The 128910-nt window shown below is 32.9% G+C and overlaps 1 protein-coding gene across 4 annotated transcripts; it reads left to right on the top strand.

Moving 5' to 3' along the window:
• Nucleotides 1-20737: 20737 nt before the first annotated feature.
• On the top strand, nt 20738-121762 carry CALCRL (calcitonin receptor like receptor). 4 transcript variants are annotated; one of them, XM_081260678.1, is made up of 16 exons: nt 20739-21128; nt 37705-37772; nt 78791-78881; nt 79059-79146; nt 80221-80313; nt 82492-82627; nt 84955-85065; nt 85166-85278; nt 86686-86777; nt 101622-101748; nt 104531-104684; nt 105712-105772; nt 105852-105918; nt 111914-112132; nt 112289-112330; nt 120572-121762. In XM_081260678.1, the coding sequence occupies exons 5-16, from the start codon at nt 80263-80265 to the stop codon at nt 120782-120784; spliced, it is 1386 nt and encodes a 461-aa protein (XP_081116804.1). In that variant the 5' UTR covers nt 20739-21128; nt 37705-37772; nt 78791-78881; nt 79059-79146; nt 80221-80262; the 3' UTR covers nt 120785-121762. The 4 variants fall into 4 exon arrangements, with proteins under 4 accessions (XP_081116806.1, XP_081116807.1, XP_081116804.1 ...); XM_081260680.1 differs by lacking the exon at nt 79059-79146 and having other exon boundaries at nt 20738-21128; XM_081260679.1 differs by lacking the exon at nt 37705-37772.
• The last annotated feature ends 7148 nt before the right edge of the window (nt 121763-128910 follow it).

Below are 128910 nucleotides of genomic sequence, written 5' to 3'. Positions count from 1 at the left end.
ATTCCATAAAATAGAAATGAAGAGAACATTCCCAAATACATCCTATGAAATTAGTATAACTCTGATACCAAAACCAGACAAAGATACATCAAGAAAACTACAAACCAATAAGCCCAATGAGCAGAGATGTAAAAATCCTTTAAAAAATATTAGCAAACCATATTAAAAATACATCAGGAATATAATGTAGCATCATCGAGTGGGCTTCACCACAGAATGCAAGCCTTGTTCGACATATGCAAATCAATAAAGGTAATTCAAAATATACATAGAATTAAGAACAAGAATCATATGATCATTCCAACAGATACAGAAAAGCCTTTTATGAAATCCAGAACCCCTTCATGTTAAAAAACTCTGGAGAAAGTAGTTATAGAAGGAACTTATCTCAACATTATAAAGGCTAGATATGACAAACCTAGAGTTAATATCAAACTGAATGAAGAAAAACTGAAAGCTTTTTCTCTAAAATCATGAGCAAGACAAAGATATCCACTCTCTCCACTCCTATTCAATACAGTGTTTGAAACTCTAGCCATAACAATCAGGCAAGACAAGGAAACTAAACAGTCATGAAGAGAAAAGAAGTAAAATTATATCTGTCTGTTAATGGTGTGATCCTATATCTAGAAGACCCCAAAACTGGTTAGAGATAAGTGAATTCATTAAAATAGTAGAATACAAGATCAACACTTGTAAATCAATAGTTTTTCTATCCTCCAACAGTGATTCTGCTGAGGAAGAAATCACAAAATCTATTTCACTCACAGTAATCTCAAGGCAAAAAAGCAAAACATAACAGAACAAGAACCTCAGAAATTAATCTAATCAAGGAGGTGCAAGATCTCTACAATGAAAATTAGATAACACTGAAGAAAAAAAATTGAAGGAGACCAGAGAAGATTCAAACACCTCTCATATTCTTGGATAGGAAGAATTTATATTGTCATAATGGACATATTACAAAAAAAAAGCTATATAGATTACAAAAAAAAAAAATCTCCATCAAAATACCAATGGCATTCTTGGTAGAACTAGAAAAAAACAGTCCTAAAATTCATTTGGAAGAATACAAGGCCCAGAATAGCCAAGGCAATACTGAGCAAGAAGAGCAATGCTAGAGGCTTCACAATACCTGATCTCAAATTACACTACAGAGTTATAGCAACAAAACCAGCTATGGTATTGGCATCAAAACAGACATGAAAATCAGTGGAATAGAATACAAGACACAGAGACAAACCCACATACAGTTATCTGACACTGGAAAAAGGTACCAACCATATATATTGGGAAAAATAGGATGCCTCTTTAACAAATGGTTCTGAAAAAACTGAATATCTATATGTAGAAGAATAAAACTAGTAACCTATTAATACCTGCACAAAAGTTAAATCAACATTTATTGAAGACCAAAGAATTAAATTGTAAATTTTGCAACTGCTAGAAAAACAATGAAGGGTCAACACTCAAAAATATTGGTGAAGGCACTGACTTCCTTGACAAAACCCCTAAAGCTCAAGAAATAAAACCAAGTATCAATAAGTAGGATACTATCAAATTAAAAACTTCTGTGCAGCAATGGAAAAAATTAAGACCATGAAAAGGGAGCCTACAGAATTAGAGAAAATCTTCGCCAGCTATTCCAGTGACCGGATTAATATCTAGAACATATAAAGAGCTCAAAAAAACTTAACACCTCAGATTCCAAATCAACCAATAAATAAATGGACAAAAGAATTTAACAGACATCTCTCAAAAAAAGAAATGCAAATGTCCAACAAACATATGAAAGAAAGGTTCGATAACTCCAGCAATCGGACAAGTGTAAATCAAAACTACACAAAAAATTTATCTTACTCTAGTTAGAATAGCAATTATCAACAATACAAATAATAATAAATGCTGGCAAGGACATGGGGAAAGGGTACACTAATATGTTGCTCATGGAACTAGAAATTGATACAACTACTCAGGAAAGTAGTATGGAGATTACTTAAAAAATTAGGAATGGAATAACCATACTACCTAGCTACCCCACTCCTGGCTATTTATTCAAAGACAGTAAAATGAGCATACTATAGTGATACAGTCATATCAATGATTATTGCAGTGCAATATATAGCTAAACTCAGATGCCTATCAATAGATAAATGGATTAAAAATGTAATATATATTATATATTATATATATTATATATATAATTTATATATAATATATATATGAATGTAACAAGTGTGTGTGTGTGTGTGTGTTTGTGTGCGTATGTGTGTATAAACACATGCAATGGCTTCTTAGCCATAAAGAAGAATAAAACAATGACATTTGCCTGCAAAAGAATGGAACTGGAAACATGTTAAGCAAAATAAGCCAGACTCATAAAATTAATGGTTAAATGTTTTCTCTCATATTCAGGAACTAGCACAAAATAAGGAAAGTGGGAGCAGATATCATAAAGATATTGAATAGATCAGCAGAGTAGATGAAGGGGATGGCAAGAGAGGGAGGAGGGACAGGAAAGGGGACAAAATCACAAGGAATTCTACCTTTGGTATATATAAATACATATGTCATGAAACACCAATCTAAAATAAATAAGTGAGAGAAAGACCCATAAAGTAAAGGAAGGAGATCAGGGAGAGGGAGCAAGAGAGAGAAAGGGTTGGCACCAGGGACTGAAATGGAGTAAATTAAATTTCATGCATGTGTGATTTTGTCAAAATGAACTCAACTAATATTTATAACTATAATGCACTAATAAAAGAAAAATAAAAATAATTCTGGTGTTCAGCAAGATTGATGTATATAAGTTCAACCTATGAAATCAAAAGCATTATATATATATATATATATATATAATTTAAAAATAGAAAATATTTTGCAGTCACAATATAAAGAACTCAAAGTTACCTAACAATAAATCCCATAAAACATGATTTCTAAAATATTCAGAAAAAAATCCATAGATGAAATTCACATGTTATTGAAAGACATAAAAATGAATATTTTCCTATTAACTATAATCTTTAGAATTAGTATTCAAAGCCAAATAAGACATCAATAAAACTACATTATGAAGAAACTTGGTATTTCAAATACAATAAGCCATTTTTTTAAAATACAGTAGTGAAACAAAATTTTAAAAACATCTAAGAATGAAAAAAGCCATAGAGATGGAAAAAAATGGGTATTCAGTAGCACACCCTGAAGTTACAAAAGTTCATGGAAAATAGAAGAAATAAAATAGAAGAAAAGTGGTAGAGAAGGAAAGGACACTGATTTGTTCAATTTATTAAAATGGTCATCATAGCCAGCAAAGGAACTCCCCCACAGCACACCCCATCATAAACACACACACACACACACACACACACACACACACACACATACACACACACACAAATTTCAAATACTAACAACAAAGAGAAAATTCCTAAAGGAATGGAAAAGAACACAGAGGAATAATTCATATACAGAAGTAGAAATAAAAGTAAATTCTAATAGCAAGAATAGAAGGAAGCCACAGATGATCCCATGAGGAACCCTAAAGTATAAGGAATAGCTGTTAGAATCTATTGTTAGAATTCCATTAGCTAATAGCCCTAAGCCATTGTGAGAAATCCTTTAATACCAGTTGGTGTTTCAATTATATTTATGGAGTGCTTTGCTGAAAGACAAAATTAATCAAATATAGAGGTGTTGAATGCCTTTACTTCACCTAAGGCTTTGGAGAAAAGTTTTATAGTGTGAACTAAGAGATAGTTGTTTCTTATACAAATACTGAGATTAACTTGGTGGATGAAATTGTTCTAATTTCCCTGTCCCCACATTTCCTCATATTAGAATGCATGTATTGGATTAGATTGCCTACAAACAAAACCTCTTGCAGTTTGAATATTGTACAATTCTATGAGAATGTTATTTTAAAGCATCTAATATCAATATTTGGTGATTCCCAAAATGTTCTGTAATGGCCATTGTTGATTTTCCACATCCTAGAGTAAGGGAATCATTAAGCAGTATATATTCAAAAGTAGCCTAGGGTGATACAGCTTGCCATCTCTAAAATGTTTATACTTGCAATTTTTTCTTTTTAGACCCTAATTAATTTCCAAACATCAAAAGATTATGTGAGAAGCTCCCATGATACTATTTAATTCACTTTGACAGATTCCAAATGCCTTAATATTGGGGCTTTGTTTACTACCAAAAAGCATTTTCTGAAGCAGTGAATATGTGCACCTCCACATTATATATTCTGGAGAAAATAATTCCTGTGCAGCTGATTTACACCAATTGATCAAAGCATTTCAGGCTCATGAAAACTTTTTAAACAATTTTAAAAGAGTTGAGTCTCTTTTTAAACCATTCTTTTAACAACTAAACAAGTTTAATTAAAAATAAATTAATGAAAATCAGGCTTTTCTAGTAGAAAATCTTTTATTTTGATCCATAATTTGTCCTAATAACTTTATGTGTGTGTGTGTGTGTGTGTGTGTGTGTGTGTGTGTATGTATGTATTTGTAGTTGTCAATTGACCTTTATCTTATTTATTTATATGTGGTGCTGAGAATTGAACCCAGTGCCTCATGCTAGGCAAGCACTCTACCGCTGAGCTACAACCCCAGCTCCTGTCCTAATAAGTTTTAAACAAACTGAACTTGAAGCCAAATTTAGCCAATTTCTTCCAACATTAGTGATGGATTATTGTACTTCTTTAATTGTTAATAATCACCAAGTCAGCTATGAGCCTCAATGTCTTGGAGGTTGTAATCCAATTTTAATCTGTATTTTTGCAAAGTCTATAATACAGTTATACTGAAATCTCCTTCTAAGTGACAGGAGCTCTCAAGTTAGAAGCCAGAGGAAACTCCTACTTCCCTCTTCTTAGTCCTTCAATCAGAAAGCTAAGAACTTTGACCTTCCAATAGTCTTTCATTTTTAACATTATCCCCACTCTCAACAGAATGTTCCACAAAATTTGTAAATCACTCTAGGGAAATGTCCAAAGAGTTTCAAAATATGAACAGCTGTGAGCTACCTAAATCACCCATTTTGCCAAGAAATTGCTACTCCAGAGATAAAGAAATAAACAATTACAATTTTTTTTACTGAAAATATCTGCCACTGTTCAATGAGAAAGCCTTTAATACTGTAAAGCTAAATATGTTACAAAACTTTTAACTGATTATTTTGTTCACTTTTTCACAAGCTATACACATACAGACATTTAATTAGGGAGAAAATCTTCAAAATCCAGTCATCACAGCTTCTCTCATTTCTACTATCTGCCAATAAACTGTCAGACACAAATGAAGAATGGGAGAAAAAAGTCAAACACCAGATTAGATATACAAATTATACTGGATCTGGATTCAAATCAACTTGAATTTGAGCATACAGGCTGTTTTAGTTAGCTTTTATTTTTGTCTCTGTGACGCAAGAAACTGACAAGAACCATTATGGAGGACAAGTTTGTTTGGCTCACAGTTTCAGAGGTTTCAGTCCACAGAGGGCTGACTGCATAGCTCTGGGCCCAAGGTAAGGCAGAACACCATGGCAGAAGGGTGTGGAGCAACTCAGGACATGACAAGAAGCAGAAAGAGAGCTCTGCACCTCAGAGACAAAATATCAATACCAAAGGTATGTGCCCAGCAACCTACCTCCTCCAACCTCCTCTTATCTGACTGAATTCAGTTACCATGCAGTTAATCTACATGAATGGATTAATCCATTGATTGTGTTACCTGCTCTTATCATGCAATTATTTCACCTCTAAATGTTCTCACATTGTCTCACATAGGAGCTTTTGGGGGATGCTAAATATCCAAACCATAACATAGGCTTTTATATTTTTTTTTTGAGCAGTAACAGTATACCTTTTTATTATGTTGTAAATTGTTTTAATTAGTTATACAGGAGAATGCACTTTGATATCTTTTAAATATTCACTGTTTTGTCTGCAAAATGACTGAGAAAATAAAAACAGCAGCACAAGTGCAAAGTGCTTAGCATACTGTCCACTACATCTCAGGCATTCCATGAAATGGTAACCGTTGCTATTACAAGTTACTAAATACTTAATGGTTAAAAATTTTAGAATAGTCTCTTTGAGCTATAAGAACTATTACTCAAATAATCTAGGCAATTAAAAGTTAAAGGAGGAAATTTGGCAATTTTTTTTCAAGAGAGAGAGGAGAGAGAGAGAATTTTTTTAATATTTATTTTTCAGTTTCCGGTGGACACAACATCTTTATTTTATTTTTATGTGGTGCTGAGGCCCACCGCATTACGGCTTGAGCCACATCCCCAGCCCAAAGAGGAAAATGTTAAAAAAAAAATTATACACTTAGAGAATTAAAACTTATATATGTATTTTTGAGATAATTGCATAACAGGTAGTAGTAACATTTTTAATATAAAAAAAATTAACAAGGGTAAAAATCAGTGAATGGGGGCTGGGGATGTGACTCAAGCGGTAGCATGCTCGCCTGGCATGCATGTGGCCCTGGTTCCATCCTCAGCACCACATACAAACAAAGATGTTGTGTCCGCCAATAACTAAAAAGTAAATATTAAAATTCTCTCTCTCTCTCTCTCTCTCTCTCTTAAAAAAATCAGTGAATGGTTCTTTTTATTTTTCTAATGAACGTATGCAAAATTCATTTAAAAATATTTAAATGTGTTCCATGTAGATAAAATATTTTTTTAACTGGGAATTGAAATTAGGGGTGTCTTACCACTGAGCTACATCCCAAGTCCTTTTTATTTTATTTTATTTTATTTTATTTTATTGGAACAGGGTCTCACTAAATTACAGGAGCTAGCCTCAAGCTTGTGATCCTCCTGCCTCAGACTCCCAAGTTGCCCAGCTCTAAAAGAATTTTATTTTGAAAAATGACCTCTATTTCTTGTGCTATTTCCCTAAATATTTTGAACTTTATCTTTGAGTTCATGTGTGAATAGTATAAGAAATCACAATACGGATATAGGAAACCAACATGGCCGCCGGCGAGGAAGCAGCGATTCCAATGTCTCCACATTAACGGGATCAGAAAGACCCTTTGGAACAGCGGCAGTCTACCTACTGAGGAACTTCTAGCAAAATTCCGTGAAGAGGGGATCTGCCGGGAAATGGTAGGTTTATTAGAAGTGTCAGTTTGTGGCCGCCGGGACTCGGGGCCTGGGAACTGCGGTACTTGCCGGGGAGGGGCTGTCGCCTCCCCGGCCCCGGGCGCCGCTGGAGCGGGCTGCGGCGCGGCGCGGCCAGAAGCCAGGAACGCCGGGGGCAGAGAGAGCGGCTGGGGCGGCGCTGGCTGTGGAGGCCGTGGCGGAGCGAGGCGCGGGAGCCCGAGGCGGAGACACACCGGAGGGAGCGGAGCGAGCGCCCCGCCATCATCCCGAAATAGTGAGAAGAGGAAGATGGCTGCGGGAAGTGAGTAAGCCGCTCCGTGCTCCGCGCCCCGCGCCCCTCGCCGCCGCGTCTGAAAAGGTGAGACAAACAGCTGTGACTCAGCATTAATCCATCCGGCTGAAACAACTGATCAGCCCTTCTCATCATACGGAGGTAAATGCCTACCGAGCCTTCATAAGTAGTGGCCACAGGTTCCAAACAGGGCTTGAGATAGACAGTAAGGACCCACCCATTGCATTGGTCGCCCGGCAAAGGGAAACGAACTGTCGCCATTTGCAAGAGACACCACTATGGCAGAGAACTGACGTCACCAGACTGCGGCGGAGGAGATAACTTCATTGAAACCTGCTGCTACAGGTGTGTAACCCCCTAGCTTTCCCTCTCCACACATCGGGGAAACCTTAAGGGCCCCTCCCAGTTCTCCCGTGAGTGCTACAGCCAGCCCGAGGGAATCAGAGGTAGTGCGGGACCCGTGGCGCGGGACTACCGCTCCCACCAGGGCTGACTGCTGAGGTCTCTTGCACCAGCTACGGGGGAGTGGCTACCAGAGTGCAAGTAAAATTCGCTGAGGATTCTCAGCCCCAAGCTCTACAAACTTAGGGTCTGAGGGAATGGCAAACTGGAAGAGTGAGCCCAGTTGTTCATGAAAACAGGGCTCCCGGGAGCAGCAGACCTGGCGTGTAGCCAGTATTGTGGTGAGAGGGGCCTGGCTAGAGGAAAAGTGGGAAGTGACTAGACACAAGAGGAGGCCCTAGACACTCAGGATTGGAGACTCGCCCAGTCTGGGAGGAGCTGCTGCACAGTGATTGGTTCCCGCGTACTGACAGGAGAAACTTGACCTGGTGGGCACAGCGCCACCTACTGGAAGAGAAGTTAATCAAACTCTAAGACGGCATTTATTAGTTTTTTTTTTTTTTGATTTGGGTTTTTCTTTTTTTTTTCTTTCTTTTTCTTTTTTCTCTTCTAATTTTAATTTTATTTTTTTTAATTATTATTGTTATTTTTTTAAATATTTTTCTTTTTTTAGTTCCTATTTCTTTCTTCTTTTGTCTTTTCATTTTTCTTATCCCCCCTTCTCTGAATTCTACCTGCCTACTCTCATTCGCTTTAGTGACTTCTTCCCTTACCTTCTAATACCTTTCCTCCTAAGCATCAAATAAATTTATAGGAGTAAACAGTAACTCAGCAGTCAAACAGAACAAGAAGCAACATGAGCAGCTTCAAGAAGCAAGGAAGAAAAGGAGTACAAACAATGCAGGACAGCCTAAATATTCAGGAGGACCTAGAGTCATCAGAAAAATGGTCATATAAAGACCTCAAGGAACACCTTAGACAGATGGAATGGAACCTTAAAGAGGATACAAGACTGCAAATTCAAGCAGCGAAAGAACACATTGAGAATGAATTACATAAACAGATAAAAGAAGAAGTTAAGCATCTTTATCAGGAGATAGAGATTATAAAAAAGAATCAAACAATAATTCTAGAAATGAAGGAAACGATAAACCAAATTGAAAACTAAATTGAGAGTATCACTAACAGAGTGGAGCAAGTAGAAGCCAGAACATCAGATAATGAAGACAAAATATACCATCTTGAAAAGAGTCTAGCCAACTCAGAAAGGCTGGTAAAAAATCACAAGAAAAACATCCAAGAGTTATGGGATAACATAAAAAAACCAAACTTACGAGTCATCGGGATAGAAGAAGGTACAGAGATTCAAACCAAGGGAATGAGAAACCTGCTGAATGAAATAATTACAGAAAACTTTCCAGAGATAAAAAAGGAAACAGATATACAAATTGAAGATGCATACAGGACACCGAGCACACAAAATCACAGTAGACCAATGCCAAGACACATTGTTATGAAGATATCCAATATACAGAGCAAAGAGAAAATATTAAAAGCTACAAGAGAAAGGAGACAGATTACATTCAGAGGTAAACCAATAAGGTTAACAACAGATTTTTAATCACAGACGCTGAAAGCAAGAAGGTCATGGAACAATGTATTTCAAACACTGAAAGACAATGGATGCCAACCAAGAATTCTGTATCCAGCAAAATTAAGCTTCAGGTATGACAACGAAATAAAGATCTTTCATGATAAACAAAAGTTAAAAGAATTTGCAGCCAGAAAACCAGCATTGCATAGCATTTTGAGCAAAACCCTACACGAGGAAGAAATGAAAAACAATAACCAAAACCATCAGTGGGAAGTGCCTCAGTAAAGACAGAGGGCGAGGGGAAAGATAATCACGGAGAAACAAACTAAATTTTTTTAAAAAAATGATAAATAATCAAACATGGATGGAAGTTCAAACCATATATCAATAGTAACTCTGAATGTTAATGGCTTAAACTCTCCAATAAAGCGACATAGGCTGGTATTATGGATTAAAAAATCAAATCCAACAATATGCTGCCTCCAGGAGACACATCTGATTGGAAAAGACATACACAGGCTGAAGGTGATAGGATGGGAAAAAATATACCACACACACAGTTCTCGTAAGCAAGCAGGGGTGGCCATCCTCATATCGAATAAAATCAACTTCAAGAATAAGTTAATCAAAAAGGATAAAGAAGGTCATTATATACTGTTAAAAAAACCCATTCACCAACAAGACATAACAATTATCAATATTTATGCACCAAAGAATGGTGCTGCGACATTCATAAAACAAATTCTCCTCAAGTTCAAGAATCAAATAGACCACAACACAATAATTATGGGTTACTTCAACACACCTCTCTCACCATTGGACAGATCCTCCAAACAAAAGTTGAATAAAGAAACTATAGAACTCAATATCACAATCAATAACCTAGACTTAACTGACATATATAGAATATATCAACCATTATCAAATGGATATACTTTTTTCTCAGCAGCACATGGATCCTTCTCAAAAATAGACCATATATTATGCCATAGGGCAACCCTCAGTAAATATAAAGGGGTGGAGATAATACCATGCATTTTATCTGATCATAATGGAATGAAACTGGAAATCAATGATAAAAGAAGGAAGGAAAATTCCTACATCACATGGAAAATGAACAATATGTTACTGAATGATCAATGGGTTACAGAAGACATAAAGGAGGAAATCAAAAAATTCTTAGAGAAAAATGAAAATACAGACACAACATATCGGAATCTATGGGACACAATGAAAGCAGTTTTAAGAGGAAAATTCATCGCCTGGTGGTCATTCCTCAAAAAAACAAAAAACCAACAAATAAATGAGCTCACACTTCATCTCAAAGCCCTAGAAAAGGAAGAGCAAAACAACAGCAAATGTAGCAGAAGGCTAGAAATAATTAAAATCAGAGCGGAAATCAATGAAATTGAAACAAAAGAAACTATTGAAAAAATTAACAAAACTAAAAGTTGGTTCTTCGAAAAAATAAATAAGATCGACAGACCTTTAGCCATGCTAACGAAGAGAAGAAGAGAGAGAACTCAAATTATTAACATACGGGATGAAAAAGGCAATATCACAACAGATGCTACAGAAATACAGAAGACAATTAGAAATTATTTTGAAAACCTATATTCCAACAAAATAGAAGATAGTGAAGACATCGATAAATTTCTTAAGGCATATGATTTGCCCAGACTGAGTCAGGAGGATACACACAACTTGAACAGACCAATATCAATGGATGAAATTGAAGAAGCCATCAAAAGACTACCAACCAAAAAAAGCCCAGGACCGGATGGGTATACAGCGGAGTTTTACAAAACCTTTAAAGAAGAATTAATGCCAATACTTTTCAAGTTATTTCAGGAAATAGAAAAAGAGGGAGCTCTTCCAAATTCATTCTATGAGGCCAACATCACCCTGATTCCGAAACCAGACAAAGACACCTCAAAGAAAGAAAACTACAGACCAATATCTCTAAGGAACCTAGATGCAAAAATCCTCAATAAAATTCTGGCGAATCGAATACAAAAACACCTCAAAAACATTGTGCACCATGATCAAGTAGGATTCATCCCTGGGATGCAAGGATGGTTCAACATACGGAAATCAATAAATGTTATTCACCACATCAATAGACTTAAAGATAAGAACCATATGATCATCTCGATAGATGCAGAGAAAGCATTTGACAAAGTACAGCATCCCTTTATGTTCAAAACATTAGAAAAACTAGGGATAACAGGAACTTACCTTGATATTGTAAAAGCTATCTATGCTAAGCCTCAGGCTAGCATCATTCTGAATGGACAAAAGTTGAAGGTATTCCCTCTAAAATCCGGAACAAGACAGGGATGCCCTCTATCTCCACTTCTATTCAATATAGTTCTCGAAACACTGGCCAGAGCAATTAGACAGATGAAAGAAATTAAAGGCATAAAAATAGGGAAAGAAGAACTTAAATTATCACTATTTGCAGATGACATGATTCTATACCTAGAAGACCCAAAAGGGTCTACAAAGAAACTACTAGAACTAATAAATGTATTCAGCAAAGTGGCAGGATATAAAATCAACACACATAAATCAAAGGCATTTCTGTATATCAGCGACAAAACTTCTGAAACTGAAATGAGGAAAAACACTCCATTCACAATATCCTCAAAAAAAATAAAATACTTGGGAATCAACCTAACAAAAGAGGTGAAAGACCTATACAATGAAAACTACAGAACCCTAAAGAGAGAAGTAGATGAAGATCTTAGAAGATGGAAAAATATACCCTGTTCATGGATAGGCAGAACTAACATCATCAAAATGGCGATATTACCAAAAGTTCTCTATAGGTTTAATGCAATGCCAATCAAAATCCCAATGGCATTTCTTGTAGAAATTGATAAAGCAATCATGAAATTCATATGGAAAAATAAAAGACCCAGAATAGCAAAAGCAATTCTAAACAGGAAGTGTGAATCAGGTGGTATAACGATACCAGATTTCAAACTATATTACAGAGCAATAGTGACAAAAACAGCATGGTACTGGCACCAAAACAGGCGGGTGGACCAATGGTTTAGAATAGAGGATACAGAGACTAATCCACAAAGTTACAACTATCTTATATTTGATAAAGGGGCTAAAAGCATGCAATGGAGGAAGGATAGCATCTTCAACAAATGGTGTTGGGAAAACTGGAAATCCATATGCAACAAAATGAAACTGAATCCCTTTCTCTCGCCATGCACAAAAGTTAACTCAAAATGGATCAAGGAGCTTGATATCAAACCAGAGACTCTGCGTCTGATAGAAGAAAAAGTTGGCCCCGATCTACATATTGTGGGGTCGGGCTCCAAATTCCTTAATAGGACACCCATAGCACAAGAGTTAACAACAAGAATCAACAAATGGGACTTAATTAAACTTAAAAGTTTTTTCTCAGCAAGAGAAACAATAAGAGTGGTAAATAGGGAGCCTACATCCTGGGAACAAATTTTTACTCCTCACACTTCAGATAGAGCCCTAATATCCAGAGTATACAAAGAACTCAAATAATTAGATAATAAGATAACAAATAACCCAATCAACAAATGGGCTAAGGACCTGAACAGACACTTCTCAGAGGAGGATATGCAATCAATCAACAAGTACATGAAAAAATGCTCACCATCTCTAGCAGTCAGAGAAATGCAAATCAAAACCACCCTAAGATACCATTTCACTCCAGTAAGATTGGCAACCACTATGAGGTCAAACAACAACAAGTGCTGGCAAGGATGTGGAGAAAAGGGTACACTTGTACATTGCTGGTGGGACTGCAAATTGGTGCGGCCAATTTGGAAAGCAGTTTGGAGATTCCTGGGAAAGCTGGGAATGGAACCACCATTTGACCCTGCTATTGCCCTTCTCGGACTATTCCCTGAAGACCTTAAAAGAGCATGCTACAGGGATACTGCCACATCCATGTTCATAGCAGCACAATTCACAATTGCTAGACTGTGGAACCAACCCAGATGCCCCTCAATAGATGAATGGATAAAAAAAATGTGGCATCTATACACAATGGAGTACTATGCAGCAATAAAAAATGACAAAATCATAGAATTTGCAGGGAAATGGACGGCACTAGAGCAGATTATGCTTAGTGAAGCTAGCCAATCCCTAAAAAACAAATACCAAATGTCTTCTTTGATATAATGAGAGCAAATACGAACAGAGCAGGGAGGCAGAGTAGGAAGAAAAGAGTAACATTAATCAGTGTCATGAGATGGGAGGGAAAGGGAGAGAAGAGGAAAATTGCATTGAAATAAAGGGAGACCCTCATTGCTATACAAAATTACATATAAGAGGTTGTGAGGGGAATGGGAAAATAAACAAGGAGAGAAATGAATTAGAGTAGATTGGGTAGAGAGAGAAGAAGGGAGGGGAGGGGGGATAGTAGGGGATAGGAAAGGTAGCAGAATACAACAATTACTAATAGGGCAATATGTAAAATCGTGGATGTGTAACTGACGTGATTCTACAATCTGCATTTGTTGTAAAATTGGGGGTTCATAACCCACTTCAATCTAATGTATGAAGTATGATATGTCAAGAGCTTTGTAATGTTGTGAACAACCAATAAAAAAAATTAAAGGAAAAAAAATAAAATTTCATATATAAACGGGAAAAAAAAGAAATCACAATACGAAATAGAAAACTAGTCAAGTGAGTGTTGATGTTTTAATATCATCGTGCTATTTTCTGATTTCCTTTTGTCAATGTGGAATTATGTACAGGAAGCCCAAACAACCTTATTATCTGGTTTATCATCTATATAATTTTCTTCTAAAGTATCTGAAATAGTTTGCCATATTAAATATTTTTTTAAGTAATGGGATATGAGCATGTTGTAAAGGAGAGGTTTAGTAACTCAATGCTTTACAAACAAGCGTCAGTTCTACCAGTTCCCAATTGTGTCAAAAGCTCAAAGATTCTGTTCCCTCACCTGAAAAGTGAAAATACAACTTTCATAGGATTAAATAAATAAAATACCTAAATCATGTAACATATTTCTGAAAAAAATGCCAGTCATAAACATTATTAGTATTCGGCCTCAACTTCCCTTAAAATATAACAAACCCAATATTGCTATTAGATATTATTAGATACTTAAAATATACGAATTAATCTAATATACAATTGAATTCTTGTTTTGTGCATCCATATAATTAATCCAAATAGAAGAAAGTCTTCTGACTGTAGTATTTTTATTTTCTGGAAAATCACAGGTGCCTTTAGAAATTAATTTTAAGAATATCACATGTAAGGGACTATGATTAAAATGTGGACATTAATGTCAACTAATACATTATAATAAGACATTAAAATATTTCTCCAGAAAATTTCTTTGTACTTGCTTCCTTACCTTAATCCTACCTAGCTCAAAAGCATACTTTTAAAACATGCTTTAGATTATATGACCCAGACAATAAGTAAAACAAAGCCTTTACAATAGTTCACTTTTGCCCAACATTATTTGTCCTCTCGTTCATGTGGCAACTCTTGTCTTGCTTAATGGACTCAAAACTCCAGAATAAAACATTCAGATGCAGCACTTTTACAGGTTTTGTTTACCTGTATCAGTCTTTCTTTGAGACTGGGTACCCCTCCCACATACCCTTTAATTGATCAGATGCCCTTAACTCCTAATTGCCTGGGAGAATTATCTGCTAGAAACTACCAGCTGTCATATACATTGAAAAATATGATGCCATTTTAATTTGTGTCTTTGTTTACACCATGTTTTAATAGTTAATATTGTTTGCCTTTGCAATATTTTATGAAGCACCTATTTTCACTGTAAATGAACTGTTGTTTTAATTATATAGTCTACCATAAATACCTATCTAGTGTCACTCCAGCTATAAAATGCTTTGAAATGTTTTCTTGGTCATCTTCCCTACTTGTTGGAATCTTTTCATTACAGAAAAAGAGAATTCCATTTTTATTCCTGTTAGACAGCAACATTTTGTAATTTGAGAATATTTGACACTAGAGGGCAGGATGAGACTGTAGATATCTAATTTCTCAAAGCTAAGTATAACAAGAAGGATCTGACACCTTCTCAAAGGTCTGAAGACTTTTGAGAGGCAAACACATATCATTATCCTTTCATATAAGCATTATATATAGTTATGCATTCTTTTTTTCCTTTCTGATGTGCTCATGCTCTGAGTTTTTTTAAATTTTATTTTTTAATTTGTTCTAATAACTTATGCATGCTCTTATATTTAAAACTCACATTGCCACAATAAAATTAATATAATGTAAGATATAATAGAGTGGTGTTAAATGACATGAGTAAGTTTTTGAATAGAGAAAAACATAAATGGCTAATACTTTCACAAATTATACAATTACTATGATAATAGTTGAATAAAATTATTAGTTTGGAACAAGATTAATACCATTTGAGATCTTTTGAATCTAATGTTTAAATTATTAAAGAAAACTGTGACTTGTTCAATTAAATGCTACTTCAGTGAAGGTGTTAAATACTCATTTAAATCAATCTTTTGTTTTCAAAAGCAAGATCAATATACAGCAAATAAGAGGCATTTCAGAGAAAATTTACAGAAAATTCAAACCCAGAGATGAAAAAGCATTTTTTTAAATGTGAACTAACAAATATCTTAGAAATAGCAAGAATTATTTTAAACTCCTCTGGCAAAGGAGATCAAAGTCTTCCCAGAGAGTTACTCACTCTAAGCACTTATTTACCACTTGTCAGTATGGATATATATGGGCTAAGATGACCATATACATAATTTTGTCTAAACCAGAACACTTTTGAGTGTGGAAGTATAAATTGGGACTTGTCCTAAGAACCAAGACTGACAATCACCCTACCAAAGAGTGTTTAACCTCAGAAAGTTCATTTAAAGTAAGCATTTATAATTTTGTTCTATTTAAAACTCATTTTAATTGATTTATTACATATTTCATTTGCCAGTAGTAGTTCTTTATTCTACCAATAGTCAACTTTCAAACATTAAAAAAAAAATCTGTATGCTGATTTCCCCAAAATACACAAACCCATCAGAAATTAAGAAGAGAAATTTTTTTAATAGGAAACATTTAATCAATTTTTTGATGTTACTTGACCCTGCTGGGAAACAAAATACTACATATCGCCAAGTAAAATTGTTCTATTTACTATATATGGATTAAATATATTGACTTTCTGTCTCCCTTCCTCCCTCCCTCCCTCCCTCCCTCCCTCCCTCCCTCCCTTCCTTCCTTCCTTCCTTCCTTTCTTCCTTCCTTCAATTCTTCCTTCCTTTTTTCTTTTCTTCCTTCCTGCTTTGTACTAGGATTGAATCTAGAGGTACTTTACTACTGAGCTATATTCCTAGCCCTTTAATTTTGTTGTTGTTGTTGTTTTTAAGACAGGGTCTCACTAAGTTGCAGAGGCTGACCTTGAACTTGAGGTCCTCCTGCCTTAGCCTCCCAAATCACAGGATTATAGATATGCACCACTGTATCTGGTTGGACTGCTTATTTTATATTTAGTTTTCTGCAATTTTCAAATTCTTACTTCATAGTGAATATTTTTAAAACAACAGTATTATTTCCCTTAAAATGATAAGTTGCATACATAATTAAAGTGAAAAGCTGACCTTTGATTTTGGTAATAGAAAAGAGCACAATCTTTCAATGACCCAGCCATTAGATACAGATTCTTTACCAAAAGCGATTAATTTAGCTTTGAGAAGTAATGTGGAAAACTGCTAACATCAATTGCTAGGTAAAATGTTAAAAGATCAGGCCAACTTGTTTCCTAGCTAGAGTAATTTTTTGATGTAAAGTATTATGTGTTTCTCTTCAAGTCATTGGTGTGTGTGTGTGTGTGTGTGTGTGTGTGTGTGTGTGTGTTTTGCTTGGGATTGAACTCAGGGCCTTGTACAAGCTTGGCAAACTCTCTCCCACTGAGCTACACTTTCAGCCCTACTGCTGAATTTTCAATAATTCAGAGTGTACAAACTTTTATTAGGTGAATTAAGTATCCCGATATTAGTAATGACTTCCATACTATTTAGAACACAAACAAATTATTAACTCACAATATCATAACCCAAGATCCTAATAACAATTCTGTTTTAAATGCTTTCTTTGACTTCTTATTTTTGCAATTTCACAGGGATGGCCTGTCCATAATATATTTCATGTAAAAGTTTTTCATTTTTTTTGTTTGCTTTTCTTATTTTCACAGAATTGTGCCATAGGGATTCAAAATGAGTGGTCAGCTTAGTCAATAAAAAACTAAGTAATTACACCATATTTTTTGCCTACTTTGATTAATTTTGTCAATACAATCAGTAATCCAGAGATTTTGAGTTAGCATCCTTCTGACTGTAAGGCCAGTGCATTTCACATGGTAGCCTGCATTCCCTATTGAGGAATGATGGCACTTATAGGTCTATATAGGACAATGAGGGTAGGCATAAATCCTGTGCATGGGATTCTGCAATGGAAATGTGTGATTGCTGTGCGCACCATTCTTCACTCCTACAGAAAACCCTATTGAAAGTGCTCTGCATAGTCACATGAAGCCTCTGTTGGCAGCATCAGTTGCTAATTGCAGAGAATCTGGCACTTGAGTCCTCATGTGCTTGTCAAGTATTCTGTAAATGACTAAATAGCAGGACACATTCTGTTTTTCCTTAACTCCCTAAAACACAACTAGAACAGGGTCTGACTCAAAATACAGGCTTAGTCACTCAACCCACCTCATTGATCATTGAAATATATTTTCTTAGTTCTGCCAGTTTTTTCAAAACACTAATCATGTTTAAGTGTATATTTGAAAGATTTTCCGTGTCTTTTCACATAATTTGGTATACTCAGATGAGCTCTCTGAAAGTCCTCCTACCATTATTTCTTCTGAAGTTTGTAAAAGGCCAACTCCTTTTAATTAATTATTTTATGTCTTATCTAATATCCTTTCCATTCCTTTTTTATTCTAATTTGTAATATATGACAGCAGAATGCATTACAATTTATATTACACATATAGATTACAATTTTTCATATATCTGGTTGTATACAAAATATATTCACACCATTCATGGTAAAATGCCAACTCTTAATGATCTAATTATTGAGATGCCATTTTCCTGTTTTTTCTCATATGAATGATATTGACAGAAATTTATCCAAGATCTTCATGGATTACAACCATTGTGAATAGCATTTGACAAATAGTAGAGGAGAAAGAGCATTGGATTACTAATCTTACCAACATAAACTCTAAGCACAGATTTTACTTTGCTACTATTGGGCAAATGTAATGAATGCAAAAAAGAAATACTGATTTCACATATTTACTTGAAATCATTTTTTAGTTTTTTAAAATAATTTCAAAAACTACACTTTGATCCTTTTGCAAGGTTTCAGATACTATTCTTACCATGGAAGATGCAAAGACAAGGCCTAGGATTGCATAAATTTTAAAACCTAGTATTTGATTTTGCTGTGAATCTTAGTGTGGGAACACCAAGCCTATAAAACTTTGTCAAGACCACACCAGAAAGGATCTGATCCAGTTCTGGAACTTCTTGTCTCTTGGTCCAACCCCAGTGTTTTCTACTTCTTTCTTAGTAGCACCCTGAGCAGCGTACTAGCTCCACATCAGAGCTCACTACAGCTTTCACTTAAGCAATATACACACTGGTTTTCTGATTGAGGAGTCCTGGTGGTGTCAGTAATGATTTGCAGCACTGAATTTTCTCCTCATTGGCTGAGGAAAACAGCTTAAAAAGAAGTATAGCTCAATGACTCTCCAAAGAAGAGCAAAAGTAAGCTCTTATTTCAAAACATAATACTATAAAACTAGATAATTTAAATTATATGGTTATTTTTTATATCCCAGTAACCACAATAGCAGCATAAACTCAGTTGCCTGAAAGTCTTCTCTCTTAGCTATAATTGATAGCAATTATCAACTATATATCGATTTTTATGTTTTTATCATATTTTTATATGTATTTTTAAATCAAATTTGATCACACATACCAAAAAAAAATTAACAGATTCTGTAATAAATTTTCTTTCATAGATCCAGGTAATAAAAATGTCAGCAGGAATATTTCATTTCAGAAACATGATGTTCTTTAATTTCAGTTGCCTTTGCTTCTATTCTTAGTCTACAAGAAGTCTGGGCATCTCATTTTGGTCCTTAATTGCAATAACTTTCCTATATCTCTGTTCCTCTGATCTCAATTCAATATAATTTGAATGACCATCATAGCATCTGATATATTTCTAAATGTTATGAAATTTGTTGATTCAAAGTCTTAAAGACAGAAAGGATGTCTATTGTTAGATACATTTTTTTTCTAGTTCATAGATGAAAGAGATGCCAAGATTAATGAACTTTTAGTATTGTTTGGGTTTAGGAGTTAAAATTATCATTGCATCTTATACAGGGCTATATTATAAAAAATGACAAGTACATTTAAGTTTAAAACTTTTTCCCCAGATTTTATTTAACAAATTATTAAACATATTCTGGGCATAATTATATTTGGGATTTTTTTCTTAAAAATTAAATTCATTATATATTTTGCATTACTTTATAATATTATATGATAAAATATCCATGTTTTCTTTAAAGTTACTTTAAAGTTTAAAATATTATAATTTCTACATCATAGACAGTGAGATTTATACTAAATATTTTAAAGTATGTGCAATCATCTTAAAATTATGAATTCTAAAAAAATATTTTCTCTAGTATTTTGATAAATATATAGTTTGAAAAAATAATGCATTCTATATGCTCATTGGTTTTATGACACATAAATTTACATTATGGAAAAAGTTTTTAAAAGTTTAAAAAGCTGCAAGATTAAATTTCTTGACATAATTAGGGAATGTTGAGGATTAAGATTTACCTATCAGTGCTCCAAATTAGTGAGTCGGATTACAGAATTAATTCTGATGAATGTTGGTTTTCTTTTTTTCCATGCTCACTTTATAAAGATGTCTTAGAAGTTTTTCTTGTGATGCTTTGTAAACGCTGCTAATTCAACCTAGAAACTCTCTCTCTCTCTCTCTCTCTCTCTCTCTCTCTCTCTCTCTCTCTCTCTCTCTCTCTTTCTCTCTCTCTCTCTCTCTCTCTCTCTCTCTCTCTCTCTCTCTCACACTCATACACTCACACACACACACACACACACACACACACACACACACCCTCCTAACTCCTTTGATTCTTTTATATTCAGATTTCTTTCAAATCACAGCCAGCTTTGTTTGGCAAGTTCTAACAGAACTCACACAAGGTGAAAGCCAGCCAGCTTTTGCTGGTTAACAATGTATTCATACAGCATATGATCTCTGTCTGTTCAGGCTGCTTCTTGCTCTGGTCTCAGAAAAGAAAGGAGTGCTGCTCCTTTCCTGGGGTATGCTATTTGAGAAAGAGAGTAACCTAACACTAACTGCAGGCGGGGTCAGAGTGATGTAACAGGAAGCTCTGATGTTTCCCTTCTGCTGCTGATCACTTACAATCTGACAACACTTCTAATCTACTCAGAACAACTCCTGTCTCTCCAGCAGAGTGTCACCTCCTGCCTTGGACCATCAGGCTCTGCTAACCAGAGCTCACCCTGCCTGCAGGATCACATTGCATGGCTTTCACTCTTTCTCACCTTGCCTGGGAGTAAATCTCTTTTGCGGAATCTCAGAAAATCAAATTCCATCCTGAGGCTATTTCACCAAGAATTTCCTTAGGAGCTGTGCTGGGTAAGTGCATTATTCAACATAAACATGTTTATTCTGAGTAGTGTTCTCATGTAGTTTCACAGTGTTTCTACCAAGAATTTAGTAAGTGGCATTGAAATAATGTTGAAACTGTCTCATTTATTTCACATGTTAGAGAAACCACAGCATATTAAACAAAAGTGCACACAAAATTTATTTACTACTGCATATTGTTATTTACAGTGATAGTCTAGAAAATAAATTCACCAAATAATAAAAATCTAAATGGATTAAAAGGCATATTTCTGAACAAATACCTTTTTCAGGGAACAATGCCTTTTAAAATTAGTTCTACTATGAGCTGAACTTGAATCATGACAGCTGGAAAACATTTCTCCCCCAGGAAGGGTCTTCAAACTTTCCATATAATCAAAGTTCTAAGAAAGGAGTGAAAGGGGTGAGTCCCACTCTGTGCTTAAACTTCAGGTGGAGTTAAAAGTAATTAATTTAGATTTATTACATTTACCTTCTATCCGCCTTTCACTTCTATTTAAATGTGTACCTCTAAGTATTGAACTAATGGAATTTTCATTGTTCATTGCTGCCAAATGTGTTTAAATCTCTTTTGTTCACCCTAAACTGTTTCCATTGTATTTGGATTAAGGGAGGATTGCAAAGGGGGAAAAGAAAGCCCCTAGAGTTAATTAAATGTAGATATTAATTCTTAATTTTAAAACTGTTTAAAAGAACTTGACCAGTATTCCTCTAGGAGATTTTGGGGAGAGGGTGGGATATCAAGATATCTGTGGATAAAGAAGCATAACAGAACTTTCTCAAATGAATTTATTGGGTCATTAAACAGAGAATTAAATTATGTATTAAAAAAGAACTTCCAGAATAAAACTTACTGAAATGTTGAGATGAGACATCTGTGAATGCTCTTTCCAACAGTACAGACTGTCCGGCACAATAGAAGGAACTAATGTCTATGTAGTAAGTTGTTGGTATAGAGATTTCACAAATTTGTTGAGAAAGAAAGTGAGATATCAGATTTGGGACTAAATTATGTTGATTAGCATATTTTAAAGTAATATGTGTTCTTACCTTAATGAAATTATGTTCCACAAGTTGTCCTTCACTGGAAGCATCCTGGGCTCAATCACTCATAGTCTGGCACAGTAACAGTAGACAATGGATTCATCCTGACTAACTTCTTGGTGACTTTTTACTTGATTTTCCCACAGATTTTTTAACATAATGGAATCTTTAATTAATTTTATATTTGTGATTTCTAAAAGTATTGTGGCTGATTTCTCTCCTCTATTCAATCTTTAATTCTACTTTAATGTTCCCTGACACGTGTGTAGAAATGGGAGAAGTGTTTTTAGAATATGATTTTTCAGTCTTGAGATAATTAAAAAAAGAACTGGAAACAGCACATGAAATAACCCAATGTTAGTGATTAGTAACAAAAATTAAAACAGCATTATTTTAAGTCTGATTATGTTCTTAAAAGGTGGTATTACATTAATACCATATTTTACAATAAAGTAACTCCTCAAACTTTTCTAATAATTATTTAACTGTTAACCCAAAAGACATAATGTTCTTGCATAATTTAATCAAATATACATATCTCTACTAATAGTATAATTCATAATCTTTGCTATCCAAAATATTGTTGAAAAACATATGTAATGAACATTGAGGGTCATTAGGAAAAGACTTATTATTTGAGTAAATAACTGGAAGTTTGAAATAAGCATTCATATTTTCATATAATAAAGTTTGTTTTTTTTTAAATTGAATGTCAGAGTATTAGTGCATGTTTTTATCCATAAAGTCAATTTACTTTTCTAGATGGTATTTTCCTATGGCGTCATAAAATCAATACATAAAGTCTTCTACTAGTTTTAAATATGTAAAATGAAACACAGAATTGAGAAATTCTATAACAATGAGAGCTAAAATAGATTTAACCTAAAAATCCTATTTTTAAGAGATATGCTTTTGCTTATTGTTTCAAGGTCTTTTTTTCTAATGTATTTTATCACATGCCAAAGCATTATTTTACAATTTATCAAGATACTTTTACTTTGAAAGAAAGCAGAAAACAGAAAAATCTGAAAAAATTATAACTGGATCTGAACTTCTAAAAATTATTTTAAATGAATGGCAAAGATATGTGCGCTTTACTCACTGGTGATTCCTAAAGAATATATTCGGGTTTAAATAGAGTCTACATCTTAGAACATATAAGAATATTTACATGCACCTGTGTATACTGTACTATGATTTTAATGCAAATTGGAAATAAATGTCAGTAAAAACTTAAAAATATTATTAAGACAACATATTACTTTATATGCTTCATATTGGTGTTTAAAATTTATTAGATAATACAAAACAAAATGAACTTTAGTTAACAACATTATTCCATACTTCTAACTTAGATCATATTTGGAACCCACATAGCAATAATTTGTTATCAATTTCACATCTATGTTTAAATTTTGATAGAAATAATTTTTGTTCATTGTTTCAGACCTTTACAGATAATTAACATAATTTTAAAGGATCAACATAGTTACTCACTAAACAAAACTTACGTCATACTTTTTGACTTTGAATGGTTCTTGGAAAAAATAATTCTGCTTTTAAAAATGTAATGACTGTGATGTCAACTTTTAAGAATATAAATATATTCAAATCACATTTTTGTAGTCTTTAGCTTTTCTTATCTTTGTTTAGAATTAAAGATGCTTTAGACCGACAAACATAACCATATTATTACAACAGTTTTAATGAAAAATACTCAGAAAATCAAGTTCGTGGTAAGTCTTATTTCTTGACTTAATCAGAATGTGAGCGATACACTTAATAAGATGAGCAAATGATACACAGTTATTTAAAACCATTCTCTGTGTCTGGTTTTGAAGTCTGTGAGTGAAATGCAAACTGTAATTTTTTAGAAACATATTTTTTACCAAAGTATTTGTACTATGCAATATTATTGAATTATGTCAAGAAATCTTGTCATTTAATATATGAAAACTTTCTGATGCAGTTGTATAGAAATAAAAATTTACAAGAAATAGAAGTTAAGTTTGGCATATGAACCAGATACCTTAGTTCTTTCCCATTTACTCACATGGACGCCATTCCACCAAAATTATTTCATCAAGAAGAGTTATGCAACTCACAGATATCTAAGTAGTTTTCACACCATAATTTTAGTTTATCTACTTTTAAATTGGTATATAATTTTGGAGATATATAATTTTAGCATAAAATTGAAAAGATAACAGGTAGAATACAACTAATAGTAAAAATTTGGGATATAAATGTGATGCAAGCATGATATAGGTAAAAAGAACATATAGACAAGATATGTGATAATTGAATCAATAAAACTCATTTAACGAATAAGAAATATATTTTTATGTCCCTAGTAATTCCAATTTAAACAAAAAAGTTCTTAGTAAATTTATAATTTTTTCACATCTAATTAGGATTATAATTTTTTGTTAAACCAGTTTAGATCAAATAATCTCTGAATTTTTCATATTTGAATAATCTTAAAATTATTAATTTATTTTAATTTACTAATCTGTCTTATTGAAAAAGAAGAAATGTATTTAATTTTAAAGACTGCCAAATCTTACTCCTTTCTATTAAAAATAAAATATTATTTCTGACTGTGAACTGAGTAAGGATATATTTCCTAGGTTGCTAGATAGAATTACTATCAGGTTATAAGTCATAAATATTTCCTAGTACATATATCTTCTGTACTTTTCTTCAATTAGTTTCTTAACAAAAGGTTTTGTACAAAACTAACATGCTAATATATTATTGTTGGCAAAAAGGGTCAAAATAATGAATTTATTTTAAAAATGTAAACAAGCTTTATCCTTTTAGATTTTCATGATTTTTTTTATTGGTTGTTCAAAACATTACATAGTTCTTGATATATCATATTTCACACTTTGATTCAAGTGGGTTATGAACTCCCATTTTTACCCCGTATACAGATTGCAGAGTCACATCAGTTACACTTCCACTGATTTACATATTGACATACTCATGTCTGTTGTATTCTGCTGCCTTTCCTATCGTCTACTATCCCCCCTCCCCTCCCCTCCCCTCCCCTCTTCTCTCTCTACCCCCCTACTGTAATTCATTTCTCCCCCTTGTATTATTTTTCCCTTTCCCCTCACTTCCTCTTGTATGTAATTTTGTATAACCCTAAGGGTCTCCTTCCATTTCCAAGCAATTTCCCTTCTCTCTCCCTGTCCCTCCCACCTCTCACCCCTGTTTAATGTTAGTCATCTTCTCATGCTCTTCTTCCCTACTCTGTTCTTAGTTACTCTCCTTATATCAAAGAAGACATTCGGCATTTGTTTTTTAGGGATTGGCTAGCTTAGATTTTCATGATTTTAATTAAATATATTCCTCTTATATCTTTTTATCAATTAAAAGGACAAAAATCTCAACCCAACATAAGCAAAAATAAATAATAAATAACTTCTATGATATAGTAAGTTTGTAAGTTCTTATTTTATTAAGATTGTTGGATAGAGTCCAGTTTTCAGAGCAACCTTATTCCCATTTAAAAAAAGTCTTTATATGGTATAAACTTTTAAACAAACTTGTAGTCATGTATCTATTCATGTTGAAGTTAATCTGAGCTCAGTTGTATTTCTCAAATAAATTACAGTGACTTCTGTGTGTATCATTTTAAAGATTAGTGATGTGGTAATATGGCAACTGAATGAGTTTTTACAAGAGTGTTCTCCTTCTTAATCAAATGGAGGATCAATAGTCCATTCTTGAACACTTAACTTTGGTCTTATCAATTCAAGCTTACATAAATGTCTTATCCAAGTATTGATTTCAAAACGTTCACAAATGAGTCCTAATTTGAATCCATGTTCATTAATCTACCTAAAACCAATTGTTATGGAGATATGTTGCATATAAATCTCAATTTTACTTCCATTTTGAGGGTACTTTCGTAAGTTCCATAAAAGAATATATTGTCTTTAATAGGAAATGAGGATTAAAAAGTATCATCAATTCAAAACTATATATTTTTTTCATAATTTTTTAGATTTTTTTTCATTATGAGAGGCAAAATAGTTTAACTTAATTAGTGGAAACCTAATATTAGAGTAACATGATTAATATTTTATAAATAAATATGCATGTCTCTTAAAAATTTATCTCAATGATTTTTTTTGGGGGGGGGCAAATCTTTTCTAAAAATATGCCAATATACTTAGTTAGCTAAGGAAAGAAAAGCTTACATGTATGTTTTAGAAACTCAGGTACATGTTGTTTACAAAAGTATAGCCTACTGGTCTTTGGTTTAGCTCACTCAAATTTGAACCCTGAATTCACCACCTAATAGCTCCATTTCACATCTATAAATGTAATAATCATACTGCTTTATAATATTTCATATGTAATATGTGAAACCATACATGAAACATGTTTAGCAGAGCATTTAGCAATTAGTAGATATCAATAAATTTTAGCAGTCATCCTAAAACTTTTGTGAATAATACTGGGCATGTAAATGTTTTTCTATGCAAAAGTTTATTCACCAAAACCAACATACAGACAATTAGAATACAATCTACTCATAAGAAAAAGAGTAAAAACAAGTGTGGTGTATAACTATAGATTCAGAATGGTCATCCTTTTGTTATAATATAAAATATGCCAATGCATGATAAAACTGATGCTGCTGATTTCTATTTGTACAGAAATTAAACATTTAGAAAATACCTTCATGTTAACAATGGTAGATGATATATTATGCAGAAATTGTTTTTTCTATTTGTATGCATGAAACCCAATGAATTGCATGCCCAAAGTCAAGCCTCGCAGGCAAAACTCTGGTTTTAACATAGCCTACTAACTCTAAATTCTAAACATTTTGGCCAACTGTTGTCTATTTTCTATTATTTGGCCTCTTATTACTGATGTTATATGAAGTCAAATACCAATACTGATTCACCAAATGTAATCTTTGGTAAAACAAAATGGAAGAATAAATTTTATTTGTTACTTATTTGAATTTTGTACTAAATAGTATGTAACATGTGAATTTAGAAGACTGACAGGACATTTATGTTGTGACTACTATAACAGCTGTGGAAGCTCAAAATAAAAACTTTGGAATGATCCAATAAACTCAATTTTTAGAGTTCCAAGTTTTTCTTGGATTTTTCTTTTTCTCTTCTTTCTTTCCTCCCCTTTTCCTCCTCCTCCTCCTCTCCCCCTCCTTCTCCTCCTCCTCCTCCTCTTCCCCCTCCTTCTCCTTCTCCTCCTTCCCCTTCTTCTCCTCCCCCTTCTCCTCCTCCTCCTCCTCCTCCTCCTCCTCTCCCCCCTCCCCCTCCCCCTTTTCCTCCTCCTTTTCCTCCCTCCTCCTCCCTCTCCTCTTCCTCCTCCCCCCTTTCCTCCTCTTTCTCCCCCTCCTCTTTTGTAAAAGTGTCTATATTAAAGAGACTTTTTACTTCTTACTACTACTGCCTAGTGGTAAACACATATTTTCTTACTTATTACTCTTCAAAAATGTAAAGAAAAACTACCTGTGCAATAGAATAACACAGGTTTGGAAGACAATCTACTCTTAAGTATTTGTTTTTGAATATCTATGAATTTGATTCACTTTGGGATTGTAATTAAGCTACAAATTCTTTCTCAAGAAATATCACACTAATTACATTCAGAGAGACTCACATTTTGTGAATAGTTGCATGAGTTTTATGGGATCTCCCTTTTTGATGGATCCATATGTTTTCCTTTATGTCACCCATATAGGGCTTTTTCAGAATTACTCTTCCTTTAACCAAAGTAATATCTGTCATCATTGTCATTTCTATTCCTGTTACAATTTAATACTGCCAGAGAATACCTACATGCATTTATTTCTATTCAAAGATGTTAGGATTAAACAGCATAACATACCATGGGTTCAAATTCAAGGAAATCATCTTTGTTAAAGTATGGAAGATCAGAGTTATGTTAGAAGCAATAGAGAAGAAGATATTTCAGAATATCATAACCAAGGCACATGTAACTGTGAGCCAAGTAGGCATCATTGTATTGCTTTTTATTTCAGAAGGTTCTTAGATGATTGTTCAAAATATTAAGGAGAGAAAATAACTGATTTACCAAGTGTTGACACTTCAGAAAACACTCTATTTAATACAATGGCTACTGACTTTATGACAAGATGAAAAAGTAGAGTGGCAACCGCAGCATGGACTGAGTTCCTACTTGGATCTGTGTTCTTTGTGTGCATGGTGGAGGGAGGTGATGTCCTCCAGAGCAGAGGGTGGTCCTGATTACCTCACCACCAGCTCACGGCCTGGAACATCACAAATGCTTGTGAAACTGAGACCCATGCTCATAAACTCTGTTAATCTTGGTATATTTATTTTGAAGGATGTAGGGTGGATGGAATCAGTCCATTAAATATAAACATATATTAACTTGATGATCAAAAAGACAGTCTCTTCTAATAACTTTTAAACCAAAAACATGGAACATAGTCTGGCAAATGCTTTGGGCAGTTATAAACTTAAGAAACATAGCTGTTGTTAGGAATTGAATTAATTAAAAATGAAATATATTGAGAAATCTATTTTGAAGATTTCAAAGCAGTTTGGATATATAGACCTTAATATTTGATCATATCTCCTTTGAAGGCCTTCCTTTTCAAATTGATGAAGCTAGACCACCTAGTCACAGTTTTATTCCTAAGAAAATCACTTTGTAAACACACCTATTTTGTTTTCATAATTAATAATTCCTTATCATTAAATTGATATAGTCATATTTAACAAACCAGATTCTATCCAGCCTATTTGGTTCAAAATTAATGTATCAAAATTAACAAGGAATTTATATTTGAGTTTTGATATAACACAAGTATCCTTTAAAAACATCCAAAAAGTGGATATTTTTTCAGACAAACCTTGAAAGCTAAGTTTATTCACTGAGTTCTCAATGGTCTCAACTCCAATACTATGAAGGAACCCATGTTCAATACCTTTGATGCTACATGCAGCTGCTGAAGCTAGAGATCTAGGTGTGTTTTAAAAAACATATTTAATAGACTCTTAATTAAAAATAGTAGATTCCAGGTCAATGTGTCCTCAAAATGTTTTATTGAGTCTGACTTTGACATAAGTCTTGAAATGGCATGTGCTTTAAAATGGAATAAAAGATGTGAGCTCTTTACATTTGGACAACACTCAGTTCTAATTACCCCAAATAATAAAGACTTTAAGTATTGTCCTCCATCCTCATCTATATTTTCTTTTTAGAAATAATTACATAATGATATAACTATGGAAGATAAACAGTCCTTAAATATAATATACAAACTTTCCTAGCTGGACCTCTATCACAATGTATCAATTCCAATTGTGAAAATTATTTGGAATAAAATAAATTTTCAATAAGCAACAAAGATCATTGTGTATTGCCTCACATAAAGAGTATAACAAAAGTTTTTTTTTTTTAAGTGTACAACAGATGTCAATGAGAGAGTACTAATGTGAATGAAGTAGCTAATTATATTTCCAAGTTTATACTGCTGCCCGTTCTGTAATATTTCTAGGTATTTCTTTATAGCAGTCTCTACTTCATAGACAGCTGAATATTTGCATTATATTATTTTGTATGCAGCACACAATATATGCTGCAGGTGCAATCCTGTAGGTGCTAGAATCATTGCATATTTCCAAATATAAAATAATAAAATATTCATCTCACATGCACCATCATAGCATTTGAATAAGAAAAAAATCCTAATCTTCCTTATTCATGGGGCCTGTACTTCCTAGATTACAAATATTAGGGTTTCTTCTTCCTCTTGTTAAGTTCCTCAGTTCTAGACAAATTTCCTTCTTGCTAGAACTTCTGATATGAATTGGCACAAATTTAAAGGAAGGTAAGTTTATTATCTAAAAGTGGTTTCTTTGGGTGGAGCACAAAATATTCTCCTCGTAGATATCAACATGCTTAACTCCTCCACCCCCTCACAGTGTTGCTAAGACATAACCATTTCTATGGGGCTTACACTACCCAGTATTTAAAATCAGCCTACACTGGCCCTGCCAGAATCCTCTTGTCCTCTTCATGGATTTTAGTTTGCTCTAAATTCTTTTTATAAAGATAAGCACTTTGCTGCAAACCACTTACTACAATGTACATATTTGTTATATAATTGCTTATTTTTCTGTCCATTCCACTAACATGTAAGCTCTACAGGTATAAAGATTTCCACCTGTTTTTTCTTACTGTATTTCAAGCATTGGTATAAGTGCCTGTACATAATAGGTGCTTAAACTTTGCTTAATAAATAATGAAATGGATGAGTTGGTATTTCTTATAGCAGTCTCTACTTCATAGATACCTGGATATTTGCTTTGTATAATTTTTTATGCAGCACACAATAGATGCTGCAGGTGCAATCCTATAGGTAGGTACTAGAATCATTGCATATTTCCAAATTTAAAATAATCACAAACAAATGACCATTTTATAATTTTTAGGTCAACCTAATATTTAGCCCTTCACTGTCTTTGTAAGAGTGACTTTTCTAAATAGTACAAATGGGAATGTTGCTCAGTATTTTAACACAAAACGTTGAAGCCTTTCCACAAACGGCCAACAGTGGCTGGAACTGGCAGAATTTCTTATTGAAACTGGAAATCTTGCCAACTGTTGCCTCCCAACAAAAGCCATGCTCCATAACTAACTGCCTAGTGGACAGTAGCACAGAGAATCTATAAAAGGAAAAAAAAAGACTAAAGTTGAAAGAAAGTAAATTGTTTAAAATGCATATATGGTAGAATACACACTCTATTTAATTAAAAAATGCATATTTGATCACTAAATATTTGAAAATAATTCTTAAAAAGTAGCTGTTAGTGGCCTTTCACCATCGTGTAATTTTGTAAGTTTTGAAACTTCAAGCCTAAGGACTAATTTATAAATTAATCATATATATTTGTGACTTAATATAATCATGACTTGTTCGAGATTCTTACAATGAACTTCCAAAAGATATATTTTGTGAATTGACACAACTCACAACTTATCACAATAGCCATCTTTAGCAATTTAGATTCCCCATTTTTGTTTTTGAGAATCAAAGAGCTAACTTTATTGTTTTCTATTAAAACAATTTCAATCATTCATTTATCAATATCAAATAATATATTTGTGATAAAGTTATGATTGCAAAACAAAGAAAATAGTATCCTAAAAAAAGATGTATTTGTTTTAAAAATTAGTCTACACAATTTGTTTCTGGTGTGCAAGAATTTCTGTTTGTTTTTGTTATTTTTTTCACTAATATATCCTAAAATCCTGTAGAGGTGCCTACACGTATGCATGTAACAAAACAATCTAGTATCATACGGCACATAATCTTTGTCCCAAGTAGCTTAAAATAGAAAATAATAATAAAAAATAAACTTGGGTCTAATTATAATTTTAAAAGAAGAACAACAATTTCTAATTGTAGTGGATTTGGTGAAATGGTAGAAAATACTGTAAAAATAAATTTCATGTAAATAAATCCTTGACAGAATTTTCAGGTCAATTACTTTACCATTATAATTTGAGGGCAAAGATTTCTAATTTCTCAGTTTTCAAAGCCTCTCCACACTCCCCCAAGCTAGTACTGGTACCTACAGTGACAAATGGGTGCTCCCAATATTCTTGTTCAGAAAAAGGCATTGCCAAATATTTGTTCCCTCTCATCAAGATTCAGCACAGGAAGCAAATATTCTTAAGAGTCTTCTCCAAAAAATACTATTTGTAGGTTGCATAGTCTATTATAATGGTCTAATACTAAATTAAGTATACAAACTTTGCTATAAATTTTAAATACTTTCACTACTTAAATTCCCTCCTCTTTGCATGGTTTTGTTTTAGTGGTCTTTCAGCTTTTCCATATGTTGGCTCACCATGACTATGTCAAGTATCTATTCCAGGAAATCGGTACTAGGAATAGAAACATGGCTAGCTAGACTTTACCATGAAATAGGACCTTAATTTAATTTGTAATTCATGATCTTGCCAACAAAAATTTTTAGCAATTCTCTGATAAGTCTCATTTTAATTAGTTCCTTCTTATAACTTGTTCTTAACTTCAGATGTTTCTAAAGAATTGTTTACATGTATCACATTTTTACTCACTCTTTTAAGCAAATATGTGAAAGTTTTACACACCCTACATCTTTCTCCCTTCAAATACATCTAGAACACAACATTTTGTTGCAGCTGTGGTGATGGAGTCTTTGGCAGATGGCAAGGGTTAGAGGGCTTGGAGATTCACACGAAAATTGAAATTAAAGTTAAATATTAAGAGTGGAGCACCAACCAGGAAAACTGATAAGGTTTCAAAAAATTCTCACCTCGAAGATAGAAAGTTTTCATTGTAAGAATACAGTTTACTTAGTAATTATTGCTGTGTCGAAAGACTGATATAAAACCAAGTTGAGGCTGAAATGTGGAAGTAAAAGAAATGAAAAGGGGATTGAGCAGAAAAAAAGAGAGAGAGGAAAAGATACAAAAGTCTACTCAAGAAGAAAAACTGGTTTAAATAAGATATTTTCTTTGTTAGAATAGTTAGGAAATAACCAGGCATGGTGGTGTACATGCCTATAATCCAAACAACTAGGGAGGCTGAAATAGGACTGCAAATTTGAGGCCAGCCTCAGCAACTTAATGGACCCTGTCTCAAAGTAAAAAATAAAAAGGAGTGGGGATATTGCTCAGTGGTAAACCATGCCTGGGCTCAATTCCTACTATTAAAAAAAGAAGGAAGGGAGAGAGGGAGGGGAGAAATAAGGGAAAGGAGGGGAAGGGAAGAAAAGGAAGGGAAAAGGAGAAGAGAAGAGAAGAAAGAAGCAGAAAGGAGAAGAGAGGAAAGGAAAACAGGGTAGTTAGGAAATAAAAAAAAAATTCCAGTGCTGAACCAGATCATTTAAGATGGCACAATTCTTCAATACATGACCATGGCCAAGGAGTACTCTAAGGGATACCATTTCTAGTTGATGTGTTAAAAGTCATTCAGCTGCTTACTCTAAAATTTGGGATGAAAAACTTCATCTGCTCTTTTGTTTGGGAAATGGGGTTGAGTGTTAATCCCAAGAGTCACTCCTTGGGTCAAGAGCTGAGAAGTGTTTATTAAGAAGTCATGAGAAGCAAGCATCACCTCTTGGGTGGTAATCATTGCCTTCATGTTCGAAAGATTGAACCCAGTTGCTCAAGATAATGACTCTACTTTTAAGTGGAGGGGTCATAGATTCTAACCTACTGACAAGCCTTAGTTTTTCAGAACAGTTTCCAATGGTCAGCCCAGAAATTGAGCTACATTAATTCTATCATATATAAAGGATTAGAGCTGTTTGGTAAAATGAAAATCCCTCATTCTAAATCAAGCAGATCACTCTGGAGCACACAGATGAAGGTAGCACTCAAATAATTAATGGGAGCCCCACAACAGTTTTCTCTTTACTGAACTCTGTATATTGTGAGAATAAGACATTAAGTTCAATCACACAATGACAAAACAAACAAGTGAACAAGGCATGTGTTTAAATCCAGTGATGTTGTGGTAAAACAACTAAATACTAAGTCTTCATTCTTATTGAACTACCTATAAATAACAAGACATTTATAACACTTGCTCTTTGTTTTGTGACTTGGGAGCATACTTTTCCTGTCTGAATTATTCCAATTTAAAAGTCTCAGGAACTTGTTAAGGGTACAAAATACAACTTTAAGTCAAACCTTTGCCATTCTGACTGGACTTGGGAGTAAACACACACACACACACACACACACACACACACACACACACAGACATTCACACTCGTATGCTTTGATTCAAGGGTCTGTCACAATTGGTGTCCTAAAATTCCATCCATGTTAACTAGGAAAGTAACCTGAAATAAAATAGAATTTGCCAACCTAAATCATATTTGTCATATATTAAGTATACAAATTCTTCATGTGGCAATATCTCTGAAATCATATAAGGGGTCTAATTTTAATATTCTTATAAAAGGAAGTAAACTTTCGAATTGGATCAGTATTGTGTGAGGCAGCTCCTTCTCCCACCCAAATTCCCCAACCTGCCCAAATATGTTATATTTTCATATGTTTTGACTCATGGATTCAAAGCAATATTTGATTATAGAGTAAGAAATCATACTATGTATACTTTTCTATAAATTGGTTCTATTTTTTACAGTTCTTATATATGAAATATGTATGCAGCATATATGCACTCTTTAAACCTCTGTTTGAGTAGAACCCAGCTTGTACATCATATTCTTCTCTGATAGACTCACACATCCATACAGAGAAGTAAACCATTAACCTGAAGTTATTACCTTGCTTTATTTTATGGCTTTACCACATATATATGTGTCTCTAAACAATATATTAGCTTTACTATTTTTTATTGTTACTTTTATGAAAGTGAAACCATCAGGAATATATTCTTTGGGGCTTTTCTTCTTTCATTCAGCTTTATGTTTTTGAGACATATCATTGTCAAAATGTGCAGCTATAGTTCTTCTCTTCACACTGTTGCTGTGTTTCCTTGTATGAATGTATTGGACTGTAATTGTCCTTTGTCCTGCTGAGGGACATTTGGATTGCTTATGCCATTTGGCTATCAGAAACAAGGAAGCCACAAACATATTTTCTACATATCTCCAATTATTCAGGTTTCTTGAATTTCTTTAGGGAATATATTTATGAGAGGGATTTCAGGATCCCAGCTTTCCATTGTGCTTGGACCAATTTATCTTCCCACGAACAGTTCGTGAGGTTTCCATTGCAGCATATCCTTTCCAATGTTGTGTAATATTGTCAAATTTTCTAATTTTTGTCAGTCTGGTGGACATAATATAGTATCTCATTGTGGTTTTAATTTGCATTTCCCTGATTATGAATTGCAGTGATTTTGTATGTAAAATGAATTAAAATTTTCCTCCAAAATAAAACATTTGTTTCTAATTGAGTAGTAATGACTTGGACTGTAATTGTGGTCAAACCACTTTTTGCTTATAATTATTCAAGAAAAGGATGATCTATTTTTTGTTGTACAGGGAAGGGAAAGAATATGTTTTATTGTTTTGAAAACTGGGAATAAATGAATGGGTTTCTCATCATGAACAAGAACACAGATGGATAAAGATGGATAACGCCTAAAATTATAGCTCTAACTTTCCATTTCCCGTTTTTCAATAAACTCATCAAACATCTATCAAAATCTCCTTTAAAAAGTAAACAGAAGAAGAAAGTGAATAATTCCGTGTGTGTGTGTGTGTGTGTGTGTGTGTGTGTGTATCACTTTAAAAAGTACTTAAAAGAATTTATGGAGCTTACAGATCTCCTGTACTTGACTGTATCTCTCTTCTTCCTGTTATAAAATTATTTCTTATATATCAAAACATTATAGAAGACATTGGAGCTTATCTTTCACATAATTCTTCATTTTGGAAACTACTTAACCACATTTCTAGCTATTAGCTGAATTTAGCCAATGTATTTCTTCAAGGTTTTGATTTCCTCAATAAATATACTTGGGTATGTATTTTTTCTTTTGGCTTAATTATTGTGCTTCACTATGGAAACATTACATGAAGAAGCTTTATTATTATAATTATTATTTTTTGCTGTATTCTTTTCTGTATTCCCAGGATTTCGTTGATTGTACTTATATTATCCAATCACTTTAGTCAAGCATACTACTTGAAAAAAATTAACTCTTTCATGTTTTCCATAGTTATATTTATCATTTTCATTGCAGTTTTAATGATGTTTCTTTATAAGCTCTCTTATAGGGTATCAATCTCTTTTTTTTTATATAGTTTGTTACTGTAGATACTGATATTTTTGGAAAAAAAGCATTAATACATGCTAACACATAGGCTATAGTTTGTTCATACATGCAACACAGTTATTGACCAAAATTAATTCTTCAATAAATTTGCTGATAATCAGAAGTGACCATTTATACGTCCAAAAAAAAAAAGGGTAGGAAAAATTCTTTCACAGCATTTTTGTCTGGGATGAAAAATAAAATCTTTGAGCTGCACAGAAAACAAATTGTCCTTTGGTCAATTTCTATTTCTAGAGGCATTTCAAAGTTGGGAAAATACTTAAAATAAACTTCAACTTTGAACCCACCAAATTCCATATGTATGCCAATAAAGTCTGAGACTGACAAGGGTTTTTATTTTATCCCAAAAAAGCTTTTAGATAACACAGCTTCTAAATATATTATGTTTATGTTAATTTGCAAATACATCTCTTCAATAAGACCAGATTGTGATCCTAATTACAGCATATATTTGTTTATAATCATACATAATAAATTATTAAAATGTGTAAAGTATAGAACTTACAAAGTAAATAAAATGATTTTGGTTCTTAAACTATTTTATTGCAGAAGCTGTTTTTAATAATGTTTCTTAATATTTTGGAGTGTTCACATAAATGTTCCTTTTGACTTTATAGAAATCCCTGACAATAGCACAGATTAATCTTAGGTGTAGCAACACAAGGGTCAAGTCAATGAAAGATCAAATCACAATATAAGTTAATTGAGATAAATAATTTATAAGTCACAGCTTGTCATTTTTTAAGTTGTATAAGTCCAAATACCTTTTTAACTGTAAAGCAAGGTAAACTAATTTATAGCAATACTTTGTTTTTAATAATAGTTTGAGTCTCAAAAGATGTAAACAAAAGACACTTATATAAAGTCAGTCTTTGTTTACCAATGGATGAATTTAACTTGTTGCTCACACCCTATGTGTAAGGAAAGTTAAAGCTTATTTCTGACACTATCTACCCTCTAATTCCTTCTTGGACCAGGTCTCTAACCATGCTTTGCTTTCATTAGTCCACTCAAACCATGTGAACCCTTCCTCCAAGTACCTCCTGCCTCACAACTACTGGCCAAGTCATCCCTTCTAGGAACAGCCCTTCTCTGAACATTTCCTGGCCGGCTCCCTTATTTTCAGTCATTACACAAATGCAGCCTCTTCAGAAAAGCTTTCCATGACCATTCTGTCTAGTATACCACCATCACACTGGTCTCCCTATACTCCCTTAGCCTACTTTATGTTTCTTCATAGCACTTAGTACCACTGGACCTTTATATATTCGTTTCTTATTTATTTTCTCCTTATATCACAAGTTCTATGAGGGCAGGAACTGCTCTATCCCTAGCCTATAGACTAGAACCATTTGTACATAGATTCTACTTCTTCCAAGATCTTGAAGGGGAAACATATGCCCTCATATTTGTGCCCCTTAGAGTTGTCATTCTTAAGAGATAAGATGCCAAGAATAAAGTTTATAATTTCTTATAACTTAATGGTCACTTAAATATTCCTTATATATCTCATCCTAAGTTTCCATTCAAATGCAGCATTTAAAATATATGTTTATGGTTTTAACAAAGAAACATACTGGGTATACCCTTAAGTTGTATTCTGTAAAAATTCCCTGTCTACTAGTGATATCACCAAATTCACAGGCATGTTCTCTTGTCATCCAGGGCCCTACGATGATACACCAACTACTTGTGCTGCTACCTCTCAAAAGTTTGGATGGCCCTACTTTCAGGTATTGCATACATTCCAAAGAATACTCATGACTAATGAAAATAATTTGCAGATTTCCAATAAAGTTAAGGATATTAAGAACATCTTAGGAACAGTAAGAAATATTTCAAAGAATGGCATATAGTTAGCCTCTGAATAAAAGGATAATTTGAAAAGCAATCCAACAAAACACTGATAAAGATGAAATTATGAAGATCTGTCAACTTTCAAAATAGTTTTCTTGGGACATTGGAGAGTAGAATTAACTCCATGTTCTTGTTCCTTTGGTCAGATGACTTAGAGTCTTAAATTAATTTGAATGTATCCTACCAGATTTAGTATTACTAGTAATGAGTAGTATTAGCCACATACATCATGAATATGCATTATATATATAATTTATAAATAAAACTATATGCATACATATATGTATATATAAAGAGGGAGAAAATTATATTCAGTATTATAAGATAATAGAGCTAGTTATTCATTTAAGCTACATTTTACTACATTTTACTATTTTACTACATTTTACTATTTACTATTTTAATTTTCCCTGGCGAAGCAGTCTCAATTTCAGTCCTTGGCATGAACTACAGGCTTGAGGGCATTAGACTGCTGTTGCAGACAGATATGTCATCCTTCGGCATTTTATTAATTGTGCAGTTTTTATTACACCTCATTGCCCTATTCCTTACAAAATTAAAGTAGATTTCCTGTCCAAATTTATTTTTAGACTGGGAAGTGTTTAACAAGTCAATAGCTTATTGTCCTGATAAATTATAATAACATTAATGAAAATAAGGACTACTAAATTATCTTAAATTCAAAGCCATATGACATAATTCTTCTTTTCTGGATTTAAGCTGTGATTTTTCAATTCCTAAGTTATACTGTTTAGACCCAAAAATAGACTGTGTGTAATTGTTCTTTGTCCCACAGCGTGTCTTTGGGAACTCATCACTGTTGTTCTATCCTTTTATGTGTCAGCTTCCTTTGTACATTACATTTCACATGACTCACTGTTCCTTAGTGCAAGGTTTGAGTACTCAAAATGCCTACTTATATCTGACAGATAGATTTTGCTTCCTGAACTTTTTTATGTGATGTGGTGCCAAATCAAATTTTATAAGGTCCCCATTTTGCTTAATGAAGATATGTAGGAAAGAGCTTATAATGGAAGAAAATTCATTTACTAGGAAGAGCTGATTTTGACCTCCCACTGTATGAACCACTCATTTCTTCATGTGCAAATTAAGATGATTATACAATAATTTTAGAATATCTTTCCAATGTATAATTGTAACCTATATTTGGTCATTTTAAAAGAAATGCATTGGAAGTGGCTTAAAAATAAAAGGTGCATATTTTAACTGCTTTCCCTTTATTATCTTCTCTCATAAGATTTTCAGAGCTTTGATAAGATTTTTTTTTGTGAGAAGTGAATTGGTGACATCATAATTCTCTTTTATTTCTAATGACTGCAATTTAAAATGTAAGTGAATCTAAATTCCAACTAGGAGGAGGTTGGGAAAATCATCCTGACAAAGATTAAAAATATAACTGAGAAGCAGGATTAGTTTGCCATTGCAAAGAGGCATAGAACTGAGACTAGAGTCAGGACTCCTGTTCTTAAGCTCATCTACCATGGTTATGGAATATATGGCAATTCACTGAGTCTTCCTGAACTCCTAATCTCTAAGTTTATAAAATGAGGAAATTCTACTATACATTTCTGGTTGGAGCATTTGGAATATCTGACCTAAAGATTTGAGCTGGAAACAAAATATCATTTGAAGTTCTGATAAATAATGTGATTTTTAATATTTCCATCCCTCTAGCTTCAAGTATTTTTATAATGCTTTATTTACATAATCACTTAACACACTCTAAAATTTGATAGATGGATAAGAAATGGGAAAGAGGAAAAAAATGACATGTCTTTGACATTCTCAGGATTTTCACTGAGCTTACTAGTCATACTGAAAACTCTTTCTAATTTCAAGAGAGTAAGGATATTATCTTTCTAATAAATATCTAATATTTGAGAGTTCATTTTCAGATTTAAATCTTAATTCAATTTAAGTTGAATTTCAGATATAAATTTCCCCAGAACTGAAAAGTTATATCAATCCTCTTGTTTTTAAATAGTTTATCCTTTCCAGTATTAATGTCTTGAAATTGAATTAAATAATTATATTTGCTAATTTACATTAACAAAATTATTTGGATTCTGCACTTAATTTGTTATTTGTTCAGTTGACTTGAAAATTATTTATTACTTTGAATTTATTTGTAGACTATTTTGAGCATAATTAGCATCTTTATAATAAATTTTAGTTTGGCATGCATAGCTACAAATATCTCTTTATTTATAAAATTTTATTTTATGACTAAAAGAATTATATATTTTCTTTGAAAGGGCTCTGTATTGTGGTACGAGAAGTGCCTGGTTCTTAAAGGTTGGGCAAGACTTTCACAACAGGGCAAAATGAAAGTTATCCCAGAAAACAATATGGATATTTCAGAGAATCAGGTGTGGGTCAGTCCGATTAGAACAGTGGGAAGTAAACTAAGGTAAATATATGAAAAAAAAAAGAAGAAAAAAAGGCAGAGGCCTTTGACTTAAATAATACCTTCCTGAAACCCTGCACTTAAGGTTCTTTGTGTGATTTTGTACTCTTTTTCTTAAAGGGGACTCCTATGAGTAGGTTGGTTTGAGTCCAGTCAAAAGCCATAGCATACAACACCTCAGGCTGTCAATGAGCTGGCAGCTATATATATACTCTGGTGAAAGGGTCAGGGAAAGAAGGGACCTGGAGCACCCTGGTAAGCAATGTAAAGAACAGCCTCTGAGAATTGGCCTGGTTTATATCACATCTTTCTTCTAACTAAGCCTTTGACCTTAGCCTGTCACATAAATAGAGTGGAGTTTGGTTGCTACTTCTGCACATTAAGATCCATCTAAATCTAGAAACATAAATCCAAGGTTGTCTTAAATAATTTCTAAGGCCCTCCGTAATTCTAGTTCTTTCTGTTCACTTTGGCTTTATCTCTATAATGTAATGGCACATTTCACATTTTATCCTGTCCTTTGATTTCTACATCCATATTTTTGTGAGAAAATAGCTAAGTTAAAGAAGCCTCTATGGATATGAACTCCTCTAAACTCTTCTGGATCTTCTAGTAGACTTTTAAGGAATGTACTGTTAATAAAATTTACTTCTATTTAAGCAAATTATGTATTAAAATCTATAACAAATTTATTATGTTTTCTTCTGGAGCGTAGTCTCTTAAAAAACCTGCCTCACTTACTTCTGAATTGACAACTTTTTAGTCACTTTATTAACTTTTTGGTTAAGTTAACAAATTGACTGCCTCAGTTTCCTCAAAGGTAAAACTTGTATAATCACAGTAACTACCTCATATGTTTAGAAAGTTTAATATTACTTTTTAATGTATTATTACATAATATCATTTGCCTTTTCATTTCTAGATTTTGGTGGCTACTCTGTATGTTGATAGAAAGATAAAGTCGAGGTATAAGTAGTTAATGCTTAGATTAGTGCTTTAAATTTAGTAAGTCTTCCAAAAGTGATCCCTACAGTTATTATCAATATCATCATAATTATTAATTCTAATAAAATTATAATGATAATGCAGTCTGGAAGAATGTTATAAAATATTAATTTATAGCCACTGAGCATGAAATTTTAAACTAAAATTTTTATCTATGTTCATGTTTTTTTACATATAAGTTTTTAAGCAGGGGGAAGATTTTCATGAGAGATTAGAAGAGGTTTACATAGTAGCAATGCAAACAACTGCAAAGAAATCATAGACATCACAGCACAGATTTTAAAATGTCACCTGCTCCCTGTACCCTGTGGCAATCCCAGTGGCTCTGGAGGCTGAGGCAGGAAGATCATGAATTCAAAGCCAGTCTCAGCAATTTAGCCAGGAAACAATTCAGCAAGACTCTAAATAATATGTAAAAAAGGGCTAGAGATGTTGCTCAGTGGTCAAGCCCCACTGGATTCAATCCCTGATACTAAAAAAAAAAAAAAAAAAAAAAGTCACCTGCTCACCTAATGACCTCTCTCTACCTTTTTCTTTCTGGTTACACCTGTTCTTTAATCCCTTCTTTTTGTGCATCATTAGTTTTCCTCACTTTTTTCAAGGGATAATCTAAAATAACTCTTAATATAAAAATATATTTCAGTAGAATAAAATTCTGTATGAAAAGGGTGAATAGTAAAGAAGAATATGATTCCATAAAGAGAAAGAAAGTATAATTTCCAAATGTTAAGAAGAGCAAGCACATTCACTTATTTTTCATAAATGTGGTAGGATATGAAACTCTTCATGTATTTATATTTCATTGGGAAAATTTAAAAGAATGATACATCAGGTATAGTTTCAAATGTCAACATTTAAAATGTGCCAAAAATTACATGCTTTGCAACTGAGCTGTCAATTGAAATGGGTAGAGTTCTTCCAAAGTTATTTTACAAAAGGTATCATTTAAAAAAAAAACCTAAAGAATACTGCTTTAGACTAGAGTGTTTTTTTCATCTTTGTTCTTTCCCCCCATGAGAAACACAATTAAAATAATTTGATCAATAACATGTATATAAATTTTCTTATCATGGAAATCAATGAGTAATAATGTCATGCCTTTCTAGATACTATGCATTTGACCAGAACTACTGACTTCATTTTTCAAACTTGACTTAATTATAGGATAATGAAATTTCAATACAACATATAGAAAAAGGAAAAGTGCTTGTTGGTAATACTAGAAAAGGAATAAAGATGACCTTGAAAGTGATGGGTTGAAGATATTGAAAAGGCTTCACTTTTGATATTAAGGATAATAAATTATAAGGAAGTTAAGAAAGACCAATTGCAACTGGGGGGTGTATAATACCATGTGTCATAATTTCATGTGTGATATGACTATCAGCATAGATCTTGTTTTTATTTTTGATAATAAATTATACATGTTCACAAGCACAAGCTGTTAACACTTATGTTGTTATAAAAGGTGAGAAACCTCCACAATCTTTTTTCAAGATGGATTGACACATATAATAAACATCAGTTCAACCCAAAGTATTTAGTAAAAAGATTTAATCAGATCCCAGATTTTGCTCTATGGGATTCATTCAGTCTTCCACTAAGGAACAGACATCCCAGGACAAATTTTAGTCAAAATTCATTAGACCCCAAGTGAATTCTAATAGTCAATAAATAAATAAATGTAATAGTTTAGATTTTCCATATGTAGAAAAATCCACATTAAAACAAACAAATAACAACTCTTTGTTTGTTGTGCTTAAATGTTTTATTTTTGTCTTGTTTTCCATTGTGTCTCCAGGCCTTACTTCAGCTTCCTTTCAAAGCAAGTTAGTTATCTATTAGGAATATATAAATTTTGACAAACTATTTCCTGTTTCTAAAATATGTAGACCCCATTGTGAATACAATAAAGTGAAATTTTCTCTCTTTTTTTCTCTCTCTTTCTCTTAATGCTGGGGATTGACATCAAGATCTCATACATGCTAGGCAGGCACTTTGCCAAAGCTATACCACTTCCTGTGCCACTTATTCATTGATACAACAGAGTTACCAATCTGACCATTATTAATTTCCAACCAGCTCTTCTGCACTGATGATCTTTATATCTTTCCAATAGTATCCAGTTTCTGTCCATATTTCTCCATTAGTCTTTGGATTCTTATGAATGACCAGATACCTATTGTCTTATTGCTCTGATATATAGAGTCCTACTAATATATTTTACAAAAAATTATTTATGCTTCTACTGCTTATTAAAAAACAAGCCGGACACAGTGGCACATGCCTGTAATCTCAGCAATTTGGGAGGCTGAGGCAGGAGGATGACAAGTTCAAAGCCAGTCTCAGCAGATTTGCAAGGCACTTAGCAATTCAGTGAGACCCTGTCTCTATATAAAATTTAATAAAGGGCTGGGGATGTGTTCAGTGGTTAAGCATCCCTGGGTTTACTCCTCAGTACAAAAAATAATAATGAAGACAAAGTTGCATTTTTGCATTCATGTTAAAATGAACAAACTTCTACCTAAATCATTCAAGAAATGCCTAGGACATATGAAGAAGCAAAGGGTGTGGCTTAGAAGAAGGCTCGTCATTTACTGTATTTTTACAGGAAGTTCCTGCTGTGGCTAAATGTTCTTTGCTCTCTCAGACTGCTGTAGATATCTCACAAAGGAAAACCCAACACAAATATTTGCAGCTTTTAATACACTCCCTCCAAAACACTCCTGCCAAAAAGAAACAGTCCTTGGATTTAAAGGAAATTTATGATTCCATAAGCCTGGTAAATGGACCTGCCAAATTATATATTCACATTTTGTAGTGGCTGTTTGGAAAAATCAATTTCTTTACAGTCAATACAATTTTATGACATTTTGTTATTATTTTCCAGTCTTATGTCTTTGAGGGTCAAATTCATCTTTAGAAAAATTTTAGTATTGAAACAAGGAAGCCACTTATTTCTTTCACAGTTCTATTTAAACAGTATAATCTGAATTGTAACCTCTATATTCTCTATTGGAAATCTCTTCCCCTGGTGTCATCTCTTGGCATGGACTTCCAAAAACCCTATATTCACTTCTTTTAATAGATTAGCTTTATAGGTTCTTAGAACTAGAAGGAAACTTATAGTACTTTGATACAACTTACATCATTTATAAGATGAAAAACTGAGAAGCAGAAAAATTAAGACATTAAATGAAACACAATAGTACCTTGGGGTCAGAATTAGCATTAGTGTCCATTTTTTTTCATTTCATTCATTTATATTGACTATTCAATAAATTGCCCACAAACTGATCATGTCTCCTGAAAGTTATTTATAAAAACCACTCTATTTTTCAAATTTAATTTTTCACCATGTTCCTCCGCACATTTTTTTATATATTAAACTTGGAACTCAATGAAACAATCTCTGATATTTACTGAAATATCCTCTGAAAGAGATTTCAGAAATCTTGCAAATACCCCAAAGCAAATTGCCATTTATTATTAAGCCTGGACTTTGGGAAATCATCCCATTTTGTATTCATGTCCATTTCAATGTCCATTGAATTTATCAAGTTGTTTCCTAAGTTAGAGTACATAATATGCTGATTTATCTTAAATTTCAGAATACTTATTGCTGCAAGATCTCTTATGGAGTATTGTTCAATTCTTATTTCAATAAGAAGTATGATTGACATTTATATGGAAAAATTTTTACCCTATTAGAAAACATTCTGAAATTGCTCTCCATATCCTGATACAATAATGGGGCCACTCAATTAGCATAGCCCATACATGTACTTACACAATTTGTGGACACTCTGAATATACCAAGTCTTTCAATTCCTATTTTGTTGTGTTTTTCCCTTTATGCAGCGAGCTGTACTAATTTTTTTTTTTAGCATGAGAGCCTTAAAAAATAGTCAAATAAGTGCATTAGAAAGAGAATGAAGAAAGGGAAAGGGAATAGGAATAGGAAAGACAGTATAATGAACTGGATATAACATTCCTATGTTCTTTTATGAATACACAACCAATGTAACTCCACATCATGTACAACCACAAGAATGGGAAGTTACACACCATATTATGTATAATATGTCAGAATACACTCTACTGACATATATATCTAAAAAGAACAAATTAAAAAAAAGAAACTAACCACATAATCAATGTTTATCTTAAAAATGATTGAGGAAACATCTTTTCTATCACACAAAATGAGGCTGGAATTGTTAGCAGGAGTATCATCTAGTTTTGTGTTGGTGATAAATAAAGTACAGGCTGCTTACTACATGTAATTCTTTTAATTTATTGTTTTTTTAAAATGTGCCTGAACCCTTATATAAATATATGTAAATTTATATAAAAAAATAAATGTGTGTGTGTGTGTGTGTGTGTGTGTGTGTGTATTCCCTAAAATACTTCAAATTGAATTATGGTAATAAAGAGCACTTTAACTGTGGATAGAGTTGGCTATCCACTTTTTATATTTACTATATGCTTTCTCTATATTGGTAATAGATTTTTGAATTCGACTTCAGTCCACCTGACTTTCCTCTTATTAGTAAGATGGAACCAGGATGAGATGCTTCGTCCAACCACCCTTCCTTTTGCCCACTTCCTGCCACTCTTCCACCAGCATCCATGCAAAATGCTTTTCATTTTGCTGCAAGAAAGAGGAAATTGTTTTGTTATGTGGGACCTCACCTGTGGTGATGTGGACATGAAGGGTGGCATGGCATCTGTCCTTCATGGGACACTTGAACTGATTTGGAGCTTCTAGGGAGATGAAGATGAAGGAGCTATTTTAAAAAGAGAATTAGTAAAACTCTGCAGAAGAATTATGTTGATATAGGGGCAACTTAGTAAGGGTAAAGTCAAAGGGAATTTTCAACCAATTCCATGCAAAGCTCTGGCATCCCGAGAGTTGATGACTTTGAGAGCCATGGGAGATAATATCAGGATAAAGTAGAAAACCATATCAAGAGTGAAGTCACTTAAATAGACACCCATGCATAAAAGATGACAAATGAGGTCAGACACTACAGAGAATAATGCTTAGTGGTCCTATAAAAGAAAATGGCTTGTGAACCAACCCATCCAATAAATATTCAGTATGCTGAAGTCCCGTGCTCTCATGCACATGTGAAAGCAGGAATTTGTGAATTATTGATAATATGACTTGATATTCAGAGGCTGATGGGACCTAAAGAGGTTTAGTCACAACATGAATTAGGAAGAATTTTTTAGATGGTAAAATGTAAATATTTACAAAGTATAGAATTGAGAATAGAATTTAAAGTGTTTGAATTTATGAAAACATTATGTAGAGTATGGGAGTGCAAGGCTGATTTAAGCATTCTTTTGTTTTACATATGAGTCACCTGGCAACAAGAATGTGTGTGATATTTCCTGATGAAGTTATTTTTAGATGGGAAAAAGTGAATATAGCTACATCCATGTGGGTGGTCTTGCTGCAGATCTTCCTAATGCTAAGGATTAATCTATTTCTGGCTTAGTTATAACTATGAAAGGCAACAAACATGTGAATTCTTGCAAGTCAATCATGATATAATAAACCAGCATTCAGGTAACCTGTAGTGTGTTTAGGGGAATCTGTCAAATAGCTTGAAACCCTTAACACAATCCAGTCTCCATATCCTTGCAGAACTTTCAATATTCAGATGTGTAAAGTCTGCCTGAAAACAAGTCTCTAGACATGTCCTGTGCTGTATTTATACTTAGGTAATACAAGACAAGATATGAGAAACTAACTCTCTCACCTTCTGCTCTGAACACTAGTCTTCCTTTATACCTCAACTTTATTCTATCCCTTTTTTATACATTTAAAAATTTTTTATCCTTCTTACTTGAGATGCCTTTCAAAGACACTCTGAAATGTAAACTCATGGTACTTCTCAGTGATTTTAGACTTACAACTAAGTTGTGTGAGGCCATAATGATTTGTTTTCCTCCTGGCAATAGTTGACAAGAACTTATATATAGTTTATCTGGTTTCAATTTGTTCTTTTAATAGATTTTTTCCTGCCCTGAGGTTTACTATATCTGTAGTCAAATACATGAAGATTGCCACAGTCGCCATTTTCTACAGTAATCTTCACTTCAGGGTCAGATTCTCTAATTTTTTTTTTATTTCTAATAAGAAATATGATTATGATTATCAGGCTATTTGAACTATACCCTTCACAAATTTCATTATACTTCCACTTGAAATATGAAACCATGGTTTAAAAATAACAGATTTTTCTATGGTATGGATTACAAATATTAGGTCAGAATCTTAAGAAAGAACTATGATCTTTTTCAGAACTAGGTGATTAAATGATAAGTGATTCTTTTAATCAAACTGATTTTTGATATGAAAGACAGAAGTTTCTCTTACATTCATTATCTGGGAAAGCTATTATCTTTTAAACACATGAATACTAGCAGATTTGTTTACTTTAATCTTCTACATAAAATTTTTTAATGTTCTTATTCTGAAGACTCAGAAATGTTAGTATCTGTTTTATGTATTTTGGAGTACTTTCTATTAGGAATTTGTAGTTTAGTTTGACAGTAGCAAACTGGAGGCTGAATGATTCCTAGAGCAAACAGGGGTTAAGACAGTATGAGAGCCAGCTTCTGCTTCCAAAAGGATGAGCATGTGCACTCCAGAACTAACAGTTATTAATCATAGCTTTTTAAACTGCTGTGAATAATGACAATCTCATGCATTATGTGTTATGTGTTTAGGCAGACATGATGGAATCTTTAGAGATAGTTTTATACCCCTAACACATATGAGCTCAGGAAAGTCTTTTTAAACACACATTAATTTAGCCTCACATAACAGAAAATATTTTCTTTTCTTAGCATAAATTGTGCTTTTAAAAACTAAAATGCATATCTTTGTTCTCATCTTTGAATAAATAAAATGACATACTAATGGATAAAAAGGAATTTAAAGTGAGATAATGTTTGAAATACCATTAATAAAAAACATTTATAAAATTCTTGAAATTTTTTAACCAGCTTTCACTTAAAGTCAACTTCTCAGAGCTGGCCCAATCCAGTAGTTTTCGTTTAATAAGGGCTGCCATAATAAGATGTCTCTGAAGAAAGGGCTTAGATAACAGGAATTTATTTTCTCCCCCAGTTCTTGAGATTGCAAGTCTAAGATAAATGTGTTGGCTTGTTGGGTTTCTCCTCATTCTTCCCTTGCTTTGCTGTGGCCGTCTGAATGCTACATACTCACATGAGTTCACCTATCCCTGATGTCTGTTCCTCTTATACAGACACCTCAAATTGCATTGAGCCTCACCCTATGACTTCCTTTAATTACTTCTTTAAAAGTGCTTTCTCCAACTATAGCCACACTGGGGGTTATAATTTAAATATACAAAGTTTGAAGGAACAGAATTTAGTTCATAACACCAATAATTTCTAAGAGATTATTTTAAAGAACTTGGAATGTTCTAGAATATGAGCAAAACTCAAGAATGATAAAAAAAGAAAACACATTTCTAAATCTGAATTTTACTTGATGAGATTAAATAACAATACACAACAATAGGTTGGCAGATTACCTGATCATTATGATTTCAGATCAACTGAATACCAATTTTCCAAATATCTTCTGTGAGCTGTCTTAAATGCAAGAGGAGAAGAAAAGGATGAATAAACTTTGGTTTCTTTGGGAAGGTTTAAATAGCAATGGAAGTAGATATTTAAGTCATGATTAGTTTTATTACTCCCATGAAAAACTTACAGGCTAATGAATAAAAAGGAGAGTCAAAATCAACATAATATAATGTTATTAGTAGACAAAATATGACTATACAAGGAAAATTAAAAGTTCATATTATCTTCTAGATTTAAAAAAAAAAGGTCATGATAAATATTGGCGAGGATGTGGAGGAAAAGGTTTGACTCACACTTTGTTGGTGGGATTGCAAATTGGTGCAACAACTCTAGAAAGCAGTATGAAGATTCCTCAAAAACTTGGGATGGAACCACAATTTGACCCAGTTATCTCAATCTTTGGCATTTACCCAAAGGACTGAAAATCAGCATACTATAGTGACATGGCCACATCAATGTTTATAGCAGCTCAATTCACAATATCTAAGCTCCCAAACCAAACTAGGTGTCCTTCAGCAGATAAATGGATAAAGAAAATGTGGAATATATACACAATGGAATATTATTCAGCCAGAAATAAGAACGAAGTTATGGCATTTGCTGGTAAATGGATGGAACTGGAGACTATCCTGCTAAGTGAAATAAACCAATCACAAAAAAACCAAAGGCCGAATGTTCTCTCTGATATCAAGATGCTAACAAACAATAAGAGCAGGGGAGGAAGAATAGAAGTTCATTGAATTAAACAAAGGGAAATGAAGGGAAGAAGGAGGGATAGGAATACTAAAAACAGTAGAATGAATTGGACATAACTTTCTTGTGTTCAGAGATGAGTACAAGACCAGTGTCATGTACAACCACAAGAATGGGATGTTCTACTCTATATGTGTTAATATGTTACAATACATTCTACTATTATGTATATATAAAGAAGAATAAATTTTTAAAATTAAAAAAAGAAGAAAAAAGAGTTGGGTTTTATGCAATTCTCATCTCTTCTTTTTTTGGAATTGTCCATGAAATTACATCCACAATTTTACTTGATTTTTGGTTGTTTGGTTGTTTTCCGGTTGCCTGTCTTAATATCAGTGTGGAGAGTAACTTTGGGGACCGATGCAGACAATAAAAATCAAGACATTTTTAAGTGATCAGAAATAACATGGATGCTTCTAAAATTTTACTGAATGAAAGTGCTGGGGCAAAATAAGGTCAGAACAAAGGATTCTGCAAGGAGACTCTGAGAACCTGATGACTCAAACCCAGTCCTGCAATATTTGACCTCGGATGAACTAAGTTGAGTCATCATTCAACTGCACAGAAGCATGCTTGATCACACTGCAGATTGGCAAAGATATTATTGGGGGTTTGTTTGTTAGTTTGTTTGTTCAAGGTATAGGGTTTTGCTGTATTGCCTAGGTTTGCCCCAAACTCCTGCACTCAAGTTATCGTCCAGTCTCAGCATCCCAATATCTGGGACTACAGGTATACACCACCATGCCTGGCTAGCCAAGATACTAAACAATAGAAATGTAGGTGATTTTGGTAAGGAAGTAAACACTAGACACTTTGAAATATGAAAGAAGTGTATCATATGGGTAACTTTATATTTTACAAACCATTACAGTAACAAATAATTCTAGGAACATCCTCTTTTCTATAGTGATTTTATACTTAATAATTTAAAATTGTTTACCACATAACTGCCAGGCACAGTGACACATGCCAGTAATCCCAGCGACTTTGGAGGCTGAAGCAGGAGGATCACAAGTTCAGTTCCATCCTGGGCAACTTAGTGAAACCCTTTCTCAAAATAAAATAAATAAACAAATAAAAGGGCTGGGGATGTACTTAGTGGTACAGTGTCCCTGGGTTCAATCCTATGCAATAGACAGACAGATAGACAGATAGATAGATAGATAGATAGATAGATAGATAGATAGATAGATAGATAAAATGAAGTCACATAACATAGATTGAAATAAAAAAATGAAAAGTATATATTTAAACTTCCTTGTGTCCACCCTGCTCCAGTGTCCTATTGAAGCAGATTTCATTATAGTTGATATTATTTTAGAATCAGTATATTAGCATAAGCATTGTTATATTACTACTTACTCATCAACAGTCTCTTGGGTTCTGTAGTTCTTCATGACAGGTAAAAGAAATGAAAGATTATTAAGACATCTGTTTAGTAGGAGATAAAAGAAGCTTCTATTATTTGTAGCATTGGCATATGTCTCATAAAACATTTCAAGTCTTGATTTCTTTTGGATTTAAATGCAGTACAACAATAGAATTTCTCTGGCATAAATTTTACATGTTGTTTATTTTGGAAGATGTTCCAGAAAGTGGTATTGCTGGGTTCCATTTATGCTTTCTTTTCTTTTTTTTTTTTTAAAGTATTGCAGCTATGTTACTTTAAATAGACCTTGGGACATCAACTATGCCTTAAACTATATATTAAATAGTTTCCAAAAATGTTGCTTTGGGAGCATTTTTTAAAAATCCACTTGAGTTTAGAAAATAATTCTTTATTTCAGGGACAAAAAATTCAACTTCGAACTAATAAGAGAGCTTTTATTCAATATTTTTTCAATGTTTATCAAATATATACTGGCTAAAAATCTCTTTTAAGAGTAAGAATATATAGTCCGGATTACTTAAAATATATTTAGTGCATTGCATCCTTCAGATAACTCAAAATCTATCCCTAGCTGAACTCAAATAATCAGATTAAAGGGCCATATCATATTAAATTTATGTAGAATAATTTTTACTGATGAAAGTGATAAGAAACAGCCCTTTGAAAATTGTTAAATTTTACACTGTGGATTTAGATGAGAAGCATATATATTACATTATAGAATACCCTCCTTTTGAGGATCCTAGAAGTCCTGTTAGCAATTAGTTTGGAGCATAATAGCACTTTTCCCGAGTTGTTGGATAATTGCCATTCTATCAATGGTATACTTGGTAACTTGATCTGCTAAAATGGTTGGAATCAAAATTTTAGACAATCCCTAACAAGTAAAGAGTTTTGTTTATGAAATCCATGACATTGTTAGTCTTATTCCTAGCTCCATTCCATGTCAACCTTTCTATTTGTTTTCTTTTGCTTTTTCAAGTATGTGAAACTACTTGTGTTAATGAGTTTTGTTTAGTTCAATGAAACAGATGAGTATACTTAACTGGGCCTATTAAAAAAATAGGGAAGTTGGGAATAAGGGAGATATTTTATGTCATTTAACACACCATGACAGCTGTATGTCATTCAAGATGAAAGAATTTTGAATAATTATACACAGAAACAATAAGGGCTGAATGTTTTGTTTAACCATTACTTAATTAACTATCCATGACTGTTGCATTATTTTTCAAAGCAACCAAATTGTAAACTTTAGCTAGCTAACATAAGCATCACCTCACATAAATTTCGTTTTTGGTGATGAGAACATTTAACAGCTACTCTTCCAGAATCCCTCAAGATTACAATATTACCATTAATTATGTTCACAATCTTATAAAATAGGTCTTTTGAACTTACTGCTGTTATGTGACTAATTTTTATTTTTTAACCCAAATCTCCCCAATTTTTACCCTATCAACTGCTAAGGTTCCTTGTTACCACCATCTACTGTCTGCTTCTATGAGATCAACTTTTTAAGATTTCACATATCAGCAAGATCAGGTGGTATTTGTCTTTCTGTGCCTGGAATATTTCACTCAACATAATGTCTTCCAGGCTCATCCAGGTTGGCACAATATTATAGCTGAATCATGTTCCATTGTGCACATATGCCACATTTCCTTTATCCATTCATCAGTTGGTAGACACTTGAGTGGATTAAGTATCTTGGTTATGGTGAATAATGCTGTAGTGAACATGGGTAGTATCTCTTCAACATGCTGATTTTATTTCCTTTGGATATATACCCAGTAGTGGGATAGCTAGGATCATATGGTAGTGTATTTTTAACTTTTGAGAAAGTACTTTTTTCTATATTCGCTATTATTCCCACCAAGAGTGTGCAAGGATTTTCTTCACTATGTTAGCTTTCATAGTCATTCTGACAGGTGTGAGGTAACATCTCATTGTTAGCTTTCATAGTCCTTCTGACAGGTGTGAGGTGACATCTGATTGTTGGACAGGATTAGGGAGATGTTGAGCAAAGGACACAGAATTACAGTTAGATAAGTATAATAATCTCAAAGATCTATTGTGCAGCATGGTGACTGGAGTTAGTGATGCTATATTTTATTGATATATCAGACATTCAAAAAGAATTTTTAGCCAAATACTTAATAATATGTTCATAATTTTAAAATGTTTTATAACCTAATGTCAGATTGATGTCACATAACTACTACTTTCCTGTCAGAAACACTATTAGAAGCTGCAAACATTTACAAAAACTTTGTATAATCCAGCATTGGGGTACATGCGATAATTCTAGATAATTCTAGTGATTTGGAAGGCTGAGGCTGAAGGATTGACAGTTCAAGGCTAACCTCAACAACTTAGTGAGAACCTCAGCAACTCAGTAAGAATTTATGCCAAAATTAAAAATAAAATGGACTGGGGATATAGCACAGAGGTAGAGCATGCTTAAATTCAATCCCTAGTTTTCTTCCCCACAAAATGTTTGTATATTATGGCATACATTTCAGATCTATGTTCTTCTTCTGATTCTTCAAAATGATTTGTTTCTCAATAATTTCCAAGCAGGCCAATTTTTAAATTTGTTTTATTGTGTATGGTAATCATTTTTTGTTGACAGATGTGCTTGCCTGTACACACTTTGGATAGGCTCACTTTTCTTTAGGGATCCATTAAAACACCTTTTCAAAGATAAGCATGTAAAATTAACTAAATGTCCCAACGCTTGAGAAGCATTTGTTTAGATTTGCCTAGGGTGGAATTGTTTATATCTCATATCCTACCATCTGATGTGCTCACACTTTAACCAACAGAATTCACAAAATCCTCTTTCTCAATATATTGCTACCAAGACTTTGCTATTACATTCTGTGCTCATAGGGCTTTATTTATGGAATTAACATTTAAGCCCAGAGATATTATGAAACCAGCAGGGTCTACTCCTGACTAAACCAATCAGTCAAAAAAATAACTTGCAGGGCTGGGGATGTGACTCAAGCAGTAGCACGCTCGCCTGGCATGAACAAGGCACTGGGTTCGATCCTCAGCACCACGTACAAATAAGATAAAGATGTTGTGTCCACCAAAAACTAAAAAATAAATATTAAAAAAAATTTATCTCTCTCTCTCTCTTAAAAAAAAATAACTTGCAATTCATATTATCTTGAATTAATATTTTAAAAGTATATATATATATATATATACACACACACACCCACTATGTATACATACATATATATTTTTATATATATTATTTAAGTTATATTATATAATAACTATATACAAAATAAATGTACAATTTATATATATATATATATATATATATATATATATATATATATAAACTGGTAAAAATATATATTAAATTAAATGGCAAATTTACACATACATATATGCTTTTTGTATATATATAAATAGTATACAATTTATATAAACTAAGTTATATATAAAAATATGTATGTATATACGTAAATTTTACATGTATATATCAATTGTAAGTAGAACAGCAATCAGATAAATAAAGCAATTCACTTACAAGCTTTTAAGCATAATACATGACAATAATCATACATAATAACATGACAGGCTTTCTCCCTGCCTTTTGTCTTTGCCTATAATGGTTCTCTTATTTGGAATTTCCCGTTTTTTCTACTTATTCCTCAAAGCCAAGCTTAGATTTCCCCCTTCTCTGAAGCTTTGACCTTATAAACCTCCAGATCCAGCTATCTTGGATAACTTTTTCCCTGAAATATTACAATGATTCATCTTTTTTAGCACATACCAAGATGTAGTAGTCCCCCCTTATCCATAGTTTCAGTTTCCACAGTTTCAGTTGCACATAAGCCAAGCTAAATGGAAAATTCCAGAATTAAACTATTCATGCTTTTAAATTGTGTGACATTCTAAGTAGCATGATGAAATCTCACACTGCCGTGCTCCGTCTGGCCCAGGATGAGGATCCACGTGGGCTGTTCCTTTGTTCGGCTCATCTAGGATGTACATCCTACTTGCCCATCCATGACCCATGATTCACTTATGAACTGTGTTGGTTATCAGACTGACTGTTGTACTGCAGTGCATATGTTCCAGTAATTCTTATTTTACTTTATAATAGTCCCAAAGTGTAGGGATGCTGCCAGTTTTATTGCAGTATAATGCTATAATTGTTTTATGTTGTTGTTACTGCTGTTAATCTCTTATTGTGCCTTACTTACAAATTAAAATTAATCATAGGTATGTGTGTATAGGAAAAAGTATAATATACTTAGATTTCAGTGCTATGAATGGTTTCAGGCATCCACTTAGGTGATGAAACACATTCTAGGCAGAGAACTACTGTAATTTGAATATTTACTGTGTATAATTTGCCCTCTGCCCTAGATTGCAAATTGTCACAGTTTCTCACAGTAACTATAATATAATACTACTGAGAGAAAACAATCAATGAAAACTAGTTAGTTATTGATTAATGTAGAATTATTTACTAAGAGTTATTTACCAAGTGACAAATATTTGAAGATGACCTAGATTTTAAAAATCTGAAGGCTCTTTACATTATATAAATATCACATTGCGTTTTATATTAGGATCTTAAAGCTTCAATCATGTCTTACTTTTTATAATAGACACCTTCCTCCTCACTTTTATCACAAAACAAAGTGCTTTACAAGAACATACAACTCTAATAATTCAGATACTATTGCATGATTTAATTTACATATATAGTCATGTCTTTTATGATGATTTACTCAATACACTGAAAAGCAAAATTTTTATCTGAAGCTAGTAAACATTTGAAAGTGTTAAACAGAGATTGTCTTAAATATTTAATCTTAGTGATGAAGAAAGTACAGGGTCGGGGAATTCAAGAGAATCTGCAAAGTTTGCCCAACTCGGACACCAAGTGAGAATAGTGCCATGGGCCAGAGTCACTCATTGAGGACTCCTCCAAGTCTACCCTGTGGCTTCTCTCTTATCTTTTGGATGCCTTAAGAGGAAAGTCATTCACATCCCACAACACTTTGGATTTCAAGAAATTACACCTGCTCAAGCTATTCTGACTAAAAGGAAATGCAGAAATGTGTGGAAACTAGGAAAGGGCTATATCTCACACAGATGAAATGCAGTTCTAATACTGGAAGATTCCAGATTAATTCTCACAAGTTTCAGTTTGTGAATCTTTTTAATTCACTGGCATTGAATCTGCCAATACTGTCTCAGCTATCTACTTCCTGTCACATCCCTGTCTCTCAATGCCTCTTGTTAGAAAGGTGCTGAGTCTTTCTCTGTGCCCAAGATATTGTTATCTACTGTAGTCCCATGGCTCACCCTCACTCACATCTGCTTCTTTCTGCCTGTGTCTGGCACAATACTCATGATATCTAATTGCCTCATCCCATATCCTTTCTCCTAAGGTTGGGCACTGATTCCACATCTTGACTTTTCTCTAGGTATCATTTTCATTTCATTATCTATCATTAATCAATTCTCTCTTAATTAAAAATTTGAGAGAAATAAATTGAATCAACTCATCCATTTAACACTAGATGATATCATAGCTGATTTTCTACCTTGCAGATTGTTGCTTTTGGATAAGGTGTCTTGTCTGGCTAAGCAAATGTTGTAGAGGGAGAGGTGGTTTCACCTGGAAACGCTTTAATCTCACAGACACTGTTATCAATGGGGCTGGTACACACTCATGAATGAGAATCAGTTCAATAGTATTTATGGCAATGATTGTGTGTGTGTGTGTGTGTGTGTGTGTGTATGTGTGTGTGTGTGGGGGGGGTGCTGGGGATCAAACGCAAGACTTAGTGCATGGAAAGCATGTGTTCTACCACTGAGCTACATCCCCAGACTTTATAGTAAATGTTTTATTTACAGTTATTTGTAGAAATTACATAATGCTAAGATATTGCAGTTTTTATAGGGTTTACCTCAACTATTTTAAAATTACCTAAACTGCTTTTTGGGGGCTTTTTACTATATTACTTTCAGTATTTCCAGATATATCTACATCTAAAAAGTGAAAAGGGAACTATTTAAAAAGGAAAAATCAGCAGATTCCAATTATAAAAAAGATCATGATCTTTAGATTTTCATCAGTAACTGAAGTTTATCCTTTCATGCCATCCATTCTCTTATTGCACTCCAGAAAAAAAAATGACATTTATTTATTTATTTATTTATTTATTTATTTATTTATTTATTTATTATTACTTGTACTAAGTATTGAACATGAAAGGTTCTACCACTGAGCTACATTCTCAATGTGTTTAATATTGTATTCTGAGGCAGTTTCTTTTAATTTGCCCAGGCTGACCTCAGGTTTATGAACCTCCTGCCTTAGCTTCTTGAGTTTACAGGCAGGTGTCACCATGCCCAACCCACAGATATTTTTTGTCAATCTTTTACCTATAAGTTTGTAAAAGGATGCATCAGAAAAAAAATATTTTGGTGCCATTAAACTCTGTGGCCTCACCTGTCATACACACAAAACAAAATAAAAGACCTTTGAGACATCTACTATGTTCTCATCCCCAGGTGTAATGACCCAAACTACCAGAGCCCACTTGGACCTCTCAACTGTGGTAATTTCATTCCATGATCCAATTCTCAATTCTTCTTCTCTCCGAAAATCATTGCCACATAAGCTATGAAACTGATGTCCCTCCTAAAATCAGCAAAATTTTACCTTAGCTCAAACCAGATTGTTCCTTGTGCAGAAATCCGATTTGGTTTATTTAGTCAATGCTTTCCTCCTGTGTCTAAAAGAGTTTTTCAAATTTTTTGCACTTTCAATTCTTTTCCATCGCCCTTTTGACTCCTTCCTTTTCTCTCAACAATCAGTGTTGTAAAAGGACCAGAAGTACACAGTATACAGCTCTCCTACTTTAATATCGCCACATGTTTGCATATCAAAATCAGGGTTCTATATTTTCTTCTTTCACAATTTTCAAGTAGGGCAGGTATCATCCCTTCCCTTTTCCAAGGTGGATTGCCAATGCTGCTTTGCATTCTGTTTCCTGTCATTTGGGGGTAATTTTAATATTCCTGATGTCTTTTGTGCATTCAAACTCTTCCACAAAATCGGTCCCCTTAATATATTAAAATGTTCATGTCAATCTCATCTAAAAATAGCACTCTAATTCCACAGGTTCTCCCCCACACACCAACCACTAAACCTCTTCTCCTTTTAAAAAGCTGAACTTCTCAGAATAATTCTTTGTTCTTATCATTTCCTCCCTCACTCCTAACCCAGCTCCCTTGGTCTTTTGCTCCTCAGCACTAATCCAATCCACTTCTTGTCAGTCCATTACAGAAACACATGTTTGTAGGTGTTAGAAGACAAAGAGCAGAGTCTTTAACAAGTTATCTAAACTCTCAGTTTGATGGGTCCATGGTTCTGCCCTCTTCTGCAGCCTCATCTCATACTGCGCTTCATACTGAGAGCATTCCCACGTGTTACCCACACTGCCCCCCCCCCACGTCACAGTCCTCTACCTGCTGCCTAGTCAGTGACAATGTCAACTTCAGATTCAAGTAAAACACCACTTCCTCTGAGAAATCATCCCCGTCCTCTCTATATTAAATAATTTTCTCTATATTTGTATGCTAATTGATTCCTGCTTCCCTACTATAACTTTATAAGGACGTTCAATTTAATCTCATTTATTTATTTATTTATTTATTTATTTCTGAGACAGGGTCTCATTAAGTTGCCCAGGCTAGCCTGGAACTTTCCATCCTTTTGTATGCCTCCCCCCAACCCCCACCCGCCCAGTGGCTAGTATTGCAGATATGCTTCACTGCACCTGGCCTACTCTCCTTTTAAGTGCCATTATTTTACCCGAAACTAATTCAGGGTCACATACTAGTGTCACATACTATCCCAAGCACATATTAGAGGCCCCAAATACATTTATTGAATGGGTGAATATGAACAGAGTACAAAATGTCATCCAGTAATCTGTAGATCATGCTTTGGACAGCTGCTGTCCTCAACATGTATGCAATCACTGTGCTCAATTTATATTACTTCAAAGTCAAGTATTTTCTACCGAGTCATTTTTTGTTTAAGATTATTTGCATTATTTTAGAAAGAAAATATTAGAACTTGCTTATTTTCTGGCAGATACTAATCTCACACTAACATCTTCTTCACTGGTCTAGAGAGCAACACATTATACTCTTCTAGGGTTACTCCTGAATCAAAACAAATTTGAAAAGCTGACTCAATGAGGGAGGAAAAAAGGACTTGATGTTATAAACACTTTCCCAGGAAGATCAGGGCTATTATCCATCATTATTTGGTAAACAGAGTCAATTAAAGGCATTCACATGTAAAACATTCCTTTACAAAATATAAAAGTCTTTGGGAGAGGGGAAGGGAAGAGGGGAGGAGGAAAGAAGTCAGGCCTCTAAGAGAACTGTGAACATTGTATGTGATCTGAATTAACTTATGTGTGCTCCCTTTAAAATGCAATTGCTACTTGTTTTTAGGAAGAAGTAAATCCTATACTTCTCTGAAGCACTGTTTTAATTACTAACTACCTAGAGCTTGGAGAAAGAGAGAATGGGATAAAAATGGCAAAGAAAAACTGCACTTAAAATTTTTACTTTCCCTCACCTGGCTATTCCTTAGATGTCCCAGGAATATAATTATCTCATTCCACAAAATACAGTTAGTAAATTATTTCATTTCTTGGACTTAAATTTTGCTAGTACCTTCTCTGAGGTGTGGAATTTTGTACAAACATTACAGTAAAAGCCAAAGTCATTCTGGATCATCCCAAGAGCAAAAGCCAAATAGCTGCAGAACACAGTTTTTAATTTTTGCTGTGTTTTGTTTTGTTTCCCATCTGTATACCACAGAGGACTGCAGCACAAGGCTATATTGGACTCATTTATTTATTTCTAAGATAGGTTCTCGAGCTTCTGTATCCTCACTTTTTAAAAGAAAGATACATACAAAATATAATTTGGGACTGGCATATATAGCTCCGTGGTAGGTAGAGCATGGGCATAAAGCCCTGGGTTTGATACCCAGCACTGTAACAAAATAATAATAGTAATTATTTTATGGAAATCATGTTCAACATCTTTGGGTTTTATTTTTAGGTTCTCTATTTCTTTAGTAATGTTTTAAGTGATTTTTAAAGTATATTATCCTGCTTATTAGGAGTGTCACATTACTCATTAATTAAGGCATTGGGAGGAGAAAGGCAAAACTCAGCCAAAATCAGTTTTTTAAACATTTAAATAAACATGAAAATAGCAATCTGTTGCAAAATGTAATATGTTGCATGCATAATCTGAAATAAATTTATGGGAAAAATTCCTTTTAGTTTGTACTTCAATGCTTAATAAATTTGCGTTAATATATATGTCTTGGATGTAACACATTTTTTTCTCAGAAAATAGAATTAAAGAAGAAAAAGGAAATCTAATGTAATGTCCTTGTTATTACAATCTAAAAAAAAACGAAGTATGTGGTTTTGTTCAAATGATATAGAGCTTGCTTGGTAACAAACAAAGATAATATGTGGAGGTCTGGAGATTAGAAAACTTAATGTAGCTGGGCAAGAAGCCTTAGAATCACACCTGTTGTTGCTAGAATAGACTTCCTTCTGTCTCCTCTGTAATCCCCAGGTTTGGTTAAAATTAGAACCTGCATTTATGCATATTCAATGTAATGCTGTTTGAATTTTTAAAATACAACATATTACTTAAATACAAGTCTGTTGCTAAAGTGTTAATGTCAAAGCTTTGTATATTTATATTTACTTGCAACTTATTCTTTAGCTTACATCCAAAAACCTTTTGTTTTATTTTTTAAATTGAATTTTTTCTCTCATAATATAAAGGTCATTGTCTGCATGATTTGTTTTAGGATTAATGGGTAAAAGTATTCTACTAAAGTTTTGAAATGTGTGCTATGGTAATTAAAAGAAATATCTCATCTGAAAATGATTAAAATCTTCCCGTATGGTTCCTATGATGTTATCTTCTAATATTTTCTATGTTCTTCACAAGTACAAGAAAGCCTTTCCTTAAGTGTTTTTACACATGTACAAAAAGAATCATCTTAACTAATCTTTAGTCACTATGAATACATTTGAATTGATATGGCCAGTCCTTGTAAAGTATTAAAACAATGTTAATTATTGTGACTGTGGATACATATTTTGTAAATATATAATCATTACATTTATTCATTCATTTAAAATGTAGTGATAATTAATGCATACTATGTGATTCCCTGGGGACAATTATTGGTAAGGCAATACAGCAAATGCCCTCAAAAGATAAAAATTTTTAAAACAGTTGTATCTTTATCTTGTATAATAATGTACATAGAAGGTGCATAAAGAAGATGCGTTCAACCTATACGTAGTGCAGACAAAATGTGAAATGAAACTAAACAAATGAGTAGCTCCAATAATGTTTCCTTGTGCAGATAAAGCCAAAGCTGAGTTTTAAAAAGATAGTCAATAGTTTGATTCTTCACAGAGCACTATCAGTATGATTGTACAAAATAATTCTATTTGCCAAAATGTTATTTTCATACGTCCATCTAAAGATTTGTCAGGTAAGCTGGGTGCAGCAGTACACACCAGTGATCCCAGCTTCTTGGGAGGCTGAGGCATGAGAATGGCAAGTTCAAGTCAAGCCTGCACAACTTAGCTAGATCCTGTTTCAAAAAGAAGAAGAAAAGGCTGGGGATGTAGCTCAGTGTTAAAGAACCCTTGGGTTCACTCCCATTATTGCCCTCCCCACCCCCCAAAAGATTTGATGTTAAATGGCTAATTTATGCATTTTAGATGTTGATTCTAGCACTCTTCTTTTATAGGAAATAAACTGGGGAAAAGTGTCCTATATTCATAGTTTTAGCTTGCGCTCTCTCATCTACAAATACAAACATACATAAGAACACACACCCCAAATGTCAATAAACCACATCTTTACCCAAACATTTATTGGTCTTAAATACCAACCATGTCACTACAAGCAAGTTTAAAGACCATAGATTTTAAAAACTGAATAAATAAATCAAGGTTAGTTTATCAATACTTCCTCCTTTATTTATTTATTTATTTATTTGCTTCTCTTTATTTTCCTAACTCATACCTTAGCATCCTACAGAATCAGAATTCTCTCAATTTTTTAAAACTATTTATTTTTTTAATTTTTAGTTTTCGGTAGACTCAACATCTTTGTTTGTATGTGGTGCTGAGGCTCGAACCCGGGCCGCACGCATACCGCTTGAGCCACATCCCCAGCCCTCTCAATTTTTTAATGAATATTTTTCACGGGAAATTTAAATTTCGAGTGGAATTTATTATTCTGTACACCTCTACTGGTTAAATAATTTATTTCCAATTTTTAAAGGTGCATGATTTCTTACCAATAATTTTCATGAAATAGTGGCAGCTACATCAAAATATACACACTATTACTGAACAAAAATTCAGTCTTTCTTGATCTTCACAAGTCACTTGAGATGGTAAACTGGTAGTTTTTACACACACTGGTTTTGTTGCTATTGTTGCTTTCCCTGTTGGGCAGGGTGGTGGGGTGGTCTACTTCAAGTTTTGACAGGACATTCCATGAGTAGGTGACAAAGCCAGTTACTTCACAGCCACATATAGAAACTATTTTATATTAACATTTAAGATTAGTTTTTCCAAAATGATTCAAGCGTATGTGCACAAACATTGAATATGTTCTATCTCAGCCCCTTTGCTGTAAAATCTTCCTTTAAAGAAAGCTTGGAAAAGTTGGCACTGTTAAACATTCATGTAAAATTTTACTCAAAGTTACAAATCTTGTAACTGGGGCCAATTAAAGCAATCCAAGACACTCCCTTTCTGCTGTGGGGAGAGACACCAATTAAGATTGAACAGTTATCATGTCTCAGACATTGAGAGATTTGAGTGTGGAGATTATTACATTTACTCTCATATCATAACTATGATATAGGGTACCATCCCCATCCCCATCATAGGGCTTAAGAAATCCAGGTAAGGTTGCAGTTTAGGTTACTGCCTGCATTCATTCCCAGTTAGCAAGCAACTCAGCAGGCGTCCAACTCCAGAGCCATTCTGTGCAAAATCTGTGCTCTCTGCCCTGCATTTCACTTTCCACTGGTTCCCCTTTTCCCCAAATACAAGTCCATCCCCTACTGTTGTTTCTTTAAGGTATCATTATCTGCTGCCACAAGTGGCATAATATTCAGATAATTGTACTGACTCCTACTGCAGAAAGCTTCATGTGAGTTTTCCAGTCAGACTACCCCCCGCACCCCCCAACTCCCGCCCCAATTGTTTTTGCAAGCCTGAAAGATTTTTGTCAAGAAAACTCCTTACTGGAAACAGACACACACTGTGTTATAAGCTACACATTTCTGCAGTTTTAGAAATGTAGCCCAGAAATGCACAGGGTACATTTTGACATGATCAACACAAACCTCGGGACATTGTGGTTATGTTTATTTGCTCTTACATACATATATACAGAGAGAGAGAGAGAGAGAGAGAGAGAGAGAGAGAGAGAGAGAGAAGTTTTAGATCAATTAATTCATTTTTTAATGAAATGGGGTCTAGCTGTATTGTCCAGGCTGGTCTCAGACTTCTAGGCCCAAATGATCCTTCCCTATCAGTTTCCTGAGTAGCTAGGACTATAGGCATGGCACAATTTAATTTATTTTAGGTTTGTTTTGTTTTGTTTTATTGTTACAAAAAGAAGATTTATTTTCTGTTGTAATTTTTTTTTCTCATACTTGGGGAAAAATATCTACTTTGCTGTACAGATTTTTACTAGATGTCTTCATTTAGCATGGTGACTGGGGAAAGATGTTGCTTTGTTAGTTTCTTCAGGATAATTTGCATTTTGAGGAAAATGCACTGTCCTAAAATTTCAGTAAGGGAGAGGGCAGTCAGATTAGGAAAATGTTTCCCTGTTGTTGTTAAGGCCTATTAGACCCTGTCAAGCGTGACAGGGCATTTTTTTTTCTTTTTTTTTTTTAACTTTTTTTTTTTTTTTTAATTTAACACATCCTGCTCCAGTTAAGGCTGAGAATCAGAAAAAGTGCTTGGCACAACAGTTTAGCAGGAAAGAAAGCTATTTTAAATGTCTTTTGGGAACATGTTTGTGCAACAGGAAAAAACATACAATTGAGTTGATAATAGCACTCCCTAAAGGTTGGACTCTCCAAAATGGATTTGCCATCCTTTTCACAGGGAACGTGTTGTCCTTAAGCGGCAGTTCTCACTTAAGCACAGCTTAATTCAGCAAGGAACACTTTCCTGTGCAACTCCTTTTGCACTGGAAAATCTATTTTTACATTACAACCCAGACTTAGTCACAGGAGTAAATAATTAAAAATATGTTGTGTTTGGTCTGTGCTTCATTACAGGAGTTCATAGAGTGCGTCACGGGACAGTGTCTAGCAAATGTCTCAATTCACACACCCAGGTTCCTATTCCTTAATTCCCCAAAGAATCTCAGGTTCCTCAAGGGCTGATACCATTGCCTTCCACACAGCCTCGCTTGTTCTTGAATCCATCCTTGCCTTTGTATTCCTAGTTCTTCATCCCTAGAAAGCTCTACTCTCTGTTCTCTGCCAACATACACTTACTCTTTGAATTTTTAAACACAAATGTTTTGAAATGTGCTATAATTTAATTCACATATACATTTTTCTCCCTGTTCAACATTAGCAGATCTTTGTGGGCAAAATGTCAACTTTCTTTAATATTCTACCATAAGGTTATGAGCATGAACTTCCCATGTCAGGGTACCCCTTTGCTGATCTCTAGAACTTTGAAGACAAACATTCCTGTATAGTTTTTCTTCAGGCTGTCTGAATTGCACTCAGGTATTACCCACCACCTCTTTCTTCTGCCATATTAGTGATTAGACTCCACCCAGATATACATCATGATAGAGTTAAGAACCTCTTTAAGTTTCTTACAGTTATCAAGTTCTCAAGTTCTTGTAAGTAAAAACATTTTAATAGTTCTGCCTTTGAAATCTGCTTTTTTGTCTTAGTTTGTGCTGCTAAAATAAATTATCATAGACTAACAATGAAGTTCTAGAGGCTACCAATCTGAGATTTAGGGTGACAGCATGGCTGGGTTCTTGGTAAGGACATTCTTCCAGGGTAAGTCCTCCATGTCCTTTATTAAAATGAAAATCTTATTAAGTTGCTCTATTGTAGATATATAATATCCTATACGTATATATAATATCTTGTTCATCATTTTCGATAGTTTAGCGAAGCTATAAGATACATGTCATCCCTTCTCCAGTTGGTGCACCTGGCAGACATCATTGAATCAGAGACTCTTTCTTACTGTATCCACACCAACTTTAACCCGCACAGCACCACAGTTCTAGATGCCGCTACCAGTAAGTCAGAGCAGGCATTCAAATAAAAATTTCTATACTAGAGCATTAAACCAGAACTCTTCTCTATGAAATAAAATTTCATCATTAAATAGCTCCCATCTTCCTGGGAAGTCTCATCCCGAAACTCTCAAACACCTGGTACTTCCAAAGTCCACATAATGAATGTCATGTTCTCTATAAAGACCTTTCTCACACACTCATCTCTCTCTCTCCCTCTTTCTCATTGCCGTCCCACATTCACTCCTGTACTTAACCCACATAAAATATATAATTTCATATGATCAATTTGACACTAAAAATATTTATTGACAATATGTAGCACTTTATTACTCATAGGGGTACCTATTTGTCCTCCTGCTATGTTTTAACTGAGAGCAGAAATCATAGGGTTTCTGGAACCACATTATTAACTAACCTTTGGAACATATTGGGATATATTTACACATGTGTATATGTGTGTATGTTTACACATATATACACACATATATATGTGTGTATATGTTTTGATAAATGAATGAATACATGAGTATATTTTAAAATACTAATAAAGTATTCTGTTTAATAGATGTAAAAAATGAGTCACTATTGTGAGAAACACGTTCACCTATTCAAAACCAAAGAATGGACTAAGAGACACAAGGTACAGCAAAAAGCCAGGCTTTGCTTTTCTAATGGTCTTGCAATGCTTAGTGTCCTGTAAGACCCAGTGTCAAGGGGAGCAGGCACACACATATTGGGTATAACCAGCTTTTTATCCCCTAGAGTATAATGTTCCTCCCCCACGGTTCCTCATTAGTAGAATACTATAGGATTTACACTCTTCTGGAATGTCACCTAGCTTTTACCATCTCATAATGGGTTAAATATATATATATATATATATATATATATATATATATATATATACACACACACACACACACACACACACACACACACACACACACACACCTACCTTCAGTTGTTCCCATCTCCCTTTGTTTCTCTTGTGGTCGGAAAATTTTCTTGGGGTGAATACACTCTGACATGTATACACAGAAGCTCTACTTCTTTACCTTAGATACTCTTTCTTTCTTTCTTCTTTTTTTTTTTTTTTTTGGTACTGGGGATTGAATTCAAGGGCACTCAAACACTGAGCCACATCCCCAGCCCTATTTTGTATTTTATTTAGAGACAGGGTCTCACTGAGTTGCTTAGCACCTTGCTTTATGTTGAGGCTGGCTTTGAATTCACAATCCTCCTGCCTGGGATTGCAGGCATGTGCCAAATTACTCTTAATAGAGAGATTTCTCTCTCTGTTGGTCAGGTGGACCCCTTCTTCCACCTCCTGATTGTCAAGGCGTAATTCAGGTGCCTGCACTTTGGATCTGCACATCCTCAAGCTATGGTGCTATTGTCACTTTCCCTTCTTCTCTATTTGCCCTCTGGCTGCCTTTCTTACATCCCAATTTTACATTTAAGGTTAAATACTATATTCTGAAAATTGACCACTGGACTTGCTATTCCTCACACTATTGAAGAACAAATTTCAATACAATCATTTTGTAGGCTTTTTAATAAAAATAGGAGGCATTACTTTTAAATAAAATGTGCATTTACCATAGAAACACATTTTTTTCTTTCTTCCTCCATATGTGGCTCTCTTCCTTTTCTCTCCCTCTCCCCCGCCTCCTACCACCCACTCCCCTTCTCTTCCTCCCTACTACCTTTCTTGTCTCTCCATTTTGTAACTTCTCTCTCTCTTTTTTTCTTCCTTGACTTTTTTTTTTATCTTGCAATAACTCCACAGAAAAGAAATTATTGGGATGAAAAATTTCTAACCTGTGTTAATTTCCAACAAAGAAGCAAAGTTTGATATTTCTCTTCCTTCTTGTAATATTTCTCATATGTTTGATATTGTTGTTTATAATAACAATTAAAATGTCACAAATGTAATGAAAAATCTACATTTTGCACATAAATTGTCAGTTTTTCACTGTATTATGAAAATGAAATAAACGCTAAAAATGTGAAAAATAAAAGCACTGGTAGAAGAAAAAAAAAAGAGCAATGAAAGATCCTGTGTAAGCCTAGGGGAAATTTTTAAAGTATATAATTAACAAGTTTGCCTTAAGGACATGTATTTTTTTTAAAAAAATGTAAATTTATTTATAAAAGAAAATATATTTTGTACATGAATGAAAAATGGGTTCTGAAAAAAACAAATTTTGTGGAAAATTTTTCTTCACAAATCCATACAATTTTATACATATAAAATCCATTTATTTTTTGTTGTTAAGCATGAAATAATGCATCTATTGTAGGGACAATTCAGCTTTTATATCCACGATACACTGTACTTAAGCTTAGCAAATATTTTTGTCAGTAGATATTATTTTATAACATGAATATTAACTGTCTCTAACAAAGGAGAGTGGAGAGTGCAGTAGATGTTCTAATCACCTTAATTCTTCCTTAGCTATACATGCCGCTTTTGCACTTATTGATTTTTAAACAGCTTTATTAATATATAAATCACATAACACATAGTTTACTCACAGTGTAAAGTCCAATGGTTTTAGTCTATTCATGGGTTGTGCAATTAACACACAATCTATTTTTAAAATAGTGCCCCATCCAAGGAAGAATTCCTGTGCCCATTAGTAATTACTCATGGCCATCCTTCCTCAATTCCAGGCAACTACTAGTATAGTCTTCATTTATATAGATTTGCATACTTTGGACATTTCATATAATATATCAATAAAGTATTTGGGTTTTCTTAACTGGCTTTTAGAATGTTCATTCTGCAGCAGGCATTAATACTTTTTTCTTTTATTGCTGAATAATATTTCCAGTGTGTGGATTTATCACATATTCTTTATTTGTTCATCAACTGAGACATTTGAGTTATTCCCACTTTTCAACTATTAAGATCAGTTAATGCTAGGAACATTCATGTACAAATGTTTGGAGGTATGTTTTAATTTTTTCTTGAGTATATTTTTTAGAGGTACTATTTCTGGGTCATATAATAATTTTAAATTTAACATTTAGCAAAACATCTGAAGTGTTTTCCAAAGTTGCTGCAATGTTTTACATTTCTGCCAGCAATGTATGAAGATTACAGTTTCCCCACATCCTTTCTTACACTTATTGTTATATTTTTTAATCATAGCTGTCTAGTGGAGATGAAGTAGCATCTTATTGTGGTTTTGAATTGTATTTTCCTGATGACTAATGTTGTTGAGCCTTTTTTTCAAGTGCTTATTGGTCATTTGTCAAATCCTTTGCCCACTTTTAAATTGTGTTGTTTAACTTCTTATTATTGAGTAGTAAGAGTACTTTGTATGTTCTAGATAAAAATCTGTATCAAATATATGATTAGCAAATATTTTCTCCCATTGTGCAAATTATTCTTTGTCAGTCCTCTGGATCAAAACCAAACCCTACTGAATGTTAGGCAAGCTCCATACCACTTTGCTACATTCCTATCCCCAAGGGTGGAGATATTTTTAAAAATGGGACTATCTCTTTCACTTTCATTGAAGTCATTTGTATTTTGGTGGTGGCTTTCTAATTTTTTTTGTGTGTGAATGTATTCGTGTGTGTGTGTATGTGTGCCTGTCTGTTTTGGGGGGTTGAACCCAGAGCCTCACACATGCTAGATAAGAGCTGTACCACTGAGCATACCCTAGTCCCTCATTTTCTTGTTGGTACTATTTGTATGAAGAATTTATGATCTTGATGTAGTCCAGTTTGTTTATTTTTTGTCACATGTGATTTTAATGTTATATCTAAAAATGCAGTAGTGCCTTAAACAAGGTGATAAACATGTTTTTGTCTAAGGGTGGAATTTACTCTTTGAGCTGGGAATAATATCTTGTCAGAGGCATGCATTAGCTGTGGATTAATAGAGAGCATATATTGCAAAGTCTATTTCATATTTAGAAAAAAATTACATTATAGATATATATTGATCTAAAAGTTGGTTCTGAATTCCTATTGGCTGGGCATAGATATCCTTTAGTTCTGAATAATGATGTTCTGCTTTGGTGAAAAAGAAAACAATCTGTAGGTATTTTGATGGTATGGTGGGAGGAATTTGAAGTCATCTTACTTTACAGGTCAGGAAATGGAGACCAACCAAAGTGATTAACTCAAGAATATTCATGTTTTTCAATCATAGTTGGAATGCAAGATGAAACCTTCTGATTCCATACTCCATAATAATTCCACTACACCAGCACTTCTCAAAATGTTAGTCCTGAATGTTTTGGCTGCAAAATCCATTTTAACAGTTATATTGATGAGGAATTCCAGAATTGTAGCTGACTTCAAATATGGCCACATTCCAGAGCTCTAATAATGTTATAAGATTGTCTACTAATCCTCAAATCTCAGCTAATTTTTTCCTGTTTTCCTGTTTGTCTCCATTTTTTGAATAGGTTTTTTTTCCATATAATAAGAAGGATGAATAACCCAATACTCATGAGCCCTATTTGCTTTGAACTCTAGGGGAAAGAGAAAATCATCCTTGATAACACTGATGGAAATGTCCCAGGGACAATCCAGATGGTGTAACTTGCACTACCTGTCCATGGCCAAACCAGCCTAAATCAGAGGACTGTGTTAGTCCTGACATTCCTCACTTCTCACCTCAATGACCAGGAAGGCAGTCTCACTTGAACCTGAGGGAATGGATTCTCTATAGGAAAATAATTCATTTTATCAAGGAATAAAATAAATGTGCCATAAGAATTCCTGTCATTAATTTCTTAATGTCAAAATGTGCTAATAGGTGCTATATAAATTTTGTTTTAAAAATGATTGAAAAGCTCCATATAACAAGAACTTTGATCAGAGACTAAAATTAAACTTAGATCATAGGTTTAAATTAAAATTCTAACAAAGTTATATATTTTCTCTGGAGTTCCTTATGTTACATGAAAGAAGACCAGCATAGAAAGACGTGTACTACATGATCTCATTTACACATAGAAACTAAAATGTTGATCTCATACAATGGTGGTTACCAGAGGCTGGAAGAACAGATGTGATGGGGACAGGGTATAAGGTTGATTGTCTGGAATGAACAGTTATCACTGTTAAGTTATATATTTAGATAGAAGCAAAAAGCTCTGGAGTTTTGTTGCACATTATGGTAAATCTAGATAATGATAGTGTATTTTGTACATATTTTAAAAAGCTAGAAGAAAAGATTTTGAATGTTTTCACCAAAAAGAAATGATCAATATTTCAGGAGATAGATATGTTACCCTGATATGAACATTACACAATGTATACAGATAGGAAAAAATCATATAATATCCTATAAACATGTATGATTTTTATTTCAGTTAAAATTAAAAATTAAGTTAACATTAAATTAACATTAATTTTTTAAAAATTATTGTTGGTGGAAGAAAATAGGTTTCCTCCTAGAGTTTTACTCTTGACTTTGTGGAAGGGAAATATGTGTAAACTTGTAGTTCAAAGATTTGGAAAGATGTATTTTGTTTCTGTTTTTTGAGCAATTAATTCTTTCCATATTAGATCTCCTGGAGGGAGAGTGTTCCATCAAGTACAAAGCATTTTTTTTTCAAGTTCCCTCCCACCGTTAGGTAATTGGGCTGATATTTGGACACTTGCCTCTTTCAAATAAAAAGAGAGTGGCCAAAATCACCGGAAAATGGCTAATTATGCCCACAATGGGAAAATTATTCCCATGAGTAAGTACTTCAGAGTGTAAAATGAAATCCCAAACTTAATCACAAAATTATCTCTCTTTAATAGTTATTCAACTATCCAACCTGGAATGTTCATTAGATAACAAGTCAGCATGGACTCAATGTGAGCTTTTTGTTGTTGCATTACAGTGTTAGTAAATGCTATTGTAGTTCATTTTAAATTACAGTCAAATCTTGGAGGATTTAGAACTTATTTTTAATAGGATTTAATAGCATGCTTTATTCTTTAAACTGTCACTATTTATTATAATATGCTCAAAATTTTGCTAAAGCTTCATTTTATGAAGGCTCAATGTTAGGAAATGTGTAGTATTGTTAAGTACTACACATTAAATATTAAGTAGATTTTGTAGTACTGTTAAGTACTACACATTAAGTATTAAGTACTACACATTAATATTAAGTAGATTGACATCATATTTGGGACTATACTTAATTTCTGCTTTATTTGATTGTTTTATAACTATGTAAATGAGAAGAACCATATTATTTCTGCAAAAGATTAAAAAAAACTACAGATGTAAACTGATTACCTTCTTGTAATAAAGCATTAATTTTTCACTATAATGCTATTGAAATTATGGCAGGAAATCAAAATATGTTTAAGCTTCTTTATATTTTGTTATGGTTTAGGTCTTAAACGCCCCCAAAGGTTGTATGCTTAAAGCTTAGTTGCCAGTTTTAGGGGCTTTTGGGAGGTGGTGCAAGTGGGGCCTTTGAAAGGAAATGAGGTCATTAGGAATAAGTCCTTGGAGGGCATAGTGGGAAGTTGGCCACTTTGTTCTACCATATGCTTCTATTGTAATATTTAACTTTGCCATTTATCCAAGTCATGTTGCTAAGTGAAATGATTTGAAATCTTTGAAAATGAAAGCCAAAATAATTTTTTAACATTATTTATCTCAGGTATTTTGTCACAGTCAAAGAAGCTGACTAACACACATTTCTACAAATTTTAATATGATACAACAATATACCTAGCATTTTCTGAGTTTTAAGAAGGTCATATACATTATCTCATTTTCTCAGTAATTTTCAAGTTTAGGAATTATTTTACAGATGAAAAAATATTCATAAAGAAGTTGTCTGACTTGCTAATATATGGATGAGTTGGATATTAAGATCAGAAAGTCTAATTAGTATTTGCAATACAAATATTGCCTCTACTTGTAACTGATATCATGTATCACCCCTCTATTATGCCAATTTCAATATCTATCTGAAAAAAGCTACCAATATTAATATTTTTACCATGGGAACCTTAATACTTGGAATTAAATTCAAGTTTCTTCTTTAAAACAAAATGCTTGTGGGGGGAGTGGGGGCGGGCTATTGTTTAAAGTTCATCAAATGACTGAGTTCCAACACTAATTTTGTGTTGGTGAAACCATTCCTTATTAAAACTTATGAATATATTCTAAGGACAGAGTTTAAAAGTAGTGAACTAAGCCAATAAAATCAGCATAAGACCATCTCTCCAACTTGATATTTTTATTGAGAAAAGAAAACTTGATTAACATTTTACCCTGATAAACATGACTTCACTTCCATCTCACTGAAAAATTAGAAAATGCATGCTCAATAAATAGTGTAGGATGACTAATTGGATTTTTAAAAGTATTTAAATGTATTTTTATGCACTCAGAGTTGAAGCAGTATATGTAGTTTTTGTTTGGGTACCTTACCAGAATGGCAAGTCTGAGTTGTCAAGCCATTTACCAATGTAAGTTTAAAACAAAACAACAAAAAGACCATTACACATGACCACATCAGTCAGGAAAGGAATTAAAAGAAGAAATTTTGCAGGGAGAAGTATAAATCTATCTACAGCAAAATTAAATGAGAAAATGAATAGGTAAGACTTATTGAATAAGTACAGCAAAATGTATCTAGTATTTTTAAAAACCTTAATTATCTAAACCTTAACTGTGTCCATTCTCCAAAGTAGTAAAATATAAGGCAAAGGGTGAGAGAATCTGAGTTCTGAGCTTGGAGTCAGCCACAGACATCTTTGTTACCATGACCAAATCACTTATATTTGTATGTTGGACTTGTCTGTTTCATTCAGTAGAAATTGTCATTGTTGTGATTATACATTATAAAGTGATACAAATAATGTTAGTGCTTGTTTTGAGACAAGTTAGGAGACAAGTTCTTTATATCTGGTAATTTAATATGTAAAATAATTAGGAGACAAGTTCTTATATAGGAGACAAGTTATTAGGAGAGAAATTCTTTATATATCTATCAGGTAATTAAATATGTAAAATAATTCAAGAAGATGAGTTATGACAAAAATCATAGGCAACTTTGACTGAGCCAGATATTAATTGACTTTATCTCTTTTATAAGTCATATCAAATTTCTAAAATAGCCAGTACATATACACCTATTTTCAGGTTATGAAGTCAGCTTAGATAGTCTAAGTATTAAAAGACCTGGAATTTGAAGCTGTTTCTTTGATTTTAGTGTACATCATCTAACAAGTATCAATAGAAAGAAGGAGCCCTATTAAAGGTCAAGTTCAATTGTCATTTTCTCATGAAGTAAATGAAGCAGAATAAAGTCAAGTTGATTTTATCAAAATACTCAACCTGGAAAAATCACTGCTAGTTTGTGTGATTGTTTTACACTGTGCTGAATATAATATAAAGGTCAGAGTAATTACTGATTAGTTGGGAAGCATAAAGATACCTCTTAAATTTGATGAGAAGATATAACTTTGATTAAGTCATGATTTGTATTCATTTTTCTTCCAGGTACAACAAATTAACATGAATTTCATAGTTGGAAATAACAAACACTAATTATCTCACAGTTCTGTAGATTAGAAGTTTTAGGTGTTTCAAGTGTAGCAAGCAAGGACCACATCAAAATATTGGCAGAGCTGTCTTCTCTTTGGAAGTTCTGGGGGAAATTCTATCTGAAGATTCATTCAGGTTGTTGGCAGAATTCAGTTCTTGTGATTGCAGTACTGAGGTCCCCATTTCCTTGCTGGCTGTCAGGTTACAGGCCCTGTAGGACTCTATGGGTCTTTGCAAGTGCACTCCTATATCACAGAACCATGAACAATGGATCCATGCTTTCTCACGTTACCAAAGTTTTTAAAATTTTCAAAGATTTTCTGCTTATTCTCATTCTGCTGCATCTGCTGCATGTTTTTTTTAATGACTCAGAAAATTATAATATGATTGGGAGAATTAAGAATACCTATAAACATCAGGTTTCTACAATTTGATTAAATTCACTTGATAAGTAATCCACTCAAAAAATACTTTCTCCATGCCCTCTTACTGCAGTCACTCTGCTAGGATTTGGAGCCACAGAGATGACTATGATGTCTGCCCTATTCTTACTATGTACACAATCTAATGACAAAACAGGCACACAAATAAATAATTATGTGATTATGTTTTCAAATATATATTTAAATAACTTGCTCTGGGAGTTCTAGGATAGTAGTCATGCCTGGGAGCATTGCAGAATATTTTGCTGGATTCTTACTAGACATTCCTTTTAAATATGGTCTGGCCAGTCCCTACTGATAAATAATTATAAGTACATTCAGGTTTCAGCATGACCCAGTAAGGATGATGCATTCATGTTATGGGTTTCAAATCTGACAGGCCAAGAATTTCCTTGGAAACATAGTAAAAATGTGGACTCCTAAGTTTTTCTCCTAAATATTCTAATTCAGAGAGGTTTTGGTCTGGCCATTCTAACATTTTTCAGCAAGTTTTGGTGGTGATTATGATTCAAGTGACCCATGAATTCACATTTTGAGGAACAATCATTTAGCCTAAAATAATATGTCTCAAATAACATAAAACAAAAGAAAAACAGTTTTAGTTTTTTGGTTTTGTTTTGTTTTTATCAGTAACAGATCTTTAAAAAGAGAAGCCTCTTTTTATTTTGCTTTTGTTGAAAGTGTGAGCGGCGCTGAAGGCGGTGTTTGAAGCATTAAAACCTTAGACTGGCATTTATTTTTCAGACTTTATTAAAAGTAAAGTCAGTTAGTAACTTGCAATAATAATTCTATTACAAAGAATGAGGTTTTGCCAAAAATAAACATTGAGAAGAAAATCAAAGGTAACCAGGTTTCTGCACCCTGACTTTTTTTTTCTTCAGAGATACAATCTATGATAGATTGTGTAGAAAGAAGAAATTTCCATTTGCAATGCAGGTGTGGATTACTGAGATCAGAAAAAACTGTTTATCCTTTATTTTGATTCAGGAGAATTGCAGCTTGTATAATAAGCCATAAGTAAGGGAAGGCATGCTCATCTTTGCTTACACAAAAATTCAGGATACTATGGTAAACTAGATATGTGTGGGAAATGCTTCTGTTGGCTAAGTTTATGGTAAATGGATAAATATGTGAAAAAAAGAATATGGCTTCGGGCCTTTAAAAATCTAAGACGCTTCAGAAATGGAAGAATGGAAGATGAACCTTTTCTTTCTCTTAATCTTAGAGTGAACATACTTTTAAATATGAGGATTAGGTAGCAACTAAAGATAAGAATTATTATCAAGAAAAATAATTAAACGTATATTTTGGTATGCATGTACAAAATTTATGTTTTTGTCTTCTGATAAATTAGTATCACATCAACTAATTGTTTTTGTGTAGAATAAAACATTTGTATAGAATAAAACATAAAACATACACTATAGTAAGCTAAGAATGATTACCCTCTTAAAACTTCTGAATTTAAAAAGTAAATCCATGAAAAAAAATAGCCTAGTAGAGTGAATCATGGTAGTTTGAAGAAATGGTAAATTTAAAAAAGTTCCTAGGCAGCTCTATATCAACTCATTCTCTCTTTTTCCCCTCCTTCCCTCTGCTAGGGATGGGCCTTGTGCATGTTAATGAGCATGCTACTACTGAGCTACATCCCCAGTCCTAGGCAGTTTAGTTCAAAAGTTATTTCATTTTTGAGATATTTTTCATTTCTCAAAGTTGTTTTTGTGATGAAATAAATATTTTTTTTAAATGTTAATGTTGAAGATTTTGGGGAAATATAGAGCATGTTTACAAATAATAATATATATGTATTATTCTGTTTATACAATAAACAAACCGATCTCATGTTTTGCAGTAGAACCAACTCTTTCACTTATTAAATTTGGGAAGGGAAAATTAAAAAATAAAACTTACAGGATCCATGAGACTAGTGCTAGCATGATAAAAAGTAATTACTTCTAGTACCACTATGATTACAATTTCATGTAGGAGTATAAATTAGAATTTCCTCAGGTCTGAAAAGTTCTTTTCATACTAAGTAAATGTTAGTCCCCTTGGAAAAGTCTACCAGCAGACTAAATCACTTAATGACTTCTTTTCATTATTCACTTGGCTTCTTCCAAAAATTAAATGAAAACTACTAGATATCATGTGGTAACATGCAGTTAAATTGCAGTAAATAATTTAACATCTGAAAGTGAAAAGTGATTGAGAACCATTTGTTTATCAGCTTTAGTTAGTTAATATCAAATGTATTCTAGCAAAGATAAATTTGCAATAAGCTAAAGTAGAAGAGAGAACCATTTACAGAATGAACCAGTTAGCGGAATTATGAAAAGAACCAATGACTTAAACCTAGGAAAACAGTTAAACATACTTCTGAGAATATTCTTGGCATTATTTCTACTAACATGAGATTCAGTCTGAGTTGAATTTTAGCTAATTTGCAGTGGCATCATCCACATGCCCAGTCATGATCCATACAAAATTGGCCTAGAGAGCCCTTGGTGAAAGGGGAGATTCCTTCTTAATGACCACTCACTCACTACGGGTTTCTGCTAGAAGGGAAACTTTGATAGATCCTTTTTAGAATAGATGTGTTGAGAGAATAGGATAGCATCACCTAGGGAATTGGATGTTGATGAATCTCCTGGAGAATACAGGTGTTCACTCTCTGTGTGAATGAATATCACCCAAATTTGCTGTTCTACCATTGATAAACCCCAGGCTATAGATATGCCCTGTTGATAAGAAATGCAGCACACAGTACAAAATACAACCTTGCTCCTAGAAGCACATATTCCAGATTATTAGGGAACAGGGTGAAGAAAGAAAGCCATATATATATATATATATATATATATATATATATATATATATATATATATATTAAACCATTTGTATAATATATACATTGTGAGTTGATAACTTCCTTTTCAAGTATTAGAGCCAGGATGACAAGTGACCAAGATATATTTCACTAAGATATTTTGGAACAGTGATTTTAAAATTTAATAGGTAGGCAACAAAAATTCTCTCAAATATGGATAAAATTTTCTGAAATATGTTGGGTTTGGGAGACTTCCAAATTAATTTTAAAATATTTTCTCCTTTAATTTTTTTTGAGCCCATGTACAAATTAAAGGTAATTTAGTTCTGATTTGTAAAACATGATTTCCAAATAGTAATATTTGTTTGTCTTATTTAATATTTAAATAATATTTATATTTTAATATAATATTTAAGTACACATACTTTTATATGGAATAACTTATAGTTTAAAATGAATAATTATAAAGAATGTCACACTTTTTAAAATAATCAGTTTAAAATAAAATATATCTGTGAATAGATATATAAGAGAAATAAATTTTGAATACAGAACATATGAAGTATATTTTTATGTTAATCTAGCAAATAATGATGGATAACTTCTCAGATTATTTGGTTATATTGCAAGAGAAATAGAACATAGCTGAAAATAGACCATAAGTCAGAAGCTGCCGAGATGTCATGACAGAATTCAAGTTTTAATAATCATAAAATTGAGGTGCTCAATGTGATTCCTTAGTTCCAGCTGAAAACCCACATTTAAGAGTGGAATGTAATCAAGGATTTAAAATAGCTTTAATTTATAATTCTTTTACAAAAAGTCCTAATATGTTATCACTGACATGCTGAAAATGTTAGGAGTAATACTATTTCTAACTACCTTCAACTCTCTTTAATAAAAAGTATGCAAAAACCAAAACCAAAAAAAATCCTCCTTTCTTTAGCATTTTTGTTAATATGGAGTGATAATTAAAACTCTACTAAGAAAATTATATAACAAAACTTATTTTTAAAGACAATATTATGTAGGATCATTGAAAAATGTATATAAATACAATTAATATAGATACATTTTCCTAAGTTATAAATTCCTGAGGAAAATATTTTAGTAATTCTATGAAAAAGGAAAAAAATGTAAATGCTAAAATTTGATAATTTTTTTGTGTGAAAAGAGCATAACCAGGCTTAAAATCATTTACCTATAGAAATATGTACATTTATAGACCCATGGATTTTTATTATATATCTATAATTCATACTGAAATATTAATTACTTGAAGTGAACATGTTATTTTATAGTAATGCAAATATATTATAAAAACATTTTTAGAAATGGAACAGGTTAATACAATATCATTTTAGTAGTATTCACTTTGAAGTATTTGATTTATCAAGAAATAAATTTGGCTCATTAACATACTAGTAAATTATTATAAAATTAATCAATATTTTAGGTCATGACCCTTGGATTTAAGAAAGTCTTCAAGAAAATGTCGAATACGATTCAAGAGAAAATGTGATTTGAATCTGGAGACAACTGTGTATGTAAGTATTGGGAAATTAGATTTTTCTCATGGTAAAATGTAATAAAAACTAAAACAACAACTCATCAATTATTGCATTGCATAAACTTTGGTTTATAGATTTTCATATATTATTTCATTCTTTTTAAATATTTGAGATTAATAAAATGTTGCCTGATTTTTTGGTTATTTTTTTAAGATAACCTAATAATAAAAACTAAGGATAGCTGATAGAAGAGTACAAAATATTTGGAAATTGCTACAATTAACAAGAAAAGCTGCTTCAGGTGAGTCTTGGTGGGTGATTAATGGCATAGGTTATATGTTGTAATTAACATTGTACATACACAGCATGTGATACAAATAATAAAACATGACCACATGGAAAAGGTTTTTAAATTTCTTATTTTGATTTTAGCTTTGTAATAAAATTCATGACAAGTTTCTTAACAGAATTAAATCTAAGCTGATAGTTGAATGTCAAATTTCTACTAAGGAAATTTTGTCAATTTTGAAAATAGTTTTACATATTTGGTTAAACGAATAGTGTAGTCCATGGCTATACCATGACAATTCATGTTTCATAAAAAAAAAAAAAAAAAAAAAAAAAAAAAAACTAGTATGTTGCTCCTGGATCTTGTGAAGAGTAAACATTGGGAACCATACCCCAGCAATGTCTGTCTCATGAGAAGTAAGCTAGTGGGTGGTATTTGAAAGGTCATTTTTCATTAGCTCATAATTGTCCCTACCATTACAAATACTTTCATTTGATATTGTCCATATACTGTAATCTTATTTCAATAATGTAGATGACTTAGGAAAACTTCTATTTTCTGATTTAAAAAGAATCAGTTTTCTATAATGAAGAATAATTGCTGCTAACTATAAGGATATTTTAATGACATATGGATGTTGATTCTCAAAAACAAATTTCATCCTTAGATGAATAAAGTCAGTAAATTATAAATTAGACCAATGTTTATAGAAAATAAAGGTAAACTTTAAAATAAAATGTGCTATCAAAATTTATGTTATGGTGTTCACTTGAAATTCTGTATTTTGATACTTCACTAATTTTATTCCAATTTGGTCAAAACAAAGAAAGCAAGATCTTTTAATCAAAAATACATATGTAAGAAGCTTTCCTGATTGTAAGTTTTTTAAATTAAGATAAAATGTATTTAATTAAGCTTCTTAATACTTTAAATCATGATATTTTTAAACATTTGTAATACACAAAACTATTAATCAAATCAAAGTAAAATTACTGCACAGCTATAAAGTAAATCTTCTTTTGAGAACCCTCTATGTTTATTTAATAAATATTGATGACTTTTGTTTCTTTAATTGTCTATTTGTAGTTTGATTTATATTACATAGCATATTCCTTCTGGACTCTGATAATGGAGAAAAAGTGTGTCCTGTATTTTCTGTTTTTCTTGCCTTGTTTTATGGTAAGTACAAGTTCCTCTGATTGATCTATTTTACTTCTAACATATTCATAATTAACAAAGTTCAATAGTGAAATTAAAGTTATTATTTGATGCATAAATTATTTTCATTTTCCACCCAATCAGTAGAGCAATTATTTATTCCCTTTCCATGTGTTCTTCTAGTCTTAATGACAGATAAAGAATGATTCAGCCCTGGGGCAAAGAGGAAGAGTTTAGAAGACCAATGTTACAAATGTGTAAAATACCAGGGGGAAAAAAATGGAATGTTGTATACAGTAAGGTTGTGCATAGCAGATGAATTATTTTTAGTCAGATTTGTGGATTCTGAGTTAGAACTTTTAAAAAGCATATTCCAGTTCATTGATTTCTCTTCATTCTACCAATTGATTGAAATAATGATTGAAATAATTCAGAACCATGCATTGTATTTTAGTTTCCTCTTCCATTCACTCAAATTAGCATCAGTGCTATTTGAGGCAGGTTGTGTTTGTGTGCATGTGTGTGTGTGCATACTCTTGTGTACCTTTCAATACATGTGCTGAGGATGTGGGGTCAGAGGTGGCGGTATACAAAAGATGACAAAAAATCAATTGCTCTCCTAAAAGACCCGTAGACTTCATATATTTTTTTTTATTTATAGAAATGTTTTATTTATATTTTTCTCTGCCTCAAATTAAAACAATGACTCAGCTCTTTTCTCTTTGTATGTATGAAAAATCAAGATACATAATCTCATCTAACCATGTGCCAACAAAGAATTTTCTGTAGTGTTTCCAAGCAAACCTTACAAAGACTTAAAGTAACTCAAGAAAAATATGGAAAATCTCAATGAGGAAAAAAGCATTTACATTTCAAAACACTCTCAAGTCTAGGAGCTTTCAAAAATTCTGCACTTCTCAGATGTTATCTTACTAGAATTCAAGAGAAAGGACGCCTGTTTCCTCAGCTCACACCTTCCATTGAGCTTTCCAGTGAGCTACACAGGCCAACACTGGTGATCTGCAGGCAATTCTGTAACAGAGTACTGATCTGATTATTGTAATTTAGGGAATTGTGACCTTTTCTTTATAATTTGACCACAGACAGTGTATAAGCCTGATTTTTATTTCAAGAAGGAACAAAAATGATATTGATCTATGCAATTTCTACAGACTTCTTGAGAAGAATGAGTTCTGTGGCTTTTAAAAATATTGTCTCCAGCTGGGAATATAGCTCAGTGGTAGAGCTGTAGTCTTCCAATATATTAGACCAGTCTAGTATAATGTCTATTATTTGTGAGACTCTGGATTTGATCCACAGCATTGCAAAAATAAAATTATGTGGAACTTCTAAGTGTATTGGCTTGCTGTTCTGAATTTCCGTTTGTTGCTTCTATAGCAAAACTGTGCATATTATAGCAGTTTTATTAACAACAATTAAAGTAAGACAACTCAACAAATTTTAAAAAGAGTGAAAGAGTGAATGAGAAACAGTGGCCAGGTGATGGTGAAACTTGAATGATGCCACCCAGTGATAGAATATTATTATTTCCACTTTGCTAGATTTTACTATTTTTAGTGTCTCTTTAAAAAAAGTTCTACTAAATTGGAAAAATATCTATATGTCTATATATATATTATATATATATAATATATATATAGTTCAAGTCTTTTACTGATGTATATTCAGTTAAAAACTCTATTTACCAATATTATAAATTAACTTTCCAATAGTTTGTGAAAAATATAACAACTAGCAACAAATATTGAATATTTTCCATGTGCTAGGTACGTCCTTCTATTAAATTGATGCTCTTTATCCTCTCTTACAATAAGAAGCTGAGGTTTGGGAGATAGGGGGAATATATCTTGCCGGCATTCACAGAACAGGTAAAATTGGAGGGATTTTGAATATAGCTCTGTGTATATTTCAGAACACATGTTTAGGCTGTCCTGCAGTCAACTACCACAGGCTCTGCAAAGCCAACTCTGCCTCCCAGCTCTGCCATTAGTGCCATCTTGATTGTTTGAAACTGGACATGGTAGAAATATAAATTCCAAAGAAAGTGACTAACACTAAAAATTGGGGGTTTCCTCCCAGAGAGGCTGTTTATCATTCAGAACATCACTGTACTTGCTCTTTTATGTACTACAAAAATATTTTCACAATTTTGACATTGTTGTTGTTTTAATTCCTTAGATTCTTGTCACAGCAGAAGTTGAAGAAGAACTCTCTGATGACTTAATTCAGTTGGGGGTTACTAGAAATAAAATCATGACAGCTCAGTATGAATGTTACCAAAAAATTATGCAGGACCCCATTCAACAAGCAGAAGGTAACCATGACTATTTAATTCTAAATGCATTTGATGAATTTAAAAGAAAATTTCCCTGTTATGTCATTCTGGGCTCTTTGCATCTATCATTGAAATGAGTTTATTGCTTGTTTTCCGGTATATATGCACTTTTAACTATTTATTTATGAAAATATTTTTGCAATAAATTCTTTTAAAATATTTTTTTAGTTGCAGATGGACACAATACCTTTATTTTATTTATTTATGTGGCACTGAGGATTGAACACATTGCCTCATGCATGCGAGGCAAGTGCTCTTCCACTGAACTACAACCCCAGCCCTGCAATACATTTTTTAAGAAAAATCTAATAAAAATATATGAATGATCTTTTTAGAACCACTTTTTATGGTTTAAATATATTTTAAAAATATGTATTAATATTAATGCAATTACACAAGTCTCAAGTCAATGACAATTCACCTTTAGTTCATGTAATTTGTATCTTTTTTTTTGCAACCTGATAGTAACTTGCATAATAAAATGATGAGTACAGAAGTTTTTTTGGGTTTTTTAAATAATACTCATGCTTTGCATAGTACATTTACTAGCAAATTTAATGAAGTCTAAGTGCTCTTGTTTCCTTTAAGAGTCTTTTGTTGTTTTGGTAACTCACAGAGGGACTAATAAGCAACAGGCATTTGTCTAGATCTGAAGCTATAAAGATAAGTAACAGAAATATAGTTGCCATAATTAGACAACAAAAACAGGCCCTTTATTTTTTTCTGACAGCCATAAGGGTTATTTCCAAAATATAAAATGTGAAACTCACAGTGGAACAAAGTAAAATATAGTCTATTTAGATGATCCAATTTTTTAAAAACTATCAGGGGAAACAAAGATCCCAACATTTTAATGTTATAATAGATTGTATTTACATATGAATGAAATGTTAAAAGTAAAATATGAATATTTATAATTGTCAAATTAATTTGCTTAAGAAAGAAAAAAAGGCATTTTTTCATGTTGAGCAACTTTTAGATTCAATTTAACTGAATAACATAATTTATTAATCTTTGCAGAAGTATTGGGATATTATAGCTGCACCAATATTCTTTTTATACTTGTCACTAAAAAGTATGCTTTAAAAATATGCCAATGACAAATTATCTGATTATGTCAGATAATGAATCCAAGTTCACTGCCTAATACATCTTCTTAGGACTTCACAGTGCATTCTGTAATTCATGAAAAATAGAAAGTCTTGGAATAAAGAAGTGTCTTTCTTCTAACTTTGTATTTTCAAAATCCATTTGGCCACAGAAACTTTCTCATTGGAAAACTTACTCATATCTTACTCAGATTCCATCAAACACAACAAAATTCTAGACCTTTCATGCTTCATGTATTGAAGCTATAAAGATATTGAAAGTATTGAAGTTAATTAGATAGATTCCTGCAGCAGTGACATTGGCACATTTGAGATGATTTCTAAAATTATATATAAAAAAATGTTTATATTCTATAAAATATATTCACTTGGTATTATATGGTTGCAAACTATTTAAAAATAACAGAAGAGAGAACTGTGGTCTGTGGTTATCCAAATGGCTTTTCTTACAAATTGCTATCATTTAGACATTCAGGCCATCAGAATTTTTATACTCTCATGGAGGCTAGATTAATTCCAAGATCTCTTTGCAAACATCTTATGTTTCTGTGCAAACATGTTAATGTTAAAATTAATGCAGCATTCCGGGGACCACCTCTATCTGACAATTCAAAAAAAATCTATTTTTTGGATTACATAACATAGTGTTATAACATTGGAAAATTGACCAGTTGATTTTTCTGTGTCTTTAAAACTATCTATTTATTTTTAATGTAAGAGATTCTTCCTCTTCACAATGAAGAGAAATGTGACATCAATAAGCATTCTGCTCCATTTGAAAAGACAAGGAAGGAAAAGCTAGATTTGGAAGAAGGGCCTAAATAAGTACTTTTCAGAGTTAAAATGGTGAAGGAGAAATATTGAATAGATTCATTTGTTTGCTTCAAGAAATACTTTCCCCAAGAATACAATTCTAAAATAGTATGTTTTTTTGATTTCACATTTTTTAAAAATTTCTGGTACAGAGACATACTCACAAACACACTTATTTCTAAAGCTCCTTTAGAAATTACTTTTTCCTATAATTACTTGTTGAAAAAGTCAAATAATTGCTATGAAATTCATGTATGTTCATTTTCTGTACATAAGCTTTTTTCCACATCAGTGAGAAACCATGCTGGAGACTTCATGTCTGCGGGTTCCTAGTTATACCCGAAGACATGAACTAGTTATCTCTAATTGTATTTCCCCTTCCAGGCATTTACTGCAACAGAACCTGGGATGGCTGGCTATGCTGGAATGATGTTGCAGCAGGAACTGAGTCAATGCAACACTGCCCTGATTACTTTCAGGACTTTGATCCTTCAGGTAAAAGCAGAAACTTATATACAAATCTCCTTGATACCTATCTAATAAACCCTAGGTTAATTAAATTGTTGCTTTCTTTTTTTACTATTCAACTTTAAAGAAAAAGTCACAAAGATTTGTGACCAAGATGGAAACTGGTTCAGACATCCAGCAAGCAACCGAACCTGGACAAATTATACCCAGTGTAATGTTAACACACACGAAAAAGTCAAGGTATGTGATGGTCATGAACTGAAATTCACACTGGCAGTCTAAACAATTGTCTCATAGAACATTGGAGAAACTTTAGTCAGTGTTCCATTGCATTATAAAACCATTTCATAATAAAATTTGAGAAGAACAGTGAAAAAAATACCTGTGGAGTGAATTATTATTGATTCTGTCATTACCCTGAGGAAGGGGTACTGTTAGGTAATAGTGTATTTACAAGTCAATGTCTCAGTATTGGGGTTTCAAGTTTTCCAAAGAAAACATACCTTCAAAGTGTAAAAAAAATGTGGGGGTTGGGTTCTCATTTGGGGAGAAATTCTAGAATTACCTCAAAAATTGTAAGTAAACAGGAGAAGCCCAGCATGGTTCAAGCAGTCCTGTATCCCTCAGTGAGACCTTCCTTCTGACTGACTGGTAGTCTACCCTCACTTAGGCTCTCACTTTGAACACTATGCATTAAAATCAAAGTTAATTCCAGTTTGTCATAATAAAAAACTTTATAGAAAGTGCCTAAATATATTTATACTGGCATGTTGTATAAAAACAGTTTGTCACTCTGAATAAACAGCAAATCCTGATATCTCTTTTCTTTTTCTGCCCTTTGCCTACTGAATGACCTTTGGAAAGCCATTTAATGTCTCTCTGCCTCAGTCCCCAAAAGTACAAAGTTAGATAACAATAGATTTCCCCTAATGGCTTTCACAAGACTTTACTTAGTGCAAGGAAAACATTTAGAAGAGTAGAATATAGTAAGCACTCGACAGCTGCCACCTATCATTATATTTAGGTCATGTACTCCCTGCTTGTTCCAAAAGTGTTTGAAGAGAATCATAAGAATAAAATATAAGATGGTAGGTTAAAGTAAATGGAAAACAGAAAAAGAAGAAAAAATAAAAAGTAAACACCATGAAAATTTTTTTTCAAAAGTGTTTGTATAGATCAAAATATCTCATAAGCTGCCATATTAAAAATTGCCTCTCAACCTCAAATTTATCAAAGAAAAAAAGGAGACCCAGTGGGGAAAGAAAGCTTTTCTGGCATTTAAGTCTGAATAAATCAAATCGCCTAGTAGCATTTGATTTTAAATATAAAATGCTAGTTTCATGTTCTATGTGACCTATATCAATAGAAGTATTACTTTATAGATTTAAATATGGTTTCTATCTTCGTAAATAAAGATGCATATCATTTATAAATTTTGATAAGTTCCTTGATAAATTTATATAGATATTCATTATTCTAGATGCATGTAAGTATCTATTGGCTTGCAAGCAATCATTGTCAGACTATTAGATCACCTGCTTTCAAGAACAAAGTCTATTCAATTGAATTTGAGCTTCTACACATGTAGGAATATATATGCTTATATATATTGATATCCGTCTAATTTTTTATTCACATAAATCATAGACTGCACTGAACTTGTTTTACCTGACCATAATTGGACATGGATTATCTATTGCATCACTTCTTATCTCACTTGGCATATTCTTTTATTTCAAGTAAGTACATTAAAATTATTTTATAATTTATCAATTTTCTTAGGTGAATGCAAGTCTTGCATGTTTATGTCATATGGTGACAATATATAAAATATAGATGTCATGTTTAAAAAACTGAATGTTTAAGATCAGTTAAAATAATTGGATTTATTTTGACTTTGTAAAATATAAAGAGAGGAGATTGATGAAATATCTTAACCCTAATTTTACAAAGTAAGATTAGTTACATAAGAATCAAGTGAAGTAATGTGAAGGGAGTCATAAACAACTGGATTTTGCCCTAAGAATTGTCAAATGTTATATGTTTAGTTGCTCAGCTTCTCAGATAGTTTTATTATCAGTATACATGTGTAGAATAGCAACCAGAATTTTGTGTGAATACTGGTACTACTGTTTATATATATTATTGAAAATATAATTTAGCTAGTATATTATTATTATTATTATTTTGTGGTACCAGGGATTGAACCCAAGGCCTCACACATGCTGGGTAAACACTCTGTCACTGAGCTACTACCCCACCCCTTGAAAATATAATTTAAACATAGTATGCTTTACTTATATTTTTTTAGTTTGGGGAAATCATCATTAAAATAGTTAGATTATACTTTCAAATTTACTGGTACTTCTTTTGAGAGGGAAAGGTGCAGTGGCACCAATTTCTTAAATCAACAATTGGTTTTAAAGTTTATAGTAAGGCAATGTCTATACCTTTATGTGCATGTATTACATTATACCTTTACTACATTCTTCATAATTTTGATCACCACATGAGTGTGATGAACAGTCAGGAGCTGTATTTCACTGTGTCTTCATTGCCATTGTCATCATTATGGCCTTCTTCCTTGTCTTCTTTCTCTCTTTTCTCCCTTTATCATCACAAACATCAATGATGATCTTGGAGCATTAGCATCTAAAAGTGTATCTGGAGTAGTAGTACATTAAAATAAGACAAATTTAGACATTATCAGATAGTAGGATTTTTTTACATATATGTAACTGCAGTCTTTAAACCATTTGTATATCAGCTATTTGAACTATATTGAATAAAAAAAGCCAACAATTTATGACTATGCCTCTTGGGCTCAACGTTAGAGTATGTAGAGATTGCATCAGAATCACCAGTTTTATAAATTTATAACTTCCTAAGTATCTTTGACATCAGCCATATAAGAATACTTTCAATAGCAGTATCTAGGCACCATTTAAAACTGAAAAAGAATCCTACTGTCAATAAAACCAATTAAACATTTATATTCTTTTTAAAATATGACATTTAATTGAGCAATTGTATCAAATTATATCAAAGTTGAAAAGTGTTTTTATCCTAAAATTTGGAAAACATTTCTTAGAGATTTAACATTTACTATACTGTATTTTACAAATTACTGAAAGATTTTTGATCAAAACAGACTGCCAATTCTCAGTCACTGACTTCATAATTAGTATATCACATTAGTTGCATATGAAGAGCTTATTAAAATTTTATGCCTATACACTTGAATGCATGGTTAGCTTATAAAATGTTTTCTTAAATTAATGCTTTGTTTGGAGTAGAAAATCTTTTTTATAATTGTCTAAATTTTTTTTAAATATCTCTTCTAAAGAATGGAAACAAAGTTTCTCAAAGCAACAACTTTGAAACAAAATTTTCAGATCTACAGTAATAAGTTAATAAAAAACACTGCAATGGACATTTTCAGCCATAACTTTTCCCATATTTTGCAATATTATTTTAGGCTACATTCCAGAGTTTTGGAATTTCTTGGTCAAAGGGTATATATCTTTTTATGGCTCTTGAAATACATCATCTTAAAAGTATCTCAAAATCAACATATCCAAAAGAAATTTGTAATATCGACCTCCTCCAAATCCAAGTTGGCTTTCTTCCAGAGTGACCTATCTTCAGCCATGACACTTCCAGAAATGCAGTTGCATTTATAGGAGATTTAGGAATAATTTGTATTGCCTTTCCCTCCTTTTTTCTCCCTAAAATCCTCTTCTTAGACCTTTTGAAATACTCCCAATCTAACCAGCATACTGAAATTCATCTCTACTGCAATCACCACCAGTCTTGTCCTAGGTAGCCTTAGTAAATCTACTTCCTTCATTTAATTCCCAAGCAATGGATCCAGAAAATTTTCAACCATTTAGATTGAATTAGATCTCATGTTGTCATTTTTGCTTTAAAAGTTTTGAGAGTCTATTACAATTCTTATAAAATCAAAATCACTAGTATACCCTGATTTATCTTTGTGCATGCTCCCTAGTGTTGTTAAATGATGCTCAACTTTAAATGAGGCTAAATGATGCCAAGCTTTAGCATCATTTCCTCAGTGAAATTTTCTTAAGTTTCTTTATTATTTCCAAAATTGCAATTAATTACAGCGGACATGGGGTGAAATTCTAATACCATTTGGGAGATCACCATCTCTTCAAATTAAAAGTGATTATAACTAAGATTTTTCAGATTAAATGATCTCTTTTTATGTTGTATGTAATAAGCCAAAATACCCAAGTAAATTAAATTTCTAAAAAATAAATTTACAAAGGATAGCAATTATATCACATGCCAAAACCAGTAGTCAGGGAATAATGATCTCCTAGAACTCCCTGTGGTATCTCCCCAGACAAATTTGAATTTAGTAAAGATAGGAGTAAAGTCCTGACCAATTCCATAGAGTGCAATGCAAAATTAACAAAGCTTCTTAATGTGTAAGATTCTAGACTTTAACTTGATAAATTCTCACTTTGAATTAGTGAGACAATGGTGAACTACCAATGACAGCAATGCTACCAGCCAGACTGCATTAGTACACATATGATGCTTAATTCTGAATCTCTAATCAGAACACTCAATCACCCCGTTCTCAGTGCAATAGGAAAATACTATTCATAAAAATTGGTTTATCAGGGTGGTGAAGAAATTGAAGAAAATAATATAAGCTGATCACAGCATACAGAGTGCACAACATATGACTTCAAGAATCCAAATGACTTTAACTGGGAATGAAGTTTGCATAATAACAAAGAGAGATAAAAATATTTGAAAACAAAAGAAAAGTAAAACCAAACAGCTAAACAAAATATAATTACAGAAATTATATGCCAGCCTATGAGACATGTCGAAGTGGGTTATTTCTATACTGGTTCATGGCTAGACTTGATGATCTATAGTGATCCTTTGAAACTCAAGAGTTTATGAATGAAGCACCAATTTAGAATTTAGGATGAGTTATTTCTTAAAATATATAATCTCAGTAACAGGAATCTTGTATTTGTGAAGGTATTTTTCAAGCTAAAAGCAATTTACATAGATAAACTTTTACATAGGCAAACACCATCATTGATTAGAAGTTAAACGAAAATCTGGAGATATCTATATATAGAGAGAGAAGGGGGTGGTGAGGGAGGGAGGTGGAGTCTTGCTAAATTGCTCAGTTGGCCTCAAAGTAGCAATTCTTCTGCCTCAGCCTCCTGAGTAGCTAAATTATAGGCCTGTGTCACCATGCCTGACTGGTTCAATATTTTTATATCCATATTTATAGATAGTTTATTCAAAAAACAATGCTATTCAAATAATATTAACAAGGAATTTTAAATTTTAATTGAAGGCTAAAAGCTTGAAATCTCAGAATTACTTTATTTTATCTATGGAAATTTGTTTTTTTTAAAGTTGAAATTGTTTATATACCTGCTAAGTACATTAAAGATACAATCTGTAGACACTTGCTTATTCCTAAAGGGAGTCCAGAAATTTAATGTCATTCCAAATGCTGTCCATATATTCCATATATGTTGCTATTTAGAAAAAGAACAGGGTTTTTTTCAAAATAAAATAAAGATCCCTGTATGAAATAATTATATGTATTGTTATTTGCTAAGTTTTCCAAACTTAAAAATCATGTATATAGCAAGCTACATAAGCAAAATCTTATTAAAACATATGACAGTCTTGCCAATAAAGCAAATTTGTGCCTTGGTTTTCATATAAAATAAAACATAGTTTCAATCATCTCATTTATCTTAAAAGTTTATACTGAAATTACAAATAACTGCTCATTCTCTATAGTGGAATAAAAATGCAATCTTTCAGTGATGATCTAGTACAAGTACATACTTGAATTTGGCATAAAGATTTTAATGGATATTTTAAGACATGATTAGAACCATATTTGAATCTTGTTATCATCACTTACTAATAGTTGTCTTAACCTGATTTTGCTTTTAAGTAACCTTAATTTTTTTTTTAAATAATGGGTCGTGCTGTTTCTAAAATTATTGAACAAAGTAGACTTACACAATCCACCATTTAGGAGCTGTTCAATAAATGGTAGGCTTTCCTAATGTCCTCATTAGGCTGCATCAATCATCTAGGCAAATGGACTACATTTCAGTAGTCACCCAGCATTACCTCTATATGATAGTAATGCAAGCTAAAACAAATAAACAAAGCCCTAAGTGCTATTATGGAGCTACAAAGAGGAAAAGTGAGGGAAGAAAGACTGATTCTGACTCACAGAATAAAAGGATTCCTGAGATGATACTATCATAGAAACAAATGCTTTGATGAGGGGTAGAATTTCAACAAGTAGAAATTGTAAACCTTAAGCTATGAAAAGATTATCCAGTCTAATACCTAATTTAAATTATTTCCTAAGTAATTACCTGTCTTTTCCAGTGTTCCTTCCAATCTTTCTATTTGGCTTTGTCATTTTATTTGAATAAACTGTCTTTTTAAAATGGATAATTTTAACAGAAAGAACCAAAGCTACAAATTATTTTCTTTTTTATTATATACTCTCAGGCCTTAGGTAAGACATCAGAAATGCTCTTCAGGTCAGACCTATGAATGGCATTTAAAATGCTTTTTATATGTCTAGACATCCCTGCCAGAAAGTGTGTTCTCTACATGCACAACTGCTCCCAGCTCCTGCCATACCATTTACTTGTTTCATATGAAGCACATTCTTTTGCTTCTCTAAACCCCAATTTAGCATGTTTACAATGCAGATGATGTTAGTATCTACTTCATAGGTGATAATGATTGATATAATAGCAGTATAATCAGTGCAAAGCAGTACTAAGTAAGCAGTGTCTGGTTCAGAAAAAGTTATCTATGAGGCTGAGAGATAGCTCAATGGTAGTGTACTTGCCTAGCATACATGAGGTCCTGCATTCAATCCCTAGTACCATCAAAAACAAACAAACAAACAAACTTATCTACTATTGGAATTGTTATCACTCTTCCTTGTTAATCCCCTAAAATGTTTTAGAATAGATATTTAGCCCTGGCAGGAATATTATGCCAATTGTATTTTTAAAAACAAAAGTAAAGTGCAAAGTATTTAGTTTTAGAAGCACCATATTTAGAAAGAAATTGTTATAATAATCGTGAAAAAATAAGTAAATATTGAAGAAAACTTTTTGTGAACCAAATTGACAATAATTAGTCAGACAAGTTTAATCCAACTTATTTATGACCACAAAATACCATGCAGCTGACCCTATGGTTGAATACACATTAGAGAATTTTGTAGTCTTTGAATTTAGACACTTCTAATTCTTCATGCACAGAACCATCTACTGAAACAAGGAAAGCTACTAGGTTGAATGGGAAGAACTTCACACAATTAGCTCCAGAAGATTTTTGTCTCTTTATATATCCCAGGGTTTAGCATAGTACCTTCCACTTAGTAGGCACACTCAGATTTGTGGAATGAAGATGTGAACTGGCTTTGGAGACGATTTTGAGGACTGACTTTCTCATGCCTTCTCTGTGACCTTCAATAAAACCTTTGAGTTTGTCTGGCCTTTGTCAACTGCAACAACAAGAATAAGACTAAGACTCTAAAATTCTAATCAGTAGAAGTGACTTGAGTGAAACAAGCTGGGAGACTGCAGCTAAACTGAAGGATCAGAGCCACCTTACTAAGTGCTCAAAATGAATGGCTCATTAAGCTCGCCAGGGTATGGTGGTCTGCTTTTTGTCACTGTGATAAATACCTGAGAGAAACAACTTAGAGGAGGAAAGATTTATTTTGGCTCATGATTTCATAGGTTTCTGTCTATGATTGGCTGGCTCCAAGGGAGAAACATCATGGCAGAAGGGTGTGGTGAGTGAAAACTGCTCAGCTCATGGGGGGGGGGGAGAGAGAGAGAGAGAGAGAGAGAGAGAGAGAGACCCCATAAGAAATATCCTTCCAGGGTATATCCCCAGTTACCTACTTCCTCCAATTAGGCCCATCTCCTAAAATGTTCACAACTTCCCATAATGACATCAAATTATTAATTCGTCCGTGGATTAATCCACTGTTGAAGTTACGGCCGCCATGATCCAATCACTTTCCCAAAGCCCCACCTCTGCATTATTGCAGCATTGGGACCAAAATACAGGAGATTTGGGAGGTCATTCCAGATTCCAAAAATAACCCAGGAGAAATAGTAATCACTAGCTTTATTCCAGTTTACCTGAAAACAGTTCCTAGATGAGCTGATGTTTCACATAAAGTCATTGTGCATAAAAACAAGAATCTATCACCATACTTTTTTTGCTCCTTAATCCAGCTCCTCATGCTGCAGTCATCCTTGTTTAGTCTTTGGTAGAAGAATTTTTTTTTCTCCCTTTGGTAATTGAGGGTCACTGATCCACCCTAATAAAAAACAAGAACTATACAAAATGTTGACTTAGGGTACTGTTTGTTATTTTGTGTTTAGAAAGGGAAGAGAAAAATCTACTACTCATCCATGCTTTAAATTAGAAACAGAGAACATGAAGCGCTATTCACCAGATATACTTGTTTTATATTAGAGCCAATTAAAGGAAAGAGTCAGAGCAGGAGATAAAAAGAAAGAGAACAGAAAGGGAGGGAAAGAGAGAGAGAGAGAGAGAGAGATAACTTTGGGGTTTGCCAAGCCCTGAGAGGCAATGACTCTTACTCATAATAATCCTTGGAAAAACAAAGCAGAACCCTTTAGATAAAATAAATAAATAAACTTTACTGGAATTAGTTACAAATTATGTTTTAATTACTGTTTAAAATCTGAAAAGCATAGCAAGACTTGCTCTTACTTTCAACCCAGACAAAACTCTCTATCTTCTTTCACATGAAAGAGAGCATATAATATTTGATTTGTATGGGAAAAAGGAGGAAAAGAGGTTCTTTTTCTTTTTGTTTCTTTGTTTTGTGTGTGGGGTGTGTGTGAAAGAACATCTTTGCTCACATTTCATTCTTTTTAAAAATTTAATTAATTATTTTTTTTGTGTGTGATGCTAAAGGTTTGGACCCAGGACCTTGGTACATTCTAAACAAGTACTTTACCACTACACACATCTTTGCAGACATTTCAGACACTGATTGTAAACAATGTTAAAGGCAAGTTGCATATTTGCACCTATAGAATTTATGATATCTTTTCTAGGGAGTTGCCAAAGGTATCAAATAAAATTCAGCCAAAAAAAATTTGTATCCAGCTTGTAGACCAGAGCATTCTCACCTTAATTGTTAAAATAATCCTTAAGGACTTATATTTATGCTTTTCAAGACAATTGATACAAACCCTCACCTCTTTTCTTAGATTATATCTGAATATATTTCATCAATATTGTGAACTGTCATCACAGTTCTACTTTCATGTATATCTTTAATTAAAGCAAGTATAGTTCTTTCTCAGAGCTATAATTTTTCTCCTGACAACTATGCATGATTCAACCTTTAAGTTCATTTTGAGCACAGGTAACTAGTTAAGAGAATCCTACATTGACTCTCTCTGTACAAATCACTTTGATGTGTCTGTTTTGGTAAAACAGAATCTGGAGATCTGCACTGTCAGAAGTTTAACAGGGCTGCATTCAAAGTAGTTCCCTGAATAGTATACTTCTCAAAGCCTATTCACCATTATCCTTATTTTGTTAACTCCATGGTGTGATTTTTCATTTAGAAGTTCATTATGCACTGAGATCCTGCTGAACATCCTATTCTGTTGTGTGCATACCTTCCAGGTTTCCATCAGCTTAACATGGCTGTTGCTTACTTAAATATAATTTTTCTTATAATATTTTGTTAAACCATACTTATTCTATCTCCAAATTAGTTATTTGCAGTCAATTACTGAAAAAGTCATCTTCTTCATACTGAATGTAATAAGAACTGAAAATATTCCTATTAGGTAATGTGAGTGTTGGTTGGAAAACTTTTAAATTGAAATTATATAATAAAATAATTTTATCTCCACATTGGAGTATGAGATTTGAAATGACAGAGGAGGGCAATAAGTAATGGGTTTGCTTTAACAAAGCCCATTCTGTTATAAGGTAATAGGTATTACTGGCCAATAGAGGAAACTTCAAATATGGAAATATAAAATAGAAACTGAATGAGAGAAGTTGAACTTACTTTAAACAGTAAATGTATGATTTAAAGATATAAGTGTATGTTAAAGGTGACATATGTCCATTTGTATTAATATTTTCATAATATGCAACTTATTTATAGTACATTTCATCTATTTTTCTTAATCAAATTAAAACACAAGTACTTCTGGGCTCAGTGAGACATGTCTATAATGCCAGCAACTGAGGAGACTGAGGCAAGAGCATCTCAAGTTCCAGGTTAGCCTCAAAAATTTAGCAAGGCCCTAAGCAAATCACTGAGTCCTGTCTTAAAATATAAAGGGCTTGGGATATAGTTCAGTAATAGAGTGCCCCTGGGTTTCATCTCCAATACCAAAACAAATGAACAAATAAACAAATAAAAACCATAACAGTGTGCCTAAGTTTTAACAGGAACATAATGACAATAAATCATTTTAACAAAGCTGTTAGTCTATTTCTTGACACAAGAACTGTACACTTTTTTTCAACACTTTATAATTTTAAGGAGAGACTAGAAAAGAGCACAATTTTCTCCCCAAAATTATATTTAACAATCTGTTTTTTCAGTTTTGCATACATAGTTAATTTTCTCAGATCATGTCCACAGATATGACCACATGGGAGAAAAGAAGTCAAAATAAGTCCCCAAGACTATAGCATTCTATTAGTATTTGGGATCTACAAAAACTAAGAATGACTGGATATTGTGCTGCTAACATATGCAGATGGGAAGTGAAGATGTCAAAAACTGAGAAGGTCTTAAATCAAAGAGACATATATATAAGAAAAAATAAAGAATACAAAACAGTGTTCCAGTGGTAGGCAGGAAAGAAAATGTAACCCAAGACAGTATGAACTTCAGAATAAAGAAGTCATTCTGTAAACTAGGTTATTTAAATTTAATTTTCTTCATCTACAGAATGTAAGGATGAGGGGAACAATGTCTTATGACACTTTGTTCTGACCCCTTGAAAAGTTTAAGCTCAGGACTTTGATTCAGGGTGTTTCCTTTGCTTATAATAATTTTCTCTCCTATCTTCTCTCATTTTAGCTCTATCTTGAGTATTCCCCCTGCCACCAGGCCCCAGTCTTTGTCTCTCTGATGATCCTGTTTAATTTCTAAAAAGCACATACCAACATTGAGAATCATGCTATTAAATTTATATGCCTATTTGTTTTTCACGGTAGTAAGAACAATATGATGTCAGGGTCTTGAATTGTATAATTCCTGACAGTTTCCCCAGAATCTAGTAACAGTTCCCAGTAGATTAGTGTGCAACAGTAAATAGCAACTAAATAATTAAGTAGATAAAAGTCTATGGCTTCCTTTAAAATGTCAATATTCAAATTCAACAGATCACCAAGAGTAGGATCTTGAGCAACTTACCTGAATTTCATTAAAGGATAATGATATTTTACAGGGTTATGAGATAAGATAAAGACTTTAAACTCTTATTCTGTGCCTGCATTGTAATAAGGGCTCAAGAAATGTTAGCCCCTATTATTCTAAATTTTGCTTCTAACAGGGTGTTCATTTGATTGTTTTTAGGGTATAATGATAATGAGGGTTCAGAAAGACTGACTGTTTCCTGTTTTCTCAGTTTCCTGTATATTGGGAAACCAGAAACAGAACTGGTAACAAGGCAGTTCATAAATGGAAGGACGGCAGTTGGCCACAGAAAATGAACAGGGTCTTTCCCCATGCAGCCCTGCACTCTCATTTACATTGAATCAGAAGCTTTACAAAGCCAGGACAGGGAACAAGGGGGCAAGGGGGCATTATGGAGGAAGTGCTACCATTTATCCTCCAGGGGGATTGTCTTGTAGTACCTTGGTAGAAACACTCATGCTCTTTCTAATCTGTCCATGGATCACAAGCAACCTCCAAAAGACAGCAATTAGAAAAAGTTCATATGTATTCCTTGTCGAACAGTCAAATGACTCTATCAGCTGCAGCTTCCATTCAGTAGACAAAACATAGAAATACTGATTTTACTCTTTTAGTAAATTTGTTACTTTCTGCCTGTTCTTTCCAGTAGTGTTCAGACTGGTTTGTGTCTTCTTGGAAAAAGACCTGCACATTTATTTATTAAATAAGATCAATTAGAATGAGAAAGCAGCACTTTGTAAACTGGGATATATTTGTATTGCTTGTATTCACTCCTTTGATGATGTGTTTTGCTCATAATTAGTGTTGACAAAAGCAGTTTTGAAATTTTTAGATCAACTCAAAACCAAATGGAAAACCAATGCAGATTTTGTCCTTAATAGTAGCAAAAATTTTGAAGATGAAATAGCATAATGTTTAGGGTCATCATAATAGCAAATGTAGTAATTTGGAGACAATTATGGAAGGGAAGAAATTCTTTACAGAAAGTAATTTAGGTTGCTAAATCCATTTTATTATATGGAAATTATCTTCCTAATACTAAAGTCTTGTGTTTTGTAACAAAAAAAAAAAAAATCACAGTGTCTTTATTGTTTTGTTGAGTTACTTAAAACATATATTTTAGTATAGAGGCAATTTTATATTACTTGATGCTATTTTTTACCATATGTGACAAAAAAATGATTACTGTACTTGATTAAGATCAGTCATGTGATAATGACGTCAGAAAATATAGCTAAATTAACATGGAGTGCTCTCCATAGGTTGAATGTTATGCTGATCATATGGTGTGATTTTTATCACTTAACCTTCAAGCTATTTCTATAAAAGTTCCTACATTATAGATAAGGAAACTGAGGATTAGAGATCTTAGATGACACAAATTCATCCTGTAAGTAGATGGCAGGGTTTGGATTCACTCTCAGGTCAGGCTTCGAAACCCACTCTGAATCACATGTCCTGACTTGATGCTACCTGTTTCTAATCATTCCAAAAGATAATTCAAAAGGCATGGTTACATTATATAATGTAATAGTGCTGTTGATGCCCTTGCACCAATTGCCTCTAAATCTGCTGGCTGAAATTGCATATTGAAATGTTTTCTAAAATAATTGCATGCAGAGAATGTGAAATGGAAATAATCCAGACCATGAACCATATTTTCTATTTTTGCGGTTATGCTAGAATAGAAAGGAGTATTGTAAAAATTGAAGAAAACAGAAAGTTTTGTAAAACATTCTCTTAGTGTATACATAATTGCCTTAAATATTTTGGGTAAAAATAAGGACATATAAATTTTAAAATAGGTAAAACTTGTTACAAGATAACACTGAAAAATACCCCTCGATTTCAGAGTCTCATTTAAACATATCATGTGTTTACCAATATATATTTTTGCTTTTCATTTATAAGTTGATTTTTTATACCAACTCACTTACATACACTAATGAATATGTTTATAGGGAAATGATATGCATCCCTAGAAAAATCTAAGCCATTTTACAACTGTACACTGATGGAAACCATATGTTAGATAGAATCTGTTTATATTTGTTGAAGTTTCACCAGGCCTAGAGGCAGAAATGAGAGAAGCTAAAGCAATAGGTTAATAAGCTATATTTTCACAACATGACCTGACAATGATTTGGCAATGATCCAGTTTATCTCAGAAATCTGGAAAACTACATTCAATGTCAAGGTCTCCAAAGCAGATGTCTGATTTGGGTTGTATAGAGTGGATTATCTAGGATGATCATAGTGTTTGGATGATTTCATAAAATATTTAAATATATTTTCAATTTCTATAATGAAATGGTTTCCAGAAACCTGTCTTAAATATTTGCTTAGTTTTGATATTAAGTTTTAAAACAATTTTAAGTGTTTTAATATTTGCCCATAATTACATTGTCTACAAAACAGAAATGCACCAGGAACCTTTTCCTACATATTAAGAAAACAAAATGTCATTTTTGTTTGTTTCTATACTTACAATAATCATGTCTTTAGAAGAGAACATATACCAACAGCTCATTTTTGAGTCCTTACATTTTGAGATACATTGAAGTGGGAGTAGGATCATGAGAAAGTGAGAATTCAGAGAGGAACAGAAACAATGAATATATAGAGAAGGTCAGGACATTTAAGTGTACACAAAGCAAATTTAAATTATTTTTAGGAACTGGGGTTGTAGCTCAGAGTAGAGTACTCAGCAAGCATGAGACCCTGGGTTTGACACCCAGTACCACAAAAATAAACAAATAAACAAATAAATAAAATTGTATTTGACTAAATATAGGTAACATTTTATTTTAATTTCTTCCAACCTTCTCACATGTGGATATTAATAATATAAATTGTCACAATTAAAATATAAATATTGCTTGTATTATAGTTTTCAGCCTGTGTCTTTCAGCTCTTGGTTTTGCCTTCATGTATTGCTACTTTTATGTTTGTTTTCCTCTACTTTGATATTTATTTTTCTTCATTCTAATGTATTCCTTAAAAATATTTCACATTTGCTGTCTAAGCAAAGTTTTACAGTATTCCAGTCATAAATGGAAAATTATGAAATTTTTGTTTGCATGCGCGCACACACACACAAGCACACACACACATCTTAACCAATGAACCTAGATATAATGGTGTTGAGGAGAAAAGGGCAAAATAGCTCAGTTAAAGAAAACATTTTTCCCCGTGATGGTAGTTGAGCTGCTTAAATTCTACTGCAAAAAAAAAAGTGCATATTTGAATGGGCAAGCCATTCGACCCTAAATAATACTTGGCACTCTGTAGACATAGAGTAAGCTCAAAGCAGGCATTTAAAAATAAGAGCATGTGATCAAATTTTATGTTCACAATGTCCATCATAGAAGATGGTAAACCACACATAACATAAATGATTTGGAAAGTATATATATTTTATTAGACCTTTTCTACTATTCCTTCATTGAGAGTGAAGAGAATTTCATTCTTTCTTTTATTGTCAAATTTTCTCAGCAATAACAAAAAGAATTCTACTTTTTGGTCCAAAGTTTTTTCTTTTTATAGCATATCAATAACTTTTTATAACAAACTTGATTCCTACCTGCCTTTCATTACTCCTATACACTTAGAGTCCAAGGAAAAGGAAATGACTCTTTAATATGATACCAGCAGTTTTCAGCTCTTTCTATTTTGATGGACTCTAGCTAGGTTTCATAGACTTGCTGGTATATGACTGTACTAATCACTCTGATGATCATTCCAAGAGCCATCTTCTCTTTGAAACCTTTCTAAGAATTCACCACTAGTACCATCCAACTTTGTGGAAAGCATGTATTGTCAGTCCATAATCCTGATTTGGATTGCATTTGCTTCCATGGTCTTTAAAATATTATAGCTCTCTATAGAATCGCAGACATAAAACTGGAAGAGATTCCAGAGGTAATATAGCCTAAAATTCATGTTTTAAATATAGAAAACCTTGATATCTGATTCTAACATTCTAAGTAGATAGCCATTTTAGGATAAAGGGATACAGTGATAAATTTGGGTGAAATTTTCTTAAAGATTTCAAAGTAGGTATTTTTGACTTAAGTTGTACAGGATGGATTATCGAGGATGACCATGTTCACAATACTATTTAGTAAAATATACAAAATGAAATTCTATGTGTCTGATAATGAAATGATTCCTCATGTATCCTACATATATGTTCAGACTTGACATTAAGTATTCAGCTTCAAGTGGGTTTCAGTCTATTATCTTAAAATGTTACCTGTAACAAGCCTTCAAGGGATGCCTTATGAAGTAGTGCTTAGTCTACCTTTGAGTGTGGGTATGATAGCTATGCAGAAAAACTTGGGGTGGTTGAGAATCCAAGCTAAAAAATAGTGTTGTTTATCATTAATGATGACATTTAACTTGAAATTTGTTTCTACATAAACATGGACAGTTCTTCTCCTTTGTTTTACATAAAAGGAACTTCAGTAAAAGATGGTGCTATTTTAAAAACTTATGTGTATCTGGGGCAATGCAGAAAAAATTAGCAAAGCACAGAAGACCTTATTGGTTGCTGAGTCTACCTTTTTTTCAATTCATATATTTTAAATGCAATGATGTCTTTTTTGTGGTTGGTCAGCATGATTATTACCATCACAACAAAACAAGGAGAATAGGTACTGCAATAAAAAGCACATTATCTGTGTAAGAATCTAACAGAGACATCCAAAATATTCAAATTAATTACTGACATAAATTTTTGATAATTTATATGCACTGAATCTCAGTTTCTGCTTTTGGGAAGGGAATTTATAGGCTAATCATTCTCATATATTAACAGAAGAAACTTATGTACAGTTTTTATATGGGAAATTTTCAATACTTACATATGTCTAACTCTGCTTAAGTAACACTTTGCCTCTAGGTTTGAGGCAATTACTGGTTTACCTTAATTAAGATTTTATCTTGAGTGAATCTTAGGGAGATTACAAAATTAGAGCAGCTTCTGTGAATTGGAAATGTGTCTTATTTGAATGATGTTTAATATAAATTGTAGAAACATTTTATGATGTCAAAACACTTTGTTTCTCTTGCCTTATAGGAGTCTAAGTTGCCAAAGGATTACCTTGCACAAAAATCTGTTCTTCTCTTTCGTTTGTAACTCTATTGTAACAATCATTCACTTCACTGCAGTGGCCAACAACCAAGCCTTAGTGGCCACAAATCCTGTGAGTAAAACAAAGCCTACCTTGTAGGTTCAAGGGACTGGTGGGGAAGCGAGGGAGAATCAATGTGGGGATGAGTGTCTGGTGCACGTAGCATGTGTCTAAGTAAACAGGCATGTATGTTTTCAGGACTGACATACAGAGTATATGTAGCTATATTACAATCCAGAAAGATAATATATTGCTCAATATTCCCTAAAATATAAAAAGCAAATAGTAAAAGGAGGAATATATCTATTTCAATTATTTATACATATTATATAGATTATCACTTCATTTTATGGCCATACTCAGTGGAATGATGACTTTATGACACTTACTCCATCCAATGTGAAAAAACAATCAGTGTGACTAACTTTGCATAACTAGAAACAACAATATATGAAAATAGGAACTTCAATTTGAATTGTACTTTTTGTATCAGGTTGACTTTAAAAAGAATATAAAACCAGGAAAATAATGAATGATACATGTCCTATTTCAATTAACATAAAATTTTAAAAAGATCTATCAAACCTTCATTGTCTCAAACATTCTGAGATTGTTTCCTTGCAAGTCATTTTTTTTAAAACACAAGTTGAAATTGCCTTATATAATTGTATATATTTTATGCAATCTATGTGCCTGTGTATGTGTATTTTAATTAAAATATACACAATGATGATATATAAATTCAACTTTTATGATTACCTAATTTCATAATGTTTGTAGTTTTTACTATAATTTTGGATATGGATTTTTTTTGTGTGTGTGTGTATGTAATGTAGTGTCATTGTGTGTGGGTGTGTGTTTTAACATTATCTAGTTACTGAAATCAGATAAGGAAAGGGATTTTCACTCAATGGGTCAATAAACAACACTCTCGTATGTGTTTTATGTGTGTTTTTAGGGTAATTTCCAAAGTTCTAAAATTCCCTTCATTGTTTGCTCATGTGCATCCGGATTGTTTAATCTTGTGTATGTTCCACCCTAAAATCACTGGGTTAGGAAACACACTGGGGTAAAATTAGCAATATAAAAAACTCGCTAACATCCTGTCATTTTAGAATGAATTTCTCTAGGACAGGAGATTCAGAGTTTTGTCACAGAGTTGTAAAACAAATTTCTAAACCTTGTATGTTTGTTACAAAAAATTTTTTGTTTAATACACGAAACACAAATTACAGTCTAATTATTTTAATATCTTCTTGGTAAAATGTATTATTTATTTATATCATCAATGCCATGTGTAGCAATGTATTTTTCTAAAACATGTTCTAAATTCTTATCCAAATAGTTTATAGATTAACATTTTGTTGAAATCAAGAAGCCCAATTTAAAATGATTGTGCTGTATACATGTAGTAAGAATTTTAATGCATTAGACTGTTATTTATTTTTTTAAAAACTCAATAAAAAGAACATATATAAAAAGAACATTAATATAACATTCACTTCTATTGTATTACATGTATGTTAATGCAAATTTGTTTACTTTGACAAACAAATATCTAAATAAAAATAAAATAAAATAAAATGAATATCTAAAAATCATAGAGATAAAAGTTTGAAGCTGAGGTAAATTGTTTCTATAGATATAGTTGAATAACTCCCTTTTATCTTTGAGAAGACTTTAACACACTATTATATTTCACATAAAGCTGCACTATTTAAAATTTGATGTCATGCATTCTGCACATATACTTAATAAAGAAATGGGTTTTATATATTTATTTGACAGGTGAAATGGTGTACAATAGTAAAATTGGAATTATAAGAATCATGTTTAGAAGGTAGTTTTGATTGAGGTTGTGTGTATTAGCAAAGCATTTTACTTTTCCTCTACTCAGTCTTTTATTAATAAAATATGTGCCTGGGGATAATGCCTACCTCACCAAATTGTTACAAGGATTAAATAAAACAAAATATGTAAAAATATTTTAAGCTAATTCCTATGTAAATGTTACTATTACTAGTCTATGACACCCAATATTTATTTTCCACTACTTTTCATTTTAACTTTGTTTGTAAAGAAAGATTTTTATTTCAAGAACAATGATAGTTTTCCCTTAATATTCATTGAATTTAAGACTGGAAATCAGAGTTTCTATGGATAATTAATTTGCCATATATTGCTGTGGGAAGTTTAAGTTTATTCCCTTCATCAAGGGAGTAAACTCTCTCTTATGCTTTTGTGTTTTCATTATCCAATATTTGAACCTCCCTCTTCCTGTTTCTGTAAGACTAGAGGAGGGAAAGTGGAAACCTCAGGAAAAGAGGAAGAGAAACCATATTTTTTCCTTCTTCATGCCCACACTAAGCTTTCGTATTTTGTGTTTGGATAAGGTAGTCAATTACCTCATTAGAATATTATTTAATAAGTATTTTCACTAATAGCATGCAACATTTAGATACTTTTAATAGATTGTTTTTAACATTCTTAATTTTTTTCTGAAAGAATTCAACAATTGAGAAATTCATAATTAAAATAGATGTAAAGTACATGTGAAATATTTACACTTATAATGACATAATAACTAGAGTGCATTATGGAAACACAAATCCATGAATGAAGTGATTTGGAGTTTACAGAATTTTCTGAGAGACAAACCATTACATATCTTTAGAGTCTGTGGCTAAAAAATTTAGAAGCACCAGAACTATAAAGAATAGCATTTACAAATCTTAACCATTAATATGTGAAATTTGGGTGAAGAGCAGAAACTCTCATGTTTCCTAAAATAGAGTATTGCTTTACATGTTGATTCACAAATAAAGACAGAAAGATCATTTCCCTCTTCCCACAGGTTAGTTGTAAAGTGTCTCAGTTTATCCACCTTTACCTGATGGGCTGCAACTACTTCTGGATGCTCTGTGAAGGCATTTACCTGCACACACTCATTGTGGTGGCTGTGTTTGCTGAGAAGCAGCACTTGATGTGGTATTATTTTCTTGGCTGGGGTAAGTGCCCCTACATACATCTGCTGATTCAACTGTTTAAGATAGATTTGAGAGGTGTAAGGATTTTTTTGTAATAACAATATAATTTAATATACCAGTGAATAGTTTAGGTTGACTGAATATATAGTGACTAAAAAGCAAAATGAGAATCATGAATTAGGGATCTAGTCTCTTCCTGGTGTCAATAAATGAATAAAGCCATGAAAAAAAATGTATTTGTTTTCCACATAAACTCTTGACATGGAATTGTTCCCAAAGCAAAGCAGTGGCATACTCTGGTGTATTTTAAAATGTAGCTGAAATATTTTAAAATGTATAAAATGCACAAACTGAATTCAACAAGACTAGTTTCCCAAAACATGAATAAAATAACTTTTCCTTATTTACCATCTGTTTAGATCAAGGTAAGGAATAGATACCACTATAAAGAGGTTTGTGTATACATAAACACAATTTTTAGAACATTCTAGATACCTTTATCAAGCATTTCTTCATCTGATTTTGTAAAGCTATGATTTAGAAGGTTAAAACCATGCAAAATTGCTGGTATAAAACATTTTTCTTCCTTCTTTTCAACAGAAAATGACTTACTATTAGTCTGTCTCTCATAGTAGATATTCTTGTCAGGCTCACATTTTCCCATTTTTGATTGTATACTAAATATTAGCCAATTTCATCTCTTAGACAATATATAAATACTGGATTTCTTCTAGGCTTTGGCATTCAAGCAGCACATTTATGGACTTAAGCTCTGAGGTCCACCAACTCAAAATGACTTATATTAGAAGAAAATTTACACCTACATACACACAAACACAAAAATAAAAATACATAAAAGTACATTGTACTTATTGCTTGACCATACAGGTAATATTTACTCAATAAACATATAGTGGTCAGTATTTTTTTTGTTTTGTTTTGTTTTTGCTCCAAGAATATCACTGACTTTCATACTTTATGACTATTTTAGGAGTTGCATCTATAAAGAAAACTGCCTATTTTTAATTTTGGTCTCTTGTTTCTGTAGGATTTCCACTGATTCCTGCCTGCATACATGCCATTGCCAGAAGCTTATATTACAATGACAAGTAAGAGACTCTCTACAGTTTCTATTAGAGTTAAATGAAACATAAATCTTCAACATAACATCTTTATTTTTTCTCTTAGTTGCTGGATCAGTTCTGATACACATCTCCTTTACATTATCCATGGTCCAATTTGTGCTGCTTTACTGGTACGTAATTAAGGTTTTCTTTAACTCAGCGCTGCTCATATTTGTGAATCTTCTGGCTGTGTTACATTCTTCAGGGTCTCCATTGTCAGAAATGGAAATGATGTCCTCACAGTGCTTAACTGACGAGGGTCCACTGGAGTCCTTCTATTTGAGGTGTGGGCAATAAAGGCCACACCTTTTTATAAGGGATGGCAATGTAACAGGAACCAAGCAGGAAGTAGACATCAGAGCTAGACATAATGAGGGGACAGAGTGTGTTAATGGAGTTGGACAAGTGCTGGAAAGAGTTACAGGACCAATGCTGGCCTTGGTTTCAGGGAAAATCCAGCATACAACCATAGCATCAATGAGAAGGAGCAACAGAAGAAATACTGAAGCTTCTCCCTCCTTCCATAGTGTGATCTTTTTTTTTGACCAAATACCACCAATGTCAGAGGACAATAAAGTACAAATGAAGATATCATCCCCAGATGTAAAATCCTGGGGCACAGAACAAGAGAGAAGATGGGTCTGATAAATTAGGAGGGCAACTAAGAAAATATCATTCTCAAAAGTATATAATAATTAAGAGGATAAATTCTGATAATTGATTGCCTGGGTTTAAATTTCACTTGTACCTCTATTTGCTGTGTGACCTTAGGCAATTAAACTAATCATTCTGTGCCTCAAGTCTGTCATTCTAAGGAACGCAAAAATGGTGACTTTTATAGCAACAATTACCTGTCTGAAAATGAACAAAAACAGAAGAAATCCCATTTGTTATATGTATGAGCACACATACACATGCATGCAAACCAATAATGAAGGAAGCTAAAGATCCCTAATGAAAATTATAAAACTGATAAATAAATCATAGAGGACACACACACTATTGAAAGATATCCCATATTCATGGATATTTACAGCCAGATGATTTTCTACGAAATTTCCAGGAGCATAAATTGGAGAAATGACAGTTTCATCAATAAACAGAAATGGGAAAAGTGTATAAACAAATGCAGAAGAATCAAACTAGATCCCTACATCTCACCACATGCAAAACTCAACTAAAAATATATTGAAGACCTAAATGTAAAACTCAAAGCTTTGAAATGCTTAGAAAAAAATAGGGAAAACACTTCAAGATATATATATATATATATATATATATATATATATATATGCAAAAAAAGCAAAACTACACAAATAGGATTACATCTAAGAATCTTTTGCATGTCAAATAAAGCCATTGATAAGTTAAAGACAACCTATAGGATGGGAGAAAATGCTTCCAAACTATTCATCTCATACAGGATTAATATGCAGGACATATAGAAACTCTAATAACTCAGTAGAAAAAATACAAGTCTAATTTAAAAGAGGGCAAATTATCTGAAAAAATATTCCTCCAAAGAAGATATACAAAGGCTAGTGAGCATTGAATTAAAAAATAATCGACATCACTAATCATCAGGGAAAAGAAAATCATAACAACACTTAGATATCACCTCACCCTAGTAAGAGTGACTATCATCTAAAATACAAAAAAAATAACAAATGTTGATAAAGACATGGACAAAGGGGTTCTCATACACTGTTGGTACCACATGAAAAAGAATATGGAGTTTTCTCAAAAAACTGAATTACCATATGATGTGGCAGTTATACTTTTGGGCATATATTCAAATAAAATGAAATCATTGTGCTATACCTGCACACTCATGGCATTTGCATACATAATAGCCAAGATACAAAATCAATCAAATTGTTCACCACAGATGAATGGATTAAAAATGTAACATATGTTCACAATTGAAAACTCTTCAGCCATAGAAGGATGAAATCCTATCTTTTGCAGCAACTCGGATAGTACAGAAGACATTATGCTAAGTGAAATAAACTGGGCACAGGAAAACAAACACTACATGTTCTCACTCATTAGTGGGAAATAAAAAGTTGATCCCACAGAAGCAGAGAGTAGAATGGCTAGGAGGGGTGAGTAGGGGCAACAGTGGGAGGGTGGATATCAAAATATAGAGGAAGGAAAGCAGTTCTCATGTTCTATTCACCATAGGTTATCAAGAGTCTATAGCAATTATTATATACCTAAAAATAAGTTAGGAAAGAGTTTGGAGGTTCCCAACACATAGAAATGATGATATTTCAAAAACTCAAAATGTTAATTACTCTGATTTGATCATTAGATGTTTTCAAATTATGATAATGTGCCATAATCAAATGTACAAATATTAATTATCAATTTAAAAATAATAATAGTGATTTTTTAAAGGTTTTAGAAGTATTAAATGTGTTAATGTATAAAATATGCTTAGCCTGACATGTAGAAAGCACATACCAAGTGTCAAATTCTGGGTTTGTGCCTTGTCCCACAAGAGAGTCAGTTAAAAAACCAATACATTTTTCTTTTTAATATTCTTTAAGAAAATCTCAAAGGCAGGTGTACTTTCTTTTCTTGCACTCTCCACATGCTAGGGACATGCATGACACACTGTGTTGAAGTGTACTCTGGTACTGCATGGCTTTGTATTCTTTGTACTCAAAGAGCCAGCTCTGAATCTTGGCTCTACCCTTGCTGTGTATCTCAAGGCAAGTTCTGCTTTGTTTTGTTTTTAACCTCTCAGTAACTTTGTTTCCTCATCTATAATGAGGGAATAAGGAGCATATTTCACAGGGTCTTGCAAGGATTAAATAGATACTTCCTGCTAAGAGATTAGAACAATGCCTCAAATACAATAAACTGGAAAAAAAACACTTCAAAAAGTTTCTTCATTGTAATTTCTAGTTATCATGGTTCTGTTCTTGCATTGAATTGTCTGTTCTAAGCAGAGCTCAAAGAAATTAAATGGGTTGTTAGGGCCACCCATGAGTTTCTAGAACAAATACAAGAAAACATTTTATTCCAGAGATCTGACTGTACAGAGAATTATGTGATCCAAACTCCTAAACCGGAGAGATTTGAGAAGTTAAAACACCTAGCAAATGCAAAATGTAATAACAGCTAACCCAATCCTCAGAAAATCCTGTTCACATCAACTTCAGGAGAGAATACATTGCATTGTCATGGTAAAATTTAAGAATATAGCCCATCAGGCTGCTCAGCAAGAGAGGAAGTGAAAATTCACAATATTTGCACAACATTTTTGCATCTTATTGGCCTAAAAGAAGATTAGGAACCTGTTTTTCTACCAGTTTAAATTATCCTGCCCTTGTTTAAACTGCAGGGCCCCCCACTGGTTCTGCCAATTCCAAGGTCCTGGGCGGGGCTCTAGTAATTGTTCATATGGCCCAATGTCTTTGTACAACTTTTATAAATAACATATTTTAACCACAATCAGTTTATTTCCATTCAGACTTCCTCTATCACATTTCCCTTGAGCAGGGTGGTATTAGACTGATTGCAACACTTTCAGATCCTGCCAAGGGGAAGCTGAGAGAGGATACATTTAATTTGAGTTCACTGGGAGATATTTAGGTCACTTCAGGGCATAGTTAAGGAATTGCTGGCCATCCTTGTATGAAAGTGGCTTCCAGGAACCCTTCTATAGACACTGTGCAGATTCACTCTGTGTTCTTCCATGACCCTAAGGTGGTTTGCTAATATGAAAATGTCTTGTTTCTATCTTGCTCTTGAACTTTATGGGTATCAAAGTAGAAACAGGCTTCTCTTTATAACTAGGTTGGTTCCAAGCTGGATAAAATTCAGAAACAGTTCATCTGAAATTTGAAATTCTTGTTCCATTTTTGTTCATAATACATAGAAATATTTACAGAAAATAAAATAGGATATGATAATTATGTGGAAATGGTGTGCAGAACAATGTCCAATTCACTTTAACAAAACTCTTCACAAAGTCGCTAATATAAAGATTAACTCCACTGTCAATTCTCATTTCTAGTTTCATGTTTTAAATAAAGACTTGTCACTTAAGAGAAGTCTTGGTGTTTAAAAAGCTTTTGTGGAGCCCAATTGTAATATTTCTACTGTATTTTTTAACAATTTATTAATGTATTTATTAAGATTATAAAATATTCTGCAATTTATAAGCAGATAAAGGACATTGTTACCTTTTCTTCTTTGGATTAATAGTGATTTCTTTTTGGTTGAAACTTTCAAATATCAACGAATGCTTGGAAGGGGCTGTAGGAGGAGGAATAGAACAGCTGACTTGCCAATTTGTCATGTTTCATTGTTACACCTGTTCAAATGGCTTACTCTGCTTTTGTCTTTATTCTGCCTTGTGTCTTTTCCTGTGTTTTTGAACATGTGCCTTTTCACAGATGTGTCATCACCAGGATTCTAGTGAGCTGTGTACTTTTGAAGCATATATTGCCATTGAAGTGTCCCATGGCATAGAATATGTTTATGCCTGATATTTTTGTAACAGCTGTCTTAAATTAGCAAATGCTATGCTATTCTTTTCCATACTAAATGAGAGATTACTGTTATTTTTCTCATTTTTTTAAATTAAGGTACATGGATATAAATTATATATTGGTCTATAGTTTGAAAGTTTAAGATTATAAAATATAGGACAGATGATTTAAATCAGGGTGAAAACAAAGGAAAGACAAAAGCAATTAGCCTCTATGAGGCTTTTCTGAAGTTCATATTCAGAATCCTATGAAAGGTATAAAGGATAAGAGTAGAGGAAAAGGACAAAAGTAAACAGTATTGACTTGAGTGAGTAAAAGAAAGAATGTGATATTGGAGCAGGGATTCTTTCCTGAGTTATATTATCAAAGTTTTATGTCTCCCTTTCAAAGGGAGTGTTGTCTCTTGGGGAAGTTACTGAGGCGTAGGAAATAGTAAATATGCAATTACAGAAAGCAACTTTAGAAAGTCTCATGGGATGCCAAGAGCTCTTGTTTCTAGGATGATCTGGGGCTCATGATGTGGCTTCCGATCGTGATGTAGTCTCCGCATAAGGATAAAGAAGACAATATAGCACTATCTTGGAGTGTTGTTTTAATAATTAGTGTTAAGAAAGAATGTTATAAAGATTATTATTATAAAAATAAAGGAAATAAAATAAAAATCTGAAAATTGTTATTATGGTGTATATTTGGAAAATAGATAAATAACATAGACACTGATAAACAGGTGACATTTATAAAAATTAACTCTTGGCCAGGTGTGGTGGCGCACACATGTAATCCCAGAGACTCAGAAGGGGCAGAAGGATCACAAGTTTAAAGCCAGCCTCAGCAAATTAGTGAGGCCCTAAACAACTTATTGTGACCCTATCTCAAAATAAAAAATTTAAACAAAGGACTAGGGATGTGACTCAGGGGTTAAGTGCCCCTGAGTTCAATCACCAGTACAGAAAGAAAGAAAGAAAGAAAGAAAGAAGAGAGAGAGAGAGAGAGAGAGAGAGAGAGAGAGAGAGAGAGAAAGAAAGAAAGAAAGAAAGAAAGAAAGAAAGAAAGAAAGAAAGAAAGAACATCTGTTAAAATAATTTCTCATTTAAATTGAAAATGTTAAAAACCTTTAGTTTTTGGATCACAGAAAAATCCAAAAGCACTGCATCAGAAAATAAGCTAGGAAAAAACACTCAAATATTTCACAATGGAATGTGTTCCAAAATGATTCTATCGTATGTTTTCAAATATAATTGATGAAAATCGATGTACTTATAAATCACATTTTGAAAAATCACAAATTAATATCAATCTATTATGTTGTAAATATTTTTGTTGTTGTTGTTGTTTGTTTTTCAGTACTAGGGATTGAACCACTGGGTGCTCTAACACTAAGCTAAAACCCCAGCCTTTTTATTTATTTTTTTCTTTCATTTTGAGACAGATTTTTTCTAAGTTGCCCAGGATGGTCTTAAACTTGCCATCCTCCCTTCCTTAGCCTCGCTGAGAGCTGGGATTACAGACATGTGCCACCCTGCCCAGCTAATATTGTAAATATTGTAAGATTTATAAAATTGGAGCACCAATAATGCTTCTCTATATTAAATATTAAAATAGTGCCATTTTGTTTTTTTAGGTGAATCTTTTCTTTCTATTAAATATTGTACGTGTGCTCATCACCAAGTTAAAAGTTACACACCAGGCAGAGTCCAATCTGTACATGAAAGCTGTGAGAGCTACTCTTATCCTGGTGCCATTGCTTGGCATTGAATTTGTTCTTATTCCCTGGAGACCTGAAGGAAGGATTGCTGAGGAGGTATTTGACTACATCATTCACATCCTTATGCACTTCCAGGTATGGCATTCAACATCAGTATGCAGTTTGAGAAATTTGTTGTTAAATTTGAATATAGCTTTGGTTTCATTGTTGACTGCTAATGGGTCGAGTTAGTTATAAATACATGTATCTTTTTCATTGGGATTCAAATAGAGTTCTATTTTTCTCTTACAGGGTCTTTTGGTCTCTACAATTTTCTGCTTTTTCAATGGAGAGGTATGTCAGTTGATTTTATTCCTGCTGTCATTTGATATGTATTTTCCTTAAAAATAAGATAGAATTATAAATTCCCTAAGAACAATTATTTCAAATTCCATTTCTATCAGAGAAAAGAGCTATAATATTTATTATTGTAAGTGAAAACTTCCTCCTCAAGACATATTGGAGAAAAGTCAACCACACTTTAAAATACTTCATCAGTGACTTTTATTCATCGACTTTTCTGACCTACCAACAGATCCTATTAATTCTGGACTTTGCCTCAGGTATGATGTGAGGTGATACTTAACTTCATAGAAGATGGACTATAACAAGAGAGAAGAGAGAGAATCCTTTTTTTTTTTTTTTTTTTTTTTTGCCATTCCCTGTTCTCACACCCTGACCTATTTCACAGTGTAGCTTTTGGAAAAAGCTTTAAAGTGGATACAAAAAGATGTAAACAAACTAAACTCTCAGTTGTACAAGGGAAAGGTGCAGTGGTTGGGAAATTTAGAATAGAATTCTGTAATTGCTATAATCCATAACATGGCAATGTATTCTGAATACTTCCAGATTTTTATCTATGGCTTTGTTACTTGGGAGTTTGAGAATTTAAAATCTGGTACTATATTACATACATATGGATATTGTTGTAACTCAGTGGTTCCAGCTTTAGTTTTTCATATGTTTCTAATCTACTTGACAAATTTTAACCTGTAGGATTTTGGCAAACTCGAGTACACTTTAGAAATCCAGATAGTAACTGAATGAGAAGTGGACAGTTGGTAACTGGGAAGCTTATCATAAAGCTTCAAATGGGGAACCAGATGGCATTAATCTTATGAGAATCAGTCCTAAAACACAAATCAGCATTGGAAATCATGGTACATGTCATAGAAAACCATGAAATATTGTTTTGCCTGGCTTAAATAATATTTTATGTATTTCTCTTGGCAAATAATGCAATTCATTGCTTATAGATTAAAATTAAAATATATTGTAATTTCAAAATATACATGTTTAGTGTGTATATCTATACTACTAATAATGGTATGTGGAATGTCAGCACATATTAAGTGCTTATTTCCATGATTCTGACACACTGAAAACAAGATGTTGCTATTTTCTCAAAGTCAATGAGCAGTATGGATGTAACACTATCAGGATAAACAGATACATAATTTGTTTTGAAAATAAGATTCATAAAGTCTTTGTTATGTACCTCTGTAAATGTACTAGAGTACATATGGAGCTAGACAGTCCACTATGCTGTCAATATAGGATGTAACATTTTGATAGAGATGAGAATGATCTGGACACATGCCAAAGAACGTGCATGAAACACAAAAGGTCTACCTCTATTCCTACAGAAGCAGATTTTATTTTTATAATGTGTAATTTTTAAATAATCACTAGCAAAATATTTGGTGATAGGAGACAATATAGAATAAACACAACGATGCATTAAAAACCCAATGGCTGCTATATTTTGGGAAATGCTCCAAATTTGGGAATAGGTATTTAATCTTTATTAAAGGGAAGTAAAAACAAGTTCTTTCTACATTAATTTCACAAGGATTAATGTAAACTAGGGCATGTAAAGATTTTTGTGCAATGTTCCACCATCACTAAATCCTTAGTATATTATAGATCCCTTAAAAGGTTTGTCAAACAACTTACTTTCAAAAATACATGTACAAATGGCAACATTCATCATATTGGAATCAGAATCTCAGATTGGCTCTTTTATTTAGAAAGGGTGCCCAGAGAATATCAAAACTAATGCTCCACACTCCTGTTACACTTTATCTGTATAAGCAAAAAAGACACAGGCCCTTGATCTTCTGCCATATCCTAAAATTGAGAACATTTTGGCATTGGAAAATTATAATAATAATAAGCCTTTGAACCAGGTTCTTGCCAAATCCTTTGGTTCTTCACAACATCTCTAATATCTGTCCCTTTTTCTTTATCTCTGGAGATACAATCCCTGTTTGAGTATGATTCATCTCTCATCTTAAGAAATACTATAATCCCTCCTTTTTATCTCCTTGCCTCTAAGTTTTTCCCACTTCATAACATGAAGAAATAGTGCCAAATCCACTTTGTCTGGTTCCAACTATGTCATGTTCTTAAAACCAATCTACTCAGGCTTAGTTTCTTTCTTGCTTTCCACATTAGGTCCAGTGGTTTGCCTTTAGCCTAAAATTGTTGGCTTTTTTTTTCTTCCACCTTTTATTTATTTTTAGCCAACATCTTCCTATTGGTATTTCTCAATAGTTAAACAACAGTGGCTTTACAAGTGCTCTGTCCTCTTTCCTCTCATCCCTAGTCCACACAGACAAAAATGTGCACTATTAACGTGAATGAGAGACTGGCCATCAGAAGGATATATTTAACAACAATGGAAGGTAGATTTTTTTTTTAAAGTGAACAAAAATATTTTCTGAGAACAACTGAACTCACGTTTTATAATGAGAACAAGTAGATTTCTGTGTGAAGCTCTATTAAAATTTTTAACTGATTTACATTAAGGAGCAGAGACTTAGATCCTTATCAGGTATTAATTAACAAGCATATAAGGTTGTGATGTTATATTCTACATATTTGACTAAATTACTTGTATGATGCTAATAAATAAAACAACAAAAACATACTCAAATCTTTAATAACACTTCATTTAAGTTTATGAAGTGGCCACTTTAATGTTCTGTTGAGCCAGTGTAATCTTATATTAGAGGAAGCAGATAAAAATGTAACATCCTAATAGAGAATAATATAAACAAACAGAAGACTGCAAAGCTTCTAATTAGGTTTATTTTTAACTTCAGTAAATAAAAACCCATACTTCAGGACACTGACCTTCCATGGTTTTTGTGATAATTTAGTTGCAAAGAAGAAATAGAAGGATGGCCTTTATCAAATATATTTCAAGGCAAAACATGCAAATATTTCAAAAGCTATCTTGTCTTTTAGAATTGAATTTAAGCTTTCCTTTTGGGGGCTCGCAGCTAATATATTTCTTGTGGTCAGCTTCTCAAATTTATGTAGAATCTTTTCTGCAAAGGTATGCTCTACTTTCTTTCCACCTGAAGCTGTATTTCTGTATTCAGTCAGTCCAACAATAACAGTAAATTGAGGAGGAATTTATTACATATAAAAAGAATCATAATAAAAATAATTTTTATCTGCTATCTGTTATGGGTTAGATATGAAGTGTCCCCCAAAAGCTCATATGTTAAACAATTCTAGAACTTTCAGAAGTTGACTGATGGGTTATGAGAGTCTTAATCTAATCAGTGCATTAATCCAGTTGGATAAATTTATTGGGTGGAAACCATTGGATATGGCTCTGGGATATATATTTTATCCTTGGTGAGCCAAGTATGCTCTCTCTCTGCTTCCAGATACCATGTCCTAAGCTGATTTCATATACCACACCCTTCTGCCATGATATGCTGCCTTACCTTGCATCCAAAGCCATGGACTGAGATCTCTTAAACCATGAACTTTTCCTCATATACATTGATCTTCTCAGGCCTTTTGGTTAGAGAAAAAGTTGACTAAAACATCATCAGAAATATTTAAGAGTCAAAATTATTTTTTTGTTTGAAATCTCTGTTTATTTATCTAAAATGCACAATCTAAAACTATCGCTGCATCCTGCACACCAAGGGATCAGTAAACTGAATGGAGATGTGAACTGGCTGAGAAATTAAAAGTCTGAAATAATTAATAAGAATTAAAAGACAAAAGATACAGAAAAATAGTTTCACAGCAGGGACCCAATGGATGGAATAGGCTCTGAGTCTGTTCCCTAACAATAAGTGGGGTTCCACATGCTTTATTTATAGGGAAGCACATCAAAGAAATTAATTGTGAGAAAAAGATTTTTGAGGTAAATAAGAAGAGGCTGTGAGGACCACTTGGCCTGAATGGAGACTTATCACTTGTGCATTAATTGAAGAATTAAATAATTCCTGCCTCCTCCAGGCAACTAGCCACTCGAGGATATTTGGGCGCTCTGGTACCTCTTTCCACCTCCAGGGAGTTTTATTTGAACCTAGGGCTGTCTGAACCAATACATTCTGCAGTATCTCAGAATTCTTTTTGAGCAGGACTTGTTAAGGCAAGTCTAAGTGGTCTGAGATCGGTGAGATGACACTGAGAGTTCTCCAAGGGGCACACCTCTGCTTACACATGGCTCAGACAAGCCCACAATTCATTCATAAAACTATTCCATTTGTCATTTGATTATGTTCTTGAAGATATTAAATATACAGATATTATTTTTAAATTTTTTTGATTCAAATTTTTCTTTGGAGGATTTAGAATGACTAAACCAAGAGCAAAGTATCATTGTTTTTTGCAAGACAAAAACATTTATTGTCTAAAAATGCTTGTGTTTTCAAAGCACATTTACCTGAAAATGAATTATTTCCTCAGTTTTGTTTATCATATAGAAAGAAATGAGCTTGAAAGTCTTTGTTACTGAACTTTGTAATAACATAACTTTGAAACCCAAGTTACAGCATTTGACTTATAATTTCTAAATCACAGAAGCTAAATGGAAATTTTAACAACTCATTTTGAATTCTAACTATAGAAATTGTTCACTCTGAATTTGATGCTTCCTTTTCATTTTCTACATTCTAAAATATAAAGGGACAGTACAACTTTGTGTTCATTTTAAGTGACAGAATATAGGAGACTTTAACAGGACTCTGAAGATATACTGGCAATCCCTATTTGCTACAGAATGTAATTTTGAGAAGGAAATACAATGAAATACATTTATAAAGATTTAATAATGATTTGCGTATAGGAATATAGTCAATAGAAAGTTGAGGAACTATATATAAGGAGAATATAAAGAGAATTGAAAGTTACTGAATAAGTATGTTAATAGTATGTGAATTACTGGAAAATTATTTTAATATGCTCAGAGTTCCTTTGAGGAAATAGTCACAGGGTTAAAGACCTGTAGAGAGCTTAGAGAAGACCAAACAATGCACACTTAAGGTAAAAGTAGATAGGGACAGAAGGACTGGGCTACTAACCTTGAAGCAGGATACCCCAAGCCAATCTACACACATATCAGTCCTGGAATGTCCAGTTTATCAAGTTCAAGGTATAGTTCAATATTCTTATTTGGGCCCACTGACTTAATATGAGCAATACTGGCCACATTTGGTGGTGAACACTTACAATCCCAGAGACTCAGGAGGCTAAAGCAGGAGAATAGCAAGATCAAGGCCAGCCTTAGCAACTTACTGAAAATCCGTCTCAAAATAATAAATAAAAAAGAACTGTGGATGTAGATCAGCTGTGGATGTAGTTCAGTATTAGAGTGCCCCTAGGTTCAATCCCAGTACCAAATACACACACACACACACACACACACACACACACACACACATTTTTTTTTTTATTTTATTGTTGGTTGTTCAAAACATTACATAGTTCTTAATATACCATATTTCACAGATTGATTCAAGTGGGTTATGAACTCCCATTTTTACCCCGTATACAGATTGCTGTGTCACATCAGTTACATTTCCATTGATTTACAAATTGCCTTTCTAGTGACTGATGTATTCTGCTGTCTATCCCATTCTCCACTATCCCCCCTCCCCTCCCCTCCTCTCCCCTCCCCTCCTCTCCCCTCCCCTCCCCTCCCCTCCCCTTCTCTCTCTCCACCCCCTCTACTATAAATCGTTTCTTCCACTTATATAATTTGTCTCCTACCCCTCCTTTCCTCTTATATGTAATTGTGTATAACCCTGAGGCTCACCTTCCAATTCCATGCAATCTCCCTTCTCTCTCCCTTTCCCTCCCGCCTATCATCCCTGTTTAATGTTAATCTTCTTCTCAAGCTCTTCGTCTCTACCCTGTCCTTGGTTATTCCCCTTATATCAAAGAAGACATTTGGCATTTGTTTTTTAAGGATTGGCTAGCTTCACTTAGCATAATCTGCTCTAATGCCATCCATTTCCCTCCAAATTCTATGATTTTGTCATTTCTTATTGCAGAGTAATACTCCATTGTGTATAAATGCCACATTTTTTAATCCATTCATCTATTGAAGGGCTTCTAGGTTGGTTCCACAATCTTGCTATCGTGAATTGTGCTCCTATGAACATCAATGTAGCAGTGTCCCTGTAGCATGCTCTTGTTAGGTCTTTAGGGAATAGACCGAGAAGGGGAATAGCTGGGTCAAATGGTGGTTCCATTCCCAGCTTTCCAAGAAATCTCCATACTGCTTTCCAAATTGGCTGCACCAATTTGCAGTCCCACCAACAATGAACAAGTGTACCCATTTCCCCGCATCCTCGCCAGCACTTGTTGTTGGACTTCTTAATGGCTGCCAATCTTACTGGAGTGAGATGGTATCTTAGGGTGGTTTTGATTTGCATTTCTCTGACTGCTAGTGATTTTGAGCATTTTTTCATGTACTTGTTAATTGATTGTATGTCCTCCTCTGAGAAGTGTCTGTTCAGGTCCTTGGCCCATTTGTTGATTGGGTTATTTGTTATCTTATTATCTAATTTTTTGAGTTCTTTGTATACTCTGGATATTAGGGTTCTATCTGAAGTGTGTGGAGTAAAGATTTGTTCCCAGGATGTAGGCTCCCTGTTTATCTCTCTTATTGTTTCTTTTGTTGAGAGAAAACTTTTTAGTTTGAGTAAGTCCCATTTGTTGATTCTAGTTGTTAACTCTTGCGCTGTGGGTGTCCTATTGAGGAATTTGGAGCCCGACCCCACAGTATGTAGATCATAGCCGACTTTTTCTTCTATCAGACGCGGTGTCTCTGACTACTCCATTCACAATATCCCCCCGAAAAATAAAATACTTGTGAATCAACCTAACAAAAGAGGTGAAAGTCCTATACAATGAAAACTACAGAACCCTAAAGAGAGATATAGAAGAAGACCTCAGAAGATGAAAAAATATACCCTGTTCATGGACAGGCAGAACTAACATCATCAAAATGGTGATATTACCAAAAGTTCTCTATAAGTTCAACGCTATCCCAATCAAAATCCCAACAGCATTTCTTGTAGAAATAGATAAAACAATCAGGAAATTCATATGGAATAATAAAAGACCCAGAATAGCAAAAACAATGCTAAGCAGGAAGTGTGAATCAGGCGGTATAGCGATACCAGACTTCAAACTATACTACAGAGCAACAGTAACAAAAACAGCATGGTACTGGTACCAAAACAGGCGAGTGGACCAATGGTACAGAAAAGAAGACACAGTAACCAATCCACAAAACTACAACTATCTTATATTTGATAAAGGGGCTAAAAGCATGCAATGGAGGAAGGATAGCATCTTCAACAAATGGTGCTGGGAAAACTGGAAATCCATTTGCATCAAAATGAAACTGAATCCCTTTCTCTCGCCATGCACAAAAGTTAACTCAAAATGGATCAAGGAGCTCGATATTAAATCACACACATACACTTTTAGGGTCTTAATGTAAACTAAAACACAAAATCACTGTATGTGACCCATCTAGACTCAATCTCTAGCTCAAATCAGAAAATAAATGTCACTATATTAAAAATTCACTCATGGAAAGGAGGTTCCAAATACACAGAAGTGCAGAAGTAAAATTCCTAAACTTTTTTTCAAAGTATTCATCCCATCTACACCTATCTGTCCAATACTTTTCATTCTTCTAGGAAGTAAGCTCCATGTGAAATGAATACCCTGCTCTTTCATTTTCAGAGTGTAGCCCAAATTCTGGCATATGGTAATCATTAAATAAAAGATTGCTATTTTTATATTTATTATATCTTATGCTTTATTTGATGGCAATAAATATGTAACAATTATTAATAATTCAAAGACAAGGCATGAAATAAAAATATTAGAGAAGTATTAAAATGTAATAACAATGTTTCTTAATGTCAACACAATTTACTTAATTTTTAATTAAATAAGAAAATGAAGCAATATTATTCGGTAACATCAATGTTTTTTCAAGAACAACTTTTCTGCTGGGAATGTGGCTCAGGCGGTAGTGCGCTCGTCTGGCATGCGTGCGGCCCGGGTTCGATCCTCAGCACCACATACCAACAAAGATGTTGTGTCTGCTGAGAACTAAGAAATAAATATTAAGAACAACTTTTCTACATTATATTTTATTATTATATTCTATATTATATTTAAAACATTTTGCTATGTTTTAAATATAATATCTTCACTTCAATTAATGGATTTCTCTTGTTTCTTTTTGATTGATAGGTTCAAGCAATTCTGAGAAGAAACTGGAATCAATACAAAATCCAATTTGGAAACAGCTTTTCCCACTCAGATGCTCTCCGTAGTGCATCCTACACAGTGTCCACAATCAGTGATAGTCATGAATGTCCTAGTGAACACTTAAATGGAAAAAGCATCCATGATATTGAAAATGTTGTCTTGAAACCAGAAAAATTAAGTGATATAGTTATATGAAAATAGAGGCATCATTGCCTGATTCATGCCAATCTTAACTCAAGGATTTGGACCTGTGATTTTACAGCAGAAGACTTCAATATTAAATGAATTTATCTAATGCCATAAAGACAGCCTTCAACTTAAAGGAGAATTGTGTTGATACATTTTTGACAACTAGCTCTATGTGGGGAAGAAGGCCCTGATTTATAAAGTTTGCCAGTAAATACTTTGACTATGGCAGATTTCAAACTACCAACTTGACATCACTGAATGTGGAACTGGGAAAAATGATAAGCACAGTTGACTCTCATGAGCTGATGTGGGTCAGCTGCAGCACATCACTGCAAGAACTGACAGATGAGTAAGACCAAAGGTTCACGTACACATTGGGTATAACATTACTCTCGTCACCTAAGGAGACCTAGCTAAGTTTTCCACACTTTGAAGAGAAAGTTAGTTTTTACATGTTGGCTGTTTAAAATCTTAATCCCAGTGTCACAGGTGTAGTTGATTTTTGCTTACCCAGAAAGCATTCTAACCCTTTTTGTAATACCTTTTCAAATGGACCAGACAGAGTTAATTATCCCTGTTGGCTTACCCTCTTCTCCCTATAAAAAGTAACAGAGTTTCTATGAGCTATTCATTTTCTGATACATCACGATTATATTCTATGGCATGTCCTTTTTTGAGACTTAGTGAACAGGCTGCATGATATGTGATCCTACTTCTGTATCATTAGGGAGACATTCTGGTTAATGCTATAAAACACCTAGCAGCTACTTCCTGCTTTGCTATAGGAGTGGGAGGGAATCAGTTTCCCTGAATCTGTAAATAGAAATCTTTGCCCCTTCCATTTCTACTGTGTAGACAAATTAGCAATCATTTTAGATGAAGGAAATCAATGAAGGATTTCTTATTATCTTGGAAGTTTGTAAAAAAAAAAAAAAAGGATTGTTGTGAAAAATGAGCTTGTAAATACTCCAGTATTTTATTTTATAGTCTCAAATACCCACTACCTAGGTAATTTTTTTTAAAAAAGTAGATACATAATGCAACAATGTATACGTGTTAATATCTGATACTGTGTCTGGGCTGACTTTATAATAAAATAGAGTCTGGTATTCTATATTTGGTAAATATTTTAAGGACAACCAGATGCCAGCATCAGAAGTTTGAGAGCAAAAAATAAAACAGAAACATCAATGGTAAATATAAAATATTTATTTTAAAAATGAAAGGCCATTATCTTATTGACATATTAGTTTTTGTAATTCATACCCTAATAGTGGGTGTGCTTGACATATTTTCCTTCCATTTCGATGATGAACTCATATTATAATCTAGAAATTTTCAACAACTACTGTAATAAATTCCAATTTACTCTCCATATGGGTTTTACCACATTAAAGTACTATTTTACTGACTTATACTATATGATTAAATATGGGTTTGGAAATGTCCCAAATTATTAAAGAAAAGAAACTAGAGGAAGATATATATAACAATGTTTTATTAGGGAACAATTGTCAGACATTTTTTCAATAATTAAATTAAGATGGTAGGAAAATTTGCTAATGAATTAAACTGACATTTAAATGGGATTCAGTTTTTCTAATGTTATTTTCACTGGAATCTCCAAAGAACAACAATGACTTCAATTAGTGAACATCAATTTTAGGACAAGTTTTTATGTGGTGTGTTTTTTAAGTGTGTCAACTTTAGATGGATTGAAATAATGATTTATTCATCATAAGTTGTTTCTTAAGCCATCAATAATGTTGAATTCTGAAGTCATTTGAAATTGTCAAGGAAAATTCTCTAAATTAGTAAGAATTTACATATTAAATGGTCTGGTAAATGCGTTTATAATTTATCTATGCATGTAAAGGTATCATTAAGTTAGTTTCAAATTTACAAATTTCATAGCAAACTGTTATAAAAAGGAACGCAGGCTGTTCTGAACTTTCAACTGCCTAAATTATACAAAATTTCCACTTAATAAATTCAATTTTAGCTATTTATTGTCAAAGACACAGATTCATGTCTTTTGCAGACAATGTCCATGTATTTCAGCATTCTTCTAGACAATCTGTCAGTTTCAACCATACATGGCAGTAGAAATGTTGAATTGTCAGAGAGCATGTTAAAATGATATTGTAATTTTGAAGTATTTTTATTGTGCTTTGAGCTTATTTAGTGTGGGTGAGATTGAGATTTCTTTTATTGCCAAGGTTCATCTGATATACAGTGCTCAGATGTACCAGTCAATCTGTGATTAATCAGTATTAGTTTTATACTCAAATATTTTAAGATTAATATTTTTAAATAATAGATTTCTCTAAAGATGAACTGCTAATTAAGATCTTTGTATCTTACTTGTAAAGAAAAATAATTCTGATATTTTTAAGAAGAAAACTTCTTTGGTATATAAAAACTAATTTGGGGAATTTCTAGCTTTTAAAACATAGATCTGACGTTTTCCTGCAATTGTGAAAGTCATATTTTAATTTTCTAAAAATTCTATTTTGTCATTTTTTTCAAAAGTTGTTTTCTAGTGAATTAATGAATTCACTAAAACATCCAATCTGAAATTTATTGTTTTTTCAAATGTAACCTAATGTACATGGAATTTCTGGTTGTAGTGCTATATGTATTGATCATAAATTTTAATGTAAATTTAATTTCTCTTGGTTTTAATCTGCTAATAGAAACATTATCTGTAAAAATATTCAAGGTATTATGATCAATTAAAACAACTCATGTTATACCTACTTAAAATGTCTCTGTCTTAACTTTATGAAAATATTAAAGTTACCAGTTAAAGTTGACTTTCACTCGTATATAATAGAGTGCTAAATAATTCAATTTCTAAAAATAAATTTTAGAGTGATCAATGGAATACTTCTTAAAATCAATAGATATATCTCTATTACACTCCTTAAGGTCTTCAATAAACTAGTAAGTGAATTTAATAAACCAATTCAAAAAAAGTTATGAATTTATTCTCAAGTTAAGAAAATACAAATTAACTATAATTTATACAAATTCTTTTTTATGCCCATAGGAAGGGGAAAGATGCCCCAAATAGGAAAATGTGTTGGAAATTGTCTCCTTTCTCCACTATATTCCACTATTTGGTTTTGTATTTAACACTAGAAAAGAAGAAAAAGAATTATTAAAAGATTTTTTAAATTAAGAAGGCATAGTCATAATTTTCACAAATGGAAAAAAAAGTATGAGGACTTTTGTTTAACTCATTAATAAATGATGAAACCAGTAACAAGTTCCAATCTTTTGAAGGACAATTCGAATTATCATATATATTTGAGAATTTTTAAAATGCTGCAATGAACTTATAAATAAATGCAAAACTGCTCTATTAGTTACTTTTTACTGAATAATTTCTATTTCTGTGATCAAGAGTAATATACATTTTTATCAGTTTTATGCAATTAACATATTAGTAAAATAGCTCAAAATAATCAAAGGTAGGTATAACTCAGGAGGGCACACCAGTAAGCATTAGAAAAAAACACTTTAATAACTCATATATAAGTAAATAATAAATTGTGGGTCATCTGATAGCTCTGAATTTTTTCTGTGTGTGTGTGTGTGTGTGTGTGTGTGTGTGTGTGTGCATGCGTGCGTGCACTTGAAGGCGGGAGATTAAATATATATATATATATATATATATATATATATATATATATATATATCCATTTCAAAGATTTTTGAATGTTTTCTTATAATTTCTCCTTTTTGTGTTTATAATAGTTTCAAACAAACAATATTCTTGATTCAAACTACTGCTAATTTGATAGGAGTTGACTCGATTATTTACATGGCTATGTGGGAGTGTTAATGATAACATAGACATTCTAAGTTTGTTTCATAAATCTAAAACTATACTGCATTTTTTAACAGCTTCATTGAGATACAGGTCACAAACCACATAATTCATCTACATACTTATTAATGTATTAGTAAATTTTAGTATATTCACAGATACACATTGCCACCACCAAAATTTTATTAGATTTTTATGAACTTGAGAAAAATATATATTTTTAATCTACTCCTCATCTGTTCCCACTTCCCTGCACCTAAATCAGTCCTATGCACCATTAATTGATTTTCTGCCTCAATAGATTTCCCTACTCTAGAAATTCATACTAATGAAACTATATCATATATTATCTTTTGACAGACTTCTTTCAGCATCCATATATGTTTTTGCAACTATATCTTATTTTATGTCTGAATTATTATTTTATTTTATGTCTGAATATTATTTCACTGTATGGCTATGCTATATTTTATTTATCCATTTGTTTGTTGATCTGTGTTGTTTCCAATTTGGGGTTATTAGCAATAATGCTGTTATAAACATTTATGTTAAAATTTTTCTTTGGACATACATTTTTATTGCTCTTAAGCATATATCTAGGAGTAACTCCCAGACTGTTTTCTCATACAGCTGGACAATTTTATATCCCCACCAGCAGTGTGGATCACAGCAGAATTTTGATTATTTGACATGCTTCCCAAAACTTTTTAATTACCTATCTGTTTAATATATGTGAAGTGGTATCCTGTAGTTTTAATTTATATCTTTTTCGATGGCTAAATTTTTGGAGCATCTTTTGATGTATTTATTGGCCATTTGTATATTTTCTTTGTCTAGTCAAATAATGAAGAAGACAAGTCTATTCAAACACTTGTGCATTTTTAATCAGGCTGCCTTTTTATTACTAAATTGTAAATTTTTAATATATATGGCTGGTACAGGTCCCTCATCTGATAAATGTTTCTCTCATTTTATGGTTTATTTGTCACTTTCTTGACAATGTCCTTTGTAGCACAAAAATTTACAATTTCTATGAAGTACAATCTATTTGTTGGTATTGTATCTAAAATCTTCTCCCAAACTCAAGGTCCTGCAATTTCTTCTAAGGGATTTATAGACTTTACATTTTTAGTTAAGTCATTGGTCCATTTTGAGTTATTCATATATACTATGGTTGATGTCCTTTTTTTTCTTTTAAAGGTAACTTCTAAAATACCATATCATATAGTTACAAAGGGAATCATTTAACATCATAATATCAAAAACTGAAGAAAAAAATCTGAAAACATACTGCCTTCGATATTAACTTGGAAAAACAGCAGAAGATAATTTGGTTATCATAATAATTCATGAAAATAAGATTGAACATTAATTTTAAGATAAATACCATGCTGATATCAAGATAATTAGAATTTTCAATATTCAGGAAAAATTTAGTCTGTACTGTCTTCAAAAATGTTAAACACACATGCCTGTAAGAATAATAATAATAATAAAATGCTATGCTAATATGTATAAATATATAATAAAAATAACATCAGGATAACATAAAAACAAAGTACTTTTATTTCTTTCAAAAAATCCAAAAACAAACAAATGAACAAAACCAGGTAAATAAAGAAACTAACACAAAAACAAACAAAAGTCTCAAGTCATTCAGAGGTGAAAAGTAAAAATATTTAATAGTATTAAATGTGTACCAACCAGTCAGAACACATGCTCCCACTGTGTTTTCAGACTATCAGCCCCAAAGCTATGTCATTTTGTCAAAAATTGCTGCGTGTGATATAAATTCACAATATTGAGTTAAAGGTGTTATCTTAAAACAGATGTTAGGTTATAAAACATAGACTTTTCAAAAAGCATAACATGAAGAACATTATAGTATAAAATGAAATTCCTCCATACATATTTTACAATTTAAGTGGTATTTATAACACAGTTCAGTTTACTTTTAAAAAAATGTTTTGAACTAAATCCTTTAAACAACTTTTTTTTTTTTTTTTTTAGTTTTGTAGTAATGGGCATGAACCCAGGAGCATTGCCTCTTAGCCCTTTAAAATTTTATTTTGAGACAGGGTTTCACTCAGTTGCACAGTCTGGCCTTTACTGTGTGAAATGTCTGCCTCAGCCTCTCCTGTATCTGGGATTTCAGGTGTATGTCATTAAGATAGACCACTATTTCATTTTGAATCTATGAAAACTACAAATCAAAGCTATAATTCAAACTGTGCAAATAATCTCACAACCCAGAAACAGATGTGATTACAAAAATTGTTGAGTTAAATCTGGTATCATCACTCCCAATTACAAAATAAAATTTTCTGTTTCAATTGGAGACTATATAAAAAATAATCTCAGTTGACACCAAGACAACTCCTCCCTTGGATCAAAATTCCCATGTTAATTTTCCAAAAGTGTTGTAAACATTCTGCTAACTAGCTTCAAACATTCACCTCAGCTTAGAGCATGCAAGGAACAAAGGATGAAAACAGAATAGCAAAAGAGAAAGTCACTTCTATGTCAACTTGTCCCATATGTACTGTGTGGCCAAAGCACTGCAACACTTACAGTGGAGACTTGCAATCTTCCAACTCCAGAGAGTTTCAGAAGTGGGTACTTCTGGCTGCCCACCCATGCTCTACAAAGGCAAGATATGCCCTGTGAACAAGCAACTCATTGCAATTCAAACACCAGGGATTTTCTTCCTTTTATTCTTATTTTTTTTTTTAAGTGTGGTGAGATAAAGAGCAACTTTGACTGAACCCAGTTAATATTGAGAGGATCATCACCTCAGAGTATTTAAAACATCTTCTCTTTATTTAACAACAATAACAACAACAAAAACAAGCAAACAAAACCCTACTTGATCCAGTTCTACACACCCAGGTCACTTCCTAGACTGCAATTGACACTCTAGCAAGTATTCCATGAACTCAGGATGACCATTCATTCCAGTTTGCTAAAGGGGCTAGGTATGTTGCTTGCTGTCATGGCATTAATTCCAACTCAGCATTTGCAATAATAGCCTCAGATCCATGAAAAGGGATCTCTTTTTATCTCTGCACTAGAGATCCCAGCTCTCGCCTTACTCTAGCTTGACTTCCTGCCTTACGATGAGGAGCTATTTGAGTCAAGAAAAAATGTCCACCTAGAACTTAAGCCTATGCTTATTACCATGTCTTGGTTACCTAGGTTCTCGGAGATTCCATAGTAAATGGTTTATTCATATACCCAGGAACTGCATGACTTTTTGTTTGTTTTCTAAATTCCCCTTCCCAATGATGGACCACACCACTTCTATGTGCACTCTTAGCATTAGTGAGTGGCCATGTGATAGCTGTTTATATAGACAGGTGGACAGAACTCAGATGTACAAGCTGAAGTGTGTATTTAGGTATACATGCAAAGCCCCCATCTGTGCAAGGAGAAGCTGTGAATGAATTCAAAGAGAACTTCTGAGGGCCAGGTGCCATTTCATCCAATACTAGCATGCATATGCACAAATCTCCAAGGATTCTGAGATTTACCAGAATTTGAAACAATTTTTCTTAAATAATTATTTGTCAGGTACAGGAAGTTATTTAATTGTTTTATGGCTTCCTTAATATATATGAACTATGTCAAATATATTAGTTCCCATTTGGACTGTGAAAATAGGCCCCCAAAATATTGGGGAAGAGACCAAATATTTGTGCCAGCTAAACGCATCCTGCTTTGGTAATAAATACGTTCCTGTATTAACATCTGATCTTCTCTGGTTCCTGGTTGAAAATACATATTAAATTGTTCTTATGTATTAACTATTAACTGTCTTTCTTTATTACTTTCTTTGCTTCTTTCTTTATTTGTAATATGTCTATTTTATGCTTTCATTATGCATATCAAACCTCACATTCACCTGCTATTTTCAACAGATCACAATTTAAAAATTTTAGCAACAACCATGAAAACAGGAAGTATTCTACACACATTATCCAAATAACTATATATTTTATATAATATAGAATTCAATATAAAATTATCTATATTCTATATTATATTTTCTATATTCTTTATAATCTATAGTTCAAATATTATACCTTCATGGCTTGTGAAGCATAGTGCACTCCTTAAAATAACTAACAAGTGTGACTTGTTAAATGAAATCACACTGAAGCTCCTCCAGAAGTCATACGCTTCTTTCATTGAGATATTTTAATGTCAAATTTCACTATTGTTCTAAAAATCACTTGAAATTCCTTATTTCCTGGCATTAAAATAATAATAAATATCAGCTGTATCCCTAAATATTGAA

The sequence above is a fragment of the Spermophilus citellus genome (assembly GCF_964194105.1).
Source record: "Spermophilus citellus genome assembly, chromosome: 11".
Classification (NCBI taxonomy): domain Eukaryota; kingdom Metazoa; phylum Chordata; class Mammalia; order Rodentia; family Sciuridae; genus Spermophilus; species Spermophilus citellus.
Note: the sequence above shows the minus strand (reverse complement) of the source record. Positions and strands in the feature narration are given on the sequence as shown.

Excerpts from the sequence above, each read along its gene's own strand:
- CALCRL (XM_081260681.1), top strand. The coding sequence starts at position 80,263 with ATGGAGAAAAAGTGTGTCCTGTATTTTCTGTTTTTCTTGCCTTGTTTT. Across the intron at positions 80,314-82,491 it reads TTTTCTTGCCTTGTTTTATG|ATTCTTGTCACAGCAGAAGT; the intron begins GTAAGTACAAGT and ends TTAATTCCTTAG. Across the intron at positions 101,749-104,530 it reads CCTTAGTGGCCACAAATCCT|GTTAGTTGTAAAGTGTCTCA; the intron begins GTGAGTAAAACA and ends CTCTTCCCACAG.